This window comes from Mesoplodon bidens (assembly GCF_964165515.1).
Source record: "Mesoplodon bidens genome assembly, chromosome: 4".
In the NCBI taxonomy this organism is placed as follows: domain Eukaryota; kingdom Metazoa; phylum Chordata; class Mammalia; order Artiodactyla; family Ziphiidae; genus Mesoplodon; species Mesoplodon bidens.
This window is the reverse complement of record NC_138160.1, coordinates 115,071,122-115,215,300: the sequence shown is the minus strand read 5'-3', so window position 1 is coordinate 115,215,300 and position 144,179 is coordinate 115,071,122. Positions and strand designations below refer to the sequence as shown.

The 144,179-nt window shown below is 47.1% G+C and overlaps 1 protein-coding gene across 5 annotated transcripts; it reads left to right on the top strand.

Annotated features, from left to right (window-relative positions):
• The first annotated feature begins 33,010 nt into the window (after window positions 1-33,010).
• On the top strand, window positions 33,011-114,184 carry MACROH2A1 (macroH2A.1 histone). Of its 5 annotated transcripts, none has more exons than XM_081231428.1 (9): window positions 33,011-33,178; window positions 43,130-43,334; window positions 64,189-64,295; window positions 64,734-64,931; window positions 87,139-87,249; window positions 96,503-96,593; window positions 101,408-101,497; window positions 104,060-104,234; window positions 113,407-114,184. In XM_081231428.1, exons 2-9 carry the CDS (start codon window positions 43,163-43,165, stop codon window positions 113,570-113,572), a joined length of 1,110 nt encoding a protein of 369 aa, XP_081087554.1. In that variant the 5' UTR covers window positions 33,011-33,178; window positions 43,130-43,162; the 3' UTR covers window positions 113,573-114,184. The 5 variants fall into 5 exon arrangements, with proteins under 5 accessions (XP_081087554.1, XP_081087551.1, XP_081087555.1 ...); XM_081231425.1 differs by lacking the exon at window positions 96,503-96,593 and adding an exon at window positions 94,630-94,729; XM_081231429.1 differs by having other exon boundaries at window positions 33,013-33,178; window positions 87,142-87,249.
• Window positions 114,185-144,179: the final 29,995 nt, after the last annotated feature.

Here is a 144,179-nt window from a genome sequence, read left to right as displayed (position 1 = left end):
ATCCGAGGCTTCCAGCGCCAGTGCTGGGCCTCATTACTGAGGAACACATAGTCCCCTGTGGCACTCGCTGGAGGCCAGAGAGGGAAGTTAATCATCAGGGGGCTCCGTCTTTTGTCTTTCGGTTTTACATTCCTCTTCCCCAGGGCCTGCGGTTGCTGTGCAGACTTCAAGCTGCAACATCAGGAAAGCCTCATGCGGTCTGACTTCTTCCCCAACACGCACACACACATGCACACGCCTGCCTCTGGGCTTTGTCAAGCACCCCAGGTAAAGTGTTGGGTAGAAAACCATGGGGTAATGATGAGCTGTGAGTTTTGCTCCTTAAAAGCAAAAGTTAAAGTTAGAGAGAAAATACCTCCACTTGAGATTTCTCAGCATGCTTTACAAACCAGAGTGAATATTTTGGCTCAGCTCAGAGGAAAAAAACAGAAGCCAAGGAGATCTCATTAGAGGAATGGTAGGGGTCATTCAGAACAGGCCAGAGTGTTCTGGATAACGAAATGCTATACACCCTGGACATGAGGTCCTGGGAATGCTGAACAGCTAACTCCAATGGAGAGAGCAGCGGGTTGAGAGAAAGACATTCATCATGGCCGTGAGACTGAGAAAGTCGCCAAAAGCTCCGCATGCCTCACTTTGCCAGCCTCAAGAATCAGGGGTGTGCTGCTTAATGTTTAACAACAGGCTCTCTGGGTGGTGCGTGAAGTCTGGTTGTAGTGTTGACTCATCTCCGATTTCCATGGTGTAAATTCTCCAACTGTGGTCAATTTCAGTGTACCAAGATGACATCACTGAACTTGGATTTGGAAAGAGATGCACAGTGAGCACAGCTTTTCATAGCATTTTCGCCATACAGACACAATTTACAAGAGCATAGATACAGTAAAATACAGTAAAATAATTAGGAAGCTGTGTTTTGATTATTTATTAACTTTGTATTTAATATAGTTTATTTAACTGTGAGTTCATACAATTTAATTTTTAATAGTGGCTTAACAGTCGTCCCTTACAAGACAGCATGAGACAGCTCCAGGACGCCACTGTATGGAAAAAGTGCCAGCCCCTTGTGCTCAACTGTGGGCCAGAGAAACAAAATAACCAACGTGAAAATGCCTTGGAAATAAAGATGCTAGTACACAGAAGCCCTAGAGGGGTCAGAGTAACTATCCTAAGAAACTTGTATAATGCTTTGCTATTTAAAAGTGAATGTGTGTTTAGATTTAGAACATTGGATATTCAAAATAACCTTATGAACATGTTAAACCATCCCATGCAACAGAAGAAGAAACTAAGGCTCAGAGAGGGGATGAATGCCCGAATTCACTCAGCAGGTCAGTGGGAAAGCCAGTATCTGATTTCTTCTAGATCCTTGCTCTTCTCCTCACCCGCTTCGCTCCATGCACACTCGGTGAAGAGCAGCTGATCAGCTCTGGTCGAGCTTGGGTTGCAGAGTCACATTGTCAATGCCTGTCTAGCAGATGTCACCAGATATGGTTCACAGTGGCAGTGCTTGTGCTAGGGCCCTGGAATCAGTCCTCTGGCTTAAAACATGCAACGGGGGTGTTAAGTAAGAGACCACACTCCCATCTTTCCTGGGAACTCTTTTAGAGTTCGGGGCAGTGACAGATTGCCTGGCATTTAGAGGAAGGAAAGCAAAGCTCTCTGGGCCTCACCCCACCTCTCATCCCTCTTAGACAAAGGATATTGGAGTCTCTGGTTTACTGATCAGCAGGAAGCAGAGGGGCTTTCAACTCAGTCTCTGAGCTGTAGCCAAACCCCAAGGCCTGCTGGACACTGACAGCAGGGCAATGCCTGGTTGGCCACCCAGGCAGTGTGTGAGCATTACCCAGCAGCCCCTTGGGAGGCTCCAGACAGGCTACCCCCCAACCCAGAGCAACTGGCATTGGATTCCAGAAGGCATCAAGACCCCCACTTGAGGCTTGGCTCCCAGACCCTAAACTCACACGTGACAGAAACCCATCCCTCCTCCAGGGCAAAGTGAGCCCCTCTCCTACCTCTCACCTTCTCCCAACTTGGCTACTACCCCTCTGGCTTTTGGGTAGGAGACACCCCATTGCCCAGGCTGTGTCCCCTCAATCCTGTGTCATTTCAAATTTTCTGACATGTAGATTTGGTATGCTTGGCTCTTTTACACATCACGCTTTATGGCCTTTTGCAGTGTAATTTTGTTCCTGTCCTGCCATTCAATTTGAATTAAATATCAAACAGATGTGAGTCATTTTTTGCTCTTTATGAAGAAAAAGTTTAATATTAGGGAGCATGCCCTCCTATATGATCAGGAAAGCCATTCAGAGAAATAAGCCCCTTCAAATTAAAAAAGAATCACATTGGTTAACATTAAGATGCTTTCAAGTGATACATTTCGAAGTGCTAAGGGAAGGTGTTTCCAGCAAGCTATAAAGCAGCCAGGAGAAAGAAGTAGAAGATATAGGGCCCCAGGCTGATGGGGAAATTGGAGCTCAGAGAAGGGGCAACCCCACCTGGGGAGGAAGCTCTAAGCTTGGAGATGAGGTTCACAGATGATGGTCAGGGGGGCCATCTTCCCCAAAGGCCGGGGGTGGGAGCAGGGGATGCTCTCTGCAGCCTGTGTGGTCCGAGTGGGAAGGGAGTCATGAGGAGCTCTATTCTGCTCAGAGAGCCAACTTGACCTGGGTAGCCATTCCCCATCCTCACGTACTTGCATCAGCTTGGCACATCACCCCCCACCAGCAGCCCCAGGGGTGGGCTTGTATGTTTGGGCATGCTGAATGGTGTAATCCCCTTGTTCCTGCTACAGTCTCTTGGATAGTGTGACCTCTGGCCTCTTGTGCATCTTGGATGCCTCCGAAAGTGCCAAGAAAGCTGTGGCTCCTGTTCAGACACAGGAACATACATAAACCTCCATACAACCTCATGGTCCCCTGATTTAGACCCCCTTCCCCCCAAGATGGCTCTAGAACAGAGCATTTCATCATCAAGACACTCAGCCCACAGGACTGAGGCTCTTCTCTCACAGAGAACCGGAAGCTACTTTCCTGAGCACCCACAAGCCCAGCACTGTGCAGGGCCTTGGCGTGAGCTGAGGGAGCTGGTCAGTCTCCAGACCCCTCTGGCTTCTTGGCAACATGCATGCCTGGAGCTCAGCATTATTGGACCTGCCGCCATTCATGGCTTTGAGCCAGGGCTTCTCCAGTGCCGGCTCAGGCTAAAGTGTTTCCATGTGGTCCTTTGACTCACTGCACCTAAAAGGCAGTTCTCCAACTACAGCCGGCTGACTATAAATGACATTTCCATGTGGCGGGGAAAGGGGCCAGAAGGTCTCTGATTCCAGCTGGTTCTGGACATCCTGGACCCTGAGATGAGGCTCTGCACACCCAAGGTTCCCCTCTAGGGATGATGTGCAAATGCCCAGAGGCCCTCCTCCATGGGGAGCAGGAGGCCCCGCTGATGAGAAACAGAACTGACACTTCCTAGAATTCCGCACACAAAAGAGAAGTTCAATGGGAGGATTTAGAACAAAGAAAAGCCTAGGCTTTGGAGGCAGACAGTCAACGTCTGGATCCCAGCTCTATCACTTACTACGTCTCCCAGCCTCAGTTTCTTCCATCTGTAAAGCAGAAATGCATGTCTCCTAGGGTGTTTGGGAGGTTGAAATGGGCTGATGCACGTGCAGCCCTTAGTACAAGGCTTGACCACAGCAAGGGCTCAACATTTGGAAGTTATCTTTTTTGCCCTTGCTTCCAAGAGGACAAGACCCCTATCTGACGGTGCTTGTGGGGTCTGGCACTGGGAGTTAGATCACAGCCAGGCTTGCTTCCTGCAGTAACCATCCTGATAACCACAAGAGGAACAGGAGACGCAAAGGGAGGGGATATGAGTTACTGTCTCATAATTCCTGTCTGAGGGGTGGGGTGGGGAGGAAGAGGAGGGAGGGAGGGGGAGGGGAGAAACTGCAAAACTATCTACAAGTGGTTTTAGGAGAGGAATTGAAATTCACAAATCATTGCTGCTATTCCAACCGTTATTTTTGCATCCGTGGCAATTCAGTAAGAAGGAATTGAGGACCGTTCTGAAAGCCTGGGGGGAGAGGGAGGTGCAGCAGAGAAAGGGTGAGGGACCCAGGACTACATCCAGATTCTAGAAGGGCTCTGAGCTCAGGCGGCAAGGGCTGGGCTGGTCAGAAGGGGATTCCGGCAGGAGGAGGACAAAGCTGTGCCTTGAACGATGAGAAGTCTGTTGAGGGAGAGAGACACCCACAATCTATGCCTTGCTGCTCACCAGGCAGGGGTCCGAAGACAAGGAAGCCTGCCCTCAGGGGTCTCGGTTTAGGCTCCCTCCATCTTCCAATGCACTCGGTCGCACACAGCAGCCATTCATTTCTGCTTCACTCAGAACAGGAGGTCCCCTCCATAGTGCTGCCCAGCTTTGGAACTCCTAATGGCAATGAAAACGCAGTTCCCTCACCCTACCGCTAGGGGAAGCCGTGAGCCGGCCAGAGCCCTGAGGACACTAGCAGCCCTCCTCAGGGGTCAAGGTCCCTCTCCAAGTGACAGGGGCAGGGGGTGTATGTGGGGTCCTGGGCTGTGACAGGAAGCTGACTGTGATGGGGGCTCAGCTCCATTTCCCCCAGGACACCCTTCCCAACCTTGGAACTTCATGCAGGTGTCCACACTCATTCTGATGACCCTGCTTCTACGGTCTCTGCATGGGCAGGACCCCAGCTGCAGGCTTTTCTCCAGCCTTTGTGACCACATACATCTTGTCCTGGACTGATGACATGGGCTCTCATCCTAGCAGGAACTTGATAACTTAGACACATTCATATCAATCTCTGTTCTCATTTAATTTTCATTTTTATCATGCATTTAAATATTGAATGACTTAAATATATTTAAATAAGCAATTACATCTCCCTCTAGTCTTTCTTTTTCAGGGTATGCATTTTCCCACAGTCATAATCAGGGTGCGTACACTTGCTTTCTTCAGTTATTTCCTGGTCATTTGACATGGCTTCATACTTGTCATATTGATCTTATTGGCTATTCACTAATGGCATCAATGACACACCTCAGTGTATAACCAATCTATGGGCAGAATTTTCACTGGTTACATTTTTTTTTACTGTGTTCAAAGTAACACCCTAAACTATTTACAAAATAATTTTCCTTTTGAGCTATTCCCTTGGAGATGTTCCCAGGAGCTGGGTGCCCAGTTGAGAGCTGTGTGAAGATTCTCTGTGGGCTTGATGTTCTATGAATGGCCTTTCACTAATCCATGTGCCAACCCAGCATAGTGCATTCCTGATTCCCATTTTACAGATGAGAAAACTGAGGTGGGTGGAGTGGGTATCTCCCTGTGCCATTTCTTGGCATGTGACCTCCTCCCTCCCGATGCACTCTGGGTTTAAAAGGAGACCTGAGTGTCTTTGCCCAAGGCTGTGAATGAGTAACAGTGGAAATGCCCGGATGGCAGCACGGAGATAATTATAGGATGAAGAATGTCGCTTCTTCAACCTCTGAAAGAAGCCTGCAGATGGCTGTCTCTGACCAAGCCCAAGACTGCCCTCCTCAGTTCCTCCAAGGACCCTTTAAGCCAGGGAGCATCCTTTTTGGATCTCTAAGCCCTTCAGAAGATGTGAAAATGGGGGCAGGTCAGCCACATGAAGTGCTGGCTGCAATGTGTAAACACCACCTCAGGGTGCTGCTAATCTCCCAGGTCAGGGCCTGGTGCCACCAGCCGCCCACTGCAGGCACAGAGGCCAGAGTGGCTCTCACCCAGTTGCCTGTATGATCTCACATCACTGGTAGGCGGTCATTGGGCTCCCAGGACCTGGCAGGGGACCATTCGTGGGTAACTCTCTCTGCCCTGTGGCAGCCTGAGCACCCTACCCAGCCTTCTCTAGACGCAAAGCTGCCACAGCTGCCGGGCCAGAGAGGCGCCAGGCTCACACAGGCATCTCTGGCCCCCAGTTGTGCCCCTGGGCGAGGTGCATGGGGCTAACCAGAAACACCTGTGTACATGGAATTTCCTGCCCCAGTTCAGCCTTCATTTCCTCCGCCAGTAAAAACCCAAGGCATGCAAAGGTGAAAGAAACCAGCCAGTCAATCACCCAGATGACGGCCACCAGGGCCGCAGAGACAGGACTGTCTAAATTAAATTTTAATTCCCACCTGATGGCCTGGCCAGGACAGCCATGATTCAAACCATGTAACCGCCACCATGGCCAGGCAGATCCCTGCCCGGGTCCTTGAGGGAATTAACCTCACCCCTGGGCCAGCGGACAGGGGTGTCTGCCTTGGCCATCAGGTCATGGAATGAGACCCTAAGAATGAAAGCGCTCCCTTTCCCCTCCACCTCATTGTGCAGCTGCAAGTGCTGCCCAGCTGATTAGCTGCTCACTGCCCCAGGCTGTTTGAATTATTAGGTGCTGGAGAGATCAGATCCCACCGGTGATTCAGGGACATTTACCAAGACAACATCAAAGCCGGGGGCAGCCCGGGTCCAAAGTGTAGGATAATGGTCACGGCCCAAGGCTCTGTGCTCTGTCCTGGCCCAGCAGGTTTAGGTGAGGAGAGAGTTGTAAAAATGCCTACATTTTTCCAGAATATTTTTTCAGAGATTCCTACCGGCTGGAGGAGGCAGGGCTTGGAAGAAGAAAAGAGATATTGAGCTACCTGTTGTATGGTTAAAGCAACCAAATCATCGTCAGAGACAATGGCTTGCCTGACCATACAGCTGGCTGGGACCAGGCCACCAGACTGAGTCCCTCACTGAAGACTGAGTCATGACTCCCATCCTCCCATCTCAGCTAGCCATGAAAAGGGCAGGGAAGCGGCCTTGAGGGGGTGATCCTGGGGTCCACAACAGACCTGGGCTCAAAGCCCAGATTGTGCTCTTACACAAGCTAGATTCTCTCAGTTTCAGTCTCATGGTGATAAAATGGGAAATCATGATAGCCCCACTTTTATAAGGTTGGTGTGAGAAATAAAAGAATGTCCATGAGGTGCTTTATGCTGAGGAATGTGACAAGCCAGGAGACCAGATGAGGCTGCTTTTGCCAGGAAACTTCTGATTTTCTGTCAGTGGCATGTCAGCCATGGTCACCATAGGAATGGAGGTGAAGACTCGCCCTTCAGGGGGACTTGACCACATCCTAGACACCTACATCCCCACTTCCGGTCTCGTTCAGCCTTGTGCAAGATGCACATGCCCCCTTCCCACCCTGTCTGACTGGTTTCTTCTTTGAGGGGTTCAAACAACAATATGTGTCATTGCTGATGTCAGGTGAGCCAAGGGATGGTGGGATTGGCACAAATCCATCCGAGACCTGGAGGAGCAACTGGGAGAGAGAAACTTCAGGACAGAGGGCTGGGGGCAGGAGGCCATAACCAACTCCTTAGCAGAAGCACTGTAGAGCCCTCATTGGGAAGTGGAAAACATCCAGGTTTTTGACAGCTGCCATCCGCCATCTTTTTAAAAATAGTTTTATGATTTAAAACCTATATATGCTCATTATAATACACTACAACTACACACCATAATGTGGGTGAATCGCATCAACAACGCTGAGCAAAAGCAACCAGACAGAAAAAGAGTTCACACTGCATGATTCCATTTATATAAGGTTTTAAAATAGGAAATGTAATCTGTGGTGTTTAAATCAGAAGCAGGTCATCCTTGAGGGTGGTAGTGACTGGGAGGGAAGACAGGGGAACTTCTGAAGGGCTGCTGATGTTCTGTTTCTTGATCTGGGGACTGGTTACACAGGTATGTTCACTCAGTGACAATCCACTGAGCCATACACTCATGATTCTGGCACTTTTCTGTGTCTTTTGTTATATTTCACAATAAATTTCCTTAAAATAAATTGCCAGGTCCTTGGCAACACTGTGTTAAAAACAAATATAAAACATTCATGTTCAGTGTAGAAAATGTTTTTTTTATGTAGAAACTTGGAAACAGATCCTCATCCTACCATCCTAAGTTACTTCTTTTTATTTTTTCAGTCTATTTCCTTCCCACCTCTTGCCATGTATGATGTGTGTGTATTTTATACATTTAGTCATATTTTTGAACTTAAAAGTGCCGGTATGACTTTTGTTGTCTCAATGTGATATTGTAAGGATTTGTGCACACGTCCTTAACGCCTCTTGAAAACTATCCTTATGACTCTGTAACATGCCACCATAGGGACATACCATGCTTTAACCTAGTGGTTCTCAAACTCAGTTGATTTTGCCCCTCCTCAGGGAGCATTCTGCAATGTGTGAAGACATTTTCGGTTGTCACAACTTGGGAGGCGTGGTGGCTGCTGGCATCTAGTAGGTCAGGGATGCTGTTAAAGAGGACAGCCCCTACAGCAAAGAATTATTTGACCTCAAACGTCAACAGTGCTGAGGCTGAGACTCCCTGTAAATAATTAATAATAATAATAATTAATGTTATTAATAAGGCAACCGCAAACTTCCTAGATAAATCATGCTGTGCACCTCTGATTATGTCCTTTGTATCAGTTTCTGTGGGCAAGCTCCATGTTATGGCCACTCTGAAGAGCTTGATATGTATTGCTAGTCTGTCTTTCAGAAAGTGGTTTCTGTTTACCCACACCATCCCGATCCTTCCTTCTCTAGTGACAAGCTCTGGCCTCAACCTTTAGAGGCTCATGGACCTCCCATTCCTAAAGATATCTTCTTTGCCCAAGACTCCCTCTCTCACTGTGGCCCATTTTCTCATGCTTTCTCAGCAGAGCTTCCTGAAAGAGGTGTCCACATCCCTCGTCCTTCTCTCCACCCACTGCTCTGGGCACCACAGAAGGACTCCCACCCCCACCATTCCACTGAGACTATCCTCAGAGTTACTACAGGTCCCCCTTGAACCAAACATCAAAGTTGTTTTTCAGTGCTTGGCCACCTGACCCTCAGACACATTGGCCACAGGCACCCCTCCCCCATCTCTCTTACAAGATTGCCTAAGACTCCCGCACCTGCCACACCTTAGGGCTGATCCTCCCCAGGGCTTGGACCCCACCCTTTCTCACCCACAAACACAGAGATGATCCCAGCCCAGCCTGCTCTCCTGAACTCCAGACCTATATTTTCAATCAAAACAAGGCAGCTTGGCCTTTCTCCCAAGCCAGGACACTTGAGCCTTCCACACTTCACCTTCTTTGGTGATCTTTCTGAAACAAAATCACAAATGCAATATGGTAGACTTGATTTGAATCCTGATTCACACAAATCAACCTTAAAACAAAAATATTTTGGGGACAATCTTGGAAATTTGAATATGAACTTGGTATCAGATATTAAGAAACTATGTGAGATGTGATAATGGCACTGTAGTTGTGTAAAAAAAATGTTCAGTTTCAGTATAGGTTCATGGGAAGTTCATTATACTATTCTCTCCACTTTTTACAAAATTTTTCATACATTAAAAAAAAAAAACAACACTGCAAATCTGACAACACTGCAAACAACACTGCAAAATATTCTGGTATTCCCTACTGCCTAGAAATAGTCCATGCTTAAAGGTGTCATACAAGCACTTAGAGCCTTGTCTTGCATCCTTCTCCAGCCTGCACTTCCCGAGACAGACTCTTCTGCTTGGTCTGGCAAAAGCCAGGAGCAGGGGGTGATTTGGGTTCCAATCCCCTCCTGTAGTTGGTCATGCTGTCTTCTTTCACCTAAGAATTCCTAAGAATCTTTGCTGCTGGCTGTTTCGCCGCACAACGAATTGGCCATAAGACCAATTGAAATAACATAACATAACATAACATAACATAACATAACATAACATAAAAAAGGACATTAAAAAGGACATAATGAAACATGAAAATTAATAACAAAATTTAAAAAAATTTTATTGTGGAAAATGAAGATACAGAAACTATTTGAATACATTTAAAATGTGTGTAGATTCATGATTACAGTTGTATCTGGATATATCTTAGAGATCGTCCTTTCTCAATGTCGATCATTAAGGGTTTAGGATCTAATGTCAGGCGTACGTAAGTTCTTTACAATATTAAAAAAAACTCTGCTGTAAGTCTCTTCAGATTTCCCTGGAAGTAAAGCTGATATTTCTTACCAATATATGTAGCCCATATAACTGGTAGTACACATCTGGACTACATTTAAATGCTCCATCACACGCCCAGTTTTAAAATTTCACCAAATCATCTAAGCCAAATTCTGTGCCAAATACCAAAATTCTGTCTCCATCATGTTACCCACTACCAAACTGCAAAATTTTTTTCACCGTTTTCAAGAAACTTATACTCATCAGGAATCATGTAACCATTTATTTGGCTGAGGGAGGCGGGGATAGGAAGTGCTGATTCTTCTTTTGCCTCCAACTTCTAATACTGCAATGATACATTTGGTAAGAATGGCATTAGAGAACAATTTGGATCTAAATTAGCCAAAGAATTGATAATTAATGCTCTCGTAGTGAATCACTAACTGCCTCTTTTATACTATCTTTTATGGCCTTGAAACCAAGTTGTCACCCAGTTACTTTATCTTTTACGGCAGAAGTGCCTTACGGCCAAGCGTTGCGGTAAAACTGCTTGCGGGAAAGAGTTTACGGCAAAGATAAAAGATGCGGTTAAGGTTCTCGGAAGAGAGGTCGCGGTTAAGAAGGCACATCTTGGGGCCCAACCTGGACTTATTGAATCAATTCTGGGAGTGGATTTCAGGAATCTGCATTTCAGCAAGCTCTTCAGGTAATTTTTTTTTTAACTGTGGTAAAATATATATCACATAAAATATAACATAAAACCATTTTTTTTTTTTTTTTTTTTTTTTTTTTTGCGGTACACGGGCCTCTCACTGTTGTGGCCTCTCCCGTTGCGGAGCACAGGCTCCGGACACGCAGGCTCAGCAGCCATGGCTCACGGGCCCAGCCGCTCCGCGGCATATGGGATCCTCCCAGACTGGGGCACGAACCCGTATCCCCTGCATCGGCAGGCGGACTCTCAACCACTGCGCCACCAGGGAGGCCCAAAACCATTTTTAAATGTATAATTCAGTGGCAGGCATTAATCACATCAACACAACATCACAAGCAATCATCACCACTATCTGTTTCCAGAACTTTTCTATCACCCCAAACGGAAGCTCTGTACCCATTAAGCAATAATTCCCTATTTCCGCCAGCTTCTGGTAACCTCAAATCCACTCCCTGTCTCTGTGAATTAGCCTATTCTAGGTAGTTCATGTAAGTGAAATCATACAATATGTGGCCTTCTGTGTTTGGCTTGTTTCACTTAGCATAAATATTTTCCGGTTTCATCCATGTTGTAGCATGTACCATAACTTCATTTTTATGGCTGAATAATATTCCATTGCATGGATATATCACATGTTGTTTACCCACTCATTCTCCTATTGATTGACAGACACTCCATCTTTTGGCTTTTGTGAATAATGCTGCTGTGAACATTGGTCTTTGAGTATCTGTTCAAGTCCCTGTTTTCAATTTTTTGGTGTATATACTTAGTAGTGGAATTGCTGGGTCATAAGATAATTTTATGTTGAACTTTTTGAGGAATGCCAAAGTGTTTTCCACCTGCTGCTCCATTTTACATTCCCATGCACGAGGGTTCCATCCCCATTCTCAACAACACTTGTTATTTTCCTTTTCTTTTTTTTATTATACCATCCTAGTAGATGCGAATTGGTCTCTCATTGTGGTTTTCTTCTGGTAATTCTCATGCATACTAAAGCTGGAGAACTGTACTGTTTAAAAAGGAGAACTTTCAACAGAGAGATAAGGACTCAGGTAAAGGGAAGGGGATTTTTGTCATTTTTCAAAGAAAACGAATTTTTTTCTTTTTTGTTGTTTTAAACAAACATTGGTTCTTAGTGCTGAATTCAGTGGCCCATCAAGAGCACCTTATAGTCCTGAAGCAAGTTTGAAGAGTTTGGGAGTTGGGAGGGCGGGATTGAGATCTAAGAAGACTGGGCAGATAGTGACTGAGCTGGGGGCAGAGGTGCAGGATTAGTGACGATGGAGCCGTGGAAACCTGAAGTCCCCCACTCTCATGAAGCTTTTAGCAGTGGAAGGGATTGCATCTGAGCCTCTCTCCAGGGTCTAATGATTTCATGTGTTGACTTTGTAGGATAACTGTGCCTTTTAGGAAGAGCTGTAATGAGAATGAACAGTGGGAAAAGCGCCTTCCAGCTTTTTAATAAAAAAAAAAAATGTGAGTCATGGGTGGAGAGACTAACTCCTCTGCCTTCCCACCAGCAGTGTCTGTGCAACAGCTCTCAGTGGGCAAGATATCAGGCTCTGGATCCATCTTGAGGCATATCCGATCAGAGAGGTTTTCTTGTTTTCTAGGACTTTAGTCCAGGCTGTGTGAAAATCTCTCCGGAGTCAGGGGATGCCCCTCAATACTGCCCCTCCCCAATCACCCTCATTGAGAAGCTGCTGCCCAGTGGGGGTTCTGAGTGTCTGGGAAGTGCTGACCCCTGAGCCCCATAGAGGCTGCCCTCTCCCAAATGCCACATCCTGCCAGAAAAAACACTCACTGCTTTAGGTGGAATTCTGCTTCTTGGGCTACACTGGGCCAATTAGCATAGCAGAGCTCTGTGGGTAAGCACACTCTCAATGGGACTTGTAAGAGCCACAGTCAGGAGATCAAATAACCCCCTTGCTCTCTGTGCAGCAGGCCTGGACTCCATCAGAAGGACACGCCCAGCCAGCCAAGACGTAACTTTGGTGCAGACAGCAGGGCAATGAGGCAAGCAATAAAAAGGCCTGATCTCTTAAGGCAACATGAATTGTTGGCAAGAACATAAGGGGAAAGCGACATTAGCCAAGGATCCTTTTCCTCTTGTTATAGATGACTGCTGACTGCTTGGAAAAAGAAGAGGGGGGGAGGGCGGGGAATCCTGCTAACACCAGTGGGCAGCAAGATGCAATTTACAGAACTGATTTCCCCCAAATTTTAACAGCTAAACAGTATCATCATCCCAGGTTCAGTGTAAGAAACAGGTTATTCTAGGTATTTCGAGCAAAAGGGGATTTTTGTATTGGGAATCAGATGCCAACCAGATTGTGGTAGGAGCTGCATATGCAAAGGGGTGATAATAAGCTGCTGTTTATAAGGACCCATTACATGGCTGAGACATCAGGTAGCTGCTATAGCTGCCACCATGGCTACTGTCACATGACCTCTCCCAGCCTGAAGCTGGTGACCCTCTTTCTTGAACACCTCTAAACTCACAACAGCCAAGCTTGCCTCAGCAGGAGGAAGAGGCCTCCCTCAGCTCCAAACCTCCCATGAGAACCACCAGCTAGTGGGACTTACTTCCCATCCAGAACTCTAGTTGCAAGGGCGTCTGGGGAGCTTTCCAGGCTCTCCAAGGAAGGAGGGTTGACTTGAGAATAAGGGTGCCTCACCTCCTCATTTTTCAGTTGTGTCCAGAGAGGTTAAGTCAGTTGTACAAGGTCACACAGCTAGTAGGTAGTGGAGCCATTACTTAAGCCTAAAATTGCAGGACTATGAAGCCTGTTCTTACCCACTGCTTTCTGGGGAATATAGGAGAAAAAGCACTCTACATATTCTAAGCATTCCTATTAATTATAATTACATTGGTGGTTATTATAGATCTCAGATTAAATTGCCAGGAGACTATTATGGATAAAATTACTCTGGCAGTCATGAGAAATGAATTGTTCAAGTATCAGTGGAGAGAGCATTCAGAGGAAGTGGTTAAGAGAAAGTAAATGTGACTAGTCTGGACTTAGCTGCAGAGCAAACCTATATCCTCCTAGATCTCTGTTCCAGGCTACAGGTTCCTCACTCCCTGCCATTGCAGCCTGGGGAGATTTACAGCACCCTTGTTGAAGGGTTAGCATGGAAGGGCAGTTCTCACAACTAACGCTAGCACGTAGATGCCAGGTATGATGCCAGGCATATTTACAAAGATTAGCTCATTTCATCTGCACAAGAACTTTTGAGGTAGGTGACTGTCTCCTTTGAATTTCGTAGATAAGGAGATGGAGTCTCAGGGAGGTTAAATGCCTCATCCGAGGTCACACAGTCAGTCTGGTAAAGTCAGGGTTGGCACCCAAGTCTGTCTAAGTCCGTATTCTGAAATCCTTAGCCCCTGGCTATGTGTACACCTCCCTGACCGTCCAAGGTCTGGCAGCCCCTCACAGCACACACACAGCTGGATTAAGGCAAAAAGATTGAATACCAGCTGGGTGGATACTGCTTGTAACAGAGCAGTGGTGACCAGCTCCCAGGACGCCAGTCTGGAGAACTCAGTGGAGGGGCTTCCAGCAGGCCTGGGGACAGCTTGTAGGGCATCTCTCTACTCCAGGGATTCTTTCCAGGTCCATCATGCATTTCCCCCCACCATACCCCATCCCTTGGGATTTTTGGCAAGTCCTAAAACTTCATTGTTCCAGCTTGAGAGACCTTCATGGCTTGCTAATTAAGCCTTGCATTGTATGCATAGAGAAAGAGATTGTGAGAGAGGAAGTGACCTGCCAAAGGTAATTTAGATGGCTAGAATCAAGGGGGTAGGGGCAGAACCCAGGCTGCTTCATCTTCTCCTCAACTTTGGAGCTTACATTTAAAGGAGGAGGCGTCATAGCCCAAACTCAGTGCCCCTAGAATTCCTTCATCACTAAGAAATCCACCCCCCCCAACCCTTACTTGTTAACTTCTGAGATAGTGGTCATGTTCATGTTTCATTTCTTGATCTGGGTGATAGTCATATGGCTATATTGACCGTGTGAAAATTCATTGAGCTGATTACTTATGGGTTTTTTTCATTTTTTATATTACGTCAAATTTCAATAAAAAGCTTACTTAAAAAGAATGTGGGCTGATCTGCAACAACATGGATGAACCTAGAGAGTATTATGCTTAGTGAAATAAGTCAGATGGAGAAAGACAAATACTGTATGATTTCCCTTATACATGGAATCTAGAAAACAAACAAACGAAAAACGTAGCTACAGAGAATAGAGTAGTGGTTACTGGAGAAACAGGTACGGAGGGAGGGGGGTGGAAATCAGTATAGGGGATCAACTGTTTGGTGATGGATGGAAACTAAATTTATGGTGGTAAGTACACTGTAGGGTACACAGAAGTAGAATATAGTGTTGTACGCCTGAAACTTATGTTATAAACCAATGTTACCTAAATAAGAAATAAATAAAAATAATGGTGGCTGATTAGACTTCCCTCAGTACCAGGAAAATAGTCCATGTTTTCACTGAAAAGTGTTTTCCTTCTAGTCTTAAGAGCCTGAACACACCATATCCAGTGCTGCAGTCAACTCAGGGTTTGAGAAAACTGAGGAGTGAAATAGTCAAGAAGGTTTAGGGGCTCTTTGGCAAAAGCACAGACATTCCTTTTACTTTTTCTTCCGAAGGCAGAAACACACACATACACATACAAATGAGACTTGTGACAGAGACTTGTAGCTGTTCACAAATTATTTACCTCTTCCTCCTGGGCAAGCACTGGGCTATGCTTCCCAGCCTCCCTTGCAGGTAGGGGCAGCCATGTGACTGGATTCTGTCCAGTGGAATACCCAGAGTGGGTAGAAGTAATGGATACAGATTCCATGTTTGGCCCATAAACCCTCCCATGAACAACCCTTGATTACCTTTTCCTATCTACTGGCTAACTGGAGAGTTCTCTGAGGTCCTAGAAGAGGGCAGAGCTGTAAGACAGAAGGAGCCCAGGTCCCTGTGACATCATGTGGAGGAGAGCCATGTAGAAAAGTTGCCTCATCAGGAAAACCTATGATGGGACATTGCACAAGCAAGAAATAAACTTTATTGTGTAAAGTATTGAAATGCATAGCTTGTATTGTTACAGCAGTTAGCCTACCCTGAATAATACAAGAACCATTTTGAAATTAGGCAAATCCTGGTCTCCAAATCACCCCTATTTTCCCAACATAGAGCCAGCCCCAAAGAATTTTTAAAATCTGAGAAGCCAAAGTGGCCTCTTGCCTGTTACCAATTGACTATTAATTCAGAAACAGTTGTAATAGGTACCATTTACCAGCTTCCCAGGTGAGTTAGGGCAAGAGGTCAAGGTGGGGAGACTCATTATAAGATATGAGAGTTGTCAGTCCTTTTTTTTTTTTTTTTAATTGTTCTGTCTCCTTCTTTGTTAACAAAGTGCTCAGAACAGCAGCATTCCGGACACATTCAATACAGGGCTAACAGTCCTGTACCACCAGAGGGCAATACTATATAATGGCTGATACACATATGATAACTGAATCCTCATGAAAGGGAGAAATGGAGTCAGTAACTATGGAAAGGGGCAGGAGGCGGACACCAGGATTGTGGAAGGTCTCTGCGTGATGTAGTGGGGGACAGTGAGGAAAGTTTTTTCCAGATATGTGCCCCCCACCTCCATCTCCTTTGCAATTGTTCTAAGGACCAACTCTGCCTGTAATTTTCCTGCATGTCTGAAAATTCTCTAGCTGAAATATCCTGTTGCACGAGGTAAGGAAAAACTGTGCTGAAGCTACCTTCCACCAAAACATACAAATGTGCAGAGCTGTTAGAAAAGAGGCATTGAGGGAAAAAAAACAGATATAAAGGAGAAGCACATGAGGAGACAGAGTCCCATTTTGTTTTCTCTTGGGCCTGGGGCCTGCAAGAGTTTATAAGGAAACAGCAGTTTCTCTAGCAATACCCTGTGGTTTCTTCTTAAAACCCAAGGTTGTGAGTTCCGCTTCCTGGAATGGGTGGGGGATGAGGTGGGGTCTAGCTTTTTTCCAGACCAAGCTTCTAGCTGAAAATAACTAGAAAAGAAGACAGAAATATATATATATATCTTTTAAACTGTTCGATGGCACTAAAGAGCAACCAAAGATTTCTAGAAGCAAGATCTCAAAGAGAAGGGGCAACCCGGAACCTAAGCCCAATATTTGGCATCCCTTTTTTCCTTGAGAAGTTTGGACTTTTTTTTTTTTTTTTTTTTTTTTTGCCGTACCGTGCAGCGTGTGGGATCTTAGTTCCCTGACCAGGGATCGAACCCGTGCCTCCTGTATTGGGAGCACAGAGTCTAAACCACTGGACTGCCGGGGAAGTCCCTGGACTTTTTGATTGAAGCGCTGATCAGAAAGTGGCAGCTGAGAAGCTGAGTAAGAACTTTTGACAGCCTCTCACCAGGTTGCAGGAACAAAAATTGGAGTCTGAGACCTGCCAATCAGGAGAGGATACAATGAACGGCCCAGGTTTTCAGTGGGGATCTCAAAGATCTACTACCTAGAATAAGAAGGTCTTAGGCCAGATTTCCTAGAAGACAGAGCCAGGGGCAAAGCTTGCATGCTGCCACTTTGCCAGGAAACACACTTGCAGGGAAGCTGGAGTGAGGAAGAAAGGGAGTGGGGCAGAGCAGAAGGGAGAATGTGTGTAAGGGAGGGTGTACTGCACTCTACAAAACACCAGTTCTCAAAACCCTCAAGGTCGTCGAAAACAAGGAAAATCTGTTACTATCACAGACCAGATGAGACGTGATGACTACATATGAAGTGGTATCCTGGAACAGAAGAGGAACATTAGGGAAAAACTCATGGAAACCAAATAAAGTATGCAGTTTAGTTAACAGTTATGTACCAGTGTTGGCTCCTTAATTGTTACAAATGTACCTTAGTAATGTAAATTGTTACCAATAGGGAAAAGTGGGTGCAAGGTATATGGAACTCTCTGTACTATCTTTGCAACTTTTCTGTAAATCTAAAACTACTCTAAAATACAATTTTATTTAAAAAAAAAAAGAGTAAACAGATAAGTTAAACCAAATGAATTTTCTCTGGTGAAAACATGAATAATAATAATAATGTCTTGTGGGATTATAAACGTGTATTTAACATCACTTATAATTAAATCATATACATATTAAATATTAATAAACATAAACACATATAATTAGATTACATACATAATTAAAACATGTACATAATTAAAACTCACAGCAGTAGCTCAAAGGCAGAAGGATGGGGATACATGGAGTTATGATGTTCTAAAATCCTTGTATTGTCTGGGAAATTGTTAAAATGTTCATTTATATTATATTTTAATAAATCAGAAGTGCATGTTGAATCTCTAGTTTCATCACCAACAGAATAGAAACTGAATGTGTAACTTAGCAACCAATAGAGAAGAAAAATAGAATAATAAAAATACGTAATTTGAAAGAGTAAGAAAGGAAATTGAACATAAAAGAGGTAGGACAAATAGAAAATAAATAGTAAGTTGTAATGCTGAAACCTAAGTATCAGTTATAACATTAAGTATGAATGAAGAAAATGCTCCAATTAAAAGTCTAAGTTAGAGGAGATTTAGAAACAACAACATTAAGCAAATGTTTCTTTAAATAATATACTTTAATTATAAGCATACAAAATTATTAAAAAATGGAGATGGAAAAAGACATTCAATTCAAACAGTAACTAAAAGAAAACTGTTGTAGCTAAGTAGACTTCAAAACAAAGCATTATTGGAGATAAAGAGGGATCATGTATATTAAAAGGGTCAATCCACCAGAAATATATAACAATTCCAAATTTGTATGCACTTCATAACAGAGGCTCAAAATATAAAAAGCAAAATTAGATAAAACTAAAAAGGAAAAAGACAGATCTACAACTACAGTAGGGGACTTAAATACACTTCTCTCAGCAACTGATAGAACAAGCAGGAAAAAAATCAGGATTTAAAAGAATCGAGCTATAAAATAAAAAAAGTTGACCTATAACATACATACTACCACCTCTAAACAGTGAGAGATTTAGTACACAATTGACCCTTGAACAACATAGTTTGAACTGCTTAGGTCCACTTATATGGGGATTTTTTTCACCAACTGTATAGTACAGTAGTACACAATTCATGGTTGGTTGAATCCAAGGATGTGGAACTGTGAATATGGAGGGCTGACTGTAAAGTTATACTTGGATTTTTGACTGCATGCGGAGTCGGTGCTCCTAACCCCTTGGTTGTTCAAGGGTTGACTGTACCTTCTTTTCAAGTGTATATGAACACTTACCCAAATTGAACATGTGTTGAGCCATAAAGCAAATTTCAAAGAACTGAAATCATACAGAAGATATTCTCTGACCACAGTAGAATTAAGCTAAAAATCAATAACAACAAACTAGAAAATACTCAAATGTTTGGAAATTAAGCAATATACTTCTAAATAAATCATGGATCAAGGAATATCACAATAGAGAGGAGAAACTATCTGAATAATAATGAAAATACAACATACGAAAAATTGTGAGCTGTGGACTGAATGTTTTTGTCTCCTCCAGATGCATGTGTTGAAGCCCTATTCCCCAGTGTGATGGTATGGGAGGTAGGGCCTTTGCGAGGTAATTAGGTTTAGACGAGGTGACATGAATGGAGCTCCCATGGTGAGATTGGTACCCATAGGAGAAGAGGAAGAGACAAGAACCTTCTCTGTTTTCACCCTGTGAGGATACAGCAAGAAGGTGTGCAGACCAGGAAAAGGGCCCTCACCAGGTGTTAAATCTGTTGACACCTTGATCTTGGAATTTTCAGCCTCCAGAATTATGAGAAATAAAAGTTTGTTGTTTAAGCCATCCAGGCTATAGAATTTTGTTATGGAATGACTAAGATGTTGTGGAATACAGTCACAATGGACCTGGACCTGGAAGGAAATTTATAACCTGGAATTCATGTAAGAGAAAAGAGGAAAGAGCATCTATCTCCAGGAAGTTAGAATATCAACAGCATATTCAACCCAAAGAGGTGCACTTCCAGGTGCATGAAGTGGTTTGTGGCAAGGCAATGCTCCCACTAAAAAAACCCCCTAGAAACGCAGGCAACTTATAAAAATCATATATTCAAAAGCATCAGAGAACTACTGAGGCAATGGAGATTAAAGGATAAGATTTCATTGAGGGGAGAACTTTTTACCAGATGAGTGCAGAATACACATTATTTTCAGGAGACATTTATATGGTCAATTCATTTGCAGTAAAGATGCCAAATCAAACCAGTGGGGAAAGATAAGTCTTTTCATCAATAGGTGCTGGAACAACTGAATATCCATATGAGATCAAATGAAACTTGACCTCCCTACCTCACACTATATGTAAGATTTAATTTGCCATAGATCATAAACCTAAATGTAAAAGCTATAACTGTAAAGATAGTAAGGAAAATATCTTCATGATCTGGGGTAGGCAAAGATTTCTCAGAACTAGAAAGATATAAAAGAAATCATTGATTGAGTGGAATTTATCAAAAGTAAAAATGTCTGTTCATCAAAAGATACCATCAAGAAAATAAACAGGCAAGCCCCAGACTGAAACAAAATATTGACAAGATAGATGACTGAGAAACAACTTATATTCAGAATACATAAAAACTCCTACAACTTAATAATTTAAAAGAAAAACAACCCCATAAAAATAAGCAAAAAACTTGACAGATGTTTCACAAAGGAAGATATTTGAATGGCCAATAAGTTTGTGAAAAAGTGCTCAACATTACAAGGCATTAGGAAAGTGGCAAGGATGTAGAGCAACCCAAACTCTCACATTACTGGTAGGAACATAAAAGAGTACAACCATTTTGCAAAAACTCTGGCAGTTTCTTAGCAAGTTAAACATGCACTTACACTTTGACTTAGCAATTCCAATCCTATTTATTTATCCAAGAGGTACAAAAACATATGTCTTTAAACCAACTTATACAAGAATACTCCACACACCTTTATTCACAATAACAAAAAAAATTGGAAAAGAAACCCAAACCCAAATATTCATGAACAGGAGAGTGGATAAACAAATCACGATGTATTTATACAATGTAGTGCTATTCAACAATAAAAACAATCAATGCACACAGCAACATGGATTGATGTCCCAAACAAAAACAACTGAAGACAAAAGAGACATACTCTGTAATTCCATTTTTATGAAGTTCTAACACAGTCAAAACCAATCGAAGGTGAAAAACATCAAAACGATGGTTGCCTCTGGGGGTAGAGATTAACTGGGAAGGGACTCAAGGGAACTTTCTAAGGTGATGAAAATGTTCTGTATCATGATAAAGGAGGCAATTAAGTGATATATCCATTTGTCAGAATCGTACAGCTAAAATGTGTGCACTTCCTTGCATGTATATTTTACCTTAAAATGAAAGAACTGTTAAAAAATCATCATCAGGTAGGGGAGTTCGGGGGAGTATAGTGGATGCAAGAATGGCAGAATTTGATAATTGTTGTAGCTAGGTGATGAATATACTGGCATTAATAATACTCTCCTCCTTACTTTGTAAATGTGAATTTTTCCATAATAGAATTTGTTAATGAAGGTGAAATAAAGAAGTTTTAAAATTTCTTTAAAGAAGAAAAAAAATGAAGAGAATTAGTTGCCAGCAAGTCTTTATTAAAAGAAACACTAATGGTAGTTTTTTCAAGAAATAAAAATGAAAAAGAATCTGAAAAAGAATAGATATATGTATATGTATAACTAAATCACTTTGCTGTACACCTGAAACTAACAGAACATTGTAAATCAAATATACTCCAATATAAAATAAATTTTTTTTAAATAAATGAATTTCAATTAAAAAAAAAGCAATAAAAATGATCCACATGGAAACATAGATATACAAGAGAGGCTGAAGAGCGCCAGAAGGGATAAATATGTGGATGAACATAAATTAATGTAACTATACAGAATAATCCTAATAATGTTGTGGAGTTTAAAATATATGTGGAAGATTCATGAGAATAATGAAAAGTTGAGAGAGTTAAAAATATTCTAAATTAAAATATTCTAAGGTGTTGAAATTATTGGGAAGATAGGAAAAATAATATTTTGGTAAAATGTCAAGCAGACATCTTGTAATATATGTGGTAATTTATTACAGTAGTAATAGGAAAGTAACGTAGTATCCACTGATGATTTTTGCCAAAACTAATCCTTACTTTGATGGTTGCAAAATGCTGATTTTCCTACTCCAGCACTCCCTCTACATTTTCTAGTTGCCACTTGTCATTCTACTAAAGGAACAGAATTTTTCCCCCTTTCTATATAAATAAATAAATATTATATGTATAAGTATCTATTAAATATATATTTATATGCAATATACTATATATATAAGTATATATTATATGTGTACATATATTATCTTTTTATAATCAGTATGGACTCATAAATCCATCAAATTGTCCCAGATTTGGCCCATGGGAGCCTCTTAAACTGGCTTGTTGTTGAGCCTCTTTAACTGGCTCCCATCATTTTGTGAGAGTGCGCGTGTCTGTGCATGTGTATTTCCCTACTTCCTAGCATAGCAAGATATTACAGTCTTATATATTTCCTGCCCTAGCCCTAGAATGAGCCATTTCTCCAAGGAGCCCTAGACTCCTTTTAGTAGGAAATGGTATTAAAAATCAAGATCTGGTTATTAGATATCCATATTGCTACAGGGGTGTCTTTTCTTCTTGGCCTTTTCAGCAGATAGAGCTAGGAAATATATGCGTGTATAATAAACACACACACACACATATATACACACACACAAATATATATGTGTGTGTGAACATATACAGGTATATACACATATATATTTATATATACCTATTTTAGAAATGAGTTCACACCAGTACCTCCAGTCCCAATTCATCCCCATAGGGCTCTTCCTTGCCTTCCTGCATTCCATATTTCTACATCCCTTTTCCCCATGGTGAGAACCCTGGCTTCCAATAATATCAACACATTTACTCTTTTTTCTAAAACGTATAATAGATCCAAAACTATTTTAGAGGACTTCCCTGGTGGCGCAGTGGTTAAGAATCCACCTGCCAATGCAGGGAACAGGGGTTCAAGCCCTGGTCCAGGAAGATCCCACATGCCGCAGAGCAGCTAAGCCTGTACACCACAACTACTGAGCCTACGCTCTAGAGCCCGCGAGCCACAACTACTGAAGCCCGCACGCCTAGAGCCCGTGTTCCGCAACAAGAGAAGCCACCGCCATGACAAGACCACGCACCGCAACGAAGGGTAGCCACCGCTCGCCGCAACTAGAGAAAGCCCGCAAGCAGCAACGAAGACCCAACGCAGCCCCCACACCCAAAAAAAATTGTTTTAGAGTTGATTTTCCTATAGCATTGAAAAAAAAAGCAAACAATAAAAACGGTTCAGGATTTGTTTGTAACTCTTCCCTGCCTCCCTTCCTCACCACAAAGTATCAAATACTGTATTCATAAGTAAAGTCAACTGCTTCTTTGTCCGCCCCCACATTCAGTAGGGTTATGGTATTCATTTGAAATAAATTGGGTTCACTGGTTTTAGTTTGATTTCCGTTTTAGAAATGTTCTCCCTGTTCATTCTTTTTTTTTTTTTTTTTTTGCGGTACGCGGGCCTCTCACTGTTGCGGCCTCTCCTGTTGCGGAGCACAGGCTCCGGACGCGCAGGCTCAGCGGCCATGGCTCACGGGCCCAGCCGCTCCGCGGCATGTGGGATCTTCCTGGACCAGGGCACAAACCCATGTCCCCTGCATCGGCAGACGGACTCTCAACCACTGCACCACCAGGGAAGCCCTCTCCCTGTTCATTCTTATAGATGCAATTTTAGTTTTTGAATATGAGGAACTCTAACATACTTCCAAAAGCCCAAAGTGTGCAAAATATACTCAGAGAAATGTTACTGTCTCCCTTGCTTTCTGCCCCTTACTCCTTCTAGGTAACTATGTTCATTGTTTTCTGGTTTATCCTTCCTGTGTTTCTATTTGTAGAGATATATGTATGTTTTCTTGTTTTGCCTTCTTTCTTATACAAAATGTAGCACACTATATATGCTCATTTGTGCTTTGCTTTTTTCATTTAACAATATCTCCTGTAAATCACTCCATAATCAGTTCATAGAGATCTTCATCCTTTCTTTTTATAGTGTGTAGTATATACTGTGTGTATGTATCAGAGTTTATTCAGCCAATCTTATATGCTTGGATATTTAAGTATTTGTCAATATTTTGCAATTACAAATAGTGAAGCAATGAATAATCTTGAGGGCATGTATTTTCGTATCATTGGGGTGCATTTTCAGGGTAAATTCTAAAAGCAGAATTGCTTGGTTAAGGGTACATACAAAGGTAATTTTACTAAGTACTGTGAAATTCCCCTCCATAAGTCTGTAATAGTTTGTATTCCTACCAGCAATACATGAGAGCCTGTTTCCTACAGCTGTGCCAACAGGGTGTAGTTTCAAGCTTTTGAACTTTTGCCAGTCTGATAAGTGAGAAATGATATCTAGGTGTATTTTTATTTACATTTTTCTTATGAGTGAAGTTGAACATCTTTTAAGCACCATTTTTATATCTCTTGTTAATTGCTTGTATCATTTGAGCATTTTTTCTTTTTTGTTTTCTTTTGGCTGCGTTGGGTCTTCATTGCTGTGTGTGGGCTTTCTCTAGTTGCGGCAAGCTGGGGCTACTCTTCGTTGTGGTGCTCGGCCTTCTCATTGAGGTGGCTTCTCTTGTTGTGGAGCATGGGCTCTAGGCACACGGGCTTAGTAGTTGTGGCGCATGGGCCTAGTTGCTCCGTGGCATGTGGGATCTTCCCAGACCAGGGATGGAACCTGTTTCCCCCTCATTGGCAGGTGGATTCTTAACCATTGCACCTCCAGGGAAGTCCCTGAGCATTTTTTCAATAGAATTTTAAATCTACCCCCCAATTTTCAGAAGATATATTTATATGACTGCTGTGGACTGAACTGTGTCCCCCCAGAATTCATATTGAGGTTCTAACCCCAATGTGACTATATTTGGAAATAGGGCCTTTAGGAGGTAATTAAGGTTATATGAGGTCATAAGGATGGGGCTCTAATCCAAAAGGATTCGTGTCCTTATAAGAGGAGACACCAGAGAATAATCTCTTCTATTTCTCTCTCTCTCTCCCTGTACACGTGTACAGAGGAAAGGTCATGTGAAGACAAGTGGCCGTGTGCTCTGGAAGAGAGCTTTTACCAGAAACTGAACTGTACCAGAACCTTGATCTTGGACTTTCCAGCCTCCAGAACTGTGAGGAAATTCTATTATTTAAACCACCCAGTCTACGGTATTTTGTTATGGCAACCTAAGCAGATTAAGACAAGGACAATAACTTTTACCTGTGTTATATTTTGCCAATATTTTCTTCCAGTTTGTCATTTGTCTTTTGACTTTCTTATGGTGGTTTTCTTTTTCCATGGAAAAGTTTTGTTTTGTTTTTTATGTTTTTTAATGTAGCCAAGAGAGAAGTATTATAATAACCTTCTCAGATAATTGTGGATATTGTTCTCTGATTCTACACCCAAACTCATTAAGTGGTAGTTTCCTAACGGTTAGTAGTTATGTAGAATATTAAAACACATCACTGGACTTTTCATACTCTGTGACATTAAATCCATTGGTTTTTCTTTCACTTTGAATGAATTTTTTTTTAACCAGTGCATGATGTTGTAACATCATGCATTTGGAAAATAAAAGTTCACTAAGTTATACTATCTTATATATTACTAAGATATTTAAGATCTTTCCAAATGTTGACAGATTTTTATTATATAACATCAACAAATTATATTAGTTAATACCGTCACCAATATCATCAGAAAAGTTTTTAAGTTTTGGGAAGCTGTCAACTGTCAAGCTCATGGTGGCAGACACAGGCTTTCAAAATTTTTTAAATCTGCTTATTAAAGACACTTTTAATTCTTAAGTGAAACTGTGTGTGTGTTGAAGAATTCCATAACTGCTAACAGTTTGGGGCCACTGCCTTGATTTATGCTAAGACACAGTTTTACCCACCAGTGCTTTTGTAATATCAGTGCAAATGTCAATACAGTGAAAAAGGCAAATAAGGCCCTACTATTAATTATGAATGTAGTCTCAACCCACAGACCCCAGTAAAGAGTCTCAGGGACCCCGAAATGGTCCCTTTGAGCACCACTGCTCTACAGGTAGCCTAATCCTTTAAACCATATTTTCAATCCAGCTCTAACCTCAGGGGGGAAAATATTTAAATCTAGAGATGCCTCTAGGCCTGGAAAAAGGTAATGTAGCCCTGATGGTTTTCCTTGGTCCCTTTGTTGTTCCCAATTAAGGGTAAATATTCATCTGTACTTCTCTTAGAGAAGGGCATTAACTGCTTAACAAAGACAGGAGGGGGTGGGGATTATTGAAAAAAAGGGAAGGAGTCAGAAGTTACCGCCAATTACAGATCAAAGAGAGAGAACTTACCTCTGCAGTAATGAAGTAAGGAAGAAAGGCTCCAATGGAAGAGACGAGACGGTGGTGCATCTGTTCCATGGAAAAGACCACATCTGTTTGCTTGTGGGGGGCAGAGGACGGTGGGGAGAGGTTTATTTCTTTCCTGGGATTCCTCCACTCCCTCGAGCACTCACACTCACTTCTCTTTGCTTGAGTATGTTGATGAAAAGCTTAGGAACTAACTAGAGACCCACTCCCTGCCCTTCCACAAATAAGGTCAAGCTAAACCAGGGAAATGGTGACACCCCACCGTTTGACTCTCAGATCCTCAAAGGTCTTGGAGAACAGTCAGGGTGGGGCCAGGAGGTGCTGGGGAAATGCACGAATGCTCGATCCCGCCCATTGCCTGCCCTGTCCCAAGATCTCTGGAGGGCCATTTGGCTACCTGTGTTAAAGCTTGTAAACTATGGCTCTTTGATCCAGCAGTTCCACTTCTAAGAACTTATCCTCAACAGTCAGATGTGCACAAAGATGCATCTCTAAGGACATTGATCAGGTCTTTCTAATAGAGTGGGAAATTGCCTGAAAGAAAAACAGTAACAACAACAATAACCAATAATAATTGTTTAACTAAACAATGGTACAGCCCAGGATGTTTGGGACAGTGGTTCCCAAAATGGGGTCTGCAGATCCCCGAAGGTCACTGAGACCCCAGACTTATCATGATAATGCTCAGACATTATTTAGCTTTTTCACTGTCTTGGTCTTTGCACCAGTGGTGCAAAACAATCGTGGGTACAACGGCTGGTGACTTAGCACGTATCAGCAATGACACCAAACTGTACTAATCATCATTTTATCCTTTATTGCCAAGCACTCGCAGAAAAAAAAAATCCCAACAGTTTCACTTAAGAATGTCCTTGATGAAGCAGTAAAAATCACTAATTTTATTGATCTTATTGATTAACGGATTTTATTGATCTTGACCCCTCAGGACACATTTTACATTTTAAAATGTTCTCTGTGACCACATGGGAAGTATGTGTGAAGTACTTCTGCTATATAACAAACTAGGATGGTTGCCTTGAGGAAAAGCATTTGTGTGACTGAGTTGTGGGCTAAACTAGCTGCTTTTTTTCATGAAACACCATTTTATTTGAAACGACCATGATGGAGAGCAGGGCTACATTAATATTTTCATGGGCTCCAGGCACTTTTGCTTTTTTGGGCCTCTTCCTCTATAAAAAGATATAAAAATTATATTTTATGACTATGTTGGTATAAAGACAAATATATTAATGTTATATTTAAAAATATTTTATTCAATCTAAAAGAAGTAACCTTCATTTTCTTCTTCTGATTTTAAAGAAGTTGAAACATTTTCATGGGCCCATAAAGTCATGTGGGCCTGGGCTCTGTTCCTAATGGAGAAGGTGGGCCTGACTGACAGACGAACTGTCTGTTTGTTGTTCAGACTCAGGTGTGTGCAAGGTTGAATTCTCCATGAGGCATAGTTGTAATATATCATGTTAATATATTTGTCTTTACACCAGTGCCGGGTTTTTTGTTTGTTTTTGTTTCTGTTTTTAAATGGAGGAAGGGAGCCCAAGAAGGTAAAGATGCCTAAGGCCCAGGAAAGTCATAATGCAGCCCTGTGTATATGGTGGACATTTTCTTGAAAATGAATAAACTGAACTTGTCACTTCAAGAAAGGTAATTGTGACATTATGTTGCCAATGGTAAATTTGAACTTACAAGCAAAAATTACAATATTGGGAAATTTGTATCTGCCACCATGAGCTTGAAATCTTCTCAGTACTTAAAAACCTTCTGTTGATATCAGCAGTGATATTAAGGAATGTGATCTTCTGATTGTACCATGAAAGGAGTTTGCATTTGGAAGACTGGGAGATCTGTATAACTCAGTGAACCACTGTTTTCCAAATGACCAATGAGTGATTATACCAAATCATGCATGGCTAAAAGATCCATCGAAATAATGGATAAAAAAATAAGATAGACTATTAAGGAAATTAGCCCTTTGCCTATGTTGTGAGTTACAAGTCATGTTTCCCTAGCTTATCATTTCTACTTGGACTTGATTTATGGTGGGTTTTTTTTTTAATGCAGACTTTTAATTTATTTTTTATTTTATTTATTTTTTAACATCTTTATTGGAGTATAATTGCTTTACAATGTTTTGTTAGTTTCTGCTGTATAACAAAGAGAATCAGCTATATATATATATATATATATATATATCCCCATATCCCCTCCCTATCCCACCCCTCTAGGTGGTCACAAAGCGCCGAGCTGATCTCCCTGTGCTATGCAGCTGCTTCCCACTAGCTCTCTATTTTACGTTTGGTAGTGTATATATGTCAATGCTACCCTCTCACTTCATCCCAGCTTACCCTTCCCCCTCCCCGGGTCCTCAAGTCCATTCTCTACATCTGCGTCTTTATTCCTGTCCTAATGCAGACTTTTTAAATGTAAAATAAAATTTAAGAATTCTGCTCATTCCCCCCCAAAATAAGATAGATTAATAAATCCATTCAAAATAATAAAAAGGTAGATTAACGGATTTTTATGTTACCAAATTCAAAAATTTATCCATTGGTTTCAGATTCTACATTGCTATTAACCTTTAAGAAACTACTACTTTTTGGGGTTTGGTATGGTATCAAAGAAGAACATCCAGAATTATCTGAAAAGGATATTAAAGTCTTCTATCTTTTCCCAAACACATATCTGGTTTTTTTTATGTAGGCTGGATTTTTTTATACTTAAAACAATAGATAGCAACGACCAAATACAGGAGACATGAGAATCTAGCTGTCTTCTGTTAAACCAGGCATTAAAGAAATGTGCAAAGCTGCAAGGCAGTGGCACTCTTCTCACTAAATTTTGTTTGTTTGGAGAATATAGTTATTTTTTATACAAATACATTATTTATATTAACGTGTAACTTGTTTACATATTAACATTTAAAAATGAATAAATTGATATTTAAGATCTTTCTGTTTTAATTTCTAATAGAACAAATACTGACAGATATAACCCACATAAACAAGAGCTCTTTGCAGTCCTCAATAATTTAAGAAGATAAAGGTGTTTTGAATTCAAATAGTTTGAGAACTGCTGTTGTAGAATACCTGGTTAAATGTTCATAAAGGACCATTAAGTTTAAAAAACAGGTGACAAGCCCTAAATGCAATAGGAACCCAAACACATTTAATATTAAGTAGATATGGATACAAGGGCTGAAAGGGAGGAAGTGGTTCTCTCCCAGTGGTATACTTAGGGTGATTTTTTTTGAGCATTTTTATTTTCCAAGTTTTATGTAGTGAGCATGCATTTATTTTGCATTTGGAGGAAAAAAAGCTGGTGGAACCCTCTGAGCCAGATTAGGGGAGAGTGCATGTCACCGAGGTGGAAGAACAGGGCACATAAGTTAGAGGGGAAGAGAAAGGGGGGTGGAGCCTTTTGGAGAGAGGGCATCTTGAACCGCTCCCAGGGACAATATTCCTAGTGAGTTCTATGAGAATGGCACACTGTGGTGGGGTGGGGGGGGAGTGTGAGGGGGGATGGCACTAAGACCACCTCTTGGAGGGGTATAGACTCTAACCCAAGGACAACAGTGCATGACTCAGTGGGGACAAAAAGACCCATTCTGAATGGCCGGGGAGGATGCGGAGAATAAATGCTGGGCGCAGAGGAAACCAAGCCCCTAGAAGGGCTCTCTTCAGAACTGAGCCATAAGAACTCAGGTCCCAGATGAACTTGGATTTGAACTCCAGCGCCAGCCTACCTGCTCTGTGATCTCCAGCATATTTCTTAGCTTTCTGAATCTATAGTGTCTTCATCTGTAAACTGGGGATAGAAATGTCCCAGAAATAGTGTGCCTGCTAGGGCTGAAGTGAAATGAAAATGATGGGATTCATGTGATTTGACACATAGTGAGTGTGCAATAAGATGGAAAAAAAACCCCAGCCTTGTAGGCATGACCCACTTCCATGTCACCAGGGAAATCAACTTAGTCAGGAACCAAAGCTGGGGTGGAGGAGAGTGAATTACTTCTTGGCACCCTAGCGTTGCAGATTGGGATCTCTTAGACAATCATGCTCTGTGTCTGGTCTTAGCCATCACTAAGGGCCTGGGGAAGAGGAAGCCTCAGGTCTGTAAACAGCCAGGGCACCAGCAGGCTGCAGGCATCTCCCCCTCTCCACACATGCCTGGCCTTCCCTACAGCCCAGCTATTCTCTCTTGTTAAGGTTTCTAGGAGTACTGCTTATGTTTCGGACCAGTTTTCTGGTCTGAAAGGGGTTTTCTCCTGGAAGGAGCCTGGTCCACAGCAGGTGCTCAGCAAGTATTTGTTGAGTGAATTATTGAAGTCTGGCATCCTCCCGACTTGCTGTGGCCTACAGAAGCCTCACTTGGTGGCTGGCCCCTGCAGAACTGAGGGACCTCCCTAAGAAGCAGGGAAGGACAGAGCAATTGGGGTGGGGGGTGATCTCTGTCCCTTTCCAGACACCTCTCTGCAGCTTCCCTGGGGGAGTCCTCACACATCCTTAATGCTTTGTTTTTGGACCCAAAGAAATATCATTTCTCCAGTTTCACCTCCTGTAATTTTCCCCTTCACTCATTCCACTTTAGCCTCACACTCACTCTTCCTTTCTTAAAAATTGAGATATTATTGACATATAATATTGTGTGTTTAAGGTGTACAACCTGTTGATTTGATATATTTATATATTGCCATATGACTACCACCTTAGCACTAGTTAACACCTCTATCATGTCACACATTGCCTTTTTTAATGGTAAGAACACACTCACTATACCTTGACGATTTCAGAGACGCTTCTGCCTCAGGGTCTTTGCATTTGCCCTCCTGCTGCTTGGAATACTCTTCCCCCAGATATCCACTTGGCTTGCTCCCTCAATTCATTCACATCTTTGCTTAAATGTCACCTTCTCAGGGAGGCCTTGTCTAAAGTTTGAAACCGCACCCCAACTCATACCTCCTATCCCCCTTCCTTGTTTTGTTACTGAGCCCAAGCTTGTACTCCTTGCTGCAGGACAGGCCAATAAATCAAGAGACGAGTTGTTGGGCCAAGGAATCATGACTTTATTCAGAAAGCCAGCAAACCAAGAAGACAGTGGACTTGTGCCCCAGAGAACCATCTTGCCTGAGTTAGAATTCAGGCTTCTTTTATACTAAAAGGGGAGGGAGTAAAGTCAAACATTTGCTGGTTCTGGTCAGCCTCTGGAGGGGATGTGTTAATTTCTTCCTCCCAGCAGTCATTCACAGGTGGGCCTGGTCAGGATGGTTCCTGAGAGCTAACCAAAGGTATTTTAGCTTCACGCTTATTACCTGGGAGGCAGGGTTCGCAGAGATGGGCCATTATATATAATTTAAGCTTATAGGAAACACCCTTTTAGTGATTAACTTGTAGTAGGATACAAAATTTCTTCCCTATTACAGCTTTATTTTCCTCTATAGCATTTACACCATCTGGCACATCATCTCTTTTGCCTATAACCTTTATTTCCCTACTACACGGGAAACTTCAGGAGGTCAGGGATTTTTGCCTGTTCTGTTCACTGCTTCATCTTCATCACCCAAATTGGTGCATGGCACAAAGTATGACCACAGTAGTTAATTGAATTAATGGATGTGTGAATGGCATGTATTGGACGCTGCTTTGCAAACTTAAAGTATAGTGTAAAGCATCATGGTGAGGGGAGGAGGATACCACCAGCTGCTACAGGGGCAGCCTGAGGGAAGGGAGGGGTCTTTAGTGACTCATAATCTCCCGTTACCAACTCCAGCAGCCACAGAACAACTCTGCGGAGGGTTTGTATTGTTATCTAAAGTTGGTCCACAGCTGGGTGCTCAGGTGGCTTCCCCCTCCACACTTTGGTGGAGGGAGAGGAGAGAAGGAGAGGGAAGGCCCCTATTTAAGTCCTTGGGATGGGTCACTAACGCCTTCAGGCCAAAAACCAATTTAGGAATACAAGATAAGTTTTGCATCGGCCCCTTCTTCTGCTTGTCTGCAGTTTAAAAAAAAATGTGTGTGATGATAAAGAATCACTGTTTATATTAGTAAATCTCAACTTGGGTCCAAGAATGAACATTTGCTGAGTCGAAGTAAACACCTTCCATGCAACAAAGCAGATCCAGACTTCTCGGGGTCACTATGAAGAACCCCAGGGGTGCACAGTAGCTGGTCGTGGGGAAGACCAGGTTTGATGGGGGCTTGTGTCTAAAGACAGCGGGAGGTTCTGAGGTGCGCGGGAGGTTTGCACTGGTTGGGGAGGGAAAAGTGCTTGCTGGTAACAGCAGTCCTTCCTCCCTCCCTGCGTTAATGGGAAGGCTTCTAGGGATGGGCAGCAAAAGCCCCCCTCAGTAGGCGCTCAGTAAGTGTCACTCGAGACGCAAGGCTGGGACGCGCGCTGGAGAAGCGCCTCTGCCGGGGTCCCGACCCTTTCCCAGGACTTAGCTCAGGGCGAGGCCCCGGCTCGGGCGGGACCCAGCGTTCGGTGTCCTGGCGGGCTGACCGAGGGCTGAGGGCCAGAGCCAGGGCCGCGATGCGGCCAGGGGACTGACCCACCGACGTCCAGGCGGTACAGTGCGGAGGGTCCCGCGCGCGCGCAGCCGCGGGCTTGGGGTCAAGGCCGGGGCGCCCGGGTGGCGCGGGAGGGGTGGCCGGACGCGCGGGTACGGGATGGGATGTGACGAGCGGCGCGCTGTGCATTGTGGGAATCCCGGGGCCGCGGCTACTGGTTCCAGTTCACTCAGCAGCGGAGCCGGGCGGAGGGGGCGAGCGCGGGGCGCGCGGGCGGGAAGCGAGGAGGCGGGCGGGCCAGCCAGGAGCGCGTAGAGAAAAGGCGCGAGCGGCCGTGAGGGCACAGGCCAGACACCTTGCTGCTGCCGCCGCCGCCGAGCCGCCCCGTAAGTGCCGCACGGGCCCCCTCGCCGCGCGCCCCGTCCCCGCCGCCCGGGTCCGGCCGCCTAGCTCTTCCGGCCGAGGGTGCCTGGGAGCCTCCGGGCCTGGCGCGTACCGGGCGGCGCACGGCCGCACTCGGGCCGCCGGGCTCAGTGCGGCCCACGCCGGGGCCTCGTGCGCGCACGGCGCCCTTCCAGGCCCTGCCCCGGCCGCGCGGGAGTCCCTCTGGTTTTGTTCAAAAAGCAAACCCGGAAGCCAACTTCTCTTAGAACCGCGTCCTCCTGCCTGCGCCTGGGCGCTTTTGTGGGCAGGAGACAGCCCTGGCCCGTCCCCCGGCGACCCTTCCCCGGGCGGGCGGGCTGGACTCGAGGCCGCGGGAGGCGGCGGGGAGCTGGCCGGCCGGCCTGGGCCTGGACGCCCTGGAGCTGTTGTGCGCGGAGTTGTACTTGGTGAGGCGCCCGTCCGCCGGCGAGTTGCCGGCCCCGGCACAATAAGTGGGGCCCGAGCCCCAGGTGGCCGTGGTGTAGGCGTCTGGCTGGTATCTGTTGGGAGGGTGGGGTGGGGGGTTGGGGGATACTTGCGGGACTGCAACCAGGCAGCGGCGGGGTGGGGTTTGTCCAGGGACTGCCTGGAGAGGGGCCACGGGAACCCCCGCTGCTTTCGCTCGTCTTCTGACCGGCCTTTTGTTTGCTTTGTGGTTGGGAGTTTTTTTTTTTTAAGGTAACTCCGGAAGGCTGGAAGGCTGTAGGTTCCTAGGGTGGAGAAGGCCGGGAGGGAAGAGACTCGCTGGGGGTGGGGTGGAGTGAGGAGGTGAGTGTGCAGGATGCTGATGGCCATGCCACCTGACAACAGGTGTGCGGAATGGCGCGCCCTATGTCCACTCCTGCAGGAACCACAGATCACTCAAGGATCTTGTCAGTAGATTGCTTGGAAGGTTCTTTTAGACAAGATGTTAGGGAAAAATATTCCTGAGTTTGAAAGTAAGAGACTTATGTATTGATACAAACAGCTGAGACAAGCCTTAAATTCAATGATTACAATTACCACGAAGTCCTTGTAAGACTTTAATGATCCAATAAACAGCATATAAGAAAAGACAATTAGAGGGGCACTCCTGCTAGCTTGTCTCTTTCTTCTACCCTTGTGGTTTGAGGTTTTATCATTAAAGAGGGGGGGAAAGTGCTTTGTTACAAGGCTTCCTGGTCTAGGGACTCGGAATTTTGAACAGTTTTAGGTTTGAGTGGGAGACTCTAGTTGTGAATTAGATGGAATCCATGTACTCCAGGCCACGTTTCGGTTACTAGTCTGCTTTCAGAGGAGTTATTAGCTCTGAAATGGACACCTCATGCCTGCAACTGGAATTAATACCCCTTGTACACAACTAACCAAAGCTGGGCAGTAGCATTTCAGTCTTGCACAAGAGGCTACCCGATGAAGATAAATGTGCTTTTCAACCTATTTTTCTTTCTTTTTTTAAATCCTCAAGACTTTAAATTTTTTTTTACTCTAGTTTTAGGAGGAGAGTGGGAAATCTTTCCACTTTGTTAATGTTTTAATCTCTTACCATTGTTAATGCTGATCCCTAGATAAAGGCGTTTAGTAGGAGGGAAGGAGTTAAAGTATGTGAAAATTGTTTGAGGCAGGGAGGGCCTTTAGAATGAGGAAGGGATGGCTCACATTTTATCAAACTTTAATAAGAGTTGCCTGGAACATCACACTTGACACTCTACACTTTACACAACTATGAGTCACTGGCTTGGTCTATACCAAATGGGCCGGGGTCAGGGAGGGGTACGTCTCAATCTGCCATTTATTCTGGTCCTCCAGAAAGCAGATCTCTGGAAGATCCCTCATCCCTTCCTTCCAAGAGAGACTTGGACTACATACATGTATTCTCAGACCTGCCTCTAATAGCTTCAGAGTTAATGCTGCCCCAAGCCATTTAAAGGAGCTTTATTTAAATAAACAGAAGCATAAACTGAAAACCCAACCTGACAGAACCCAACAATAATCTATATATGGTGTTCATCAGAATTTCAGCAGCCTCTAGCTCTCATTTGAGTGTGCCTTTGGGTTTATGTCAGCTTTTTCAGAGCCCCATTCTTGGCACATGGACTGGGAAGGGGCAGGGCTCAGTGGGGCCCATACCTGTCTTATGGGTCCTTCCCGAGTTCTGTAGGTTTAGAAATACATTGGGCCCCACCTCAGCTCTTATGAGTGAGCCCAAGTGGGTCAGCTCTTCATTCCAATGAGTTGTATAGCTTGTTAACTTGCATCAAGCCTTCCAGATCAGTGTCTTGCAGCTTTCAGTAAATATTTCTTGAGAATCATTTTCTTGAGGGTCAGGCACTAGGGACAGAACCTGATCAAGAAATGTCCAGTCTTACCATGTCCCCTCACCTCCCAGGAGGTGAGGGGGCTGGAGGTTGAATCAATCACCAGTGGCCAGTAATTTGGTCAGTCGTGCCTCCTATGTAATGAAGCCTCCATAAAACCCCCAAAGGATAGGGTTCAGAGAGCATCCAGGTTGCTGAACAAGTGGAGATTTGGAGAGAGTGGCACACTTGGAGAGGGCATGGAAGCTCCATGCCCTTCCCCAGACCTTACCCTATGTATCTCTTCCATCGGGCTGTTCCAAGTTATATCCTTTTATAATAAGCTGGTAATCTAGTAAAGAAGGAAAAAAAAAAAAGAAATGTCCAGTTCTTATCCTTGGGAAGCTGATACGAGGAGGAGAAGGCAGGCAAGCAGCCATTGCAGGGTCAGTACAGGAGGCCACAGTAGATCCCATAGCAGCTCCCAGACAGTAGCCTATTCAGGAGCAAGCCCTTACCAGGCACGGAAAGGCCAAGTAAGAGTTGGCTGGGCAAAGGAGGGCAGGTGGGGACAAGCGTTTGAGACCTGCCCCACATGTGCAGAGTCTGAGAACAATGAGAACAGAGGTCATATGGGGGAACTGCCAGAGTGCTCAGGATGGCTGGATTCTAGAGGGGAGTCAGGTGAAGCCAGAGGGCCAAACAGACCAAATCACAGAGGATCCTGATCAGAAACACACTGAAGGATTTAAACTTCTTCCTAAGAGCAGTAACAAGCCTTTGAAGGCTCTGAGTAGGAGGAAGATGTGGTCAGATGTCCTTTATTGGGAATGCTTCATCAGTTTAGCAAACATTGAATAGCTTCTAGATGCCAAGCCTCACCAGGGTCTTGCCCTACTGAAGCTCACATTTTCCTCTGATGGCCTTCCATTGGAGTGATTCTCTCTGAGTTTCGCACAACCTTTAAAAGGGAGAGGAGGTTTGACGGAAAATGTCCTTATGAAGCAGGCAGACAGTGCCTTACTGCTGGTGAAGAATAGTGCTGGTTCCTGTAGTGTCACTCAGGAAGCACACCATGGAGTGGGTTTGCAGGGGTGAAATTTTAATCGCACACTAGCTTCCTGCTAACTGTTCCTGCTTGTAGTGAGTAACACTTGTGTTCAGCTTTTGTTTTTTTCCCGCCATTAAAAACCTAACACACGAGGAGAGTAGTATCTGCTGGAACAAAATGTGTGGTTTAGGGTTTACTTACTGTCTCAATTTATCCTTCTCTCCCTGTTTGCAGTCCCTTGGTTCACTGAGGGTGGACTGTACGTTCTTTAATCATCCGCCGCATTTTATGGTGTAGTGTTTTATGAATGGAGAGAGATGTTTTTCCTGATTGGCCAGAGTACCAGACCAAGTCTCTGTTCTGAGCCAATCAGGGTGCAGCTTGTGAACCCCTGCTCTGTGAGTGATAGCTGTGTAGTATATCCACATGCCTCTGGGGACATGACAGCAACGACACGGTTAATCATTTGGTACGATGGGAGTAAACGGAAGAGAATGCAGTAAACAGGATTAGTGTCCTGCGCTTCAGAATTAAGTGTCTCAGTTTTGCCTTTGTGATTGGAGTTGATGGGAAGGTGACAAATGCATGTGGACATGTGGGCATTTATCCAGCTGCAGGGAATGGATGGGGCAGTCCTCGCTCTGTAACAGCGACTTGAGCGCTGATAGCTCAGATTCCTCCATCCTCGGGTGCTGGAGATAGGGCTGTCTGACTTGCAGCCCCCCAGCCGTTCTAATCAATATTTTGCTCAAGATCAATATGCACACATTCATTGCTTAGGTAGTAAAAGACTTCACCATTGACCATTCCAATGGTTTTGTGAGTGTCCTGATTATTTAAGTTTTCTATGCTGTATCTTTTACAGAGGTCAGTGTCTTACAGATACGAGGAAGGTCAGTACTTTCCTCTGGTCTGTGTTATGGTGCCCATCTTAGGGCAGGAAGAGAGATTGCTGGAGCCATAGAATGGTCAGGGAGTCAGAAGGCCTCTGCAGGCTCCAGCCTCAGCCATCAGGGAAATTGCAGTGTTCCCTTTGGGAATCCCCAAGGTAGCTCCACAAGCTCCCTGAATTTTGAGGGTCTGGGCTCCCACACTAATGGTCCCAAAGAAGGTCCCGGACTGGTGTCTTACTTGCCACATCTCTGAGTCCTGTGGCCTTTGGAAATGCTGCCGTCATTTTTGTCAGGAGAACCCCATCCACTGTAACTAATCAGTCCCAACCCAGCCAGCATTTGAGGGCCTCTCAGGAACGTGGCAGGGTGGTAGGTTCTTAGAGATACAGTGGTGAGCAGAGCAGCCTGGTGCATCCCGTCAAGACACACAGGGAAATAGGCAGTGGTGATACAGTGTAACAAGTGCTAAGAGTGGGATAGTTGGCTTTAGAATGTTTATATAAGTTGGATCCGGAGTGGCAATCATGTTGGAGGGAGGGGCTAGAAACTACACTTGCAAAGCACTTTATATAAGACTGAGAATAGCAGTTGAACATATTTCCATGGTGGCTGAGGTGCATTATAAGGGATTTTTCTCTGGGCTCAGGGGCCACCGCAGGAGCGTCTACTGAGGAAACAGTGATTCAGCCTGATGGAGCCCTCATTGCTGGAAATAGGGAGAGATGAGCCGGAGGTCAGTGGGACCTTGCCTGTAAAGCTAGAGTCTGGGCGTGGGGCTGCCCCACACTAGACTGGGATTGGGGGCCACACAGTACAGCCACTGCAGGAATGGGTCTCCATCGCCAGAGGACATGTTGGGACCACTAGGTAGGATTGCCCCAGACTGAGGGCTGGAGAGAGTGTGCCAGACTGAACGAGTGGCATGTGCTGAAGGGTGGAAGTGAGAATGAAGGTGGTTTGTGGCTCACTGAGGAACCAGTAAGCATGCCCTGTTGGTGAGGAATAGAACGGTGTGGTAGGGTGGCCGTTTACCCTCCTGAACTCTGTTGCCCCTCCTCCTTGTTTTCGTGTCTGTCTTATTCATGGAATCCTCACAGGCAGGCTTCTCATTTGTCCTGTGCTTTGAGGACAGATCACGTTGTCGCGGTCTCATCTCGATCGCTGGGGGGCTTGTCATCAAAGACCTGCTTCTCACTCGAGCCTGGCTCTTCCCTCTACAGCCCCCTCTGCCAGGGTGTCTCTGTGTGAACTTTGGGTTTCTGCAAACACGGCTCATGTCTATTGTGAATGATTGATTGTCGGAGGAGTAGCAGAGATAAAGACCACAGAGATCCCTTTAGGACCAACCACAGAATTTTCACTTCCTGGCCTGATAACAGTCAAAAAGACCGCCAAGCTAATGTTCAGTAACGAACAGATGCCAGGGTTGCCTGAAGACCTATCACTGTCTTCAAAGCCTGTGGGGCCTTCTGCAGGGCTGAGGGCTTCTGGTTTGCTGAACAGGGTGCCCCCCTGCTGGACGAGTCCAGGAAGGAAGGACACAGCTTTGTTAGTTCGATAAGGTATTGTTGCTGTTTCTCCTGTGGGCAAGCTCAGTGCCCTGAAGAGAAGGTGAATGCAGAAGAAGCCACTTTCTCCATGACGTAGGACTGTCCGTCTCTCAGAAAAGGCTAGATGCAGGACATGGGTCAAAGTAGGCTTTGACTGGTCACTCAGACCCTGGTTTCAGGGTCAGCTTTCAAGTTGGTTTGTCAGGTTACAGAGACTGGCTGTTTCCTCTTTTCTTCGGAGCACATAGCTGGAGGACATTTCCCAATCTCTCTTGCAATTAGGTGTGGCCACGTGACCACATTCTAGTCGGTGGATCACAGTCAGGGGTGATGTGCCCCACTTCCAGGCCTGGCCTCTGAAAGCCCCCATGTGTTGTCCTCCATGGCCCTTTCCCTCCAGTAGTAAACCCTGAATTGTGCATTGAAGGGTGGGAGGAGTCTGGATCCACAAATCATCCTGCAGAGAAGCACCAGCCAGTCATGGAAGCCACTTTGGACTTTTCACAAGTGAGAAATAAGCTGTTGGGGGGGGGCTTATTTGTTACAGCAGCTAACCTAGGATGCATAGGCTTTCAGTGGTGGGGCTGTGACTTGAATCAGGTCAGTCTGACTTTGGAATTCAAGTTATTAACCACGGTGCTCAACAGCCACTTCTGTCACAGCCACTCTCTCCCCCCACGTTGGTGCCTGGCCATAGCTGCCCGCATCCCATAGACCTCTGAAGAGCAGGATGGACCCAGCATGTTCGTTGATTGGTTGATCTGGAGATTGCACATCATTTTCCAAATGACGTTTTAAAAATCACCACAGGTTACTGGATGTCATGAGGCTGCATGGCTCAGTCAGAATTCTTCCAGAGCTTTGGCTGCAGCTTGGGGATTTATAGTTAGAAGTGCAGGAAGAACATGAGGAGGGGTGAGGAACAGAATCCCTTCAGGACAGGCCCCTTGGGGAGGGGATGAAAACTCGGGCTGCTCTATCAGAGAGGAGCCTGACTCCAAATAAGACGTGAAGATGTTCTTCTATCAGCAGAGTGGCCGTGATGTTTAAGGTCTTTCCTGGCACCTGGGGAGCTACAGATGAGTTGACTACAGCACCTGGCATGGAGTAGCTCCAGGTTGAGTCGAGTTGGGGAGGCAGGCACACAGATATGTGCCAGGGTATGTTCTGTGGGAACACAGAGCAGTGAGCAATTCCACGGTCAGGACCGAGGAGAGGGGTTGTGTGAGCATCAGTTCAGCAGGGTGGTAAGAGGACAAAGGGTGTTTCAGGCAGGGGAAGCACCATGTATAAAAACATTCTGGACACAGCTTCACAGGTCAGGAATTCAGGGGCAGCCTGGGCAGGGGTGGCAGGAAGCAGTGCTGCAGAAGTAGTTGAAGGATGCTGTTTGTGACTGGCTCAGGGTGATGGGGAACCAGCAAAGTGGGCAGAGATCCTCTGGTGTCCATGGAGAGAGACTGGTGCTGGGGAGAACAGGTGAGAAATAGTGGGAGCTGAACCAAGGCAGAGAGGGCAAAGAGAAGGGAAGAGGCTTGAGAAGTTAGGGAAGCCTCCGTTGAACCTCACTAATGACTGGGAGCTGTGGTGGTGGGCAGAGAAACGGGGACAGGGTGGCTCCCGCCTGGCAGCTTGATGCATGGTTTTGCCACCGCTGGGGCTGAGAAACACAGAGAAGTTCACCTGCCTGTGAGACTTAACAAGTGGGCCCTGCCGCAGGCAGTTAGAACAGAGCTCTGGGGCTCAGCAACCAGGTGTGCACCGGGTTAGGGACCCGGGAGTCACCAGCATGTCGACTAAGACTCTTGACTCAAGTCAGAGGGAAATCAGGTCCCTCAATGGTAATGGCTCCTCTCTGGGACAGGACATTGTCCCATTCCCACAAAGGCAGCCCCAAACATACCCAGACAGGTCCGCCTGTAGACAGCTGGAGTCTGTGCTCCAATAAGAACAGGCTTCTCCTTCTGGAAGCGGGGAAGCATTCAGATGTAAAAGCTCTTAGTCCAAAGGAATGGGGTTGGTCTGTGAAACACATTTGCATTCAAGCAGAAGACTGCTAGGAGCCCAGTTACAGCTTTTCCCTGCAAACACACATGCACACGTGTACACATACCATTTCCTGCTCTGGGTGAGCATGGGCACCTGTTTGCAGGGAATGTTTTAAAGTAGAGCTCATTACAGAAGAAATGGAGCCAACTAATTGTTTCAGAAAAACCAGACCCTTCTGGGACTCTCTTTAGCACTCAGTGATCAATTAAGACTTGGTGCCCCCCTTGACAGGGTGAAATACAGGGTTCTCATCACAGAGGGCTTGAGCCCCCTTAATTCTGGTGAGCCAGTCAGCACAGCCGCCCCAGAGTGTCCAGGAATTCTGCTCTCTGCTGTTTTGGCCATCTCTCTGTCAGGCAGGTGATCTGAGATGATCTTGGGGGGTCATACTGATGTTAGGTATAGACCATGCATATCTTGAATGTAGGGTCGGGTGTCAGAGTAACAAGGACTCCTAACTTTGTGGCTTCCATTGTCATAGACACATGGACTGTGGCAGCTGGAGGGGCCCACACACCGTGGAACCTGACCTCAGTTTATGAGAAGATGAGAGACCTGCCCATTTTATTCAGTGGTCTGAGCATCAGTGACTTCTAGGGAAGGCTTGTCTGACGCCCCAGAACAGGCTGAGGGCTCTGCATAGCCCCTCTCCCAGCACCCTGCACTGGCCTTTCACAGTTACCATTTAAATGACTATCAGGTTATTTATTGTTTCTCTTCCTCAGCAGCTCTGGGAGAACAGGAACCACATCTGTCTCGTGCACTGCTGTCTCCATTCCCCATCATAATTCCTGAAGTAAATGCATGAATGACTTGAACGTTCTTAGTAAACATTTGTGACCTTACTGTGTGGTGCTACACTAGGAATACAGTTGGGAGCAGCCCTCTGAGACCTTGCAGTGTGATGGGAGAGACGGTGGGGTGGGGCGGGGGCGTGTGCATGTCAATGCTGTGGTGTGAAGCACATAGGAGCCCAGAGGATGGAGCACTCAGGGAGGGGTTGGCAGAGGGCACAAAAGCATGAAGGATAAAGGAGGTCCTGGCTAACAGGCACAGCCACTGTGGAGGAGGGCATCTGGGGGGACTGCCTGTGTTTGCGTTTAGACCTAAGGAAGCACAGGTAAAACTAGATGGGTGTGCCAGGCGTAGATTTCTAGGGCGTTTCGTGACAGTCCAAGGGTCCTGATTTTATCTTGGGAATTGTGGCAGCAGGGAAAACTTCAAGACCTGGGCCATGGCGTATTCAGATGTGTGTGTACGGAGATAGCCCAGCCAGTGGAGGGCAGGTAGATTAGAGTGTGGCCTGTGGTGAGAAGATCTTTTCAGGAGATGTTTGTGATCGTTTGGTTAAGATAGTGGTGACCTGGATCCAGGCACAGTCGGGGTGGAAAAGAGAGGACTCCACAGTAGGTGTTGAAGAGGGGGGGGATCCTTCAGACTGAGGGGCATTTTGGATGGGGGGTGTGGGGACCAAGGAAGGAAGAACTCTCCTCCCTCTTCTCTAAGGACAGGCCTGTCTAGCAGTCTGCAAGTGCTCAGAGGGCCTCTTACTCCAACCTGGCTGCCCACTGAACTCCTGTGAGCTGTTCTTGCCTCTCACAGATAAAGAACCTTAAGGTAGAGGTGCTGCTTTCATCAGAGGACCTAGGTATATGCCTTACATCGTCATTCTAGGGGCAGGTGACATAGTTTTCTTTTCTTTTATGAAGGCTTCAGCAAATTTATCAGCCCTGGTCTCACGTGTATGAAAATACAATTATTAAACAAGCATATGGATTGTAGCCAAGAAATCCCATTTTCTTTTACATCATGTGGCATAAAGGCGAGGCAGTTAAGAGCAGTCATTGTCAGAGTAACGTTTATATGGAAGTGGCCGATAAAATTGATGTCATGGTATAAAATGTGAAAAGCGAAGCCGTTCTCTTTTCCAGGGCTGAAGCACACTGGCAGAATGCAGAAACTGGGCTCGTGGGGCTCAGCGGCTGCAGGCAGTGGCATCTGCTGGCGCAACCCATTTCTTCCAGGGGCCAGAGGCATGGGGAAAGGGGAGATGCCCTGTCCCCAGTAATCCTGACCTGTGTGTCTCTTGCTTCCACAGTGTGTTTACTGATCCATCTCCAGGGCCACCGCCATGTCCAGCCGGGGTGGGAAGAAGAAGTCCACCAAAACCTCCCGGTCCGCCAAGGCAGGAGTCATCTTCCCTGTGGGCCGGATGCTGCGGTACATCAAGAAAGGCCACCCCAAGTACAGGATCGGAGTGGGCGCGCCTGTGTACATGGCTGCCGTCCTGGAGTACCTGACAGGTGAGTGTGCCTGAGTCACTGCAGACACCACAGCTTTCCAAGGATTGGTAGGACCTTGTTCATTTCTTTTATTTTGAAATTTTTCAAACCTACAGAAAAGTTACGAGAACAGTACAGTGAACATTTTTACCGAGATTCAACAGTTGTTAACATGTTGCCCCACTTGCTTTATCTCCGTCCACCCTGTGTGTGTGTGTGTGTGTGCGCGCGCGCGTGTGTGTGCACTTGGACGTTTCTGGAGAGCCCAGTCCAGTTGTTTTGCAGAATGTCCCTTAATCTGGGTTGGCCTAAGGCTTGGATTTAGGTTAAATGTTTTGGTAGGAGAATTCCGTAAGCGATGTTGAGTCCTTCTCTGGCATCGTGTCAGAAGGCGCCTGCTGTGGGTTTGTCCTGTCATTAGTGATCTTTGCTTTAGTGATTCGATCAAGGTGGTATCTATGCATTTCTGCACATCCTGGATCACAATCTGTCACTCATTGGCTTTAGCATTCCTTGATGATCTTACCTGGATCTGTTATCACTATGGTGGTTATAAAATAGTGATTTTTCTATTTCTGTTATTTTTTCTACATTTGTTAGTCAGCATTCTTCTGTTAAGAAAAGCTTCCCTTCTGCCCTTCCCTTCTTTTTATTTTTTGTTCTATCAGTGTTGGATTTTTAAAACTTAGTGTGTTACACGCTATCATGTCATTACTCGTTATTATGGTCACATTGTCTCAAATTTGACCTTCAAGCTGGTTTTTATGTTCTTCTGCCCCCTCTCCATCAGTTTCTGTACATTTCCTTGCTTTCCAACATAATTAGATAGTCTCATCTCCCCCTGACCTTCTCCTGCCCTAGTCTTGGAATCGGCCATCTCTTCATGGGCGTCCTTGGTCCTTTTCCCAGATATAATGTTATTGGTCTTATTGGTGGCTCCCTGGCAACTGTGGGAGGCCAGCTGGGCAGGGATACCACCCCCCATTTTTAGTAAGGAGAAAACCAACCTCTGGGCATAAAAAAATTTGCCTAGGGTCACATATAACCAGGAGGTACTTGAGAAGGGATGCACATCCTGCTCTCCTTTTGTAATGCTTTTACCACTTTTTGCTTCCATACACCATCAGGGTAGGTGGCAGGCAGGGGCAGCTGTCTCCCTAGAGCCAGAAAGGAGAGACTCAACAAGACAAGGTGCCTCTTCCAAACGGAAGTGGTCAGGCAGTAGAAGAGCTGGGTCACTTCCTGCTATCCCAGGCCTCTCAATAAGACAAGACCAAGGTTTCCCCCACAGAGAACACAGTCATGAGGGTTATAGAGGTTTTTTTGTGTTCTGTTAAACGAGTCTAGGCATAAAAAGTAATTGGGGTTATAGTTGTGAGGCCTTTGCACATATTTGGAACTTGGATCCTCTGCTTGTCAGAAACTCGTAGGTGGCATGGCTGGCAGCATGAAGTAGGCCTAATTCTTCTCACTATGCAGAGGAGGAAACGGAGGCCCAGAATTTATGTGTCACATCCAGGAAAACCATGTATAACACTGGCAGTCAGCCAGGGAGACCAGGGGAGAAGTCACTAGATAGGATCCGGAGAACATTTTTAAGGTCTGGCCCGGCAGTTTACATGCTGTGTGACCCAGAGAGAGTCACTTAACCTCTCTGGACCCCAATTTCCTTACAAATCAAATGAAGACAGCAGTCCCTGCTTCACCAACTCCAGGCTGCTATGAGAGGGGCTTTGTTTGAGTATAATGGGAAAGCTGACATGATGTGCAAACCCAGCCAGCCGGTGTTTCCTGGCTCCCGAATGCTATGATACCCCTGGCACTGGAGTGACACTGGGGTGTTCATAGACACTTTCATTAGGTCAAGTATAATAGCAGTTTCATTTCTTCTGTCAAGCTTCCTCTTTTCAGTTAGCAGGGCGTTGGTGGGGGGATACCACTGCTCCATCATATCTGAGGCAGCTACTGTCTGTGCCACACAGAAAATATGTACGTCTTCCTTGTCTGTGCCTGGCTGGCTCTGAAACTGAGTGCAATGCTCATGAGGGCCAGGTCAGCCGGTCCGTTCTCATGGGGCCAGGCACCTTGACCCTGCACCCTCCCCACCAACTGTGCCTGTCTCTGGCTGTCATAGGTGCAGTAGTGGTCCCAAAGAGGGGTTGGAATGGTCAGGGCAGCCCAGCCCTAGATCTGGCCAAGTCACTCAAGGCAAATCCTTACTCTGGCATTAGCCATGTTAACCCCTGTATATTAAAGAGTAATATATATTTTTAAATTTTACCAAGTCCTTCCAGCAGAGCTATTAGCTGAATCTGAGCCATTTCCTCTGCCTACACGCAGTGCTGAGTCACTGATGTGACTGTTGCCCAGTGCCTGCCCCCGACTGGGTACCTGGTCTGTGAGATGGGGCCTTGAGGGACGTCCTGAGCACTATACTCAATCACTGTTGGTGGTCACTTCTGTCTGGTTGCCTGATGGGACAGGGGCTGAGTTCTGGGGCCACATCCAGTGAAACATTGCTCCATTCCACCCATCAGGACAGTGCTGCACACCCACCCTCACTGCTCTCAGGCGGTGATCTGCCCTGAACCCCTTGGGCTGGGATGTGGGAGCACATGGATATTGAGAAGTCCTGGGCATCTGCCTGCTCAGAACTTTGGTTTTGGTCCCTGAGAGAGAAGTAAAGGTGGACCAGCCCGCTTTCTGCTCTTCGCTTTTGTTTCACTGAAGACCCTTTCCCACCCATTCTACATACTTACTGAGCACCTGCTGTGTGCCTGGCACCATGCTAGGCTCTGTATGAGTGCACAGGAATGATTGGGGAAGAAATGGTCTCTGCTCTGTGGAGCTCTCATAGTCTAGTCTGGGAGAAAGAACCAACCAACCCAGATGGTTACTGACTGTGCTGAGTGCTGTGGAGGCTATAAACAGGACAAAGGGACCCAGGTGATGAAGTGGCCCAGGAGGGCTTCGTTGAGGAGGAGACATCAGCTGAGACCTGGAGAAGGAGACGGTGCCAACCAGCCCTGCGAGGGCTGGGAAAGGGGCTCTGCCACCCACTCACATGCGCACAATGCACCTACTGGGTGCCAGCCTCTTCCCAGAGCTGGGAGAAGCCAGGAGAGCAGCGCTCATGCAGCTTAGGGCCGAGTCAAGGATGTGGCCCAGACATCATGCTCCAACACAAGGCATCTGAAGGAAGTACCACCCATTCCGCAGGTCCTCATTGAGAGCTACTGTGTGTCTGGTGCCGAGATATAAGCCAGAACAAGACCTCCCCCCAGCCCAAAGAGCTTTGTTCAGAGGCAGGTACAGGCAAGAAAAAGGCAGTGATGATGTAGGACCGCATGTGCTGGGAGTAGGTTTCAGAAAACATTTCCTGGAGGATGCTTGTTAACCAGTTGACCAGAGCTGCCCTGCTTGTCTAGTTGTCACCTGAAGGGCCCTATGGAGGGATTGTTTTCTTCTCTTACAGGTGGCGTACACCATTGCAGGCATGGTGATGGGGTGCCACACAATGCTCTTTTGAAACGGCTGGGCCAGGCCTCCTCCTGTGAGAAGGCCCCGGTGGAGAGATGAGGAGGGGTCTGGATGCTCAGGAGTTGTTGAGCTAGCTGCAGGGCCCACCTAGGAACAGGTAGCTCTGGAGCAGGGAGCTGACATCTCCTTGGTGGCCAGCCAGGGGCACCACTTGGAGTGCCACGATGTTCAGTAGAATCGGGTAGAGGCAGCAGAGCCAGGTGGTTAAGCGTGTGGACCTTGGTGTCAGAGCTGCCGTTTCTTCACTGTGGTCTTAGGTCACTCACATCCCCAAGCTGCAGTTTTGTTATCTGTGAAAGGGGGGTTACAGTAACTGTGTCATAGAGTTATTATGAGGTGGAAATGAGAGGATGCACGTGAAGTGCTTTTCTGTGCCTGCACAGTGTAGCTGCCCAAATGCTAACTGATAGCATAAAAGCAGAGGGAGGGGTCCCCAGTAATCCTTCTCTGGCTGCTGAGGTAACTGAGGGTTGCCCACTTCCTTTAGGGATGGCGATGGGGGCCGTCACTGCCCACTCATGCGTGGTGTCCTTTCATCAGGCACCTGTAGAACATCTTGGCTGTTTCAGGCCTACTCGCTGTGGTTTATTTCAAGCTGCCATTTGACCCCTCCTCAAGCCTGAATCACCCTCAACACCAGGGTGCCCTGTTAACCAAACTCTTCTGTCTGGTATTGAAGGCCACTTCTGTCCTGAGCTCCTGGCACACTCATGAAAACCTTGAAGGGTTTTCTGGTTAGCTAGGAGCTGATCATGCCCAGCCCTGGGCCTGTGTTAGGCCAGAGCTGAGGCCAGATCAACATTAGAGCATCTGGACAGGCAGCAGCCTGGCAGGCCAGGGGCCATTAGAGCCCAGATAGATGATCTCCTGTGAAGAGCATGTCTTTGGGGTTGAGGGACCATGCTCACTCATGAGTACTTCGTGGGTGAGTACTCCTCCTTAGGGTCTGTTCAAGGCTGGGGTGGATGTGGGAGGAGGATGTGGCCTCGCGTCTTGCTGTGAAACTTGAAGCTGGCATCTGTTTCTCCTCTTGGGTGCAGAGCCCAATCATCTGCCAAACTTAAAAGGAAAAGGCAACATCTGGAACAAACTTGAGTCTGGCGACCAGACAGCTCCTTCCACACTCCTCTGTGTGCCTGGCAGCCCTTCTGCCTCTTCCCAGAGCTCCTCCTGAGGAATGTGATGCTGTTTGCTGGTCTTCTCAGTGCCCCAGGACAGTCCATTCTCCACCCGTTGGCCCTTGACCTTCCAGCCTAGGCGATGATAGTAGCCCCACCTCTTGGGGTTGCTTTGAAGATTGATACTGCATCTTATGAATTTAGCCAGCATTCCTACCAAACACTCAATAAATGATGGATAAAAATAAGTATTATCATGGGGAAACTGAGGTAGTTTCTTTTTTTTTTTTTGGCGGTATGCGGGCCTCTTACTGTTGTGACCTCTCCCGCTGCGGAGCACAAGCTCCAGACACGCAGGCTCAACGGCCACAGCTCACGGGCCCAGCCGCTCCACGGCATGTGGGATCTTCCTGGACCGGGGCACGAACCCGTGTCACCTGCATCGGCAGGTGGACTCTCAACCACTGCGCCACCAGGGAAGCCCCTGAGGTAGTTTCTTTCAGGCATCATCTTTGTCCCCATATTACTGTGGTACTTTTTTCTTAAAGGATATTTAAAGGGAACTTGAATTTAGTTCAGCTCAGAAAGCCTCTTTGGAGTTTCTTCCCTCTGCTCAGCACAGCACTGCTCAGTGCTGGAAGGTATAGGAGACATGAAATGAGGAACACGTGACATGGCTTTTGCCCTAGTGGAACTTCCATTGATGTTGGGGACAGACAAGCCCACAGACCAGTAGGGGAATAGGGCAGGTCTAAGGGACAAGTTAAAAGCACTGGAGTCCTACAGTGGCGGTAGCAGGGGGAATGAGAAGTGTGTGGAAGAGCAAAAAGCAACCATGCTACGATTCGATAGATGCAAAGCACTCTGGGTCAACATTGCTCAGGCTGTGTTCAGCAGAACCGAGGTGTTTGGTGAAATCTAAGAGGTAGTCCACCGAAACATAGGGCTCTGTGGGTGAAATTAGGAGATGGCTAGATTCACACTCCCTCTTTTGAGATGGATATGTGAATACCTTTGTTGAGTTCCTGAGTAAAGGAACTGGTTTTAGTTTGGGAACCACCGAGAATCCGCTCTCTTTACTGCAGGACTTTTCAGAGCCTTTAATATACTGGTGTCCCATGAATCCCCAAGGGAGGGAACTGTGATATGTAGTGGTTCCCAAACTTATCAGAAAGCCTTTCAAGGAACACCTGTAAACACCTTGCACCATACCGTATGGGGACACTTATGGGTTAGGCCCACGTACGATCCGTGAGAAATGAAGAGTGCCAACTGAAGAAACAAAGCTGAAGGCCACCATGAAGGATGCATTTTGGTCTGGCTCATGGCATTGAGGCGCAGAGCTTGGCTAATAGATAAGGAGACCTAGGTGTGCCTCCTCCACACAGGGCCCAACACATTAGAAGGTGCTTCAGCATTCACACAGGGAGGCTATGACTTGGGGAAGCTGTGCAGTTATTCTGCTAAGCTGAGCCACTCATGCATTGACTCAGGGAGGGCCCACCACTCTCCAGGGCTGTGCCAGTCACTGAGATGCCAGACAAAAGTCCCTGCCCATGGGACTTACCCTGGAAGGAAGTGCCTTTGGAGTCACCCACCCAACGCCTGATGGCATCTTTTTCTTTTTCTGGTCCAGAAACCCTGTTACATAGCCTGATCACAGAGCTTATTCTGCCAACCTGCCTCCTAGGATGTAAGCCTGTTTGCAAAAATCAAATCTGTTCTCAGAGGATTTCTCGACAGTAAGGAGGATGGGAAGCACTGGCTGCCAGCTCTCAAGACTGACTGTTGACACTTTGTAATAAGTGTAGACCCCCCACTCCCCCAGGGGCCCACCATGAGAGTTCTCCTGATTTGGATACCCCAGCTCTGGTCTGTTTAAAAACCTACTGTTGTAGTATTATATTTCCACCTCTTATAGGATAAGGCCGTGGCTAGAATTTTTTTTTCTGTCTTCTTTGGCTCTAATCTACGAGATGATGAAGATATCCAGATTTGCATATTCTTAACCCCCTCCTCCTTTTCCATTTCCCCATGCCCTGTCCCTCCCCATGCCCTGTGTTTCAGACCTCGGTCTTCCCTCTCCTGTTTCTCGTCAGTGACCAGGACCTCCACACTCTTCTAGCAGGCACCTGGCATCGCTCACAGCAGGCACTCCAGTCTGAAACTGCCTGCAGGTACTTCGCTAACCATGGGGAAGTTTACAGGGCCAGCTCCTGACCTGGGGAACAAACAGGGTTCACCCAGGGCACCCTTATGGCTACTTTACAGACTGGATGAGTCCTAGCCCTTGTGCCTGACTGCATCCTGTAGTAAAACCCCAGGGAAAAGGGATGGTTGTTAAAAATACATCTTGCTATCTGGTTTTGGCTAGTAAAGTGATCATCCTCATCCCAAATTTCAGCTTGTTTGATTTCTAATCTATAACTCAGGTCAGATGTTGCATATCCCTTTGGTGTTAGTCACTGTCTGCACTCCAGCCCTGCCCCCATCTCTTGTAAGTATAGTAGGGAGAGGCCTCCTCTGTCAGCAGTGTGTCCTGTTACACAGATACTCATTTCAACAAACATCCATCCACTTGGCATTTCTGGTCTGGGAAAGAAAGGATTCGATAAGCTTGGAAGATGAGGGTAGGCGGAGCCTGCAGTTGTCTCTGTCACTTACCTGGCCTCTTTACCACTTTTCTATCCGGAACAGCCAACTGTGTCCTGTACTCACACAGCTAAAAATAGGGCAGGGAGAAGAGGACAGGCTGGCTCCTTGATGCTCTGAGGCTCTCTAAATTGCTAGGTCTCTTGCTTGTTTGCGTGACCACCCTACCTTAGACTTAACACTTCAGGCCAGGACCCAGCTAACGCTTGCCAGTGACTTCATGCTTCCCTGCGGCTCCCAGAACCCCACAGCACTCACTGTTCTGCAAAGCCCTTCAGCAGCTGAAAGGGAGGACTAGATTTTAAGGAGCCACAGGGTTGCGACTAGAAAAAAATTGGAAACACAGAAGTTGAAACTCCAGTGTACTGGCAGCCTATCTTTAAATGTATGTTCTCTTTTCCAGTTATGTGAGTAATTTATGTTTGAAAATTTAAGAAGGGAAAACTCACTCATAATCCCACTGCCCAGAGATAGCTGCTGGCACTGAATGCCTTTAGCGCGTATGTGTACATGCATGAAAGGGAGTTACATTTTAGTCTATTTGTTTTTATTAATATCTGCTATTGATGATCACTGTACATGATCATACAAAGCAAATCATGAAGTCATTAAGGGAGAGCTACATTGTCAGTCCTCCTCAGTCTCCCAGGAGGAATAGATGATTCCATGGTGGATGAACATTCAAGGGGCGCTTGAAAAAAGCAGCAGTTTAGCACAGTGTTCCCTTGACATTTCCCTGATGACTTGTTGTCAGATGGCCAGCCTGTTAGCAGACCCAGGTGAGTCAGACCTCGGGGCTGAGGCCAGACATAGAAACCACTGAGGGGTGGAGTTTCCCCAGTGTTTCACTTCCCCATCCAAGGTGTGGAGGCGGCAGCACGGCTTGAGGACCTGCTTCTCCCAGGGCCACTTGAATCTGCTGCAGAGCTCAAAAACTGAACTTTTATCTGGTCCTTCATTCAGTCCTTCTAAAGAGGCCATGAGGTTGTCCAGGAGAGTGTAAGTGTGACCTGGGCCCCCTTCACAAAACAGTGGCCCCATGTCCCCTGCACTCCCAGCCCCGGGGGTTGGACCACATCACTTGGATCAGAGAAAGGAAAGGTCTCATTGCTTTCTTTTGCAAATATTTTCTCCTGCTCTGTGACTTCATATTCTCTCAACACTGTCTTTCACAGAGCAGACTTTTTTTTATTTTAAAAAACTTTCAATTCTTTTTTTCATGTATTGTGCCATTGATGTTGTATCTAAAAAGTCATCACCAAACCTTGAAGTCATCTAAATTTCCTCCTATGTTATCTTCTAGGAGTTTTATAGTTTTATATTTTACATTTAGGTCTCTGATCCATTTTGTGTTAATTTTTGCAGAGGGTGTTAGGTCTTTGTCTAGATTCAGTTTTTTGCATGTGGATGTCCAGTTGTTCCAGCACCATTTGTTGTAAACCTCTCTGCTTTCTTGAAGATAAGCCACGTTGCCTAGGAAACCTCAGTGGTCAAGGATTCTCATTGTTGCTTCATCATTTCCCTTTGAAGGGCTATATGCAACTTTCATTTCTGTCATTGGGGTCAGCACATGCATAGCTGAGTTCCCACCAGAGGTTCTGTTTTTGTTTGGGCCAATGGGAAGGCACAAAGCACTACAAAACTGATTCTGGATTTAGGCAAGGAAAAATGTGTGACCCAAACTGTGCATGCCTCTTTCATTCAGACCTTCCATCTGGGCTCACTTTATACATCCTTTAGAATTTCATTTAGTGAGGCCTTCTGGTCGTAAGCTTTCTCAGGCTCTGATTTTTTGTTGTTGTTGTTGTTTGTTTTTTTTTTTGCAGTACTCGGGCCTCTCACTGTTGTGGCCTCTCCCGTTGCGGAGCACAGGCTCTGGACACGCAGGCCCAGTGACCATGGCTCACAGGCTCAGCCGCTCTGCGGCATGTGGGATCTTCCCAGACCAGGGCACGAACCCATGTCCCCTGCATCGGCAGGTGGACTCTCAACCACTGCGCCACCAGGGAAGCCCCAGGCTCTGATTTTGAACATGTCTTTATCTCATCCATAAAGTTTTTAGCTGTTGTTTCTTCAGTGTCTCTATTCTAGTCTCTTTCTCCTTATGGAACAAAAATTAAACATTCATTAGTGTTTTATCTAAGTTCCATATCTGTTCATCTCATTCGTATTTTTCATTTCTGTCTCTCTAGATTACTTTCTGGATAATTACTTCTGGTCTGTCTTGTAGAACTATCTCCCAGTTTACTAATTCTCTCTTCAGCTGTGTCTTACCTGCTAGTTAATTCAGTCACTGAACTTTTAATTTCAGTTTTGATATCTTTTACTCTGGAAGTTGTTTGGTTCTTTTGTGAATCTGCTTGGTCATTCTTTATAATATCTTGTTTTCTCTTTATTTTCAAAATTTTCTTTAAATACATATTATATACAGTTCTCATATTTTTCTGAATAATTTTTCCCCAGCTTTATTAAGGAATAACTGACAAATATAATTGTATATATTTAAAGTGTACAATGTGATGCCTTAACATAAATGAAATGATTACCCAGTTTATCTGAATAATTCTAGCATCTGAAGTCTTTATGAGTCTGTTTTTGCTGGGTTTTCAATCATTGTTCAGAAAGCCTACCTCTCTGCAAGGCTGCAGAGGAATTCCCTCATGCTCTTGCTTAGTATTTTTATGGTTTAATTTTTTACATTTTTAATTTGACCCATTTGGAATTTATCCTGATATATAGTGTGGGAGAGGGATCAACTTAATTTTGTTCCAGATGGTTACCCATCTGTCTCAACACAATTAATTGGATATTCCGTCTTTTCCCTGGTGATCTGAGATGCTGCTTTTACCATACATGAAATTTCTAGATATAATTAGGGCTACTTCTCGACTTTCTTCTCTGTTTCATTGGTATGTTTATCTAGTTATATACTTTATAATATGTTTCTCATATCTGGTAGGTCTTTCCTGTCTTCTTATTTTTACAGAAAGTAATTGTTTCCTTTAATAAGTAATACATACCAGTGACAAAATTCACGTTCCCAAAGGACATACAGTGAGACATGCATCTCTCCCTACTCTTTTGCACACCCAGTTCTCCTCTCAAGAGACAATCAGTGTTACCAGTTTCTTATATATGTTGCATATGTTTCTAAATATATTCTTCTCTCTTTTCATTTCAAAATAAATATAGTAAATGTAATGGGTGCATGTGATATGCAGAGACTGACATTTATATTTGAGCCAAAATCTGAGAGTGGTTGATCTGCCTCTAACCTGCCCCAACATCCCTGGTCCCCTCAGCCAACCTTGAGTCCTGATTTGAGACTGAGAGGGACGGCCTGCCTGGATCCTGGGCCATCCTGAGGCTGCTTTCCCCCGGGATGACAGCTTTGTAGTTCACACGGCCTGCCATGGATCCTGAGTATTTGTTCTAATCCATGAAACCAGGACAGTGCCTTGGAGAACATCCCTGCACTTCCATCCTGCATCGCTGCCTGAATGCTGCAGTGCTTGTTCACTGGTTTAGTAATTCATCTGTCATGACCTATTTGTGAAAGAGTTACCAAGCTCTGACCAGGTACAAGGTGCTGAGCTGGGTGCTGGGGGTCTGAAGAATCACTGTTGATTTCAACAGATTTGTACTGAGTGTCTGTGATGGGTCAGACATCCCTGAGGACATATTAGTGACCCCCAAGGCTGGGACTGTGCCTTCCCTACCCCCTCCCTCATCACTGTGTACTCAGCTGCTCAGCACATAGGTTTTTGTTGAAGGGTAAGAAGACTAGTTAGAGGAAGGATGAATTTCTGGAGGGGGGAATGTAGGTAATGTCAGATGCTGCCAGGAAATGGGTAAGGATGAGAGTTGAACTAGACCCCTGGATTTTTTTAATGATGCATAATTAGGATTAACACCAGGGCGTTGTGGACCAGACCTGCCTGAGGAGAGGCAAGTGGCAGGGCAACTGTTGGTGGCAAATAGGAAGGCATTGGGAGTGTTTCAAGAGTTGATCTCTCACTCCTGCCACAAAAGGATGTCTCCAGCTGCACCTCGAATAATAGAGGAAGCCGGGAGCTGCCCAGCTGATTAAAGTAGCAGCATCCCAGGAGAGGTGCTTGAGGTCCCCCTGGGTCCCCCTGTGGATGACCATCAAGAATGGCTTTAAAAGAACTACTTAACTTACTGAGAGGAGGAGGAAATAGGTAAGAATTCTACAAATATCTCTTCTCTCAATATCTTCCCGTTAAAATATCAGCAACTAATAAAATATATTTATAGCCCTCTTACTTTCTTTCCCTGCCTGAGGGCTTCTCTGTTTAGTCAACCCAGAATAAAATACCATGAGAGCAAAAAGCCACTCCTCAGAACTATAAATAAGTTCTAGCAAGAAGACAAACCCAAAGGATACTAACCACAGTCAGCCTCTCTCTCTCTCTCCCTCTTCCCACCACCCCCTCCAGTTCTGGTTGCCAAGAGGATGACACACACTCTCCTCGGATTTGCCAGGCTGCTCCGCCAGCCTACAGCTCTGACCCTGCCTCCACCTTCCCTCCCTCCCGCTCTCTTCCTTTATCTTCCACCCCACCTTCTTCCTTTTTAGACAAGTGCCCTCCATCTAGTGGCCAGAAAACATGTGTTCCCTGGTACTTCAAGAGGCCTGTGAGGTCTACAGGGGGACATGTGTCGAATGGCCTTGATAGAAGACATTTACATATGTCCTCCTTATAGAAGGAGGCTCCTTCTCTGCCAGAGCCCACATTTCTTGTCTGCAGAACTGTGAGAACCATGTGGAAACCCAGGGCCTCTGGAAAAGGCTAATCTATCGGCTTCCTTTGCCGTCGATATCCTGATTGATGCTCCCTGTGGTAATGGGTAACTGAGGTAGTCTTTGGTTAACATTTCTCTGTTGTCTTTGTAAATCTGGATATTGACCGCTGCAAGTCAAGATCTGCTGTTCATTCAGAAAATGAAGGCCTTTAACTCCAGTAGCATTGTTTTCTTTGCTCTCCCACCTCTGCCCCAGGCCCTGGCAGTCTCCCTCCCAGATTAAAATTGTGGCTTGTCAAAATGTGAGTTTTGGGGCACAGAGGGCAGTGCTTTGCACGCAGGCAAAGGCGGGACGGTTTAGGTAATAAAACGCCTGCCATACATTGAGCATTTACTATGTGTCAGGCATTGGCTAAGTGCGTTACATCTGGTAACTCACTGAATCCTCAAACCACCTATTTTGCTTAGGAGGAAATTGAGGCTCGAGGAGTTTAAATAACTTCTCCAAGGTCACTCAGCACAATAACTCATCTCTAGAAGAGCATTTCTGTAGGCTCTCAGTGGAGCTGAAATCTTAGCAGTGAAAAGGAGAGCCCTGGGGCTTGGGATTACTCAGGGCACTTTGCATCTCCTCTGCCTTTAGTGGACATCTCAGGAGGATGGGATACGCCCAGGCCTCCATGGCTGGCTCCTGTCCTCCCCAGAGCAGCAGCCTGGCCGAGGAGGCAGATGTGGACTCACGGGAGGAGCGGGCCCTGCGCAGTCACAGGTGATTGCCAAAGGGCACGTGGTGTGGGTGTGCCAGGCGAGAGACAGCCCTGTGGCCTGCCGTGGGCAAATGGGACAGGGGTCCTGTGGGATGGGCCTGGACGGACGAGTAGTCCCTGACAGGAAGGAGGTGCATGAGCACAAGAGGGGTGATGGCCATTGGAGGGATGTGTGCTGGGCTGTAGGGAAGGGGCAGTCTGGTTAGTGTGGGAGGTGCTGCCTGTAGCTGGACACAGGTCCTGGGGGAGAAGCACCAGACGGCCGCCGTGAGGAGAGTGGAGGGCAGTGCCTAGTTGGGTGTGGGGAGGCTGTAGCACTCAGCAGCACTGAGGGTGGACTGAAGGGCCAAAGGGTTTTGCCCGATGTCCCTTCATTGTCCTCTTAGTGAAGGGGAGGTGGAATCCTGGGCGACAGAGCTTAGGCAAATCCTTAGACAAGTGACCCTCAGCATTGGGAATTTGTTTGGGCAGACAGGGCTGGGCTAGTAAAGGTGACCCCAGGAGCGGCAGCCCCTTTCGGGGCCTCCCCTACTATGACACACTCATATCGCTCTAAAAACAGTCAGTTATGAAAGAACCTAAAAAGTCTTCATGTGGTCAGATCTTTTTTTCCAGAAGCAGGATTAAGCAGGCTGGGACAGATGTCAAGGCAGGGGGGTGCTTACGACATGCAGTTGCCAAGGCCAGTGGGGTGGCATATAGCATAGTTGCCATTTCTCATTTATGCTGTGTTTTCAATTTACTTTTTACATTTTGAAAAGATAAACTGTGCACAAGATAAACTCAGACAGCGCCAAAAGGGTAGAAAAAAATGTCTCCCTCGGATCTGGTCGCCAATTCCACTCCCAGGAGGCAAAGCTGTGCCACATCTCCAAGAACACGTGTCAGCGCGGGCTTAAGCGCAGGCGACAGGCGTGGCCTCTGCCCCCCACCGGATGGCCGCCTACCAAAGCCCTGCTCTGCTCCTTGTTTCCCCTTTAAAAGTCCATCTGGGAAGTGGCACCATGTCAGGGCTCTTTAAATGCATTTCCTCTTTACATTACACTCTTCAAATCATTTCTTGTCAGCATACGTCTCTGATTGTTCACCCCTTCCTGAGATGAATTAAGAACAAATGGCTGCGATTTTCCATATCAAAACAAACATACATATTAACCATTTCCTTGTAAATTAATTTTGAGTCCTTGAAAGCAGTGAGCGGTGGGGAGAGGGCCCTGCCCGGCTGTCAGCCAGGCCCTGGGTCAGAGCAGGTTCCTCTGGCTTTCCCCAGCCACCTCGTCCTTCCGCCTTCCTTCTGGGGCCTTGACTTGTGCTGCCTCAGCAGCTGGCTTTGGTCCTGCCCTTGCCACGCTACCCCCTGCTGAGTCAGACAAAAGCCCCAGACCCCATCCTTAGGCAGAGGATGCCTGTGGGGCCACCCTGGGTGCTGCGTAATATCAAGGCAAGTCTGGCAGCACCGAGGTTAAGCGGGTTCAAGTGCATTTTTCAGACATATGTAAACTGTTAAGTGTAACAGCAAAGGGTAAACTATCAGGGGAGGAAACGCCAGGTTTTCCATATTGCTTCTCTCCTCCTCTTGGCTCTCACGTACATCCCATCTATCCACCTAGCCAGCCAGCCAGCCAGCCAGTTATTTTGTTAGAGGAAACTGAGGAAAAGAAAGTATAGTTTCCTTCCCATAGAAATCAAGCCTGTTATACTCTATTTTAAAAGATAAAGTGTGTGGTTGTAGCATCAGTATTTGGAGCTTACGTTTACCAAGTGTTCTAAGCATGTCGTTTGGTAACTCATTAATCCTCACAAGCCTAGAGGTGACCTCAATTATCATCCCCTTTGATAGAATGAGAAACTGAGGCACAGGTGTGTCTTGGCAACTCTCACAGCTAAGTGCAGGAGCTGTGATTCACACCCAGGCTGTTTGACAGCACGCCCCCGGCTTCAGCATGGTGCTGTTCGGGGCTGCCGCCGCCACTGAAGACAGACCTAGGAGGTGAGCTTACACGGAATCGCTAGAGACTTGGGGAAGGAAGAGCAAGGCTTTCCTGAAAGGCAAGATATTCACGCACCAGGCAGGTTGGCGGTTTAGATGAAGGTATATTTGCCAAGAATCATAATCTCTTTTTTGTTGAGGTGAATAATGCAAAATTACTAATTTTTTATTTTGAAATACCAAAAACAATTAGCTTACTTTAGAAACTCTCATATTAAGCTGTGTTTCTTTCTTACTGGGAGACGTTGTGGGGAAGGTGGGAGACTGGACCAGATGCTGCCTCCTGGACCCTTGGCTCATGGGCCCTGAGGAGGGGATCTGTCATGTGGGCTTAACAGCAGTGGACAAGTTTGTATGAGACTCGGAATATCTGCAGAAAAGCAACAGAATGGTTCATTCTTACAAAATACCTTGTTTTCTGCACAGACCATAACCACCTTCAATTACTGCTGTAGGTTTTATTTTCTCTGTGGAACCCCTGTTTCCTCGGAGGCCCCTGGGACAGGCAGACTAGAGAGCTTTGCTCTGGCCCGCAGGCAAGACCCCGGTGCTCCAAGCTGACGGCTCAGCGGGCTTCAACCCCTGCCACTCATCTCCCGAAAAGGTGCGATGTGGGCCGGTGGATTCTGGGCTGCTGAGGGAATTGGAGGAAACTGTGGTGCAGTCAGGACGCAGGAAATGCTTAGCAGTCGCTCTCCGATTGGGGTTGATTGGGTTAAGGCCTTCCAGAATGGCATAAAACAGTTCTGAACTCAATGAACTGCCGATGGCAGCCTGATGAATGGAAGGAAATACGATAAACAGATTCCTTGTCATGCTGTCGGCTTTGTAGCAGATACCTGTTTTCTCCTTGGGATTACGTGAACATTTGCTTTCCTCTGATTTCTGGTTGTTCTTTTCAGTATTGCTTTTGTGAGAGGAGACGCTTCAAGCAGTTCTGTAGAAGCCCCCGGCTCTTTCCTTTGCAAGGTCTGTGTTTAGCCTTTGGTGCGGCCTCCACACATCACCTGTTAGCTGTTAGGAGTCTAACTCTGCCAACCATGACTTCAGCTCCCTGAAGGGAGATAGACAGAATGCTTCAGTACAACACATAGGGCTCAGTTCAGGCGTTTGTGGGGGGGGGAAAAAAGACCCTAAACCTTTGGTCTCTTGGTGAACTTGGAAAGTAGACCTGTCAGAGGTATTCATGTTCAGACAGCTGGGCTGTAGCTGAGGCTGTAGCTGAGAAGGCTGCCAAATAATGCTGTTACTCAAGGCTGTGGGAATTTCGTCAAGTGGCCTTAAAACAATCGCGTTCCACGCGGCTGGGGAATGGTGGGCCCAGGGGTGCCTCTGCCGTGCCTGCCGCTCTGAGGAGAGAATAAGGTCACGTCGCTGGGCCAGGCCACTGCATATGATGGAGCCAGCGACTCACCGCTCACCAGGGACCGGCTCTGGCCAGGAGTCGGAGCCAGAGACACTCTGGTGTTCTGCCAATTAGATCTTAAACAAAAAGATCTTAAAACAGGAAACTATCTCACAAGGTGGCTGGTGTAGCTCATCATTCAACCTGTCCCCCCTTGCAGTGTTTATAACTGGGGAACCTCACCACACTGAGGGTCCTCCCCAGAGTGACCCCACGTGCTCTGAGCCCCAAACCAGTCCCAGTGCTGGTCGGCGGTATCAAAATTAGACTGTCACTGGTCAGGAAGACTTGGCTTGAGGGGTGGAGGACCTGGTCAGGGGTTTGTTTCTACTCCCCGTTACTGCTCTTTGCCAGGTTCCTCCCGTGGTTTCTTAACGGGTTCCATTTGTTTGGGTTACAACCTCAGGGCTGTGGCTCCTGAACCTCTTTCTGAGGCAGGATCCAAGCATGGAGCTCTGGAAACTGTGGAGAAAAGAATTTGCGCCTGTAGATGTGCTGCTTTCCTGGTTCTCTTTCTCAGAATCCCTTTTCTCTTAAAACAGCCAGAGGCAAAAAAATTTAGAGATGCACAAAGCCTTCCAAAATGCAAGATTAATCATGTGCAGGAACCCCTCCCTGGTAGGGAGGCACGGGCTCCATTCAAGTCGAGGCAGAGCTGAAGCTGGCTCCGGCCTAGCCCGGGAGGCGGCCCCCTTGCTGGTGGGGGTGAGAGGCCCATCCCCGCGGGCGGTGGGTATAGTGGCAGGAACCCAGGCACAGGCCTGAGCCTAGGGCTTCCATGAATTTGCCCTTGCTATCATTTGCAAAGCCGAGGATCACTTACTAGGAAGGAAACTTAATCAGGAAATCAGCTTCGGTGGCGTGTGCCCTGCCCCAGTTCCTCAGCACTCACCACCCTCTCTCCTGCCCTCCCACAAACATGCCCTGGAGAGCAGATGGGAACTGATCGAGTTGCTGGCAGTTTGCACCTCTCCTCTCCCACTGCAGCAGGCAGCCCTCTCTTAACCAGGAAAGCCCTTTATGATTGCCGTTTCTAACACTGGACTGAGAATGAAGGGGGGTTGGTATTACTGAATACTTGGCAAGGGGCGAGTTCGTGCTCTGGGTTCCTACTTTTGTGCGCAGCAGGAGTGCGTCCTCCATCTCTCTGGGCTGTTGTCAACTTCCCCAGCCCTCTGCCTGGGGCGGAGCGGGGAACACACTTCTCATAAAAGGTGTGTCTCTGAGGTGCTCCCTCTTGTGTGTCCCTTGACCGAAGCCGCCGTTGTGGTGGTAACTATCCAACTGGAAAACATGCAGCAGTAAACAGAAGATAAAGCTCTTGTGCAACCAGCCAAGATGTGAATCTCTGCCCCTCTTTGTTACCCCACTTGACGCAGCTCCCTCCCTCCCCACAGGGCTGAGGGTCCTCTCTTTGAAGATAGGGAGTGGGAGGGCCAGTTATCTTGGTCTTCGCAGATCAAAAGTGAGCTGGGGTTTTGCAGAAAGGAAGGAGTCCTGGATTTTCTGGCTCCTTGGTGAAGAAGTCAGGAATGACAGGAAGGACACCCCAGCCCATCTCTTTCTGAGGAGTTAGAACACTCCTTACCCCGCTCCACACACCTCTCCAGCCCCTCCATGTCCACCTTGTTATTACTCCCAGGTGGATCCAGTTTGGCATCCCTGAGTCCAGGCTGAATTAGCAGTAAGTGAGCACAGTCCTTGAAATTTCCCAAGTGGAGAAACTCAGGCTATTTGCGATTGCAGACACAATGTGAGAGTGGCGGTGGAGGGGGAGCTAGTGGTAGTCCAGGGGAGAATTGAGCGTCCTGTTTCTCAGCTGTGGGTGCTACTTAGAACTCAGTGCACTGCTTTACTTGCTTGTGTTACATACTGCCTGTCCCTCACCCAAATCAGGGGCCCAAACACACTTGTAGTTCTGGTGACCCCTCTCCACCCTCCAGGTCTTTGCATTCATCATCCGCACCTTCCCCGCACAAAAGATAAAGTAGTGATACCAAAAATAAAAAGACCACCTGCTTCTTCCCCCCACCCTCCACCAGCGGCCACTGTGCCTTCTCTTTGGGAGAGCCTGCACCAATACTCTGGGCAGGAAGAGAAAACAGGCCACTTCCACTTTCCCGAGAAACCATAATTTCAAACGATCTTCTTGCCAAATGGATGGGCTTAGGACACTATTGTGGGTTTCTCTCTGTCTCTCTCTCTCCTTCTCTTTCTCTCTCTCTTTTTAAATGAGGGCCAGGTAAAGCATTCTTAGCACATTATGGGGAGAAGGTTGTAATCCCCCAGCCGCCTCCTGTATATTCTGGCTTTGTAGATACTGATGGTCCCGCGTTTCCTGTGGCCTCAAAGTGGAGGAAGGCTGGGGAGGTAAGGGGGTGGTGGAGGCCAGGAAGCCAGCCAAGTGGGCTACAGCTCAGCGGTGCCAACTGCCCTCTCCAGCCTTCCTGCTCCTTGGGCTGGCTGTGGCTGGCTCTCCTTCCTGTGCCCTTACTCCCAGGGTCAGGCTCCTGTTGCGTCAGGCTCCGGCTTCACTTCCTCACAGGCAATGAGTTGGACAATAGCATTGCAGATGTGCTGCCTCCTGCATGAACGTGGGAGAATGGAGGCCAAGCTGGGCTCATTTCTGCACATGGGCATCAGGTCACTTAGGCATCCCAAGCACCCTTTCTTGCTTGGCCATGACAGGGTCATCTCCTCTGGGCTTCAGGACACACAGTCACCATCAATTATAGGGAAGCTTCCGTGAAATTGACAGGTGGGCCTGTACTCAGGCTGTATGGGGAACAGCCCTGTGGAGCCTAATGGATGAGGGTGGGAAGTGTATTGATTATCTCCCCTTCTTCCCCGGCCTCACTCTAGTGACTTGCTCATGTGACATTCAAGGCGAGGGACCCCTATGGCCCGGGAGCATCAAGCAGGCAGGGGCCTCAGTTGCCTCTGGTGTCCAAGTATCATCAGTGCAGTGATTATTGAGTAAATGAATTCCTGCCTTGGATTTAGGCATTGAATCCGTGTGATCCAAGTGTGAGTATCCAAGCAGCTTTTCAGCTTGACACACAGACTAGTTTTTGCATTGGGTTCAGCTGTTAGTACCCCTTAACAACATAAACCATGTAATATTTTAAGTTTTAAATACGTGGTTTTAATGTAGCTAGAATTTTTTCCCTAGTTATTTTATAATGATTCCGAGTTTTCATTTTGCTGGAGACATCTAGTGTTTGCAACATAACTTCGAATATTAGAAATCCTTTAGTACCAGGAAGAGGTCAGACTTGAGCTGAGCCTAGAAGGGAGGGCTAGATGGATATTACAGGCAGGGCTGCGGCGTGGACAGAATTGCAGGAGTGAGGGTGTAAGATACATTTTAGGACGGTCTGCATTTCTCATTAAGAAAATGAGGTGAAAGTGATGAGGTTGACACTTACAAAGAGAACTGGGCCACCAAGGAGAAAAAAATCTCTTGCCAAAGGGTACTTCCTAATTTTCCCCATCTTTGGTGCTGTGGAAGAGCCTGTCTTCTTGTCTGGCGAACCCTGCCCCAAAGGACTGGTCAATAAACTCTAACATAGCAACAACTCTAAGTCAGGCTCATATCCTTCTAGGTTTTTTATTATTTTGTGGAAAAAGTCAAATATACAGAAAGCTGAGAGAGGAACTCTCTGACGTCTTACTCTCTTACATCACTCCTGGATTTAACAAGTGTTAGTATTTCACCACATTTGTTTTCCTCTGTAGACTTTTTCAGGATTATTTGAGTAAATTGCAGACACCAAGGCCCTTCACCCCTAAATACTTCAGCATGTATCTCCTAAGGACAAGATGTTCCCTTCAGAGTGGTAATACCATTATCACACCCAAGAAAACCAATAAGTCCTTTGTGTCTCATATCTGGCCTACATTCAGATCTCCTCAGTTGTCTCCAGAATGACTTTTATAGCTTTTCTTGCAGTCAGGATCCCATCAAGGATTGACACTATATGTAATTGGCTGTTGTGGCTGTACAGCCTCTTTTAATCTACTACACCCCAACTTTTTTGTTTTATGTTTTTATGATGTTGACTTTGTAAAGGGTCCAGTCATATCCTTCTAGTTTTGAGTCTGAATGTACAGGCGTTCAACATTGGTTCCATTAACAGAAATTTACTAAGTAATATGCCACCACCCCTTGAAGTCCTGTAAACCCATGTATGACCCGTTGCTCAAGATGCACAGTTCAGTCTCAGGGCCACGCTGCTGGCTCCATGGGGTTGGTGCTGGTGACGTCTGGAGCGCTGACTGTGGGCAGCCCTGTTCTGGGAAAGGGCTTCAAATCTCAGCTCTACCACTTCTCACTGAGGGCCTTCAGCTGGTGGTCCTTTCTCCTCTCTAAGCTTCAGTGTCTTCATGTCCACAACAAAGGGGTTGGACCAGGGGTCTTCCTAGTCCCACTCAGCTTTGCCTCTCAACACCTCTGTGACTTGGCTCCAGGTGTTGCCAGGCAGACCGCCTGCAGCTTCGTAGCTCGGAGTAGCTGCTTCGGGAAGCCAATTGCCTGCTCCCATTCCTGGCACCAAGAACAGGGGATCCGGGAGGATGCACACGGTTCTCTGATGCTTTAATGTGACCACATGCCCTTCCCCTCTGCTCCCCACAGCGGAGATTCTGGAGCTGGCTGGCAATGCAGCAAGAGACAACAAGAAGGGCCGGGTCACGCCCCGGCACATCCTGCTGGCTGTGGCCAACGATGAAGAGCTGAATCAGGTATGGGCTCTCCTTTCCCTCCCCCACCCAGACACACCAGCAGGCAGTCTTGCTGCCCAAGAGTTGTCTGTCCAGAGGGAGGGTGCTGTTTGGCTGGCTATCAAGGGTGTGGACTGCATTTTGGACTATTAGCAGCTTCCCCATCCCCCCCATGGCAGTTTTTCCCAAGACTTTATTGGTTTGGGGGAGGGGAATGAAACAAGGTATTTGGCTCTCCTTGGAAGAAAGATGGTTTGGAAACTCCACCCGAGTGAGGGACTCCAAAGACTTGCTCCCCATGCTGTGAGCCAGGGTCCTGTCAGCCTCCTTGTAGATGCCATGGAGGAGGGAGCTCTACCAACCAAAAGCAAGAGCATGGTGGAGGGGCAGGGCTGAGTTCTTGAAGGTCATGGACATGCTGGTCTGGCTCACCATCCACTACTTTGGTTTTCCTGCAAGCTGCTAAAAGGAGTCACCATCGCCAGCGGGGGAGTGTTACCAAACATCCATCCGGAGTTGCTAGCGAAGAAACGAGGATCGAAAGGGAAGTTGGAAGCCATCATCACACCACCCCCAGCCAAAAAGGCCAAGTCTCCGTCCCAGAAGAAGCCTGTGTCTAAGAAAGCAGGGGGCAAGAAAGGGGCCCGGAAATCCAAGGTGCGTAGGTGATTTGGCAGGGACGTGTGGAGTGTGGGGCTGGGCGGGTGCCAGCAGGCGGGGTCATGCGGGCTCCCCTTCCTGCTGAGGGCTCATTCCCCTCTGGGGTGGGGGCCTATGGAACAAATGGAGCTGGTGACAGAGGGCTAGTCCAGCTCAAGTGGCCAGAGTCTGGACACAAGTTGGGGACTAGATTTCTGTAGGCAAGGGGGATGTGGGGAGGTGCTGGGGCAGATAGCCCCAGGCTGGAGGGACCTGGTGCCCACCCTTCCAGGAGATGCTCACGCCCATGGGGTGGGACATGCGTGTACAGGAGCTTCCCTGTGCGAGCGACAGCAATCGAGTCCTGCCCAGAGGTGCCAGCTGCCCGCTTGCCCTTGACGTGCCCAGAACTGTCATTGTGTTGCCATGGCTGCATGTTCTCCTCCGAGCCTGTTCCAGCAGGGATGGTTCAGACGGTTAGCTCTTTGAAATGACCACCTTGTTAAGGAGGAAAATAGATCCGTTATTTGGGCGCTTCCTGCCAGACCCAGCTTGGATTGAGACTAGCTCATAGGTGCTGGTCTTTCTGTGGGGAGCGAAACCTTCTCATGAGTGTGACCTAATGTCTTCTGGGATGGGGCAGGCCAACTAATCCCAAGCCAGGATCTTCCTGGTCCACCCTCGGGAGGTCCACACCTGTGGCTGGTTGCATTCACCTGTCTGAGACTCCACGGTAAACTGGGACACATGGTTTCTGTTTCTTCCTCGCTGGGCCCTGCCTCTCAGCTGTTGTCACAGACTCCAGGGCCAGCAAACTAGGAACAGCGCAGCTCTGTGTTTAATAAAATGGAATCTAAAGGCTGCTCCACCCTGCCCTGCCCTGGGGTGCCCCCTCAGGAGTCATCCTTCTGTCCTCTAGCCAGACTAAGAGGAAATTATCTCTGGCAGAAGGTGGCTTCCCCATTTTGTAAGACCCCCAGTAATATCCCCTTGGAAACACCCTGCAAGGCCTAATGCAGTGTCGCGTCAGTGTCAGGACATTCTTACTAGAGCCCAAAGCCCTCACCAGAGTGAGCTGGTGAGGACACCTTCCCAGAACAGGTCCAGGAGCAGTGACCCGGAGCCACATGCCAGCCCGCCCTCCCAGCATGTCCCCTCCTCTGAGCCCATCCAGATATCAGGCAGGCCTTCACCACATGGGGGGCACCTTCTGTGACCTCTCATCTCCCACCCACACTGTTTGTGTTTTTGGACTCTCTTTAGTTGAGGTGTTAAGAGGCTGTATTTTTTGTACATCCTTCTGGGTGTGGACAAACACTTCCCTGAAAACGACAAAATCTAAATTCCTCTTGCCAACAGACACCCCCCACCCCACCCTACCCCACCAGGCTCAGAATCACTTCCAGCTCTTTGAGAGAGAAACCCGATACTGGAGAGTGTCCTGTAAGTTATTTCCAGACACTGCACTCCACCTTGCTCACAAGCCCTGGAGGAGGCTCAGGGCAGGCGGGGGATTTCACAGAGTGCTGTTACTCATTCCTGCTGACTATAAAATTAGCAGATTGAACTGTTTCTTTTTTCCCTTACAACATTTGCATGTGGGGGGAGGTGCAGGACAGGGAAGGCAGGGGAAAGTGCCTGTGCATCCCCCTTTAAATGTTAAAAAAGAAGATGAAGATGTCAAATCCATCATCTCTTGATTATGGGCCTCAGGGAGCTGGCTGCCCACAGAGCAGGGGGCCAGCAGGGGCAGAACTGTGGCACCTCTCCAACCCGAGTGTCTCTGGCAACCGTGGGTTGCACCTTGCTCCCTGTCACCCCCAGTCTTCTGTCATAGTTTTTGCCCCGTAACTTTCCGAACTTCCCAACTTCCCAAACACTATGAATGCTTTTTCTTTCTTTTTGGACTTGAAATATATGGGGGGGGGGGGGGGGGGGGGGGGTGTGTGTGTGTGTGTGTGTGTGTGTGTGTGTGTGTGTGTGTGTGTGTGTGTGTGTGTGTGTGTGTGTGTGTGTGTGTGTGTGTGTGTGTGTGTGTGTGTGTGTGTGTGTGTGTGTGTGTGTGTGTGTGTGTGTGTGTGTGTGTGTGTGTGTGTGTGTGTGTGTGTGTGTGTGTGTGTCTTTAGCTTCTAGTAGCTATATTTGGAACTCAGTGTTTCTAATAACCATATGCCAATAATCACTCGAACACCCAGCTTTTCCCTTGATTACAAAAGCAGGAAGTCTGTTATGGTGGTCTGTTTTTCTTCTACACAATAAAACACACTGTCTGCTTACTGTACCAGTATTTGGCTAACATTAAACCCTGGGGGAAGCTGAAATTGGAACCGTGAACAGCTAATTTTCAAAACATTTGTTTAATTGTAAATTATGGTGCCAGCTCCCAGAAACAGCGGAGAACCCTGCATCTCCAGGTTGAAGTGGAATGTTCTGAAAATAACCTTTCCAGAGACATGCAGACAAAGCCTTAGTAACATGCTAAAGCACTTGTAGTGAAAGGGAGTTGGTATTTTTCAAGTGTCAACACTTGAATTCCAAATCATAATTTTCCCCCCAATTCTATGTAATTGGAAGGTTTTGCAAGTCTCCAGTTGTGACAGCTGAGTCAGCCATAGTGGAAACTGTTAGAGAAGGCGACAGAACCCACCAGGGGCTGGGCATCCGGGGCCCTGGCAGTGCCTTGGGGTTCCTCCTTCTACTTGGGTGGCCTCAGGCAAGTCTGTGCCTCAGTTTACCCCCCACCGTGAAATGATGGGGTCCATTCCAGCCCTACAATTTACTGACTCTAGTGAATGTTTGCATAATGTCTTTGTGTAGGTAATAGAGAGAGAGAGAGAGAGAGAGAGAGAGAGAGAGTGTGTGTGTGTGTGTGTGTGTGTGTGTGTGGCACACCTGGCTTTATATTCCAGTTCTGCCAGTTGCTGGCTGTGTGACTTGGGGGAGTTACTTCATTTCTCTGGTATCTCAATTTCCTCATCTGTAAAATGGAGGTATAACACAGGGTGGTTGGGAGGCTTAAAAGAGAATTCATTTGAAATGCTTACAGCACTGTCTGGCACACATGTCAGCTGCTGCTGTTACTCCCTTGGCAGTTCTTACTCATCTTGGCGTGTGGAGCTGCTTTAGTCTCTCATGGTGTGACTCCAGTTACTGATACTGTAGGCAGGAGCAGTGTACCCAGTTCTCTATGGATTGTTCCTCCTGTCCATTCTAACAGACAGTGCTGCAGTAACCATCACTGTGTGTGGGTCTCTGTGCGTGAGTGCAAGTGTGTCTGTAGGAGAAAGTCCTCAAGGTGGACTTACTGAAGCAGAGAGTGTATTTTTTAACTGTGATGGCTGTTACTCCCATATGCAGCATATTATCCCATTAAGAAATTTCAAGAGTGGACTTATTTACACATTTGACTCTGAGTTGTTGAAAGAAGATGCATCCATTCGATCCATATTTATCACATCTACATGTGCTTGTTCCCCTTCTTGGTAGTGAGGGTACAGCACCTTGGTGCTCAGGGAGCTCTGGTCTAGTGAGGGAGGTAGAGTCATTGCACAAGGCGGGGGCAAGTGGTGCTCCGACCACAATAAAGTGGAGTGATGGCTTGGCAGTGTTGTCTTACATAGGTGCTCAGGGGAGGCTTCTCTGGTAAGGTAACACTCAAGGCATTTAAGTGATTGAGAGGAGAGAGCTCCTGGCACAGGGGGGAGCATGCCTGGCTCTTACCAGAGAGGATGGGACAGGCCTTCATGTGGGGTCCCCAACGTTTCAGAGAAGCCTGGGGACTCTTCTCAAGATAAGGTTTTATTTCGTTTTTTAATTTTACTTTTTTAAGAGGGACTTGGCTGGCCCCAAATGAATTTTGTTTTGTTTAAATTTTATTTATCTTTTTGGCTGCATTGGGTCTTCGTTGCTGCGCATGGGCTTTCTCTAGTTGTTGCGACCAGGGGCTACTCTTTGTTGCAGTGTGCGGGCTTCTCATTGCGGTGGCTTCTCTTGTTGCGGAGCACGGGCTCTAGGGCACTTGGGCTTCGGTAGTTGTGGCGCGTGGGCTCAGTAGTTGTGGCTCGCGGGCTCCAGGGCACTTGGGCTTCAGTAATTGTGGCACGTGGGCTCAGTAGTTGTGGCTTGCGGGCTCTAGAGCGCAGGCTCAGTAGTTGTGGCACATGGGCTTAGTTGCTCTGCGGCATGTGGGATCTTCCCGGACCAGGGCTCAAACCCGTGTCCCCTGCATTGGCAGGTGGATTCTTACCCACTGCGCCACCAGGGAAGTCCAAAATAAGGTTTTAAAATGCATAAAATACCGAAGATTCAAAGGAAACCATTTTTGCCTAAATCTTCAAGGTTAAGACCCCTGTCAGAATGCTCACCAAGATTCATAGGATAATCTTTAAGGTATCTCCAAGAAGACAGTTTTTGCCAAAAGTTTTGATAAATAGTCATCTCACCTAGGATTTTTCAAACGTAAACCCGCTCTACCACCCCAGTTGAACTCCACCCCCATATGTGAATCACTCTTCCCGATCAAGAAGATACACTTGCTCCTCACTGCCTGGCAAAAAGCCCAAGATGATTTTGGGAGAACGCCTCTTTCTTTTTGAGAAATATTTGAACTGCAAATGAGTGATTAATGTTCTGGTAAGGGATGCCAAAAAAAGGATTGGTTCTTTTGAGAAGCTGCCATCCTTGCAAAATTTTGCTGACTTTTTAATGAAATTTCCAGAGATTCAAACAGCAGAGCAGATGAGACTAGGCGTAGGTAATCTTGGGTTGATAATTTCACACAAGTCTTTTTGGACACTCAGTTCTACAGATTCTTAAATACGTCTCCCACTGACTCTGACCTTACCGGTTTTCTGCTGCTCAAAACAAAACTGGGTGTATGCACAATACATGGAGTTTTTGGATTTGTACAACAATATGAATTTCTAAAATGTCAATCTTTTTTTTTAACATCTTTATTGGAGTAAAGTTGCTTTACAATGGTGTATTAGTTTCTGCTTTATAGCAAAGTGAATCAGCTATACATATACATATATCCCCATATCTCCTCCCTCTTTCGTCTCCCTTCCACCCTCCCTATCCCACCCCTCTAGGTGGTCACAAAGCACCGAGCTGATCTCCCTGTGCTATGCAGCTGCCAATCATTTTTTTAAAAATCTTTATTGGAGTATAATTGCTTTCCAATGTTGTGTTAGCTTCTGCGGTACAACAAAGTGAATCAGCTATAAGTATACATATATCCCCATATCCCCTCCCTCTTGAGCTTCCCTCCCACCCTCCCTACCCCACCCCTCTAGGTCATCACAGACCACAGAGTTGATCTCCCTGTGCTATGCAGCAGCTTCCCACTAGCCATCCATAAAATGTCAGTCATTTTGGAGATGGACAAAGTATTGCTTGCTAGCTTTTGTCCTCCCTGGGCCAGGTTGTGTAAAAAATCTACCATGTACTCCCACCATTTCATATAAGAAAGGGCATTTTAATACCAGGAAGTGAGGAAGGGACATAATCGCAGACTACAGACCTTAGGAAAACTTAGGGCACAGTTGTTACGATTGGAATATAGTGACATCTCCCAAGGCAACTGTGTAGACCTGAAGTACCATGTCCCGGGCTGCACCCCTTGCAGGGAAGAGGCAGGTGTTGGTTGCCAGGTGGACAGACTGTGAGAACTGGGAAGGAGCAGCTGGTCTTGGCACAGGGTTTGCCGCTTTCTCTGCCTTGGCCACTCGTTTAGTCAGTTCTCCTGCCTTATCTCACTTTCCTGATGAGGAAGCTAAGTCTTAGGGAAGGTGAGCCATTTACCTAAGGCTATACAGCTAGTAGACCAGGGCTCAAATGCAGGACTTCAGAGTTCAGATATAGTGTTACTTGTGTGTCCTGTGACTATGGACCACGTCCCTAGGTAGAATCCCCTCTGGTCTGATGGTAGAGGGCTGCAAAGCCACCTACTGCAGAGTGAGTGGGGCAACAGCTTAAAAAAATTTTTTTAAATAACACATTCTGGCCTCTCATTAAATTTGTTTGTACATTCATGATATATATTCTGTTTATAATTTCCACCTCTTACCCTCTACAGCATTCTTTTTCTCGCTGTATTGAATTATAATTGACATAAAGCACTGTATATGTTTAAGGTGTACAGCATGATTTGACTTGCATGTGTCATGAAATGATGACCACAATAAGGGTAGTTAATATCCATCATCTCATGCAGAAAAAAATGTTTTTTTCCTTGTGATGAAAACTCTTAGGACCTACTCTCAGCAACTTTCCTACGTATCATACAGCAGTGTTAACTATAGTCATTGTGTTGTACATTACATTCCCAGTACTTATTTATCTGATAACTGCAAGTTTGTACTTTTTGACCACTTTCCTCCAATCATCCCTCCTCCCCCAACCCTCTGCCTCTGATAACCACAAATCTGATCTTTTTTCCTGTGAGTTTGTTTTTTTTTTTGTTATTGTTTTTTTAAGATTCCACATATAAGAGGGATTATGTGGTATATGGTATTTTAATTTCTCTATCTGACTTATTTCACTTAGCATAGTGCTCTCAAGGTCCATCCATTTTGTCGCAAATGGCAGAATTTCCTTCACTTTTATGGCTGATGAATGTTCCATTTTGTTTTATATAGGTGTGTGTGTGTGTACGTGTATCATATTTTCTTTATCCATTCATCCATTGATGGACACTTAGGTTTTTTTCCATATTTCCATATCTTGGCTATTATAAATAATGCTGCAATGAACATGGGGTGCATATATCCTTTTGAGTGAGTGTTTTTGTTTCCTTTGGATGAACACCCAGAAGTGGAATTGCTGAATTATGTGGGAGTTCTGTTTTTAATTTTTTTTTTTTTTTTTTTTTTTTGCGGTACACGGGCCTCTCACTGTTGTGGCCTCTCCCGTTGCGGAGCGCAGGCTCCGGATGCGCAGGCTCAGCAGCCATGGCTCACGGGCCCAGCCGCTCCGTGGCATGTGGGATCCTCCCAGACCGGGGCACGAACCCGTATCCCCTGCATCGGCAGGCGGACTCTCAACCACTGCGCCACCAGGGAAGCCCCTGTTTTTAATTTTTTGAGGAGCCTCCATAATGTTTTGCATAGTAGCTGCTCCAGTTTACATTCCCACCAACAGTGTACCAGGGTTCTCTTTTCTCTACATCCTTGCCAACACTTGTTATTTCCTGTCATTTTGATAATAGCCATTCTAACAGGTGTGAGGTGCTGTATCGTTGTAGTTTTGATTTGCATTTCCCTGATGATTAGCGATGTTGAGCACCTTTTCATGTACCAGTTGGCCATCTGTATGTCTTCTTTGGAAAAATAGTCTTGAGTGTTTTGCTCTTGAGTTGTCTGAGTTTGTATATATTTTGGATATTAACCCCTTGTCAGATAAATGATTCACAGATATTTTCTGCCATTCCATAGGTTGCTCTTCCACTTCGTTGATTGTTTCCTTTGTTGTGCAGAAACCTTTTAGTTTGATATAGTCCTACTTGTTTGTTTTTGCTTTTGTTGCCTTTTCTTTTGGTGTCAAATCTGAAGTCATTGCCAATACTAATATCAAAGAGCTTACTGTCCGTTTTCCTCTAGGAGTTTTATGGTTTCAGCTCTTATGTTCAAGTTTTTAATCCATTTTGAGTTAATTTTTGTGTACAGTGTAAGATAGTGGTACAGTTTTATTCTTTTACGTTGGCTGTCCAGTTTTCCCAACACTATTTATTGAAGACACTGTCCTTTCTCCATTGTATATTCTTGCTTCCTTTGTTGTAAATGAAGTGACCGTATATGCCTGGGTTTATTTCTGGGCTTGCTGTTCTGTTCCATTGATCTTTATGTCTGTTTTTATGCCAATACCATGCTGTTTTCATGACTACAGCTTTGTTATGTAGTTTGAAATGAGGGAGCATGATGCCTTCAGATTTGTTCTTTCTCGAGATTGCTTTGGGTATGTGGGGGTCTTTTGTGGTTCCATACAAATTTTAAGATTGTTTATTCTATTTCTGTGAAAAATGCCATTGGAATTTTTTTTCACATTTTACTATTTTTTTAAATTGAAGTATAGTTGATTTACAGTGTTGTGTTAATTTGTGCTGTACAGTAAGGTCATTCAGTCATACATATACTTTTTTTATTAAGAGCACATTTTATTTTTTAAATTTATTTTATATTGGAGTGTATTTGGTTTACAATGTTGTGTTAGTTTCAGGTGTACAGCAAAGTGATTTAGTTATACATATACATGTGTCTGTTCTTTTTCAGATTCTTTTCACATATAGGTTATTGCAGAGTATTGACTACTCTGTGCTATACAGTAGGTCCTTGTTGATTATCTATTTTATATATAGTAGAGTGTATGTTAATCCCAAACCCCTAATTTATCCTTCCCCTCGCCCCTTCCCCTTTGGTAACCATAAGTTTGTTTTCTAAGTCTGTGAGTCTATTTCTGTTTTGAAAATAAGTTCATTTGTATTATTTTTTAAGATTGCATATACAAGTGATATGATATTTGTCTTTCTCTGTCTGACTTCACTTAGTATGATAATCTCTAGGTCCATCTGTGTTGCTGCAAATGGCAGTACTTCATTCTTTTTTATGGCTGAGTAATATTCCATTGTATATATGTACCACATCTTCTTTATCCACTCCTCTGTTGATGGACATTTAGGTTGCTTCCATGTCTTGGCTATTGTAAATAGTGCTGCAGTGAACATTGGGGTACATGTATCTTTTCAAAGGATGGTTTTCTCGGAATATATGCCCAGGAGTGGGATTGCTGGATCATACGATAGCTCTATTTTTAGTTATTTGAGGAACCTCTGTATTGTTCTCCATAATGGCTGTACCAATTTACGTTCCCACCAACAGTGTAGGAGGGTTCCCTTTTCTTCATACCTCTCCAGCATTTATTGTTTGTAGACTTTTTGATGATGGCCGTTCTGACCGTTGTGAGGTGATACCTCATTGTAGTTTCAACTTGAATTTCTCTAATCATTAGAGAATCTTTCCATGTGCCTTTTGGCCATCTGTATGTCTTCTTTGGAGAAATGTCTGTTTAGATCTTCTGCCCATTTTTTGATTGGGTTGCGTGTATTTTTTTGCTGTTGGGCTGCATGAGCTGTTTGTGTATTTTGGAGATTAATCCCTTGTCTGTTGCATTGTTTGCAAATATTTTCTCCCATTCTGTGTGTTGTCTTTTCATTTTGTTTATGGTTTCCTTTGCTGTGCAGAAGCTTTTAAGTTTCATTAGGTCCCATTTGTTTGTTTTTGTTTTCATTACTTTAGGAGGGGGATCAAAAAAGATATTGCTGCGATTTATGTCAAAGAGTGTTCTGCCTACGTTTTCCTCTAAGAGTTTTATACTGTCGGCTTTACATTTAGGTCTTTGATACATTTTGAGTTTATTTTTGTGTATGCTGTTAGAGAATGTTCTAATTTCATTCTCTTACCTGTAGCTGTCCAGTTTCCCCAGCACCAGTTATTGAAGAAATTGTCTTTTCTCCATTGTATATTCTTGCCTCCTTTGTTGTAGATTACTTGACCATAGGTGTGTGGGTTTATTTCTGGGCTTTCTGTCCTGTTCCATTGATCTCTATTTTTGTTTTTGTGCCAGTACCATACTGTTTTGATGACTGTAGCTTTGTAGTATAGTCTGAAGTAAGGGAGCCTGATTCCTCCAGCTCCATTTTCCTTTCTCAAGATCGCTTTGGCTATTTGGGGTCTTCGGTGTTTCCATACAAATTTTAAGATTTTTTTGTTCTAGATCTGCAAAAAAATGCCATTGGTAATTTGATAGGGATTGCACTTAATCTGTAGATTGCCTTGGGTAGTACAGTCATTTTGATTCTTGCAATCCAAGAACATGTTATATCTTTCCATCTGTTTGTGTCGTCTTCGATTCTTTTCATCAGCGTCTTACAGTTTTCAGAGTACAGGTCTTTTGCCTCCTTGAATAGGTTTTTTCCTAGGTGTTTTATTCTTTTTGATGCGATGGTAAGTGGGATTGTTTCTTTATTTTCTCTTTATGACCTTTTTTTAGTGTATAGGAATGCAACAGATTTCTGTGTATTAATTTTGTATCCTGCAACTTGACGGAATTCATTGATGAGCTCTAGTAGTTTTCTGGTAGCATCTTTAGGATTCTCTATGTATAGTATCCTGTCATCTGCAAACAGTGACAGTTTTACTTCTTCTTTTCCAATTTGGATTCCTTTTGTTTCTTTCTTCTCTGATTGCCATGGCTAGGACTTCCAAAACTATGTTGAAGAAAAGTGGCGAGAGTGGACATCCTTGTCTTGTTCCTGATTTAGAAAAAATGTTTTCAGCTTTTCACCATTGACTCTGATGTTAGCTGTGGGTTTGACATATCGATGTATGGCCTTTATTATGTTGAGGTATGTTCCCTCTATGCTCACTTTCTGGAGAGTTTTTATCATAAAGGGTGTTGAATTTTGTGAAAAGCTTTCTCTGCATCTATTGATGATCATATGGTTTTTATTCTTCAATTTGTTAATGTGGTGTATCACACTGATTGATATAGAGATATTGAAAAATCCTTTCATCTCTGGGATAAATCCCACTTGATCGTAGTGTAAAGTCCTTTTAATGTACTGTTGGATTCAGTTTGCTAGTATTTGTTGAGGATTTTTGTCTGTATTCATCAGTGATATTGACCTGTAATTTTCTTTTTTTGTGGTATCTTTGTTTGCTTTTAGTATCAGGGTGACAGTGGCCTCATAGAATGAGTTTGGGAGTGTTCCTTCCTCTGTAATTTTTTGGAAGAGTTTGAGAAGGATAGGTGTTAGCTCTTCTCTGGAGGTTTGATAGAATTCGCCTGTGAAGCCATCTGGTCCTGGACTTTTGTTTGTTGGGAGTTCTTTTGGTTTTTTTTGTTTGTTTGTTTGTTTTTGGCTGCACTGCAGCTTGTGGGATCTTAGTTCCTCAACCAGTGATTGAACCTGGGCCCTCACAGTGAAAGCACTGATCCTAACCATTGGACCACCAGGGAATTCCCTGTTGGGAGTTTTAAAATCACAGTTTCAATTTCAGTGGTTGTTATTGGTCTGTTCATATTTTCTATTTCTTCCTGGTTCAGTTTGGGAAGATTGTACCTTTCTAAGAATTTGTCCATTTCTTCCAGGTTGTCCATTTTTTGGGGCATATAGTTGCTTGTAGGTAGTCACTTATGATCTTTGTATTTCTGCGGTGTTAATAGTAACTTCTCTTATTTCATTTCAAATTTTATTGATTTGAGCCCTCTCCCTTTTTTTCTTGATGAGTCTGGCTAAAGGTTTATCAATTTTGTTTATCTTTTCAAAGAACCAGCTTTTAGTTTCATTGATCTTTTCTATTGTTTTCTTTGTCTCTAATTTTTTTCTGCTCTGATCTTTGTGATTTCCTTCCTTATACTAACGTTGGGTTTTGTTTGTTCTCTTTCTAGTTGCTTTTGGCATAAGGTTAGTTTGTTTGAGATTTTTCTTGTTTCCTGAGGTAAGATTGTATTGCTATGAACTTACCTCTTATAACTACTTTTCCTGCATCCTATAGGTTTTGGATTGTCATGCTTTCATTTTCATTTGTTTTTAGCTATTTTTTGGTTTTCTCTTTGATATCTTCAGTGATCCATTGGTTGTTTAGTAGCATATTGTTTAGCCTCCACGTGTTTGTGTTTTTTTAGTTTTTTTTTCCCTTGTAGTTGATTTCTAATCTCATAGCGTTGTGGTCAGAAAAGAGGCTTGATATGATTTCAGTTTTCTTAAATTTACCAAGGCTTGATTTGTGGCCCAAGATGTGATCTATCCTGGAGAATGTTCCATGTGCACTTGAGAAGAAAGTGAATTCTGGTGCTTTTGGATGGAATGCTCTATATATATCAGTTAAGTCCATCTGGTTTAATGTGTCATTTGAGGCCTGTGTTTCCTTATTGATTTTCTGTCTGGATGATCTGTTCAAAGATGTAAGTCAGGTGTTAAAATCCCCCCATATTATTGTGTTAATGTCTATTTCTCCTTTTATGGCTGTTAGCATTTGCTTTATATATTGAGGTGCTCCTATATTTGGTGCATATATATTTACAATTGTTATATCTTTTTGAATTGATCCCTTGATTATTATGTAATATCCTTCTTTGTTTCTTTGTAGCATTCTTGTAAAATCTATTTGGGGGATTTCCCTGGTTGTCTAGTGGTTAAGACTGCACACTTCTGATGCAGGGTGGCACAGGGTTCGATCCCTGGTCAGGGAACTGAGATTCCCACATGCCGTGCAGCGTGGCCAAAAAAAAAAAAAAAATTAAAGTCTAATTTGTCTGATATGAGTATTGCTACTCCAGCTTTCTTTTGATTCCATTTGCATGGGATACCTTTTTCCATCCCCTCACTTTCAGTCTGTGTCCCTAGATCTGAAGTGGGTCCCTTGTAGCCAGCATATATACAGGTCTTGTTTTTGTATCCATTAAGCCAGTCTGTGTCTTTTGTTTGGAGTATTTAATCCATTTACATTTAAGGCAATTATCGATATGTATGTTCTTGTTGCCATTTTGTTAATTGTCTTGGGATTGTTTTTGTAGGTTTTTTTCTTCCTTTCCTCTTTTGTTCTCTTCTCATGTAATTTGGTGACTATCTTTAGTGTTGTGTTTGGATTGCTTTCCCTTGTGTGTGTATGTATCTACTGTAGATTCTTGGTTTGTGGTTCCCATGAGGTTTTGATATAGCAGTCTGTGTATGTAGAAGATTGTTATAAGTTGCTGGTCTCTCAGTTTCAAATGCATTTCCTGTATCCTGCATTTGTACTCTCTTCTTGTGTGTGGATGATTTCCTACCTTTAATGTGTGTTTGCCTTTACTGGTGAGCTTTCCCATTCGTAATTTTCTTGATTCTAGTTTGGGCTTTTATCTTCTGCCTAGAGAAGTTCCTTTAGCATTCATTGTAAAGCTGGTTTGGTGCTGCTAAATTCTCTTAGGTCTTGCTTATCTGTAAAGCATTTGATTTCTCCGTCAAGTCTGAACAAGAGCCTTGCTGGGTACAGTATTCTTGGTTATATACTTTTCCTTTTCATCACTTTAAATATATTGTGCCACTTCCTTCTGGCCTGCAAACTTTCTGCTGAAAAATCAGCTGATAACCTTATGGGGATTCCCTTGTATGTTATTTGTTGCTTTTCCCTTGTTGCTTTTAATATTTTTTCTTTGTCTTTAATTTTTGTCACTTTGACTAATATGTGTCTCAGCATGTTCCTTCTTGGGTTTATCCTGTATGGGAGTCTCTGCACTTCCTGGACTTGAGTGAGTGTTTCCTTTCTCATGTTAGGGAAGTTTTTGGCTATAATCTCTTCAAATATTTTCTCAGGCCATTTCTCTCTCTTCTCCTTCTGGGACCCCTCTAATGCAAATGTTGGTGCATTTAATGTTGTCCCAGAGGTCTCTTAAACTGTTGTCATTTCTTTACATTATTTTTTTCTTTGTTCTGCGGCAGTGCTTTCCACCATTCTGTCTTCCATCTCACTTATTTCTTCTTCTGCTTCAATTACTCTGCTACTGATTCTTACTAGTGTATTTTTCTTTCCAGTTATTGAATTGTTCATCTTTCTTTATTCTTTATATCTTCTAGCTCTTTGTTAAATGTCTCTCGTATCTTCTCGATCTGTGCCTCCATTCTTTTTCTGAGATCTTGGCTTATCTTTACTATCATTCTTCTAAATTCTTTTCAGGTAGGTTGCCTATCTGCACTTCACTTAGTTCTTGTGGGTTTTTATCTTGTTCCTTTGTCTGGAACATATTTTACTGCCATATCATTTTGTCTAACTTTCTGTTTTCATGGTCTCCTTCTGCTGGCTGCAGGACCCGTAGCTCCTCTTGTTTCTGGTGTCTGCCCTCTGGTGGGTGAGGTTGGTCCTGGACTTGTGCAGGCTTCCTGGTGTGAGGGACTGATGCCTGCCCTCTGGTGGGTGGAGCTGGGTTGAGTTTCTCTGCTGGGCAGGGCTGTGTCAATGGGTGTGTTTAGAGGTGGCTGTGAGCTCAGCACAGCTTTAGGCAGCCTGTCTGCTGATGGTGGGGCTGTGTTTCTATCCTGCTGGTTGTTTGGCCTGAGGTGTACTGGTACTAGAGCCTGTAGGCTGTTGGGTAGGGCCAGGTCTTGATGCCAAAATGGTGACCTCTGGGAGAGCTCATGCCAATCAGTATTCTCTGGGACCTTTGGCACCAGTGTCCTTGCCCCTCCACTGAGTCATAGCCGACCCTCGCCTCCTTAGGAGACTCTCCAAGACTCGTAGGTAGGTCCAACTGAGGCTTATGTGGAGTTACTGCTGTGCTGGGTTCCAGTGTATATGAAACCTTGTGTGCATCCTCTAAGAGCAGAGTCTCTGTTTCCCCCAGTTATGTAGAGCCCCTGCACTTAAGCTCCATTGGCCTTCAAAGCCAAATGCTCTGATGGTTCCTCCTCCCGATGCCAGACCACCAGACTTGGGAGCCTGACGTGGGGCTCAGAACTCTCACTCCTGTGGGAGAACATCTGTGACATAATTATTTTCCAGTTTGTGGGTAAGCCCACCCGCTGGGTATGGGATTCGATGATGTCATGAAAGCGCCCTTCCTACCGTCTTGTGGTGGCTTCTTCTTTGTCTTTGAAAATTTCTTTTTTGGTAGGCTCTAGTTTTTTTTGTCGATGGCTGTTCAGCAGTTACTTGCGATTTTGGCGTTTTCGTGAGAGGAGGTGCGCTCAGGTCCTTCTCTTCTGCTGTCTTGGCTGGGGATCTCTCGCCATTGGAATTTTATTAGGGATTGCATTGGATCTGTAGATTGCTTTGGGTAGTATGGGCATTTTAACAGTATTAATTCTTCCAGTCCTTGAGCATAGAATATCTTTCCATTTATTTGTGTGTTTAATTTCTTTCATCAGTGCCTTACAGTTTTCACCGTGCAGGACTTCCACCTCCTTGGTTAAATATAATCCTTGGTATTTTATTCCTTTTAATGTGGTTGTAAATTGTTTTCTTAATTTCTCTTTATGATAGCTCATTATTAGTGTATGGAAACACCACAGAAATCTGTGTAATGATTTTGTGTCCTACAACTTTACTGAATTCATTTATTCTAACAATATTTTTGGTGGAGTTTTTAGAGTTTTCTGTGTATAATATCATGTCATGTTCAAATAGTGACAGTTTTACTTCTTTCTTTCTGATTTGGATGCCTTTTCTTTTTGTTGCCTAATTGCTGTGGCTAGAGGAAAAGAGGGAAAAACATTTTTTTAAACCTTCAGACAAGTGAAAATGGAAATACAGCTTACCAAAACTTATGACATGCACCAAAAGCAGTTCTAAGAGGCAAATTTATAATAATAAATGCCTACATCAAAAAATTTTTTAAATCTCAAATAAAAAAACATAACCTGAAGGAACTAGAAAAAGAACAAATGAAGCCCAAAGTTGGCAGAAGGAAGGAAATAACAAAGGCCAGAGCAGAAATGAATGAAATAGAGACTAAAAGGACAATAGAAAAGGTAAATGAAACTAATAGATAAACTAAAGATAAGTAATCTTTCCTATTGGTTGTTCAGTAACATGTTGTTTAATCTTCATATATTTGTGATTTTTCCAGTTTCCTTCTTGTAATTGATTTCTAGTTTCATACCACTGTGGTCAGAAAAGATACTTGACATCATTTCTTACGTTTATTAGCGCTTGTTTTGTGGCCTATCATGTGGTCTATCCTGGAAAATGTTATATGTGTACTTGAGAGGAATGTGTATTCTGTTGATTTGGGTGGAATATGCTGTGTATATATTTTTAAAACCATCTGGTTTAACATGTTGTTTAAGGCCAGTGTTTTCTTACTGATTTTCTGTAAGGAAGATCTGTCCATGGATGAAAGTGGGGTACTAATGTCCCCTGTTATTATTGTGTTGCTGTCTGTTTCTCTTTTAGGTCTGTTAATACTTGCTTTATATATTTATTTGCTCCTGTGTTGGGTGCATAAATATTTACAAATATTATATCCTCTTGTTGGATTGACTCCTTTATGATTATGTAATGACATTCATTGTCATTGCAGTTATTGTTTTAAAGTCTATTTTGTCTGATATAAGTATAGCTACCTCAGCTTTCTTTTGGTTTTTATTTGCATGGAAAATGTTCTTCCATCCCTTTACTTTCAGTCTGTGTATATCCCTACATCTGAAGCGTGTCTCATGTAGGCAGCATATAGATGGGTGTTGTGTACTTATCCACTCAGCCACTCAGTGTCTTTTGATTGGAGAATTTAGTGCATTTACATTTAAAGTAACTATTGATAGGTATGCACTTAATTCCCATTTTGTTAATTGTTTTTTGGCTGTTTTGTATTGGGTTGGCCAAAAGGTTCACTTGGTTTTTTCCATAAGATGGCTCTCGTAGCACTTAGTTGTCTTTAACTTCATTCGAAAAAATTTTGTTAGATTGTATTGTGACAGCTGTCATATCAGCATGCATTTTATAAAAGACATCAAAATTGGTGATTTTTTTTTTTTTTGCGGTACGCGGGCCTCTCACTTGTTGTGGCCTCTCCCGTTGTGGAGCACAGGCTCCGGACGCGCAGGCTCAGCAGCCATGGCTCACGGGCCCAGCCACTCGGCGGCACGTGGGATCTTCCCAGACCAGGGCACGAACCCGTGTCCCCTGCATCGGCAGGCGGACTCTCAACCACTGTGCCACCAGGGAAGCTCCAAAATTGGTGAATTTTTGTGTAGCCTTTTTAATACTGAAGATGGCAGAAAAAACAACATTTTAGGCATATTATGCTTTATTATTTCAAGAAAGGTAAAAATGCAACTGAAACGTAAAAAAAAGATTTGTGCAGTGTATGGAGAAGGTGCTGTGACTGATCAAATGTGTCAGAAGTGGTTTGCGAAGTTTTGTGCTGGAGATTTCTCCCTGGACGAGGCTCCACGGTCGGGTAGACCAGCTGAAGTTGATAGCAATCAAATCGAGACATTAATTGAGAAAAATCAAGATTATACCACGCTGGAGATACTGGACATACTCAAAATATCCAAATCAAGCGTTGAAAATCATTTGCACTAGCTTGGTTTTGTTAATCCCTTTGATATTTGGGTTCCACATAAGGTAGGCAAAAAGAAACCTTCTTGACCATATTTCCCCATGTGATTCTCTACTTAAACGTAATGAAAACGTTCTGTTTTTAAAACAAATTGTGATGGTTGATGAAAAGTGGATACTGTATAATAATGTGGAACAGAAGAGATCATGGGGCAAGCAAAATGAACCACCACCAACCCACCAAAGGTCAGTCTTCATCCAGAGAAGGTGGTGTTGTGTATATGCTGGGATTGGAAGGGAGTCCTCTACTATGAGCTCCTTCTGGAAAACTAGACGATTAATTCCAGCAAGTACTGCTCCCAGTTAGACCAACTGAAAAATATCACTCGATGAAAAGCATCCAGAATTAGTCATCAGAAAACTCATAATCTTCCATCAGGACAACGCAAGACCGCACATTTCTTTGATGACTGGGCAAAAACTGTTACAGCTTGGCTGGGAAGTTCTGATTCATCCACTGTATTCACCAGACATTGCACCTTCAGATTTCCATTTATTTCAGTCTTTACAAAAATCTCTTAATGGAAAAAATTTCAGTTCCCTGGAAGACTGTAAAAGGCACCTGGAACAGTTCTTTGCTCAAAAAATATAAAAAGTTTGGGGAAGATGGAATTATGAAGTTGCCTGAACAATGGCAGAGGGTAGTGGAACAAAAGGTTGAATACGTCGTTCAATAAAGTTCTTGGTGAAAATGAAAAATGAAAATGAAAAGTTTTATTTTTACTTAAAAACTGAAGGCACTTTTTGGCCAATCCAATAGTTCCTCTGTTCCTTTCTTCTTTTTTTTTTTTTAAATAAATTTATTTACTCATTTATTTTTGGCTGCGTTGGGTCTTTGCTGCTGCGCTTGGGCTTTTCTCTAGTTGCGGTGAGGGGGGGCTACTCTTCGTTGTGTTGCATGGGCTTCTCATGGGGGTAGTTTCTCTCGTTGCAGGCACGGGCTTAGTTGCTCTGCGGCATGTGGGATCTTCCCGGACCAGGGCTTGAACCCTTGTCCCCTGCATTGGCAGGCGGATTCTTAACCACTGCGCCACCAGGGAAGTCCCCTTTCTTCTTTTCTTGCTCTCTTCCTTTGTGATTTGATGATTTTCTTTAGTGGCACACTTACATTCCTTTCTCTTTTGTGTATATACTATAGACTTTTGCTTTGTGCTTATCATGAGGCTTATATATAACAATTTATATTTATAACAGTCTATTTAAAATTGATAACACGTTTGATCCCATTCAACAGCTCTATATTTTCCCTCTTCTCTCCATGTTTTATGTTTCTGACATCACATTTTACACCTCTTTATCTTGTGTATAGTTCTTAATTAATCATTGTAGTTACAGTTATTTTTAGTTCTTTTGTCTTTTAATCTTTATACTAGCTTTATAAGTGATTAATCTACCACCTTTATATTTATCTTTATCAGTGACAAAGGTACTTGTACTTTTCATATGTTTTCCTGTTACTAATTAGTGCCCTTTCTTTTGAGCTTAAAGAAGTCCCTTTATTATTTCTTTTAAGGCCAGTTTAGTGGTGATGAACTCCTTTAGCTTTTGTTTGTCTGGAGAACTCTTTCTGTATTCTTCACTTCTGAAGGACAGTTTTGCCAGGTAGAGTATTCTTGGTGGGAAGGTTTTTTTACTTTTAGCATTTAGAAAAATCATGCCACTCCCTTCTGGCCTGCAAAATTTTTGCTGAAAAATCTGCTGATAGCCTTATGGGGTTTTTGTGTGTGTGTGTGTGTCACAGGTTTTCTCTTGCTGTTTTAAAGATTCTCTCCTTGTCTTTAACTTTTGCCACTTTAATTATAATGTGTCTTGGCATGGGTTTGTTTGTGTTCATCATATTTGGAACTCTCAGCTTCCTAGCAGGATTATCTTCCTTTTTATGGCTAAATAATATTCCTGTGTGTGTGTGTGTGTGTGTGTGTGTGTGTGTGTGTGTGTATCACATTTTCTTTATTCATCTGTTGATGGGCACTTAGGTTGTTTCCATGTCTGGACTATTGTAAATAATGCTATGAAACATGGGGATGCAGATATCTCCTCAATATAGTGTTTTCATTTCCTTTGGATATATTTCCAGAAGTGGAATTGCTGGAGCACATGGTAGTTCTATTTTTTATTTTTTGAGGAACCTCTATACTGTTTTTCCATAGTGGCTGAACCAATTTACAGTGTGGGGCAACAGCTTTAATGCAGGTAACCATATGCAAATGAATCATTGCTGAAAATTATCAGTATTAATTATCACAGGTTAAGCTTTATAACCTGGCTGCATAGGCAGCTGCTGACTTGTATCAGGGGCACAGGGAGCCTTTCAGGTCCCCTCCTCCCAGTAAAACCAGCTCCAATTCCCAGATGCTTGAAATTCTATCATTTAGGGCTTTCTGACCTCTTCAAATCCAAGTATCCTTGGGCAGAAGCACTAAATATTTATCTACTTAGCAACTGCATTTCATTCCCAAGCACTTACTGAGCACCTCGTGTATGAATGGTGTTCACTGGGTAGAGTAGTGGCTTTAAAACTTTTTTGCTTGCATACTTCCTAAAGCAGTTTTGAAAATCTTCATAGCTCATACATCTAAAATTTGACAGCTAAACTTCTCATAATAAATTTAAATATCTACTACAAAGGGTATAATTTTGATATACAATACATATTGAAATTTAAAAAGAAAACTCTTTCATCATTTAAATGTATCCAAAGAAATCTACTTACTGTGATGATTTGATATACCACAAAATATACAAACAGGCTCTTCTTTAATAGTTGGAAAATTTATATAATTTTACTCCTTTGAGCCCTTATTTTCCTTTCACTTGCCCCACAAATTTTAATCCTAATGTAACACTTTTTTTTTGCTTGTAGTATGTTAGTGATTTGCGCAACAAAAATAATGTACATAAATTTAAATGCATTTTGAAAAATTTTCTTGTGATCATAAAAGCACTAAATGTTATGGTTTCCACAGGATTGGACAGTTATCACATGTATTAATAATACACAGTTGATCAAACTGAAATACTTGACAGATTTTAATTTTAACTATTAAGGAGGAAGTAAAATTTTTTTGGAACTGTATCATGTCATGGGATGCATGGAGATAGTTTTTTCAGTTAACTCAAGTACCCTAAGATGAATGTTGCTCATTGTAAAAATGAGTCATCATCCTATATTTTATTTATAGGTATAAGTGCCTGGGAAATCTTGTTCACAAAAGTAATTAAATGGGACTGGAAAGGATTTTGTTATAGCAACGTCGCTCAATCCTCTGAACTCTTTCTGAGTTACATGCCAACAATCACATAGTACTCTGTCATCAATTTGTTTTAATAAATGTTTTATTTTAGAACGGTTTTAGATTTACAGAAGTTACAAAGCCCATATAGAGAGTTCCTGAATATCCCTTACCCAGTTTCCCTGTTGTTAACATCTTCCATAACCCTGGTATGTTCATCACAACTAAGAAACCCGCATTGGTACATTACTGTTAACTAAACTCCATCAGTCTTTTCTTTAATGGTCTGTTAACTCAATTTGGTATTTCTTCAGTTTTGTTGAAAGCACAGAATTAGAAACATCTGACTCGTGAAAGGATTTGTCGTCCTGTCTTTGCTTTTCTTATTTCCTGGAAAGTATATCAAAAAGGCTTTACTAAGACTTACCATGCAATTGTTGATTATACCTGTCAAATCTGATACACTTGAAGTGTTAGGAAAACCAAAATAGTGATAATTTTACTATATCTTTGCTAATACCATGTTTCTTGTTAAAATGCTTTCTGTCTTACCATTTATATCAAAATCTTGGAGCATCAGATTTAGCTCATTTAATTAATGAAAAATGTTCCAGGTTAGCCATATAACCTAAATGCCAAAGCAGTCCTTATTGTTAAAGCACTTAGTAAAATTAGACCTTATTTTTCAGTGTAAGTAAAAATATTAATATGTTAATGAATTTGAGTATTAAAAGGGAAAATGGATAGGGCACGGGCCTTGCCCTGAGTTTTCTGTCCAGATCCTTCCTTCAGGAAGCCATGGCCATTTATCATATTTTATATATTTTATAATATTTCTCACCCCGTACTTTGTTGATTTGCTCCCACTGGACCATCCTCAGGAGTAATGTCCTTTTTGATAATAATTGGGGGAAGGAAAAAGTACCTAAACAAAAATTGCTATTGTGCCCACTTTTCTCACTCCACAATATATCTGAATGCAAAATATCCCCAAATGAGCCAAAATATCCATTTCTAATACAAGCCTCGTCCTTGACAGAAATAAAAGACTGAGAAAGACATTTATCCCTACTTGAAGGGTGGTGCTAATATTCACTCTTGGGAAGTGGGAGAAATGGTTGTGAAGGGAGACCCAGCATGAAACCTTGATTGCAAGCATAGATCACTCTTAGGGCAGATCCACTTCAGGAGGAAGGACATTAGGCAGCAGAGGATCTGGAAAGTAATCATACTTTTCTACACAGCATACCTTTGCAAGGCTCTTGGAAACCCCAGAGGACATATACTTCAGTCTGAATGATGCTGGAAAGAGGCCCAAGAGCCTGCCAAGATCCATGCTTACTGCAGGAGGGTGGGGCATCTCAAGGGGACAGACAGGCTCACCAACAGCCCCCATATGGTTCCTTCTCCAAGGCGGGTCTTAATGAAAGAGTGTGGGAGAGTCTTACCTCCTGGGCTCGGAGGGTTGGAGGGTGATGATCCTTGGTCTGATATTTGGCTCTTTGAGAACTAAGGATCCAGAGCAGTTTGGTTTTTCCCTGCAGACGTGAATACTGTACAGGCATCTAGAAAGTGAAGACCCTGAATTAAGAGACATTTACTTGGTCTAAAGTTATGCAAGTGGTTCTGTTCTAAATTATCACTGTGAAGTTTTGCCTTTAGGTAGCTCTTTTTTTAAGATTATAAAGGTGATGAAAATACAGTTTTAGCACTCTTTACTCTTGGACTTCAAAATAAGCCTGCAGCCCCCACTTTGACAAATGCTGAGAACTAGTAGTGGTTTAGTTTCCTGTTTTCTCTTGAGTATTATGGGCATTCACCTGCCTGTTAGAAAAGCCCAGATTCACGTGGTCTCCATCTGTGCAGGCCTCATACTGACTCTTCTGTTTGTGCAAGAAGAAGCAGGGAGAAGTCAGCAAGGCAGCCAGCGCTGACAGCACGACCGAGGGCACACCCGCCGATGGCTTCACTGTGCTCTCCACCAAGAGCCTCTTCCTCGGCCAGAAGGTAGGCAAACACGGGCCCCGGTCTGCTCGCGGGCCCTGGGACAGATGGGTGCCTCCACCAGCAGGAAGGCTGACTGAGGACCACTCCTGGCCTCATGGGCTGGAGGAGAGAGTGGGGCCTGGGGCGGCTTTAGGAGAGGACTCAGGGAGGGCTGGACAGGGTGCTGAGGGGAGACTGGCAGGCGGGGAGAGGAGATGGTGGTAAAGAAGAGGGACAGCAGCTCCTGTGGGGGTCGGGACACCCTGGGCTTAGTCTGTGGAAGGAGCTGTGTATATGGGATGACCTGGTCATCCTGTAGTCCTGCCCAGAAAAGCAGCTGGAAGTCAAAACTGGGTCCTAGAAAGGGAAAGATCTAGCAGGCAGCCCAGGTGTTCCGGTGGGCACGGAAGGTGGAACCTTGATCCAGGGGGCGGGATTGTTGCTAGACACACTGTGCCACCTAAGGACTCCTCAAGCCAATCGTTTGTTTGTTTTAACCGTGGGCAATATGTTTTCAGCCGCCCCAGTGATGCAAATTTGCCAGGACGCCATGGTTTTGTAACAAATGATTCACTTTTGTTGAAAATAAAAATGATGCAAAGGCTTTTAAGACCTGAGAATGAGAGTTCATATTTCTCTGTTAACACCAAAAAAGGGGGTGGAGAGAGAGTGGGAATTACTTTTCTGAATTTTTTTTATCCTACATTAAAAAAAATTAAAGGCATGGATTTGAGCTTTTAGTTTGCATGTGGTGAACAACTTGGTTCTGAAGCTGCATCATTTTTAAAACCTCACTGTCAGTTTTCTTTTGCATCTCAGTGACACAGTCCTCCTGCTCATGTCATTGCAAATGCTCCTCCTCCCCCTCCCTCTTCCTGTCGCTAATTGCACTCAGGCTTTCATGATGCAATTCCTGTGGTGGACTCTGTGTTCCAGCAGCAAATAACCATTACAGTGTACATTTTATAACCATTATCTGTATTTTGTATGCATTTTTCAAAGGAAAAAATAAGCAGCACTATCTGTCATCTTAAGGTCTGGGGCTTTGAAAGTTTTTGTTTAAAATATTTTTTATTTATAAAATTTCAGCTCAGCAGTGAAGGCAACCACCTGGGTTTACTTTCACACCCTTTAACCTGTCCTTTGGGTAATATATTGAAAGTTAACGTGACCTGTCATCCAGATTGCTTTGGTTTGAACTAAAGTGCGAAAAAGCTCTGCGATTTAGGACTAGCTCCAGTGTGCTTCAGATCCCTAATGCTGACGATTAGCCAGGACTCGAAAACCTGTTAAGCAGGTAGAACAGTTCAGTGCCTGGGTCCACCCTCTCCCTCACTCCTTCCCGTACCCGACTCTCGCGTGCCCTGACCCTGGCCTCTCCCTTCCCTGTGTTCTTCTTGCTCTCTCCTGCTGGTTACCCCAAAGCCAGCGTCAAATCAGAACTCCTCACACCCCCTTGCTGGATTTCCGGAATAGCCATACTCAGCCATACAGATGTCCATGTACAAATGGAGATGCCCTTCTTGGCCTTGGGATCAGGGCCTCGTCTGCTGCATACAAGCCCTGGAAGGGAAGGGAGGCAACAAAGACTGCAGACACATTGCTAGCTCCTCTGCAACCAAGCAGTGCCATCTCCTCCATTTTGGGTACGGCCTGGTCTCAAGCCTCAGGACCAGGCACCACAGGCAGGAAAGTACCAGAAAGTACAAATCCAGCTAATACTGACTATACTCCACTCATGGTTGGGGAGGGAGAGTCCAAAAAGCTATAGAGAAGCACTGGCATGTTGTCTAATATTATTTAGGAGATAGAGGAAAATGGAAGATGGAGGCTTGACAGCAAAACTAATGTGGCTTTTTGATATCTTGACTTTTGGAGGGAGAGCCTGAAGGGACTGGTTGAACTGGAGCCCAGTGTAACATGGTCAGACGTGAGAGAAGGGGCTGAGTGCAGATCCAGAAAGAACACCTGCCTTCTTTCCCGTATCACACAGTCAGGTGTGAGTGGTGAGAACAGAATCCCAAACTACCACAAGGCTGCCCTTTGCTTCCAGCTTAATGACCCAGGACACACACATCCAGGATGAGCTACCCCCAAATCCAGCCCTGCAGGTGCCCTTTAGCAGAGTAAACTGTTTCTCCCCAAAAGTGGTGTCACAGCATAAAGCATCATCTCAAGTCAGCCTGGGCACCCTGTTAGAAGCTAGTGTCCTAGCAACCCTTTCTGGAACCCTGTGCCCTGCAGCATGAGAGGGAATAATTGTTCATAGTTGAGAGCGTTATTTTGAAGCAGGACTTTCTGGCCCTTTATAAATAGTTTTTACTGTCGAGTGAAAGTCATGGCATTTAGTGCAAAAGGGACCAGAGTGGTCAAACTGACACATAGGAATTTTTACACAAAGCACATTTTAAAATGTCACTATTACAGACATTAATATTGACTTGGATTTTAGGAAGTGTTTCAGAAAGGGTCCTTTACAATGGGGACTGTATGGTGCCCTGTGTTTTATGAGTCTTACTTTCCACCTGTGACAGTGAAACCAATGCTAGAATAGTGCAAAGCAAGCTGAGGTCAGAAAGGTGATACTGTGCTCGCTACAGCCCTGAAAGGCACAGTTGCTAAGCTACTTGCAGGAGAAGCTGGCCCAGGGCTTAGGAGCCTGGGATCTAATTGTTGTTGATAATAATGTATTTCACATACTGACATCTCAGGAGTAACCGCCCTCATTGCTCTCTGATTTTACCCAGTATTCACACACATTGTTGAATTGTTTTCAAAAGGGAAACAGTGCTGTGAAACTGAATCGACTAAATGTGTTTGCTTTGTGGTTCAGTGGAGATTCTCAGCTTCTTCTCAGAGATTTAAAAAGCTTAATGTCCAAAAAAAGTACTTCCAATGTGTATTTCTATAAATCTGTGTCAGTTGTAGTAAGTGATGTAGGCTTCCTTGGAAGAGTCAGTATTATTAGAAGCAGTTGGGAAAGCAGTGTCAGGAGGGCATGCGTGTGTGCCTCCCCAACTATCAGGATCGCAGCCACAGCCCTGTGGGCCACTAGAGGCAGGGGTAGGTACCGTGGGTTTTCTTCCTCAGATCCAGACACCCTAGTCCTAGGGGCTGGGGAACAGTAAAAAGAGAGGGAGCTCTTGAAGCAGGAATGAGGAGGAAAGGCCCACCACCCTCTTCCACCCTATGGCTGACGCTGATGAAGCCATGCTTCTGGGCCTCCAGCAGTGCCCACAGGGTCCTTGTCTTTGTGTGGCACATTCTAGCCTGAAACCCACCAGATGCCACCTCCAAGCCTGAGGCCTCTGGGGGAATTCAGGCTGGGGAATGCATGCAGGCTGGCAGCATAGTACAGAGGAAGGAGTCTCTCCACCCCAGAGGCCAGGGCAGGAATGGACCCTGGATCAGGCCACAGGGAACACATGGTGATCCATGAGGAAGTGGAAACAGTTCTGTGGAAGACCTCACCTCTCCATTCTCCTTAGTTAAAGTGGACCCTGGGGACAGGAAAAGCGTTGCATTTTATGTGGTGGGCACAGGGAAAGAAGTCTTCCTTGTCCATTGTGAGGGAATGAGAGATATGAACAGGCTAGTCTGGACAGTGACAGGCTAGACTTAACAAGTCACTCAGATAATCTTTAAAAATCACATTTATTTCCTAAAATTGAATTTCTGATCACATATGTAAAAAAAAAAAAAAAAGATTGTACTATTTCCTGTAGCCAAGGAGGTCATGTCAAGGCAGCCAGATGTCTATCCAGTAGCCCCAAGCCACCGGCTCCTTCCTTTATCATGGGCAGGCTGCCTCCCGACCTGCTCTCAGTGGTGGGTGCCGTCCTCCCTTCCAGGATAGCCAGGTTAGCTTTGAGCCACCTCAGGTCCCAGCCAGGCCAAGGGCCCGGTTCCTGAGCTCTGGCCTTTCCATTGGCCCTGCTTTCAGGGAAGCGGTTTGTTCACTTCATCTTAAAGTTGTGTCTGGATGTTTGACATTCAGTTCCAGCTGTTTGTGGGCCTACAGAAACCCAAGCACTGTCTTAGGCATTGGATGGCCCTTGGGCAGGAGGCAGCCTGCACTCTGCCTTCAAGGAGCTTGTAGCCTAACGAGTTCACATCAGGAGTAGGCAACAAGGGTTAACTGGGCATAACCCCTCGAGGGGAGACTGCGTACTGTAGACATCAGAGGCTGGCTCCAGCAGAGCCCACTGACGTGAGCATCATCAGGTCCCCGTGGTGGAAGAGATCTTGAAGGACATTTAGCTCAGTCCCCTTCCCCCAACCCTGCAGCCAAGTGGGACCCCCTTTCTGCTCTATAACTGGCACTCTCTCCAGTGGCCAGCAATCTTCACAGATACTTTAAATTCACCATTCTGTGGTTTAAAACTTAGTTTTCCATCTTTCCCAATGTTAAGACAAGGAAGTAGTCACCTTATTCACATTCTGAAATCATTAATGACCCTCCTCCCTCCCAGAAAATCAGACTAAACTTGGGAATTTTCACAGTTTCCCAGAAATCTGATTTCCCAGCCCACAAATACCCCTGCTCTGCCATGTGCTTCAGACAGCTGTGGGCCCCTTTGGCTAAGAGGCCCAGGTGGATTTGACCCTGGGTGGGCTTAGGGGGGCCTGGGACCTCCTAGGACTGGGCATCTATCCTGGGCCTGCCAGGCCTATTGGCGTGTGTCCTCTGCACAGTGAGATCCTTTTCAGGCATGTGTATACGTGGCCTCTGCTCATCCTTCTCCTGTCCAGGGGAGCTTCTGTTCTTGTTTCATGACCAGATGATCAGATCACTGTTGGCTTCTGCCCCCTGGGCCAGCCTGCCCAAGCCAAGATGATTGCCCATCTGTCTTTGCAAAGGGCCTGAAGCAATTTGTCCTCTCCCCTCCCCATTCCTCTCCCAAACACAGACCGTCCCCCTCCCCCAAGCACATGCTTTATAGTCCTCTATAATTGTACATTTTTAATAGCAATACTGTTTTGTGGCTCAACCCCTCACCCTGAGGACTTCTGTTGAGCCTGGTACCCAGCAGAGCATGATGTGGGTGAGAGTGAAACTGCACTTGGTTAGCTGGGGCTTCTCCATGCTGGTGGCAGTGGCTCCCTGATGTGCAGGATTCAGTGCTTCCAAGAGCGGGGCTGCTTCTGCTCAGAGGGAAGGTGATGAGCCCTGAGTCAGCTGGGAATTCTGTTAGCAACCGCTCCCTCGCTTCAGCAAGGCCACAAAACCCCGCACTTTCCCCCAGAAAGCCCTGAAGAGCGGGGGGCGTGCTCCCCAGGCAGAGGCAGAGACAGTCTACCAAGGTCTCCCCGGCTAGTTGAATCAGAGCCCATGGCAGTAGCTGATTTTCCGGTGAGACATTTCTGAATACAAATCCAGAAGTGTCTATACAATTAGAAAGAACTATTACGAAGTTTAAAGATTTAAACGTGTATGGTTTTTAAACAAACAGAAAAGGAATCTCCTAGATGTCTTTAAAGTGTATTCCTCCATAACACCAAGTGAAGTGTTCTTTTCCCCTTTTTCTCCTTTCCCTTCCTCCCCCAACAATCTCCTGCTGCTTCACACAGTGTGGGTTTTTATTTTTGGTGGGGAGCAGGGAGTACTGGCTTCATCTGAGTTTTTATAAACAGCATTTGCTTGAAGTCATACGCAGTACTTACATGATACCATAATCAAACCCTTCACCCTTGTCCTGAACCCTAAACCTTCACTTGCCTTACTCTGAGACCCTGACCCCCCGCCCAGTTTGCCCCTCCACACCCCTTCCCCCTGAGCCGACACCATTAGCACCCTCTCCCTGATGCTGTCTCTTCTGTGCCTCTGTCCTGGCACCAGGACCTGTGCTCTGAGAGCTTCACTGTGTGAGGGCACCCCAGTGGGCTTCCTTCAGCTTCAGGAATGCCAGTGGCTGGCCCCTAATTACCCTGCAGTGCTGGGAACCACACCCCAGAAAGTCCAAGTGGAGAGAGCTTGTACCTCTTCTCTCTTCGAGCCCTAACTAAAAATGAGGCGTGCCACACTGTGGCAGGGCCTAGCCAGAGTCCTTCCCCCGGCCATAAGACCAAATTCATTTCCACAACTTTCAGTCTAAGCAGGTCCCTTTTTTGAGAATCTGCTGATTGCGTCTGGGAATCAGAAATGTGGGTTTATATTTCTACTGCTTATAGCACATCAGGTTTTTTGTTTGGTTTTGTTTTCAACAAAATGTTTGGCCCCAGAAATTCAGGGACTTGGAGCTCAGTTGCCAAGAGCGTCCCAGCCGAGTGTCTGCACACGGCCCTCTCCTGGGAGTGAGCGCCTGGACTAAGTGCCTGCTCTGCTGGGCCCTGAGGGTGCGGTCAGCTCCCCAAGCCGGGATTGCAGTTGGTCTTGGTCATCCACTCCTCTGGGCATTGCTCTCTGCTGCATCTGGTAGGAATGTCTGTCACTGAAGAATAGCCATCTTCCCTGAGGGAGTGTGAGTGCTGAGCTGCAGGCGCTTGGACCTAAGAACAGGAAGGGGATCCTGGGCCAGCTAATTCCCCCTGCCCTCTGACAGCCAGTCTAGAACTTAGGATTCCTCTCAAACTGAGGGTTGCCATGGCACCAGAGTAACAGTGGGGAGGGAGGACATTCAGCGGTTCTTTACAAAGACTCAGGTTGGTAGGTTACTCATAAAACTCACTCAAAGACAATGCTCTACCCCTTGGGCCTCAGAGTAGCCTCACCAACAACGTGAACAGTTTAAAAGACACACTGTCTTGCTGGAGAACTGCTGTGTCTCTTCCTGGGTTTGGCCAGAACTTCAGTATTACATGACTAACAGGCACATAAAATTAGATGTTACCAAGTGACAGGCCATTCTTGCTTCTCACCACCCCTGAGCAGGGCACAGGAACCAGCCAGCTAGTAGTCACGGTGATGGGGACAGCCTCAAAGACCCATGACCACTTGGAAGAGAATGGTAGAGCTACGAGGGGTTTGCCCAAACCAGCTAGGACTTCCACACCATCCCAGTGCTCAAAAAAGGGGACGGTCACATATACCACCCCACCCTACCCCAGCAATGAGTACTTGACTCTGGGTCCTGATAGCTGCTGAACTTGGGCCCCCAGATCACAAGTTCTTTTCAAGGGAAGTGGATCCACCAGCCTGATACGGCTTATGCCTCCCTTTGGTCCCAGGCATCACCAGGCAAACACGTTCTGGACCCTCAGCCTAGCTTGCTTCTTTTTAGCATCCCGAGTGGCATTTGAGTCTTTCATTTGACTTGGATTCAGTTTAGCCAGTGACTCCCTCTTCCCCTTTGTGCCCAGTGCACCTGGAGTGTCCACCGCCCTTCATCTGTATCCCAAGGCTCACGTCTCTGTGACTTCCCAGCTGTCCTGTTATTTCCCACCTCATGCTTTTCTTTTCAGCTGAACCTTATTCACAGTGAAATCAGTAATTTAGCCGGCTTTGAGGTGGAGGCCATAATCAATCCTACCAATGCTGACATTGACCTTAAAGATGACCTAGGTAATTGGGGATGGGGTTTGGCACCATCAGCTGTCAGTTGAAAAGTTATGGAACCCAGAATTTAGGCTTTTCATCCTCTCAGACTTAAGATGGTCAAACCAAATTCCCAAAACCTAGATTAATGTTTGAGGGTAGACATTGAATGTCTACTTACTTCAAGCCATTCCAAATGGGAATGATCTGATTATGTTTTATTAAGCCCGATTGGCTGCTTTCCCCTTGATTATAAATATATTGCCATCTAAATTCTCTTCCATAATGATCACACTGACTGCTGGTTACCCGGGGGGGATTTTTTAAAACTGTGGGGTTTTTTTGTTTTGTTTTTGTTTTTTTTTTAAGAACTGAAACATCTCAGGTAACTACAAAATGATAGTTTCTCCATTTAAGCCTTAATTAGAAATGACAAACAAAGCGTGAAAACACTTGAGAAGGGAGACAATTAAGCTGTATCAGTATACTATTAAGTTGTCTTTAATCCACCAGCAAATTGATTTCCCCCAAATTCACCACCTACTCTCACTTCGACTTCTTCTACAACTGAAAACAGTATATGACTGAGTGCCGCCACCTTCATGAATTACTTGGCTTGTGTATGATTTTAAAAAGAAGGGCAATATCTCTTTCTGAGTGAGTTCTTCCAGAGGAAAACTGCCCCAGAGCCATGGCATCTCCCTGCACAGGAGGGTGGACGGTTCAGGGCAAGCTGAAGGGTACCCCTCAGGTGTCCCACTCTGTGGCTTCACCTTTACAGGGAAGAACTGTCAGCTTAGGGCACAATGAAGGCTCCTGTTTCCTTAGGTGTGAGCCTTGCAGGGGCGACAGCCTAGCAGGTGCCCACCAAGGCAGCCTTGTGCCTGATGCTGACTTAGGTATGTTTTGTGTATCTTTAGTTCCCATCTTCGGCCACCTTTGTAAGATGGCAGATTTCCTTACCGGGAGAGATGCTCATGCCACAGCCCAGGCCCGACCCACACAAACTGGGTACAGTAGTGGGCTGAAGACATGAGAACTGGGACTCAAAAATGCCCTGCTTGAACTTGTTTTCTAACTGCCTTAAACAGATACTTTCTTTAAAAAAACAAAAACAAAAAAAAACCCCACAAGCTAGAAAAAACTAGGATCCTATCTATCCATAGTATATTTTATATGTAAAATACATAAAAATGAGATTGATCAGAATAAGAGGTAGGCTGGAAAAATATTTTTACACATCGAGGGGGAAAAATAAAGGCATTCCTCTGTGCACACCTATACTGTTTTCTCAGTTTTCAAGAGATGTCCCTCGAAGGCAGACAAAATGATGAACATCACAGGAATAAAAATCAAACCCTAAAAGATGACTACTGCCGATAAAATGGAGAAACTTGTTGTTTTGGTTCGCCTGATAGTCCACGTTTTTTAAAAAACAGATGCCATGTTTTAGTAGCCTTCTCAGTGGGGTGCCAGTCTTACAGGCTTTTGCGAAGTCAAGTGGGGCATTCATTGTTTTGTTATTTCTTTTAACCTTTGGAAATGATCTCATGTGTCTGTTTCTCTTTTTTTGGACTTGTCATTCAAATGTTTAATTTAAACATGTCACATTTGATATTCCTCCTCCTCCTCGCCTCACCCCCATCCACATGTGCGCACACTTCGTGGACTGATTGCCCTTTTGGCTCATATGTTGGAGTCGACCAGGTAGGCCAGCCCTGCCGTTGGGGCCTTAGTAAATGTGCCTGTGCGTGGGTCTCGGTCCAACACAGTTGATATACATTTGTTTACCTGTTATAGTTGCAAGTTGTACAGGCTGACATTGCCTCGATCGACAGTGATGCTGTCGTTCACCCGACAAACACTGACTTCTACACCGGTGGTGAAGTAGGTAATGCCTAGCTGGGTGCTGCCGAGTGTGTGTGTGCATGGTCAGTCAGCCGCCGCAGACAGCTTGATCCTTTGACAGCTATGCAGGGCTGCATTCATTTCACACTTCCAGCTGTCCTGACCTTCCCCAGGTCTCCTGTCCCCGGGTTGTGAATGCGAGAACTACAGCGAACTGTCAGCCAGGTTGCATCCTGCAGCTCACAAATGGGCACACTTCTGGTTTGGAAACTGGTTCAGCAACGTTTCTTCACTGCTTCCTGAGGCACAGCTTTGTGGGAGACTGGGTTCACACGTGATTTGAGCTGCAAGCGGGATGCAGACAGATCGGCTGAGTGGCATCCAGGACCACGTCTGTGCCCCCCGTGGACCAGACACACAGGAATGCCTATGCGTGGGTCTGTGTCAGAAGCACGCTCATTCCTGAGATGGCCTTCAAGCCTTAGATGCACGTGGGGGGAATTTTAGAACACTCTCCCACACTCGGGGGTTCTCAGGCCTTATGTGTACGAAAGCCACCTCATTCTGATGTGCTATTCCTAGATCAGTCTTGAGAAACACTCTCCTAGACCCAGAAAGCCCCTTCCTCTCCTCGGCAGCTGACACACATGGTCAGTTGGCTTCTGGCACTGAGTAGCTGAGGGTGGGGTGAGGCGGAGAGAGCATGTGGCGTGCCAAGTACTATGACTGCAGACCCGCTGCACGAACATAGAGAGTGCCCTGCTTTAAGAATGTGTTGAGGGACTTTTATAATGAGGAGGCATCCAGGTGTGATGGCAGAAAAGTACAGGTTTGGAGCTAGGTAGAAGGATCCTGAATCCTAACCTTACCATTTACTGGCTATGGGACCTGCGCAAGTCACGTAACTCCTCAGTGCCTTGGTTTTCCCTATCTGTAAAATAATGGTGGTGAAGAGAATTATGTTAGGTCATGTAACCAAAGCACCCTGCTTCATGCCTGGTTCATGATAGGTGCTCATTGTAAAGGTCTTGCTCTCAGGTGCGTATATGACTTTTACAGTAGGTGTGCTGGTCCTGAGAGCAGCATTCTGAGTATAGATTCAAACACCAACTTCCAAAGAGAATGGATGCATTTCTAGTTAAGGGCAAAAGTGAAGTCATCTTGAAGGATGACACTGTTGGGATTCACGTGAGTGTCCCAGACACTGGCAGTGCAACAGCTTAGCAATCTGTAGCTGTCCAGCTCTGTTCAGTGTCACTCACAAAGCCTGCTGTTCACAGTCTGCCCCAGACACTTTGATTTGGGCTAATTGCTCTCCTAGGCATTTTGGATTTTGGACAAGGATAGAAAGACAAACTGGATGGAAAGTCAGGATTCGCCAAGCCTGCCAGGCCCAAATGAAATCAGGCTGTAGGCAATTAAAATAAACTCCCCTTTCCCAAGATTTTGGAGGAGTTTAAGAGCTCCTAAGTCAGGCAGCTTAAGAGAAAGATACTTCCTTTCTTAGCCAAGTGAAAACTTGATGGGAGGGAAGTGCTTATTTGGAGGAAACCAAATAAACGAACAGCTGAGGGCTTATCTTTCAGCCAGGAGTGACTAAGGCCTAGGTTCACCCTGCCATCCAGAACTCTGGGTGAAATGAAAATTGTGAAACTTGCTGGGCAGAAGAATCTCGCCCAGGCTCAGGGAGAGGAAGAAAGGGGCCAGTCTGCTGCGGCTGTGAAAGTGTTTCCTCAGAATTAGCCACACCAGGAGGTGGAGCTGGAGGCTTTGAGGCTGGCGGGCGCCAGACGGGGTAACATGCAGAGCCAACTGTCCCCCCCCAACCCCCCGCCCCCAGAAGAGCCCAGTCCTTCCTAAACCATGAATGGAACCGGTCTCCTTGGCCTAATGACAGTGCTAGTGCTTTTCTCTCTGACATGCTTGCCCTTAACCCACTCATACGCACAGGTTAGGCATGAGTAGCCTTGGTGACATGTAAGTAACTCGGGTCCGAGAGCTCGGCCAAGGTTACGTCGTACATCACTCATGGATGCTGTCACGGCAGGTCCAGACAACCTGACTGGCCAAGGAGGAAAGACGGTGCCAGGACCAGAACCCAGGTCTTCCAAAGCCCACCTCAGTGCTTTTTCTCAGCGAACCATTCCAAACTAGTACTGCACCCAGATCTCTTGCAATACCAAAACGATGATCAACCAGATTCACACGTGGTCTCAATTGGTTCCAGTTCCCACTTTGATGTGTGAGAGGGGAAAAGAGGAAGCGAGGATGTACTCACTCCACTTCTCATACTCGGTGTGAATTCCTGAGTCCCGAGACTGCTGGAAGAAGGAATGCGAGTGCAGGAATGCTTAGCCCCAGTGATTAACTAAAGCCATCGAAAGTTCTTTCTAACAGTGAAATAGACCACAGGCTGAGCCTGACGTTTGTCCAAGCCTAAATTTTCGCTTGGGCTGGTTTGAACACTGATACTTATGCCTGCTTTCTAAGCATGAAATAATGCTCTTGTTCTCATGGGAGTAACACATGTTTATGCTTGGGGGCAAATAAGCCAATTGCCTTATGATTAACCCTGAGGTTAAGCCTAAAAAGCAAGAGTTTTACATTCAGAGTGTTGACAATACAGTTGAAATGGGCCTGTTTCTTGTTAAAAAGTACACGTGTGTCTACATGAACATGTGCATACATATGTGTGTGTAGGAGTCAAGTCCTGACCGGGTTGATTGCCTGCAATCTAGGGTTCAATTTTTAAGTTTGGGAAATGCATTAAGTGTAATTTAACGTGCAAATTTCACTTCTAATTAAAGCAAGATTTAATTATAAGTAAAAATTTTAAAGTAAACACTCTTCCTAAGATAAAACACCTTTAATTATAAATCAGCCCATTTTCTTAATATTTTTCTATTTCAGAAAGGGGTTGGTAGTATTAATACAACACTGATTTTACTTTACCTTCCAAATTTCCCATTTCTCCTAAAGAGTAGATAGGATAGAGAATGTGGACCTGAAATAGTCCTGCCTGGAGCATGTTTGTATCCATCCTTCAAGCTGGAGGATGGGTGAGGAGGGAAGGCCAGACCAGGTACAGCTGGGCAGCAGCATTTGGGATCCAGCGGATTCAGACTTCGGATACATTTTTCTCGGTTGCATGGATATTTCAGGTGAACCTGTAATTGGGCCTCATTCACCTAGGTTGTACCCTCAAACTCTCCACTTTCTGGTGGGTGGAGTTGAGCCACGAGGCCCAAGCCTGCTCCCTTAAGCCCATTTGGCCACTGTCTCTGATGCTGAACTTTGTCAGAAACATGCAGAGGCTGCCACCACTGCCGGTAAAAACCTCTGAAGCAGATGTGTTTTCCCTCTGGACACCTCTGCCATTTAAAGCCTACTTCACTGCTTTCCAAGACAGGTGAAGGCTTGTGGGCAGTCTGGGCTTATGAGGAGGGACGCTGGATCCCACCTTAGGGATCCCAGGTTAATCTCTGTCTGAAAGTCAGGCCTTCTCTTAGCCGAGAGCTCCTTGTGGGTGATGGCCTGCTGCTCACGTTCATTCAGGCCCCCAGACTTCCTAGAGTGGGGTGGCTTATAGGCAGTGCCTGCCATTAGCCCTGTGCTGTCTTATCTGTGACAGTGCCCAGGCTGTCTGCTTTTCCTTCTGGGCACTTCCTGGGGTTAGTTCACCCCACCAGAACAACATGCAAATGAGGCAGGTTTCTCTAAGATAATCAGTCCTGGTCATTCCAGGGTGAATCCAAAGAGAATCTGGGCTGGTGCATCCCAGTGCACCCTCACTGACCCATACCAGAATGTGCCAAGGGCACCTTGAATTTTCCAAGACAAATGGTGAATCTTAAGGGGAGTATTTTATCCTCTTGTGAGGAATGTACTTTAAAATGTGCACAACTGAGGAAGCAGAGCTTATGGAAGACTAAGACCCCATTCTGGCCAAACTTAAAAGGATGATTTTGACTGCTGCTTGCTGTCCCACGAGAGACATTTAACCCACAGACCTTATAGGTGTTGGTAATCTTATTTGGGAACTTGGCTTTCATAACAAGAATTGATTACTTACCAAGTACCCTAATTCAAAAAGAATTGTTCCCTGTCTCCATTTGATTTTTTTTTTTAATCTGACCCTGAACAGTTAGTCATCCTTCTTTAAGCATACAAGTTCATCTTTAAGCTCTGTTTCTGATGTTGCTCTCCTTTACCTAAAAAGATTCTGAATCATTTGTGTGATTAAAGAAATACTGTCTGAGGCCTTTTTTTTTTTTTTTGTATTCACATATGACACCAAAGCTGCAAAATAGGAACTAAGCATGGTAATAATGCTGGCCCAAAGGTGGCCAAGTCTGAATGCTTTCTTCTGGGCCTGCCGCCAAGAGGAGAGCTAGCTGCTGATGGAAGCATGGTATGCTGCTTCTAAAACCTCCTTATTTGGGGCTTCTCCCCAGAGACAGAGAAAAAAATCCAGGGGGAGGCATCAGCCTTGGAAGCCGGCACCATCTGGTTTCTCACGCTGATGGAAAGCATGCAGGACAGGAGTGCTTGCAGAGAACAGGCGTCTCCCATTTCCCTCGCATCTCTGGCGTGTCCAGGATCACCCCGAGTCACCCCCATATAAGAGGCAGCAAAGATAGCTCGGTGACCAGCCGCGCAGAGTGGTAACTGGCCTATGGTGAATCTCTTCGAAACTTCACTTTTCTGACTCAGCCAGGGCTTTGTTCCTGTCTTGCAGCTGTCTGGAAATTTAGCCAGTCAGATCATTTTTAGTATGTAATCACCTGACATGCTAAGTGTCTGTGTGTGCCCTGAGACGCAAGGATGGCAATCTGACCTCGCCCTGTCCTTGTCTAGGAAACACGCTGGAGAAGAAGGGTGGCAAGGAGTTTGTGGAAGCTGTTCTGGAACTCCGGAAAAAGAACGGGCCCTTGGAAGTAGCTGGAGGTGAGGTGGGGAGGCACTGTGCTGATCTGGGCGTGGTGCATGCTGCCTTAGGGGAACCGTTTACAGGACAACTTAGAATTCAGAGGTGCATGGCTATCTCCGAGACGGAGGCAGAAGAAAGCCTGTTAGACTTTTATCACATACAAATTGTCAGGGGAACTTAAGGGTTGTGGAAATCGCCTTTCCAAGTTTTTTCTTCATTACTTAAAATAGCTTCTAAGTGTTTGATGTCTAGCCCTCAAATTTTAAGCAGTAACAGAAGCCAAGTTCGGCAAATCTAAGAGCTGAGAGGTATAGATAGGGATACTGAGCCATCTGCCAAATTGCTGATGAGAGATGCAAATGAATCATTTTCATTCAGCCATCTGTGTTTTTCATGAGAGAAATGTAAATATACATCTCTCATTTGCCAATTACACCTTTCCTGATAAGAGGGGTAAGAAGATGACTTGAAATGTGATGTGAGGAGAATTTACTGCCAAGAACTAGAGGCAGGGCACTTCTTACTGACGCCAGCCTGGATTTGGGGATTTTAGGTGGACACAGGGTTTCCCGAGCACCTGGGAGTCTGAACAGTGGGTGAGGCTGGCTGCTCCCTCCCCTTTGGGCTCCAGTTTTCTCTTCTTACTAGATGGTTCCCAATTCTGTCTTTCCAATCCTGTTTGTTTTTAAAATGAATCTTAATATGGGCATCAACAGTTACTATGTGACAGCCACACAACCTTCTCTGAGGGTACCCCAGGCCTTACCTCTCTTTCCCCAGTGACTATGCACCAGCTCCCATCCTGGGCTAGTCACGGGTCCTGGCGGGGATAAGAGGGTGGCATTGCCTTTGACCTCTGCTCTGCCAGTTCTGTTTTGCCTGCAAAGGGCATGGCATTGCAGAGAGTTGGTGGGGGGGGGCACCATTACCGAGCTCTTGCAGGCAGTTTCCCCGCTGGAACCGCCCACACTGAACAGGGAGGACACACACAGCATAAACTACCCAGCCAGGGGCTCCTGGCCTTTCCTCAGCCCCTTACTGGCACCTCTCTCTGTGCCAGCCCAGCGTCCTTCCTGTTGGTACTCCAGTTAAAGCCCATTTGGTGACCCTCAGCAGGAGGTGTGATAAGAGGTGGCCCTGATGCTGCCACACACCAAACTTAGCTGGTGACACCGGAGCCACAGCTGGTACAAACTCGTTAGGCTTAGCACAGCTAAAGATATGTTTGCCTGTTTCAAAAACAAGAACACATTTCGTTCTTGATTTTAATATCTATTTTAGAAAATGTTTTAAAATATTTTTTAAGTATAAAGGAAATAATAGAACATATCCCTGTTCTGATGTCCAAAGATAATCACTGCTAACACATTTCTTGTCCTTTGAATGCATAGTTTAGCAGTTACTTCTCACGTGGACATGCAGGTGAATTAAGCCCCCCGATCTCAAGCCCACAGTTCTTGAACCAGTCAGCAAGCAGAGCCAGGACTCAGAATCAGACTTGTGACTCTGGGATCAGAGCAGTTGCTACTGCAGCATGAGACACTTCCCACAAATCACTCTTCTCCAGGTTCTGCTAGTGACATACCATACCCATTTAACAATCCAGACCCCTTGGATAGTGCTGATGGTGTTCTTCACAAAGTGGGTTTAGAAAACACCTGGTCAAAAAAGTTTGGGTGTCTTACTGGAGCAGCGGGTAGTTAGTTAGTTAGTGTGCTCCTGTATAGAAGTCTACCAGGCAGCACTCACCAGACCCATTGGTTCCAGAACCACCTTCTTTACATTGCAACTTTTGGGACAGGAATCCTGGAACATGCTCTGGGAGACATGGGCTAGCCTCCTATATTTCCTGGTAGGAGCAGACCCAAGACCAGTGTCTTCAGATCTGACAAGAGGCAGAGAATGAGAACAAATCTGGAAAGGCAGGTCTGCTATGGAGATCTGTAGTTGGAAAAAGGCTCCTCTTCTAGGAGAGGAAAATAGTTCCATCCTAAAAACACTGTCCAATTAATTCTGTCAAAACTAACAGGATTGGTTAGTCAGGGAGAAGAACAGGGCAGCAGACATGCTATTTGGGTTACTTTCCCAGGAGGTTTATTACGAACTGTGTCTGAGAGATTTATAGATATCGATACATCATAACTAAATTCACATGAATCCAGTTGAGGAAAGGGTGGTTGGAGACCCCCAAAAGGCAATTAATTGGAGGCTACAAACATTCTGACACATTTGGTCAAGTTAGATGGTTAAGGCTTGGCCTTCTGGGAGGGTAGGGAGAGGGTTTACTCTGACCTTGGCTAAAGTTCCTGGTGGCCATGCGTCCTAACGCCAACTTGCCAGGGGTGGGGGTTGGCTTGGCATCCCCCCCACTCCGCCACCAAGGGAGGAGACTGCAGGACAAGCAGTTTCCAGCTCGAGCTTCCATGGGAATCACAAGGCAGCAGGCAGCTGCAGCCCTCCTGGACCAGGTGGTCGGGGGGGCCCAGGAAGACGTGCTGGAGAGCTGGCCTGGGCTCGGCACCTAGCGCACGTGCTTTGCAGGGGGACCCAGCTCACTGCTTCTGTCTTGTTCCCTCCAGCCGCTGTCAGCGCAGGCCATGGCCTGCCCGCCAAGTTTGTGATCCACTGTAACAGTCCCATCTGGGGTGCAGACAAGTGTGAGGAACTTCTGGAAAAGACAGTGAAGAACTGCTTGGCCCTGGCGGATGATAAGAAGCTGAAGTCCATCGCCTTTCCATCCATCGGCAGCGGCAGGTAAGGGCCCATGGCCTGTCCCCCCGCATATGTGGCCCATGCTTGCAGGGAGCTCTGACTGTGCGCATGGTCGGCTAAGGCTACTTTCAAGCACTTACCTTTGCTGAGGAGACCGGAAGCTCAAAATCGGGAAGAACAGACATTAAGTAATTGTGAGAGACAGTTGAAGAGATGTAGGGAGACAGGAAGCCTGAGGAGAGAATCAGACTTGAGCCGTGACAGCACATGTCATCACAGAAGGTGACCCTTGAAGGACACTTAAGACCTTAGGTGGGTGGGGAGGCGTGAATGCAGGGATACTGAGCAGGAGAGCCCCTCCCAGACCCAGCCCATATAGCTGTGTTACAGTTCTGCCCCCGAACCCCGGCATCCTCTGGGCACAGCCCTCTGCCCCTTATCTTTGTATTCCCAAGCATCCTCCACCTCCCCAAAACCTGCTTGCTCTCCCTGTGTCTCACTGCCCTGCTGATGAGGTGGATCTGAGTGGGCAGATACGTGAGAGTGAAATAGGGCTGGGTCTCCCCCACCTCCCAGCCCTGAAATCTCCCCAGGGAGACTCACGGAAGTTGTGGGGAGCAGCACAACTGCCCCTAAGACAGACACACAACCCAGAGGGCCAGCACTGGAAGGGTGTAGTCCTTGAGCCACTGATGAGGCAGGCAGGATTCAGCCACAACCCCCAACCACACCCGCTCCCGGGTGGTGCACCCCCAGATGCCAGCACACAGCCCATCAGGTCCTGCCTGTCAGAGCAGCCCTGGGCTCGGGCCTGGCTAACCAGCTGTGTGATGGCATGCAAATTAACACCCCCCTCTGAGTCCAGCCCCCTACTCTGTAAAATAGATGTGATCGTCCCCCCACGCAGCATCTCAGGACTGCTCGGAAATTAAAGGAGCTCTCTGAAGGGAGCATGCTTTGAGAACTCTCTGCCACGATGAAGATGTGAGGGCTGCCTCTGAGGCTGTGTCTCACTGCCTGCCACATCTCCACGGTCCTGCCTACCAAGGGTCTGAGCAGCAGGCCTCTGGAAGGCTCACCATCTGGGTGGGGCACGGAAGCAAAGGGAAACTGGCCTTCAGAGCTGCCGCAGCCCCGGACTCTGTGTCATCCCTGGGGCTTCCCATGCAGATCGGGAGCCTTTCAGGGTCTCTGCCATCAGTCCCTCCCAGTACCCGAGGAAGGCGGGCTGTGCAGTGGCAACACAGGTCCCAGCACACTGACGTCCCGTGACACTGGAGGCTGCACCGTCCTCCTGGGCGAGCCTGAGTCACAGTCCTCAGCACTATTCCGTGTGTGTATAGAAAGCTGCTCTTCTCAAAGCACTTCTCTTCCAAACCCATGAGCAGGACAGAGAGTGGATTTTGCTGTTTTTATCTTGGGCAGGCCTTGTAATTCTGCTTGCCTGAACAGTGCCATCACTGAGGGTCCCACATCCCAAGTGCCAGTGACAGAGCTAGTCCGGGGCGGAATTCCTGTCACATCTGCTCAAGCAGAGCTTAGTCGCTGTACCCAGAAGGCCTTGCTTACAGGCAGACAGGCACTGTGCCCCAGGGCTTCCTGTGGGCCACGGCAGTCACACGTGACTGGTGGACCCACCAGAGGACCTGATACGGGGAAGGATCTTCCTCTGGAGCCTCTGTCACTGCCTGCCTCCATCGGGGACAGAAGGAGCATTCCTCTGCACTCCCTCCTGGAGGTGAGCTGTGGGCGCCGCACCTCCCCTCTCTTCCCCTCCTGGCCTTGGCCCTGGCCCTGCATTTCCGGGCAGCCGAGGCCACCCAGACCAGGTGCTCCTTTGTGTGAGGGCCCCTCAGTCCTCTGCACTGACAGTGGGCTCTCTTCTGGGGCTTACTAGCACAAAGAAGCTGGTGTGGGGGGAGGGGCCCTGAGCAGAGGACAGGTGAACACGCACACGGCCCCCAGCCTCGCGTTCCCACGCTCACTCCGCCCTGTGCCGAGCTCTGCAGGGACATCCAGAGCTGACACAATGGTGGTTCTGGACTGCCATCTATGTTTCCCATCACCATACATCTTCATTCTGTTCGCTTCTGCCAAAAGCATCTGTTGAGCGTCATTTTAAAAGTCAATATACCATTTAAATGCCTGTTGAAAGCAAAGCCGACAGAGCTAGAGCATCTAACAGCCTTTTTCAGTCGGCTCTAAGCGCACCTGGCGAAGACGAGCATCCTTCGTAAGCTGGTCAGCAAGCACCCAGCAGGTTGAACTTTCCTAGGAACTGTGGAGAGGTGTATAGGTGCCCGACTCAGTCCCAGAGTCAATTCAAGACCTTTTTTTTTTTTAGCAAAGTGCTTTTGGATCTGAGCATAATTAGCTAACTTCCTGCTTCTCCCACCTTCCCAGCCTGCCACCTCCCATGGAAGTTCTGTTCTTCAGCACTGCGTTGCTGTGTGACCTTTGGTAAATGAATCACCCTCTCTGTCCCTGGCCTGCCTTATCAGCTAGTGAGGCTAAGGGACTGCCCTTCCTCACACACGGTTCTGAGGCTCAGTTAATTAGTGTTTCGGATGCACTTTGATCTACTCTGATGAAAGGCGCTTCCGAGGAGAGAAGCAATAGGAGCCTTTATTGGAGGTAATAATTTCATGCTCTTTCATATGACTAGTGGGAATTTTTAATTGAAGCGTAAAAGTCATGCCCATAAAAGAGCATCTGTTATTACAAACTTATTTACATTTTTCACGGAGTAAAAAGTTTTAAAAAATAATCAGTTGAAAGCTTTTAAGAGGGCGGAATGCCAAAGTCAAGCACATGTGCGTAGTCACCCAGCCCCACATCTGTCGGGCAGACCTTGCCCCACAGAGCCGTGTAAACAGCTGCCCTCTCTTTCATGAGCAAAGACTGGGATTACACTAGAGCCGGCCAGTAAATCACAGTGGGGTTTAGGAGGGGAAATAAAACAGCTTGTTTGTGGCATCCCGTGTCTCTGGCATAAAAGTCATTTGGAATTAAAACAATATAAATGCAAAACATGTTGGTAAAGAGCTGTGGGATCACTTTCTCTCAGCTGAGGCCCGGCGTCTTGGGCATGTGGACGATGACCACAGCCCTACACTCCCTTCCTCCAGCCCATCGGCCCCCAAGATTGGGGACCAATCTTAAAGCCCACTGGAGGCAAATGAGACCCCGGGGTGTAACCCTGGCCTCGGGAAACCACCTCTGGCATCCGGACCTCCTGTCCTTGGGCATTCTGGTCACAATATTGATGGATACCCTGCTCCCTCCACTCTGTTTGACATTAGGGGATGACCCCTCTCCAGAGGGGCAGTACTTGGGGAATAGCTAGTTTGGGGCTTTGATTAAACTCTCCTTAGATTTATGAGCCTAGAAGGAAAGCCAGTTTGTTTTCTTGAAGCTACCACCTGTGGGTATTCATTGAGTCCCAGGCACTGTGCTAAACCCTTCATCTGCAGTATCTCACAACCCCACAAAGTGAGCAGCACTATCAATCCCACTCAAAGGCAAAGAAACAGAAGCTTAGAGGGGTCAAGTCACTCACCAGAGGTCACACAGCGTGTACTTGGTAGAGCCAGTATTTGCTCAGAGGTCCTTGGCCTCAGTGCTCTCGGCATTAGGCACATGGCACCCCTGCCTCCTGTCCCCTTTGGTCAGCAGACCCACCTCCGAGCATCCTGCCAGAGGATCACCCCGCTGCCTCTGCACTCTCTGTGTGAGTGGATTCTAGAGAACCTTGGAAACACCTCTTGGAATTCCCTGACCTGCCCAGGCAGAGCTGTCAGCCTCCCTACCCCCTCGGTGTTGGCCTCAGAAGAAAAATATAAAGGACAGAGAGACAAACTGAATTGGGGAGAATTACTTATTAACCCAAAACATGTGAGCCCTGGAGTGAGAGAAGGTAAGAGGCCTCTGTTGGGTTGTGCTGCCCTGGCCTCTCTCTAGCTTTGGAGGCATTGGGCCCATCGCCATCCCCTTCTGAATTTTAGCTTCACCCTCTTATAACCCACTGCTCTCAGCTCAGGACCTTGATAGCCTGCCCTTTACCTCTGGATGGAGTAGTCTGTGGCTGGGCAGTTACTCAAAGCCAGACAGAACACAGGAAGGCCCAGGAGCACAGTGTGCGGGAAACCTAATCCCAGCAGAGGAGGGTCCACATAGGGTGACAGACATTTTGCCCACGTCACCCAGGCTGCCAAGATGCCCTGCCCTATCCATCTCCCAAATAGCCAAGACAATTAGGGGGCCTGGTCCAGCAAAAAAAAAAAAAAAAAAAGAGTCCATCTAGAATCTACTTTAATCCCTATTTAGCCTTCAGGGTCAGGCTCCTAGTCTTTCTCCTCCAGAAAATCCATCTGCGCTTTCCAACCCCCAGGACACAGCCTCTCCTCACAGCAATCTCTGGGTCCCTGATCAGGCCGCTCAGCACAGCCCCTGGCCTGGAGTCCTTTGTGTCTGCCCTGCCCTGCCCTGGAGGCTGAGCTCACCAGGAGCAGGGACGCTTGGCGATGCCCTACACGAGGAGGGGGCTCAGCACAGCTGGAGGGAGTAAATCCTCTCTGTGTTGTGGCCCTGTGAACCCACGTCTCTGCCATCAGATGGGACAGTGGACAAGCAACCGATGTGTACAGCCCCCAGCCATCACTGAGCAGGTGACCCAGGAGGGCACCGGGCGGAGGTAGCCCATGGGATCCCCTTGCAACAGCCAGGGAAACTGAGGTCTAAGACACTTGGGAAAGGCTGTTGCAGACACAGCTGGAGCGACTTCAGGGGGAAGCTCAGACACCTTCTTAGTCTGGTCAAGGCAATAAAAAACGTCGAAGTCTAAGATAAACTCCATGTGGGGTGGGAAGCGCTTGGCCGCAGAGGAACTTAAGACATTTGGCATGAGCACAGCTGTCAGGGTCAGGAGCCGAATGGGAATAGGAGGGGCGCCCATCTCTCGGGGAGCAGCATCTGCATCACCACCACTGTCGTCACTGCCATCGCCGAGCAGTACCTCTTTTCCAGTGGAGGAAACTAATGCCAAGAGAGGTGAACGCCTGCTCCCGAGGGCAGCTAAGATTGAAACTGGAATCTGACTGGAGTGCAGAAGCCCTTATCTGCCCTTGCTCTAATGCGCCTTGAGGAGGTGCCGTCTGGTCTCATCCAGAAGGCAGATGCAGTACAGCTGTAGAACAGAATGACTGCCACAGAAGCCGTAAGCCTGAGATTGGGAGGAAGGCACAAAGACCTGGCCAAGTAGGGATGGCCGTTCAGAAGGGCTGTGGTTATTCAATAAAAGAACCCAGCCAGCCAGCCAAGAAGCCACAAGATGAGTGAGATGCACAGGCAAGCAACTCTCCTCAAGGTGGTCAGCACTGCACCAGGGGACCCCGACAGAGCCCCTGCCACACCGCAGCGTGCCAGCAGTCCTGGCCCACGGCCCTCCAAGAGAACTGGACATCTCAGACCCGGGCAGCAGCAGCCCTCTGGGGGCCTGATGCTGACTTCGTCAGCACAGGGAAGCAGCAAAGATAGCAGCAGTCACCCAGTCCTAGCTATCATGGGGTCTGGGGTTGGGAAGGCCATTTTCCACTGTGTGGGCCTTTAGAAAGACCCTTCAAGACTACCCACTTTAGAGATGACACTGTTGATTGAGGGCTCTCTGTACAGTATTTTGTTCGATACACACAGCCTCCCCAGATAATAAATACTTGATTACCTACCCCATTTCACCAGGTGGGGAAACAAGGCACAGAGACAGGGCCCAGACGCAAATCCCGTGTGGCTCCAGGCCACTGCATGTGCCACAGCTGCCCCTGTTTTGAGGGTGCAGGGCCTCTGCATGTAAAGCACGCTTGTGAAAGCATCCACTTCTACATTCCATTTTATGACAAATACTTCTAACTGTGCCTACTAGAAAACATTTTGAGGACCCACCTGGAAACGTCAGGAAAGCCATCACCTCTTCCATTCCTTCCTGGTGGCTTGCGTGGTCCAGAGGGGCCACAGTCCCATGGCTGGGTCTCTTCTTTAGGCTGTGAGTGCCTCAGACAGAGGGATGGGTTTGTCAACAAGAGGTTTTCCTGGAAACAAATCATATTCACAGTTCACCCAACAGCAACCTTGAAGGACAAGGCCAGACCAGCCCAAGCTCCCTTAACAGTAGGGCATCCAGGCTGGGAAAGGCTGGATGGGCTGCCGGTCTGTGACCTTTGATCCCGACCTTTCTTCCCAATGCAGGTTCTTAACCTTTGGGCCCACCCTGAGTGCGTGTAGAACAGTGGTTCTCAAAGCATGGTCCCCAGACTCACCTCATCTGATTTCCTGGGCGGAGCCTGGCAGCCTGCATTTTGGCCGGCCCTCCGTAATCCTAACAGAGGCTAATGTTGAGAACTGTTGATGTAGAGGAATGGGAACTGATGTCCCTTCGGTCAGAGTCACACATCCCTTTTCAAGGGTCCAAGGCAGAGGAACAGAAAGCTGTGGGAGAAGGTCTGTGTCAGAAGGCGCTGGGCATAGGCGGAGTGACCCGCCTGCTGCGGGTGCTCCAGGGAGGCCCTGTGGCCACACCCTGCGTCTCTGCACCGCACCACATCTCCCCTGGCTCGGGCAGAGCGGCCACAGGGTGGCATGAGGGCAGCTCACGAAGCCTGGGCCAGGGTCAGCTCAGGCTGGGTAAACACCAGAGGAGATGGGCTGTGACCGTCAGGCCACACAACAGACAGCTTGCTCTTCAGGGAAGTTCCACAGGCCCTCACCTTGGCCCAGCTCACCTGAGACGTGCAGGAGGGAACCCTTAGTGGGGGAGCTTGGGGCTGGTGGAGCATGGTCTCGGGATTCCAGTGCAGAGGCAACTCTTTGCAGTTCTCTCAGCCCCCGCCTAGCCAGGTCGTGCCCACAGGCCGAGCTCTGCCTGGGGCAGCGGCCCTCGGAGTCCCTGGCCTGAGCGCAGGCTGCTTCCAGTGGCGGGCCAGGCCCCGCTGTCCTGCCGTAGCCTCGCAGCCCTGCCCACTCCCGCCTGTCTGCCCAGGGGCTGCCGCCGCCTCAGGCTTTCATCACCAGGAACGAAACGAGTCCTTAGGGCAGCTCCTGTATTTACAGCAGGAGAATAAACACTTGCTCTTTGTGAGATGTTTAAAATGGGCCCTCATTCGGGTGACCCTGTGCCTGTGCTCCGCCATGGCTGGCCTGGCCCCTGCCTCAGGAGTAGGGTTGCTTGGAGGAAGGGCGGCCCCTATAAGGGTGCGAGCTGGGTGCCCCACGACACACTCACTGGGGAGAGGCCCTCAAAGCAGAAGGTCGGGTTCACTCCATCCAGCGCTTTCCAGCGTGTCTTGTTCCGGACGGTGTAGCCTTTGTGCTCCTCGGCTCCTGTGAAAATAGTCAAGGCAGCCGAGCCACGTGTTGTGAGGACAGCTTCTTCCCAGACTGAGCCTGCAGGCCCCAAGTGAGGATGGGTGCGAGGGGTGTCACCTGCCACGCGGGGTCCCCACCCTCCCCACCTCCAGCACAGCCTCTCTTCCCACCACCCTCCATCCCAGCCCGCCTTTTGGTCCCCCCAACTCTGCTGGTGGACGGAGCCCCAGGGTCTCCTCAGGAGGAAGCCGCCTGTCTGGCAGCCCTGTCCTGGCCAGAACGCCCCTGCAGCTCTCTCTCAGACTCTGACCCTGCTCTGGTTCACAGGCTCGTGTGTGCTGGCTGCCAGGCAGGAGTGCCTTGTGCCTGGGGGTGGGGGAGGCACCTGCACGTGAGGCGCCCCGACTCTAGGTCACACCCTACTACTGCCTGCAGGCTCCCCTGCACAGACTGGGAACGGGCCTGGGGTGACACCCTTGTCCTCTAAAAAGGAACTTCACTTCTAAAGCATCCACGAATTGCTAGGGGTCCATTGTCAAGCTGGGTGAAGCCCTGTTTGATCAAAAACAAGTCGCAAGAATGGTTTTCTCCTTGGCTCTGAAAGGCTCTGAAAAACCCTGAGTGCTGACAATAGAATAAGTGTGATCCTCAAAAAGAAGCCACTGAGGTGGTCCACAGCTCATGGCACTTAGCGAGTGAGCCTAGGAGAAATCTCGCATCTGACACATTTGAAAACTTCTCACCTGGCAGCAGGTACCCCATCCGAAGGAAAGCCTCGGCCGAAACTGGCAGGTTGACCCAGGACTTTGGACTCCACTGGACCCACAGGCTCCGGGCAGACTGAAGACTAGATCTGCTTAGGAACAAAGAAATCCCCATGGAGACCAGCCCCTCACTCTCACCCTCAGTATCCTGGACTGTAAACCGGGGTCAGTAGGGATTTGAATCCAGGGCCACTGGCTCCAAAGTCCACGTTATTTCCCCCAGACTAGGCAAGTTGACACATTCCTGCCATGGTTCTCCTGGGTCCTCCTGCACCTGCAGTGTTGACCAGGAACAGCCCCAGCACACACACAGCAAGGAGCGCCCGTCCTTCTGGTCCTGCTTTCAGATTCTGGCCTGAGTTCTAAGCCCCTGCCTCCAGAATTGCCACGTGACGTTTACTTTAAATGGGATTGTATGGGAATTCACACCAGTTTGGCTTGGAGACTGGGATGCTGTCCCTTGAGATGAAGAGCCTACTTGTCCCAGGGTCGTTCCCTGCATGCAGCTCCCCGAGGCCTGGGCCTATGGGGTGTCCAAGCTGGTGTGTGCCGGGAGATGGATTCCTGCCGCCCATGAAATCTGAAGGCCAGTGTGAAGGATGTAGCCCTCTACTTGCATGGATGGAGGCTCGTGCTTCCTAGAGAAGCTCCAGCCTCCAGCCATCCCTGAAGCTGAGACCCCCGGGGGGCCTTTGGGAGCCTGGGCTGTGTCTCAAGCCCCATGCTAGTCCTGGTGTTGTTGGGAAAAGAACCGTGGGCGCTCACACTGCCCGCGGGAGACTACACTCAGCCCACACACCACGAAACAGATTCTGTCGCCTTGCTGGCATGCTGCCTCTCAGAGCACAGCACATCCTCCTGCGGGTCATAGTTCTCTGTCTACTCATTCTTCCCCTGTCTGGTGGTACTGGGCTGTCTCACGCCTGTGTACAAGCAGCCAGAGGTCGAGTACCACTTGTGGACCCTGACCCAACACGAGGCCACGGCAGCACAGAGGGCCTCGAGGGGCTGCCGGAGGGAGGAGGTGGCCGGGGAGGGGGGCCTGTGGCCGCCACGGCCCCCTAGTTGCTGAGCCGCCGCCCTCTCTCTTGCAGGAACGGTTTTCCGAAGCAGACGGCAGCTCAGCTGATCCTGAAGGCCATCTCCAGTTACTTCGTGTCAACAATGTCCTCTTCCATCAAAACGGTGTATTTTGTGCTTTTTGACAGCGAGAGTATAGGCATCTACGTGCAGGAAATGGCCAAGCTGGACGCCAACTAGGCTGAGGAACTGCAGAACCAGCCCGCACCGTGCCCCCGCCTCCAATTTGAAAGAAAGGAAAGAAAAGAAAAAAAAGATTCCCTCCACTCCTAGTGGGAGGCGGGAACCCTTCCATTTTTTTTCAGTTTTGCTCATCTAGGGAAAATAAGGTTTTGGTTTCCAGTTTAATTGTTTTTGACCTTCTAAAATGTTTTTACGTTAGCACTGATAGTTGACATTACTGTTGTTAAGCACTGTGTTCCAGACCGTGTCTGACTTTAGTGTGACCTAGGAGATTTTATAGTTTTATTTTAATGAAATCCTGCTTGACGCAGAGCAGCGGGGAAAGCAGTGTCTTCTACGTGGGGCAGAGTCCAGGAAGCCCATTTTGTAACCGTGTGTCGTGGTGCTTTATTGTACACCCAGTGGCATTCTTTTTACTATAATGTTCCTTTTTTTCCCCCTCAAGAAGAAAAATCATGAATTTGCAGCAGACTTAATTTTTGTTTACTTTTTGTCTTAATGATGGATTTGAAAATGAAAGATTTGAAAGGCAGAACAGAATCTGTTGTCCTTAATTATATTTGCAATTTGGAATTCGTGTGAATTGATTTAGTAAAATGTTAAACTGTTGCGACTGGTGTGTTCCAAGTTATTGTGCCCTTGAGTCCTAAGTCGGTTTCTCTCGTCACAGGATGTGGCACCTTGGGTGGGGCAGCCCACGCCCGGGAAGTACCACAGTGGCCATTGCACCCCCGGGGTGGGGAGAGCATCTTCAGGCCCTGATCCCCATTTCATGGATGAGGAAGCAGATGTACCAAAAGCCATGTGGGTGGCAAGTGGGCGGCTGGTACTCCAGCCCAGATCTCTAGCCCAGCTCTCTCCTGCTATCTGCCCCCTCCCAACGATCTCTCTGGCTCATGGCTGGACCCAGAGCCCCTGGGCCACTTGCCAGATGGAGCTACAGAAGCCTTGAGCCCTCTGCTGGGGCTGTGTTGGGCCTATTGTTCCTACAGGATGAGGCCCCTGTTGCCAGGAGCTTTCCAAAGTCAAGGTGCCACCACCAAGGCCCCCAAGACATGCTGTCACCTTTACCTGCCTTCTTGCAGCTGTGGGTGTTAGGGATGAGCCCAGCTGCACCAGAGTAGCTTAACTCTGGTTACCTAAACTTGTTAGCAAGGACTTCCCTGGTGGCACAGTGGTTAAGAATCCGCCTGCCAACGCAGGGGACACGGGTTTGATCCCTGGTCCAGGAAGATCCCACATGTCGCAGAGGAACTAAGCCCGTGTGCCACAACTACTGAGCCTGTGCTCTAGAGCCTGTGAACCACAACTACTGAGCCCGCATGCCACAGCTCTTGAAGCCCACGCGCCCTAGAGCCCGTGCTCTGCAACGAGAAGCCACCACAATGAGAAGTGCACGCACCGCAACAAAGAGTAGCCCTCTTGCTGCAACTAGAGAAACCCCGCGTGGCAACAAAGACCCAACGCAGCCAAAAATCAATAAAAATTAAACTTGTTAGCAAAACGCAGACATTATTTGCTTTAGAAGGTACTTTCACCTTAATCTAAATTTGCCTAAAATGCACAGAAGACTGCTGTTGTCGCTTTAAAAATAAACGTGCCTGATTCTAAAGCAGACTTTACCCAGGAGGAAATACGCAGCACACTGCACATCATGGATGAACGTAAAGGATCGTTTTTCCTTTCCAAACTGTGCTTAATGAAATCAAAGTAGAATTCCTAAGCCATCACACAACTAATCTTTTCAGTTTAAAAGCAACATCTCACTCAAACCTGAATTTTCAAATTTTTCCTAAATGTAAGGTGTTATTAAAACTTTTACATTTTTTCCCCAAGATCTTTACTGGGTATAGATGACATATTCCTACTATTGATTAGATTTTGGCAAAAAGAAGGTTTATCATTGTCTTTTCAAGAAGATGCATCTTGGGATTAACATATACACACTACTATATATAAAATAGATAATCAAAAAGGACCTACTGTATAGCACAGGGAACTAAACTTAGTATTCTCTAATAACCTAAATGGGAAAAGAATCTGAAAAAGAATAGATACGTGTATATGTATAACTGAATCACTTTGCTGTACACCTGAAACTAACACAACATTTTGTAAGCCAACTATACTCCAATATGAAAATAAAAACAAAAACAATGAGAAGATGCATCTTAAAAATGATATCACTCCATAAATAATATCAGCAAACTGTCTGCCTGGACAAACCACACCAAGTAGCTATTCACCCAAGAGCGTTGTTTCTGCAGGTGGAATCTGCAGCATGTAGGGTGATGAGAAGTATGCTGTGGTTACTGTGAGTTTGTGATACTGATTATTTATTGTGTGCCTGGCACTGTGTTGAGTCTCTTGTGGGTACCATTCATTCTGTCCTTGTGATAACCCTGTAGGGCAGGGTCCTTTTGTTAGAACCATTTTACAGCTGAGAACACCGAGGCTGCCAGAGATTGAGTAACTTGTGATCACACTGCTAATGTGACAACCAGATTCAAATACAGAAATGCCGACCACCGTGATAGGGCCCCAGACGGCACTCTCTAATCAGCAACAAAGAGAGTCCATTTGGCCTTGGTGCCATTTCCAACTCAGAAACCGAAACCCAGATGGAACGGAGGTTTAAATGGCTTCTAGGTAAATGGCGTTCATTTCCTTCACTCTGGAGAAGGAACACCTTAGAAGCCAATCCTGTGTTTAGTGGAGATCGTCCACTAGATGTCGCTAAAAGGATTGGGAAGTCAAGAGAGGAAAGGGCAGCAGGTTTCTGCTCTTCCTTGAGCTTGCACAAAAGAATAGATTGCATTTGTCAGGATTTGCGTGAATTATTTACCATAATCAGCTAAATGTTTCTAAACTTTCAATAATCCAGAGTGCGCTGTGCCCCTGAGATGTGGGCTCACTGAAGAAATTGTTTCCAATGAAACTGAGGGAAAGAGAGCCAACCCCCCGCCTGGGAGCCCCACCATCTCTAAACCACCCAGTCTGTTTTTAAAACTGGGATCAAAAATTGTTCTCTGATGTCAGCCTCATGTTTTCAGGGAAGAAAGAAAACAGCTCATTACTTTAAAAAAAAAAAAAGGTATAACTACAAGGAACCACTTGAAATATACACATACCTCAAATGAAGACAAGTTTGCAGTTAGTAAAGTTTACCAGAAGTGAAATTATTCTGTGAAGGGGGAAAACTGCAGGTTCTGGAGGGGTAACAGCTGTCCCGCCCTCCCCTTTGCCTTGAGCTCTGTCAGAAGCAGGCTTGCAGTGAGGGCTGTGGAGCGGAGCCACTCCTCCGGGGCCGCACAGCCTGCAATGCAGCCTGTGATGGTGGCAGTGGCAGAAACACCCCCTCCCGCTTATTTCTGAGGATCAAACTTTGCCCTCGGCAGCTGGGCTCTGCCCTGAAAAATCCAGACGATTTCGTCAGCGTGCCTCATGAGCTCCCTTAAATGACATGTGAGATCTAACACAGCGCCATGGCTCCAACTGGGACCACACTGACAATAATAACTACTGTGTGTGTGTGTGTGTGTGTGCGCACGTGGCATCTCTGTGCACACAGGCACATGCGTGTGTACATGTACACGGGTCCTCTACATCCATCATTTCATCAACTTCTCATGACAACCCTATGAGGTTAACCATACTGTCCCTATTTTACAGGTTAGAAAGGTCACACAGCTCTCAGTGGTGGAATGGGGTTTGAACCCAGCTGTCTGACTCTACAAACGGAGCTCCTGGCCTTCTCCCCCTGGGACTGATCTCTCTTTTGGTATGCACCACAAATTTTGCTCCAGTGAAGCAGGGCTTCTTGCCTATTCACTGACAGGGCCTGTGCAGCTGGCCCTGGGGGCATACACAGAACCTGTTGGATGATAGGCGGATAGAAACGTGTACTTAAATCAATCCAGTGGCCGAGAAAGGACTCATTGGGTGCTTACTATGAATGAAGCCTCCGATCAGGGCCTCCTGCAAAGGCAGGTAAGACACTGCTTCTGTCCAGCAGAGTGGGTGACCCACAGACTCAGCTGCTATATTGGCAGGGGCTCAGTGTGGGGAGCTGCACCCATGGGCACTCTGAGAGTGCTCAGGGAGGCTTTCTTGGAGCAGATAACCTAGAGCCAGACTTTGTGGGAAAGGTTGGACTCTTCTAGGCCAAGAGAGCAAGGTGATAGGTGACAAGTAGCAGGATGGTGCACAGGCATCTCGGCCCCAGCCGGGGAAGCTCACTGTGTCCCTGTGCTGGGAAGCCCAGGGCTGCACCCCACTTGCAGCCAGGCAGCCATGTCAGCCCTGGCTCGACCCCCAGCCCTGCCCCTGGCATGTGGAGCTGTCCATCTCTGGATGTGTTTATCTGGCAGAATTCCTCCTTCCCGTTCAGGGTCAGGTGGCTGTGTTTGGTCACAGCTACAGTTAGCCCTGACAGAGAAAAGGAGGCAAGAAGCAAGAAAAGAGAAGAGAAAAGGGGAAGGGGAAGGGGAGGGGGAAAGTGAGGGGAGGAGAGGGGAGGGGTAGGGGAGGAAACAAGAAATGGGCAGTAATTTCCCTCTCTCATCCCATCACAAACCCCTGGAAATCCTGAGGTCCCACCGCTGGGCTGGCCTGTTCTTAAGTCTTGCCTTTCTGGGGAAGGTGGAAGCCTGGGCCAGTCAATTCAGAGGGCAGGTAATCCCCTTGTTTCCTTATGTGTCACTCAGGCTGCATCGTCAATCACCCTGATTGGCCCAGCTCTCATCAGGGGCCGTGGTGGCTGGGGGATGGCATGGCCCATTTATTCATTAGCAAATGAGATGTTTAATTTTCACGGCCAGGCGCCACTGGCCAGTGTTATCTTGGGAGCTAGCCTTGGTGCCGCCTTGAAGCGATCCACCTGAAGGCACTGGGGGCGGGAGGAGGGTCTGGGGCCCAACCCTGGCCGAGAAGAAAGGGAAACGCTCAATGGCAAGGGGTGAGGCCGCCTTTTCTTTGGCTTTTCTTCCATTTATAACCTGGCCCGTTGTGTTTGCTTCTGGGGGCCCCGATATCAAAATAATATCGCATGACCCTCCTGACAGGCAAGGCAATAAAACTGCTCATTAATCCCGGCCCCCATCACCGCCCCTCCATGCTCCTCAGCAAAGGTGTGTAAATAGACTGGCCTTTCCCTGACCCCTAAAAACCAACCCAGCCAGGGGCTCCTTTGTCAAACTCAGAGAAAGAGCCTCAGAAATACTCTCTCCACAGACGGCACTTTCCCCTCACTCCCATTCTCCCACCAAACTGGCCCACATCCACGCACACACCCATACTCACGCTCACGTGCACACACACACACACACCCTCCCACACCCACGCTCATGCACACACACACGCTCTCATTCACCTAAGGAGGGAGATTCCAGACCCTCTGTGCCAGCAGAGGCAGAATCAAGGGACATGCAGAGAGACATCCAACTTGAACAGAATCAGCCAGGACTCAGTTTTCTGTAAAACAGCTAAAATTTCTGCTCAGAGAGGCCCTCCCTGGCCTGTTTCGCCCTGTGAATGTGCATCTTCTGCTAACACTCCCTTGAGCATGCTTAGTGGGGGCACCCAGACTGCCCTCCAGAGCCCGCTGGGGTCCAGCACCCACAGCAGAGGGTGCGCCGTCATGTGCCCTGGAGCACACGCCGCAGGTAACGTAATCACTGGGGAAGAGGCCACAGATGGTCCTGAAATCTGTCCCGGTGTTACAAGTTAAAGGTCACTGTCTGGGCTGTGGGTTTATGATGACACAGCAGGGAGGGTAGAAAGCTCACAGCCCCAGAATGATACCCCCCAAAGCTTCTTGTGTCCAAAGCCCAGAAACCAGAGCTACAACCTCAACACAGAGGAACACGGTCCTAGAACACATGTAAGCAGGTCATGTGTGCCTTGCTGGCAGGAGTCCCTTCCAGGCCTGAGCTCATGGGCAGGCCACCACCACAGCTGGCCCAGGTGGGTCCCCAGGCTCGACCTTCTCGACACATCCACCTATGTACCCCATGCCCAGTCTGGCTGGGAAACCTGATATTTCTGTACCTTGAAACGACAAAGCTTCCTAAGCTTAGGAGAATAAATTAGAGTTGAGTTCAACTAGGCTCAGCTGCGGCCGATTGGCAAATTGATTTGCTTCCCATCTGGGAGATTAAATTCCACTGCCCCCAAATGGCAGCAGGGTAATGAGCTGTCAGTCAAACAGTGCCGAGCCGGGCTGGGTGCGTAATTGAACCCTGGCAGCTCCTTATTAGGGTCCCTGCAGGTCCTGGCTACGGATTCCCACCTTGAGGTGGCCTCCAAGCCCCAGGAGAGAACGCACTTACTTGGCGCTGCTACGCATCCTCTGGAGGGAAATGTCATCTTGGGCAAGGGGGGCGCCAACTTCAGGGAACTTTGACTTAGCCAAGTACTTATGATATGCTTGTCAACAGCCACTGACGGCCCCTGCAGGATTTAATTATGGGCAAATCCAAACACCTGGGAGCATGCTGACAGCATTCATTGAGATGACACCCAGGGGACCTCGCTTCCCAGGGGGCCCTCAACTGAACCCTCCACTGCCTTATGTGTCCCCAGCCACCCCTAGGGCTTCTCAGAGGACAGCACCCTGAAACCATCACCACACCCCACTCAGCCCTTTCTAGCATGCAAGACCTGCATGCGCACTGTTGGTTCAATCCTCACAGTGCCCGGGGTGATGGTCAGTGTCTCCATTTATAAAAGGGATAAGGAAATGGGACCCATAGAAGTTTAGAAGCTGCCTTCAAAGTCTACAAAGCCCCTTCCCATCTGTGCCGACTCTGTTTCAGGCCACTCCTATCTTGCTTTCAAGATTTTGCATGTGTCAGTTCCTCAGCCTGGAACACGCTACTGCCGCCTTTTTGTAATCCTGCTCAATCCTTCAGGTCTCTGTTCTTAGACCTCCCTTCCTCCCTGACCCCGCTGTCCAGCCAGGTATCTTCCCTCAGTGTAGCCTGCACACCCACCAGTCACAGCACTGTACCTACTGGACAGCTCTCATGTGCTGACGTGGCTGTCTCCCCATCAGATAACAAGCGCCGTTCATTCTCACACATCCCCTAAGCCTCTGGGCCAAGCACTGTGCTAAGCTCTGGATGTACGGCAGTGAGAAAGTAGAGAAGACCCCACCCTCCACGAGGCCAGGGACCAGAGCCCCTGCACCCTGCAGCACCCTCGGTGCCTCGCCCAGAGGGTCTGGGGCAGAAGAGGGGCTCTCTCTCAGGGCTGCATGTATCACTGGTCAAGCCGAGCCTGCTGGGACCTCGAAGGCCAGTCATCAGGCAGAGCGCCTGACTCAGAGGAGGCAGTGGGATGAATGGGGCGAACGTGGCCATTCCTGACACTCTGGTTCTGTTGAAGTCAGCCGGGGTGACACCCCGCTGGCTCTCTGGCTTCGTGTGGGTACAGAGAGGCTTCAGAGTGAAGTCTGATGTTGGCACTAGGCCTCAGCTTGGCACCAACTTGCCGCACTGCTAACCACAGCCTGGATCTCATGGCATCTGGTGCTTCTGCTTCCCCTGGCTCTTGATTTGAAAAGTGTGTGGACGTGGAACCTTTCTGGCTAGATGCTAAATCCACAGTATCAATAAACAGGGAAAGTAGTGGGAAATGTGTGCAGGAGAAACCTCTGCATTAAGGCAGCTGAGAGCCCTTGCCTGTGTACCAGTGAGGCTGGGGGCACACATTTTACAGGCCAGGGTATTAACCCCAGGCAGGTGTCCTTGATGGGCCACTGGCAGCATTTCCTGGTGACCTGACATACAAGTCTGAGTCAGGAAGCTTCTCACAGCCCCAGCCCCGTAACAGGAGGACCAGGTCCTGCTGCCAGCTCAGTCCAAGGCCTAGATTCTGGCTCTGCCACAGGGAGAGAGAGGCTGTGATCACAAGCACATGGCACATATTGGCCCTGGTGAGTCTCCAACATGCCCCGGACGGGATGTGTGTCCGACCCTGTGCTGCCCAGACCACCACAGCACAGGGCAGGATCACAGTGATGGAGAACCTTCGAGACCCTGTCTGCCACCTCCACACTCGGGTGGAAAACCACAATAACAACACAGCCAGAGACGCGACCATGCATCGAGAAGTGGCAGCGGTGTGAATGCTAGGAACACCAAGAAGCCTGCATGCATTCTCTATCAACCCTTCCTAATGACCCTGAAAATGAACATGATTATCCCCTCTCTAGGTGAGAGAGCTTGGATCAGAGAGATGAAGTGACCTGGCCAGGCCACAGAGCATGAACCTGGCAGAACAGGATTCAAAACCAGGAATGAGTCACTCTGAAGTCAACTCTTGCTCATTCTCGTACACTGCCTCCCAGTGGCCGCAAAAGGTAAATTATCCCATTTCACAGATGAGGAAAAGTGAGGAGGGGGATCAGTGCCTTACACGATGCCACAGAGCCAGGGAGAGGCCGGCCCCAGACGTCCTCCTGGGCCTCCCCGGTAGAGATCCAGGGCTCTGGCAAAGCCTGAACTGACGCAGGAAGCAGCGCCGAGCTCTGCTCCTCTGCAGGCTGGGGACCCGGCCGGGGCCTTCCAGTAATTAGTGGGCTCTAGTTAAGACCAAGTCGCGCCGTTCCTGGGCCAGGACTTGTCTTTGTTCCCAGGCGAGGCCCTCGCAGGAAGGCCAGGCGCACGTGCGCAGCCCCATAAATCCAGCCAGCGTCGCTCATTACAACGTTCCGCTTCACGACTCCTCCGCCCCAGCCGCTCGGGCTTCGTGGCTGCCGCGCCTCCCTGCAGCCGAGCTCGGCCGCCCGCAGCCCAGACATGAGCTCATCCAGCGCACAGTGTGTGAGGAAGTGGCTGGCAGCGCTCTCGGCTGCAAGGGGAAAATGTGCCCATTAAGGCTGTCAGCTGTCAGCCCCCCACTGATACACCCCGCCCTGCAGCGGCAGGACCACCCCAATCCGGGCCCTGCCCACCCTCCAGTTCACGCGGAGGTGCCCCCATGATGGGGCCTGTCCATTCCGGGGCTGTGTGGGCTCCGAGAGTGGCCGCAGGAAGTCGAAGCAGGGCAGGGAGGACTTGGGTGGTAAGAGAAGTGGGATCAGAGACAGCGGCCCTGAGCACCGTCCTGGCTTCAGCAGCTGACCACCGCCCTGTGGTCCCCTGACCCCTCCAACCCTCCATCCCTACAGCTGTGCGATGGGAAGCTACACCTTATCCTGGCCGGGAAAGCACTGCTCTGCAGCCCACGACCTTGAGCCTCTGTACTTTGGTATCCCGTTAGTACAAAACCTGGCTGGTCCTTTATCTTTGTGATCTGAGGAACGGCTAGGGGATGAAGCGCTGACAAGTCACCCCACCTCTTGTGGGCATGGTCTCATCTGTTAAAATAAAGTTGGCAGCACAGCGTCAGAGACAAATGCTGAATCAAAGAGATCTACTTCTTGCTATTGCTCTGATTCCCATAAAGGTTAGAAGCTATGTACCTGTCGTGGCTAGAATCCAAACTCTGGCTATGGTCACTGTTTGACAGTAGCTCATCTCCATGTGAGCCAAGTTCAAGGGAACCCGGCTGGGTGGTTATCAATACCATGGTCCATTCTAATGCAACATTGATTGTATGTGGCTGAGAGGCTGGAGTCATCGGCGAGCCCTTCCCCACCCCGTGCTACACAGCTCAGAGAGGAGCTGGGCAATGCCCAGTTTGGAGGGAACCTTCTAGAACTGTGCTGTCCAATACAGTAGCCATTAGCTACATGTGGCTATTTAAATTTAAATTAATTAAGACTAAATAAAATTAGGAATTCAGTTCCTCATTTTCACAGTCACATTGTAAGTACTCAGCAGCCACCACATTGGGCAGCTCTGTTCTAGAACATCAGTCCATGGAGCCCTTCTGAGCAACACCCCAAGGTTTTCATACCATTTAATTTAGTGTATGGAGCAAAAACCATGGCCAGCGGGCTTCCCTGGTGGCGCAGTGGCGCAGTGGTTGAGAGTCCGCCTGCCGATGCAGGGGACACGGGTTCGTGCCCCGGTCTGGGAGGATCCCACATGCCATGGAGAGGCTGGGCCCGTGAGCCGTGGCTGCTGGGCCTGTGCGTCCAGAGCCCGTGCTCCGCAACGGGAGAGGCCACAACAGTGAGAGGCCCGCGTACCACACACACACAAAAAAACCCAAAAACCATGGCCAGGGCATTTCCACCAGCAAATGCTTCTGTGTTACCAATAATGACAATGATAGTGATCATCATGGTGGAAACAGTCATATCCATGCACTGATCGTTTCTAGGTTCCAGGCACTGTGCTGCATACCTCACACTCATTATCACATTTAACCCCACCTTCTAAATCCTCTACAGTTGGTGACATATCTCCATATTACTCAAGACAAAATGGACTCAGGAACTCAAGCAAGGTGTAGTGGCAAAACTAGCTCCAACTTCAAAGCCAGCCTCCCCTCAGGTGCAGATCTCAGTCACACCTTCTCCTGTGCTTTGACTACAGTTGCACCCAGAGGGATGCTTGCTCTTTCCAAAAGGTGCCAGTTCTCTTCCTGCCTTTCATTTAGCTTTGAACTTTTCTTCCTCTCAGGAAAGCTCAGACTTGTTTGTGAAGGCCCCTCCCGGCCAGTGGGGCTGCCCTGGCCCCATCAGCCACCCTAGTTCCTAGAGGGACCTGCTCACTGCGCCCATCCGGGGCCAGGTACCATGGGGGCAGCCCATGGATGAAGGTCCCAGCTGTGCTGCCAACCCCCTTCAGGGAGCGTGGCCTTCTGCAGGGTCAGGTCAGCAGGGTTAAAAGGGACACCAGGTGTCAGGTGGACACCCCAGTGTATGCACCTCTGAGCAGGAGGTGTTCCTGCTCCAAGCCCTAGCTGTGGCGCACACCAAGGCACGAAGACAGGACGGGGGTGACGGCGGCCAGGCCCCTGGAGTGAGCCCCAGCACCTTCATTCACTTGTCTATGGTTCATTGAACAAATGAACGCCAGGCACTGGGCTCAAACAGCCTGTGGGCCTCAGGCAGCCCCTGCATCGGGACCCTCTGCCTGCTGGCATGTGTCCACTGCAGTCATGCCAGCTAACCCAGGGCTTCCAGGCTTCGAGCTGAAGCAACATCCTAAATGGGATCACACTCCCGTGCTGGAGGCCGAGGGATGGACCATGCCCTCCCCAGGGCCCAAGCCTATGTGTGTCTTGCTGAAGACCTAGGACTCTGGTTTAAGAGCCTTTTTATAGATTCCTATAAAGGAGAAAGCGAACTTTTAACATGTTTGCACTCCACTAAGTTAATACGCATGAAAGGGACAACAGCTGAGCTTCCTCTGCGCAAATGCGGTCCAGCAGGGCTGGAGGGTAGCATGGGTGCCACCCAGCTACTGCAGGCATCTTTGGCTGCTTCTCCTCACCCCTGGGACTGGAGCATGGCCCCCAGTTAGCAGGCCGCTGTCCACCAGACCATGGGCGGGCACTGGTGATGCCGGAAAGCCCTCCCTGGCTGGGCTAATGGGTGGCTCCAGCCCTCACTCAGCCAAGACAGCCCCCCAGATGCACGGTTTTCATGGGAAGATTTAGAGGAGGGGAAATGCGGAAGCTGTAAAGTTTTACTAGGGACTCTCAACCATCCTCCTTTGGCCCCGACACTCAGGCTGCCCTTCATTTTTAAGAGAGCTTCCTTTCTGCTTTGAACTTACCCCTTAAATCTAAGCACCCCTGTGCCTGCCTCCAGGATCCAGCCTCAGACTCCAGAGATGCCCACCCAGGAGGAACAGGGCGAGAAAGCTTGGGCATCCCAGAAGGCCTTCTCCTGCCCAGCCTCGCCCTGGAACAATCCCCAAGGATGCCGTCTGCCTGCCTGCCATCACGCCAAGGTCACAGGAACCAAGGTTTCACGCCTGAGACAGGACACATCTTGGGTCAGGTTTGCAGACATGTGCACAGCTCTCTCTCTGTTCACTCATTTGCATGAGCATTTGCATGTGTGCAAGGCCTCCTGGGCACTTGGTGGGCATTAGCTCAGTGGTGAAAAAAGCAGACATTTGAGTCAATTCCTGGGTTCGAGTCCCGGCTGTGCTACTTATTAGCTGTAACCTTGGGTGGGTCACTTAGCTTCTCTGAGTCTATAACTAATCTCTAAAATAGGAACAGTGATACCCCCTGCCCCAAACACACACCCACCCACCATGAGGTTGCTGTGAATATTAAATGCCATGGTGTAAGCACTCCATAAATGGTAGCTTAGAGCCTAACAGCTCTGAGAGGAAGACACCCCTTCTGGAGAACGAGGGAAGTGAGAAGGTTAATAGACGTACCCTGCATTTAAGTCTCAGGTCTTTCAAACTCCGAAGGCCACGACCATGAACTCCTTACTACAAAACATCCTAGGCTTGAGAGCCAAGCAGGCCCTTCAATCAGTGAGAAATCAAGAAACTTAGCTGGAATTTTGTAATTAGCAACTCTACAAAGAAATCATTTTCATTTCGGCCCCATGGTTTAATTCTGTTTCTTAGTTTGAGCTGGCGATGGTGGAGGGTAGTGGTGGTGGTATAATGTTTTCAGTGCTTAAAGGAGTCAGTCTAGTGTGGGGGGCCAGTTTACTATCTGCTGCAGAAAATCAAACCCTTACTCCACGGGCAGTTAACTAAACATGGCTCCGAGAAGCCAGGCCCTGCAGCATCCCAGCCGTGGAGGCCAGGCCGACAGAAGTCCTCTGGCTGTGCGCTCAGGGAGGGAGGGGTGGGGAGGGATTGCAGGTAGGAGTCAAGGCTGCCTGGCATCCCCCTCAAAGAGCTGGCATCTCTCCGCCACATCCTAGTCTGGAAATACCTGGAAAATTGATATCTCTTTGCAAATTCTGAGGACTGTCTGCTAACCACCTGTGTGGAATTCTTACCTTCTAGGAGAATTTCTTGGAATCATTCACGAAATAGTTTCTCCTTGTTTCTGAATGGAGCAAGACCTCCTCAGTGTAAAGTCATGTAAAAACATAGGCCTGTGGCAATGCTCAGGTTTAGAATCAACCAGTGGTACAAGGCAGAAGTAAGTGGCTGGATCCATGCGGAACACCTGGATAGCAGGTGGGGAAACTGAGATCCCAGTGCAGAGGGACCACTCAAGACCCAGTTACCAGCTTTGCATCAGTGCTGGGGAGGTAAGCGTCACTGTCTTGGTCTGTCTGCCTTTCTGTCTTTGCCTCACCCTCCTTTATAACAGCCTTGAAATGCCCAAATCCCATAGTAATTATCTGTGCTTCCTCTTTGGATAAAGAGCTGATTTGTTTTTCCAAGTTGCTAAAAGGTCCAGAAATGTGTAGATCAATCAGGTTCTAGGAAGGGGCCCACCAGGAGCAAAGGCTGGCCTATTCATGGAAGATTCTGGAGGCCTTAGAAAAAAGCAAAACACCAAAGTTGATGCACCCCCACATCCCACCCCCCATCCATCAACACAGCCTGATGGTTCCTCTAACAAAGCCAGTTGCCGACCGCACGCTGTCTTCTTTAAGCTGTGGTGAAGATGTTGGTTTAGCGCTTGCTCTCTGAGTACGCCAAAGCCAGAGGTATTTCTGCAAAAGCTCACAGATTCTACTGCTGTGCTGGCTTTCTATACATGCAAGAAGGTGGAGTGAGTGCTCCTGTGTTCGCTGAAAGCACCCGGAACCCATCTTTTGGCTGGCACTCAGCCTTCTGGGAGCTCTGCCCTCTGGAACACTGCTATAAAGCCAGAGATTGTGGAAGAAATGCAGCCGGATGGAGAAACTGTTGTCGCAAAGCTCACAGTTGTGACTCATGTGGAAAAAGGGGCTCCATTCCACATCAGTGAGACTGATCCTCCCTCAGTGGCCTGATATTCTTTCTGTTTGCTCCTAATCTGCTGTTGGATGCAACTCTGAAGGAAAGGAACACTGAGAGGATAGAGGATGCTCACAGAGACACGCCAGCAGAGTGTCGGGTAGTAGCAAGGGCAGAACAGGAAACCCATGCAGAAGGACTGGTGCAGAACAGTGGCTGGGGGCCACTTCAGGTAGAAGCTCTGGAGCAGACCTAGGACAGGCCCTCTGCTCATCATCTCATTCAGCCCAAGCTCAGGTCTTAGTGTCTGTATTAGTTTCCCACTGCTGCTGTAATGAATTATCTAGAACTTAGTGGCTTAAAAACAACACAAGTTATCCTACAGTTCTATAGGTCAGAAGTCCACAATAGGTCTACTGCACTCAAAATCAAGGTGTCACCAGGCTGTGTTCCTTCTGGGCTTGAAGGGAGAATCTGTTTCTTTGCCTTTTCCAGCATCTAGAGGCCGCCCACAGTCTCTGGCTCGCGCCCCTTCTTTCATCTGCAAAGCCGGCTGTGTAGCACCTTCTGACTTCTCTCTGACTCTCTGGGACCTCTGCTTCTGTCATCACATCTCCTTTTCTGACTCTGACACTCCTGCCTTCCTCTCTCACTTATAAGGGCCCTTATGATTATTACATTGACCCGACCGTATAATCCAAGATAACCTCCCCATCTCGAAATCTTTAACTTAATCACATCTGCAAAGTCTCCTGTGCCATGTAAAGGGGATTAGGATTGGACCACTTTGGGGGGTGCTATTCTATCTACAGCAGTGTCTTCATAGACTGCTGGGGCATAAGTGGTCCTCACACCACGAAGAACAGGGAAAGATGGACTCGCCATCAGAAAAGGGTTAGCAGAATCTATGTGTCACCGAGGGAAGGAAATCCAGTAGATGATACACATCTTTCCCTACAAAGTGCTCTTTCTCCCAGTGTCACCTGATGAACATGACTTTGAGGGCCTCTGCTGGCTCAGGGGGCACAAGGACCCTCTCCTGTGCCTGGGCTGTCTCCAGGGTCAGGCATGCCCTTGGCCCTTGTGGGAACTAGGACCTGGGCCCTTCACTACTTAACCCAAAACTTCCCCCACCTGGCTGCCATACCCCACTCAAATCTTTCATGGCATCACCTAATAAAGCTCCAAATATGGGCTCCAGCCACTTGGTTTTTGATCAGTTTTCGAGCCTGTGAAGTCCTGGTAGGGGGTGAAATTGGGGTGGATGCAGAGTCACAGAGGGCCCGGGGAGCGGGCTCTGAGCACCCCTGTACCAGCTATACACAGCAGCTCCCACACGAGGTACAGAGCCAGCAGGTTGAGAACGGAGCTCTGCAGCCCATGAACCCCGGTTCGATGCCTACTTCTGCAGCTGGCTGAGCCCGCGGGCCCTGACACGACCACAGTCCCAGGCACAATGCAGCCTAGTGGGTAAGTGCCTACCCTTCTCCAATCGTCAGGCTTGGTGGCTTTCTCCTAACTCTCTCTGGGGTCCTAGACTGCCTGCTTTTCTCCCCGGCAACCCAGGCTCCTCTGCAGCCTTCACCTAGGAAAGGCCCTCGTCTCCTGGTCTCCCAGGAGGACTCAGGGAGTCAGGCAGGGTAGACCAGCCCCGTCTGAGAGGGGAACAGAGGCCTCACCTGCCAGGCTCCTTGGAGAAACTACGGGGACTACGGGGAGGGACCCTCCCCCTTCAACCACCTGCTGACCCCACTCGGCCTTTCAGACGCCCTCCTCCCGGAGCTGGGGGCTGCCGCTTCGCCAATACTGGCAACTCACTTTCTACACTGGTGCTCTGATTTACTGGGCTCTGTGGTCCGGGCTTTCCTCTCACCACTCAGACCAGAGCCAACGGAAGTCAGAGCCTCAGACTCCAGGGTCCTGCAACATCTACAATGGTGACACCGGCGACAGGGAACATTTACCGATGGCTTAGAATGGGTCAGGCCCTGTGCCAAAGGCTCTGCAGCAGCAGCAGCAACACAGAAGGGAGCACTACCGTTACTCTCATTCTCAAGGTGGGGGCCAGGGCTGGCAACTGAGGCTTTGAGAAGTTAAGGAACTCGCCCAAGGTCACACAGTAAGTGACAGAGCCAGGACCTGAATCCAGGTCTGACACCAGAGTCTATTTTCTGAACCACTCTGCTTCCCGCCCTGTCCTGGCGTTTCCCGTCCCATCGCAGAACTCTGCCCAGAGGCCCCAGCTTCCAAGCTGCTGTGCCTAGGAAGCCTTTGTGAACCTAAAGCCAGCTCAGGGTACTGCGTGCAGCAGCTGAGCACCCCCAGGCCACCCGCCTGCCTAAGCTGAACACCCTGCCCCTGCTGGCCTGGGAAAACCGAAGTGAACACGGCACACAGGGCCCTGTATTCCCTGAGGGGCAGCTTCCTCCTGCTCTGCCACGAACATCTGCTGGAGCCTTACCTCTAGGTGACAGGGACCTCCTGATGCGGAGGAACAGACTTCATGGGGGCTGGCGCAGTGCCAGGAAGGAGAGCTGAACTGTGACTTTCTCGGTGGCAAAGGTGTAAGCAGACACTACTGGGTTGGGGGAGAAGATCTAAGTCCAGACTTATGTGTTAAAGCTGCTGTGATACTTGGGACTGAATCCTGATTTTAAAAAGTAATAAAACATCTGAGGATCCTGGGCCCGATGAGTCCTGCCTGGCTGGCGAATGTTTTGGGAGCAACTCAACAACGCGGCAACTAGGACTTCTGCAGAGGTAGCACCACATGGCCAAGCCCCGTCCACACGCGCCCCTGTCTCTCAATCTGGAGCATCCACGCTCAGGTCACCAGCGGCTCCAGATGTCGACTTTAAAGCAGACAGTGCTTTGGCAGCCCTGCCAGCCTACAGCCCTCTGCCCTCACAGACAGTACACAGCATCCCCTCACCTCGTTTAAAAAGTTGACTTGTTGGTGCCTTTTGAATTTCTACAACCATCATGAAAAGGGAAAAGGGGGAAAGGCCCCCTCAAAGCCCCCCACCCATCAGTGTCCAATGTCAGCTTGTACACACGCATTCAGACCCAGCTGCACAGTGGTACATGAAGGGTCACACTGCTTCCTCTACAGCCCGTCCCTGACAGCCAGGCCCACCTGTGCCTTGTTTTCAAAGAAGCACAGGACAGTGAAAAGGGGGTGGATCTGGCTTCTCAGCCTGGCCACCTACTACATGTGTGACCTTGGGTACGTCACTTGCCATTTCTGAGCCTTTCAAAAGGTTGTCATGAGGATTAAATAAGATGATATGAGTATATTGGAGAGGCACCAACACAGGATCTTGCACACAGCAGGTGCTCAATAAATGCATGGTCATTAATCCTCTTCCACCTCCTTGTGTCTGTCCACCCTGTCCTCGGACAAGAACTTCATAAAGGGAAAGTGAGTCTTTTCCTTCCTCTGGATGGCCCCTGGGCTGAGTCCAGGGCTGTGTCCCATGAGGCCTCTTGAGAAACAGGGCCCACTGTGCACCCCGGGAGCAAGTGTCCTACGGAGGGGAGACCTTCTGCTCCTGGCAATGTGCCAGGCCACCTTCCCACCATAAACATCCAGAAATGTTGGATAAGACATGATAAACATAAATTTAAATGTAAAGGCTAAGCAAAGGAAGCAAAGAGGGAAGGAAGAGAGGAAGGGAACAGATGTGGGAAACCAGCAGTGCTAGAAGGAGGTCAAGGCCATGTGAACACTAAAGCCATGGGCTGCCCCGGGGACATCTGCCAATCCCAGAAACAGATAAAGCCTTTGGCCCACAAAAGAGGGAGGTCTGAACTGAGATCTCTGCCTGGATCCAGGGCTCTCTAAGAGATATACCTTCTCCAATCCAGTCACTGGAAAAGGAGACCACCAGGAAATATGGCCATCTCCAGCCTTGGCTCTGAATGAGAAATAGCCCAGAAACATCTCATAGGAGATCATAGCCCAAGCCTGCCTTCACTCAGGTTTGGGTATGAATTTACAACACCTTCTCAGTCTGGGGAACTCCAGGAAGATACATTGATTTAAAGTGATTTCAGAGAGGTAGCATCCCTGGGCACCCGGAAGAAGCCTTCACAAAACCTCTCTGAAGGGACGCACGCTCACCCCCGGCCCCCTAAGAATTTTGCAGATTACAATCGGTTAGCTGTAAACTCACCACGAAAAATTACCAAAGACCCAAGGAGAGAAGGCACCAGGAGTGAGCGTCAGCAAGAGCAACAGCGGGAAAATTGGGCCCCAAGGACCAGATATGAAATTTGCAGATATGAAATATAAATTAAGACCTGTACGCTTAAACAGAATGGTAAAAGAACATTTCAAAACTGACCAGGCATACCTGAAAAAGAATCAACTAGAATTTCCAGAAATGAAAAATGAAATTAGAAGCCCAACGAACAGTTAAATAGAGCTGACGTGAGAATAAATTAGCTGGAAAAGATCTAAAGAAACAACTTGGAAATGGGCACAAAGATAGAATGTGATGGGGGAGAAAATGAAAGAAACGTGTAAAAATAAGCTAGTGCTCACACTCTGTGCTGTGCCATGAGAAGAGCATGCCCTACATAGCGGTTGGCGCTTCAGCCTGGAGCCCAGAATATCCAGAGTCGAGTGGACCTGAACCTGACCCACAGCCTGGAGCAGAACAGAAGCCCTGCAGATCCCTGAGTAAAAAGTAAGTTTTTTTGTTGTTGCTTTTTTTTTTTTTTGCTGTAAGCCCTGGAGTTATTAGAAAGTACTATTGCTGCTAGAACGAACACAGAAGTTGGTACCTAGAAGTGGGCTGCTATCCAGCCCACTATCACACTATCACTATCACTATCACAACCTAAAATATGTGGCACTGGCTTTGGGACTGGGCAGCAAGTGGTAAGGAAACCTAAACAGGGATAGAGAAATGGCACTTGGGTTATGTGGTGGTAAAACTGCTGCCCATGAGACCTGGAAAGCCGGACATACACCTAATGTATTTATGGCTTCCAGTGAAGAAGAGTCAGAGAAGATGATTCCTTGGGTGAGTCAGATGTTACTAGCTGCATTTCACAGGGTGCTACAAGAGAGAAATGAGCTCAGGGAAGAACTGACCAGTTTGCAAGCAGAATGGAGGGGGTTCTAAAGTCTGGACTTGCAAAGCTGCAAAATGGAAATGTTTTCCCACCAACTTGAGGGTGTAGCCATAAGACTTGGTCTTAGGTCAAAGACCAAATCAAGGGCACAGCCTTTAAGACACTGTCTCAGAACAGAGATCAAACCACAGATGTGGCCATCACACAGCATCTGTTCACATCTGAAGGGATTAAGATCATACCCGGTAGATCAAGGACAAAGTCAGGCTTTCCTCTCATGGAAGCCTGATTAACTCAGAATACCTATAATTAAAGTGAGAGAGAAAGAGAGGGAGAGGGAAAGGGAAGGAGACGGGGAGGGGCAGGCCTCGAAAGAATTGTGAGACTGGCTTGTGGCATATGGAGTTGGAACTCAAAAACATTTTTAGAGGTATGTAATAAAACTATAATAAAGTCAAATACATTTTAAAATATGATTTTGAGAGTATTATATGACCATAAATATTGCCATTAAAAAAGCCCGTGGCCCCCGCAACTTTCCACAGACAGGGGAGGAGGCTGAGAAAGTTTCTCAGCCAGTGAAGGAAGGCATATTTTTTAATGTTTTCTTTGGAGGGAGGCAAGGAGGACAATGGAAGAGGGAGGAACTCCCAGGGGGTGAAACCAGGAGCCACAGAGAACAATGGATGTGGGTGCTACTCCAAGAATCAGGGAATCCAGGAATATTCAAGGAATAATCAAGGAATATCATCTACCCTCAGCAGAAGAGGATCTCACCGTATTTTCCCAGAAGGAGGAATCTACTGTGGACCACTGCTTTGTGCCTCCCATTCTTCCCCAATTCAATGGGAATAATAATTGTAATTACTTTGTCCCCATTCTTCAATTGCATATTGTGTAGTTTTTATTTTTGCAGGGGAAGCGGGTGGGGATAGGGAGCAAATACTTGTCTCTTTAGTTCATAGGCTTCTGGGCCAAGAGAACTGTTGGAGATTACAAGATTCTAAGCCTGATTCTATCACTGGATAGAATGTTGTACAGTCTTGGGGAGAGAGGAAGTGTGTTTTGCTTAAGTCTTAAGGTGAATATTTGTGACTAGGTGGACAGACTGCAGTACAGTGCATTATCGCTCAGCAAATAATCACCTTTCCTTAGTCCCCTCCCTGAGTGAATGAGACTTCCCACCTACTGTTTTGGGCTTAGCCATGTGATTTTCTTTGGCAAATGGAATGTGAGTGGACACGATGTATACTGAGGTTAAATGTACTCCTGTGGTTTTCCTTAGCCTCTCACATGCAGGTAACTGCTGCCCCTTCTGCCTGGGTCCTGGGATGACAACATGTGGATCAGACCCAAACCTGACCCTCAGTATGGAGTGGAGCCACCAGAGCCAACCTACAAATCTGTAAGCAAAAAGTAAATCTTTCTATTATAAGTTCTTCCCTGCAAAATTTAATAGAAGATAGATTGAGAAAGTTTATTTATTATATATCTCATCAGATTCCCTGATGATAATAGAATGAGAGAGGGGAAATAGATAATGGTAGATGCTTTTCCAGAATTGGTAAAAGGTATCAACCCTCAGATTTAGGAAGCCCAATGAATCCCAATAGGATAGAAAAAAAGAAACTCACACTTAGACCTACTACAGTGAAACTGTATAACCCCAAAGACAAAAAGAAGATCTTAAAAGTTGCCAACAAGGGTGCAATTGATCCCCTGCCTTGCATGAACTCCATGCCTAGGGGTCTACATATGGGAACAGATGCTTACACCCTTTATTGAGGAGAATTGCCAGGCAGGTGGTTTTGCATGTGTCATGTTATCTGGAAGGAATCTCAGGGGGTCTCTAATCTGGCCCCCTCAATGACAGATGAGGACACTGGGCTCCAAAAGAGAGAGGGGAAATGCCTGCATATATTGTCTCACTCTCTTGGCAGACATGAGAGGCCAGAGCACCACTTCTCAACCTGTGTTTCCTATGAGAGAGGGCTGAATGCGCCCGGCCTGTTATAGAGGGGTACACAGAGAACAGGTGCTTCCCAAATCCATGTGACAGGGCCTAGAAGAAGAAAGGAAGGCCCCCGAGGGCTCTGATACATAGGCCACATACCCAGACCCTACTTGGCCCATGATGGCCACGCCCGGGAAGAAATTGCCTTCTACATGGTGCCAACTGGCTTCTGGGGCCTCTCCCAGCCTGGCATACCCCTGCTACCGCTCCCAAGAAAGCACTCAGCCCAAATTAAAACCCAGCTCTGCCAAGCAGAGGCATGCCAGACCCTATCAGAAAAGTCCCTGACCATCCAACTCATCCCTTTGGAATTACCCTCTCAAAGTGGACACAGCATGACTTCCCTCATTCCTCAGTTGGCCAAGGTTATTTTGAGGAGAGTGGCCAACATAAACAGTACATAAAAATGAGTCCAGAAACCAAATTTCCAGCTTCAGGATGATGAATGTCTATTTGTGGGTGGTAGACCAAACATCTTGGGACAGCTTCCCAGAGCCCAGGGCCATCTGTCCTGCCCACATTCCCAGTCCCAGAGGTGTCACTGGCAATGCGGTCTCCATAGATGACAGTTGTCCTGGAGATCTGCCTCCACAAATATCTTTCTCCCAGGCCCTGAGAGGGAAGGACAGACACAACTGCAGGGTTCACGATGGCCCAGCCAACATGGAAGTGAAGAGGCTTGTGGAATGTGTGGACTGGCAAGCGGAGAAACAGCATTTGTCTTTGAGCAAAAGTGTCTGGGTCTGGATGGATAACTGAGGCAATTACTCAGCTCATTAACAGCCAAGCATTTGCTCATTTTTCATTAAAAGGATCATCTGGCTGGTGTTCCCCTGGAGCCACCTCCCAAGTATCTGCCTATGGACAACTCACTCTGCAGGTGGCTTTGGCCAATCTATTAACAGTGGGCAACCTCTGGGCTCCAGGTCAATGTGCATTCTCACATTGACCTGTCAAGCGACTCTGCTTTAGGAAAAGGAACCGGATGTCCCTCCCAAACCAAAGGCAGTCACAAGTTATATCCAACCCTTAGGCGATCTTACCTCTTCAAAATATCTTAGGAGCCAGGAAATGGGCCACAAGGTCTCCAAGTGGCCAAAAGTACTGTCCCAACTTCCATGCACAAAAGCCCATGCCCTTTCCTCATGCACAAGTCCCTCAGAGCCAGTGGTGCTGCCCCTAACAAGCTTGTTCCTATGGTATCCTAAGCCATGACAGATTGGAAATTACAGGTAGGAGCCGCCAATGAGAAGATCAAGCAGGACCACCTGCAGACAGAACACGGGCCAAAGCAAAAAGTGACAGCTACTATCTGACAGCAAAGACACAGGGAAAGAATGCAGACCCATAAAACAGATGAAAAGAAACTTTAAAAAAGTAGCCTGTGACCACTCAGGGCAGGGACGGACAGGGCCATATATCTGAGTAGCACAGAACAAGGCCTGGGCTCATCATTGCATGCAAATATATTTTTGAATGTTTTAATAGGAAACAACTTTAATGAATGAGTTTTACCTGAATTCATTATCATTATAATGACTGCCAAATGGAGATTGTTTTTCTAATCCCATTACTCCTTCTACATTGATCGGTTGGCATTCTACCATGATAAGGAGCTTCCTCTTCTGCATTAATTTAAACCAGTGTGGACTCATGGATTGCTGTTTATTGGCACATTACTATCATTATATAATTTGACGCTCAAATATCCCAGATTGCACCAGGGGGGGCCCTTTCAATTTGACTTCCATGTTCTTCTGACATATCCACATCATTCTTTGATTACCTCCTTACTTTCTGGCAGAAGATGTTTCCAACTCATCATGTACTTTTCCTGCCCCAGCCCTGGATTCAGCCATTTCTCCAAGGAGGCCTGGTCCTTTTTAGTGGAAAATGGTATTAGAAACCATTACCTGAGCAACTAGGTGTGCTATTTGCTACATAGGTGTCATTGTTTCTATGACCTCCCAGTGGAAAGAGCTCAGTAATATTTGTATATGTGAATAAACATATATCACATTTACATATATGCTAATTTCTATATTTATCTATGTTTAAAACCAAGTGTTTATACCAATACCTCCAATTTTAGGACAACAACACTGGGTTCATTCTCACTTTCCCCTTTCCTGATCTGTAACTCCTTCCTCTGATAATGGGAAAACCAGCCTCCACTATCCTAATATATTTACTTATCTGCTCAGTCGCCCTGTGTATAATCAAATTCTCAAATCTACTAGGTTGCCACCACACTCAGCCACCTTCCTCACATGGCCTTCAACCTCTGCCAGGCCACATCCCCTGTTGGGCCTGCATAAATGCATTTTTTCCCAAATAGTTTCAGTGAATTATAAATTACCATGAAATTAACTCACTTTAAGTATACAGTTCAAAGATTTTTAAAGTAGATTCATAGAATTGTGTAGCCATCACCTAACCATCATCTAAAATTCAGTTTTAGAACACTTCCATCACTCCAACGAACTCCTCAGTGTTCATTTGCAGCCAGACCCCATTCCCCATCCCCAGGCAACCACAGATGTGCTTCCTGTCTCTGTAGATTTACCTGTTCTGGAAATGTCATATAAAGGGAATTGTATATCTTTTGCATCTCACTTGTTTCACTTAGCACAATGTTTTTACATAATGAGGTAACATGCATCCATAGCTCCTTTTTATTACCATATCCTATTCCATTTAAAGGATGTCATACTTAAACAAAGTATGTTACCTTTGTAACAAAGTATCTGTTAACCAGCAGACAGACATTTAGATTGTTACCAGTTTGGGGCTGTTATGTATAATGCCATGGACATTCATGTACAAGTCTTTGTATGGATACATATTTTCATTCATCTTGGGTAGTGTGGTAGGCAGAATAATGGCTCCCAAAGAAGTCCAATTTACTAATCAGCTAACTTTAAGAAAGCAAGATTATCCTAGATTTTTTTTTTTTAATAAATTTATTTATTTATTTATTTTTGGCCGTGTTGGGTCTTTGCTGCTGCGCGCACTGTGCGCAGGCTTTCTCTAGTTGCCGGAGCGGGGGCTACTCTTCATTGCGGTGCGCGGGCCTTTCATTGGGGTGCCTTCTCTTGTTGCGGAGCACGGGCTCTAGGCAGACAGGCTTCCGTAATTGTGGCACGCGGGCTCGGTAGTTGTGGCTCGTGGGCTCTAGAGCGCAGGCTCAGTAGTTGTGGCGCATGGGCTTAGTTGCTCCACGGCATGTGGGATCTTCCCGGACCAGGGCTTGAACCTGTGTCCCCTGCACTGGCAGGCAGATTCCCAGCCCGTGTGCCACCAGGGAAATCCCTGTCCTAGATTATTTTATATTATGTCCTAATCCCTAGAAACTGTGAATATGTTATGTTACATGGCAAGGGGGAATTTAGGTTGGAGACGGAATTACGGTTGCTAATCAACTGGTGTTGAAAAAGCGAGATTATCCTGGATTATCTGGGCAGGCCCAGTTTACTCACAAGCTTTCTTAAAAGTGGAAGAGGCAGAAGAGGAGGTCAGAGTGATGTAATGTGATGTGAGAAGGACTCAACCCATGAACCACCAACCAAGATGGAGGAAGAAGGCCATGAACCATGAACCAAGGAACTGTGGGCAGCCTCTAGAAGCTGGAAAGTTTCGCCTCCAGAGCTTCCCGAAAGGAATACAGCCCTGCTGACACCTTGATTGTATCCCAGTCAGACCCTGTCGGACCTCTAACCTCCAAAACTGTAAGATAATACATTTGTGTTTTTTTCAGCCACTAAGTTTGTGGTAAGTTGTTACAGCAGTGACAGAAAACCAATACAGGCAGATACCTAATTGGGTTGCATAGTAAGTTTATGTTTAACTTTTCAAGAAACTGCCAAACTGTTTTTCAAAGCCGCTGTACCATTTTACATTCTCACCAGAAATATATAATCTTGGTCAGCTTCTAGAGCCCTGAAACAATTGTTTTTGACAATTTTGTCCAGTGTCATTTGGGGAGAGGATTTGCCAAGCCTCTCATTCCCACCATACCAATGCCCAAGGGCTTTTTGACTGAGGTATTGAAGAAGGAAGGAAGGAAGAAAAGAGGGAGGGAGGGAAGAGAGGTAAAATATTTTTAAATGACTTACTGGCAATACTAGAGGACAATAATTTCAGGGTCTCAAACCCCTGTCCCTCTTCTTATTAGTGGTATGATTTGGGGCATGTTATCCCACTCCTATGAGCCTCAGTTTTCTCACTATAAAACAGAATAAATAATGAGATCTGTCACCTAGTTTTGTGACAAGGATTAAATAAGATAATACATGGGAAATGCATATTCAGTACTTGGCCTCTAACAGCTACCATCACTGATAATGTTTATAAGGACCAGGTCAACAAGAAAAGGTTAGGGCTTCCCTGGTGGTGCAGTGGTTGAGCGTCTGCCTGCCAATGCCCGGGACGTGGGTTCGTGCCCTGGTCCGGGAAGATCCCACATGTCGCGGAGCGGCTGGGCCCGTGAGCCATGACCGCTGAGCCTGTGTGTCCGGAGCCTGTGCTCCACAACAGGAGAGGCCACAACAGTGAGAGGCCCGCATACCGCGGAAAAAAATAAAAAAAAAGAAAAGGTTATATTTTGTCTTAGCTCTATTGAGGGAGATGGAAGGATGTGCAATGAAATGTAAAATACACAAAATGTAGGTTCCTAGAAATGTAAACACTTGTGTTGGTTGGCCTATTTTCCAAGTCACTCACGGAGCTCAGAAACCTAATACTTAACTACAGAATTTTACAAATCATCTGTTGCCCATGACTATCCATGCATCACCATGTTCTACCATCAATAACAACTCTATACATTTGTATAAGATTCTAACATCTTTTCTGTACATATTTTCACATGTACTTCAAAACAATCCAGTGGGTAGACAAAACAGGAATGAACACATATGACAGATTAGGGAAACTGAGGCCCAGAGCTGTCAAGTGATTCATTCAAGGCTTTACTGAGAGGAGATGGCAGAGCTACTACCATTTCCTTTTCTGCAAGGTTCCCACCTCTCTTTCACCGACATGGTTTGCTCATGGACCGTGGAAAAGAGTAGCGTTCATCAGATCCAGGGATGCTATTAACACAGTCAACGTCCATGAACACATGCTGATTTCATTATAATTCTGCTCATCTTGCTGGGAGCAGCCATGCATGGCTTGGTGGAGATTCAGACTCCATTACAGGGTTCAGCTGGTATTTGTCCTGAGCCCGGTGGCATTTTTAATGCATTTGTGAAAATGAAAATGAGTCAAGGCACTCAAGGCCAATTATTCACGAGCAAGTCAAATACCCCCAGAGCCCACAGCCAAAGCCTTGCTGGTGGATTCACGCCCTGTTGACAGCTCCCCACACTCACACTTCCAGAGGCAGACCCTGTGGAAGCCCTGTTCTCCCCACACACTCTTTCATGCCTGCCATCTCAGACATATCTTCACAATGGCCTCATGACATTAGTCCTCTCATTCTCCCCATTTCACAGACAAGAAAGCAGAGGTTCAGAGAGGTTAACTGACCTGCCTAAGTCACACAGCTGACAGACGGTGAATCCAGGCCTCAAACTCAGGTCACTGAGATTCAAAACTCCATGAGGTCCCCATGCCCTCCCCATGCCTCTTTTGACCTCACTGTGCTCCCTTGGTCATTCTACACTCTGATCTGAAGAACACAGCATACAGACTGGATAACTGTCCAATACCGGGTAAGGGGTGTGCAAGTCAGCCAACCTGAGGCCGTCTCTGTGAAGCCTCTGCCCTTGCAGCTTCATGTACGAGGGCAGTTTCTGATCGGAGGCTTTTAAATCAAAGAACCCTAAGAGGTAGAAGCCATATGTCCCGAGAGCACTGCCTGACGGTCTCATGGAACTTGTAAGTTTTGCTGTTGTTATTATTGTTTTTATTCTATTTTGACTTTTTGTTTTGCTGCTCTGGGAAAAGCTAATTCATTAAATGAGTGATGCTTTGTAGTCTTGAGCCAAGTCTAACTTTGTTAGAGGACATGGGTATAGCTGTAGAGAACCAGGAAGTAATGTAGCGCCTGTTTCAAACCCAAGGTAGATGAGCCAGAAAACGAAGAGCTGTTTGTCTGTCTGTCTCCTCATTTCCCCCCACCACCCGCCACACGCACACCTACGTGACCAAAGTTTACATGCCAGCCCCAAAGGACATTTTCTCAAAGCCCCTCTCCAGGCTCTGTTCCCAAAGCCCAAGAGGGGCAGGCACACCCCGTTTGGACACAGAGATATCTGAATGGGAGGGGTCACACCTACAATGTCCCCAGGATGCCAGTGAGGGCAGGACATGTCACCCCCTCATCTCCCAGAAAGACTGAGGAGCAGGCTGTCCCTGCAGCTCCCTGTCCCTTGTGGCTTAGGCTGTTCCACACATTTCCCAGGGTCAGGGGGAGTTAGGGAGGTGGACAAGGGGAGCAATTGAGACTCACAAATTCTACAGTAGAGGGAGGTTCATTCATTCATTCACTTAGTTATGGTCAACTCTGTGGCAGACAGCACACTGGGAACCCGTGACCATCATTAGCACAGCACTTCACAATTTCCAAAGCCATTTCACACACGTTCTTTAGGTGATTCACACAATGACCTTATTTGGTGGGGTAGATATCATGCCGATTCTATAGATGGGCACACTGATGTCCAAAAGCAAGTGCCCAAGTCTCAGAGCAAGGAAGTAGAAAAACCAGGCTGGGAACCCAGAAGTGAGCATGTAGGTAGACTTCCCTGCCTGTCTCTTCAGCACAGGGACAGCCCTTCTCTCACTAGCAGCTACCTCACGAGATCTTGCAGGAACTGAATGGCGGAAAGCGTGAGCTGTGCTTTCACCACGCCTGGCGCAGTGAGAGGGCTCCATGGCCACCACCCGCTCACCCTATGGTGGTGCCGTGGGGCCCCGCCTGGACACGCGAAGGGGGCTCAGGACCCTCGCTTGGACAGACCAGGGCCTCCGGCCAGTGAACTGATGTATTCCCTGCCCTGGCCCCCCAGGAAGAAAGCAGGGGCTGGAGGGGGAAGAGGCCCGTGGGGCAGGGCTCTGGGCCTGCCTCGTGGCCGGGCACTCCCGGTCCTCGCCTTTGTCTGCACCCGTGTAACTGAGAGGCCTGTCTAGACTGAGCGGCTACTAGAAGTAATCCCGGGAAAATCTCCCTGAAACCTGATCCCTGCCCTTATCGAGGGCCAGGCAGATTAGACTGATTGATTGAACAATGGATGCTGGGGCCCTAACACTATCTCCATGTGTCTCCTTGCAGAAAGGGCTCTGGGCAGGCGCAGTGCCGGCCTGGTGGAGGAACCTGTCCTGCGGGGTCGGTGGGCCAGTCAGCCTCCTCCCGCCTGCTGGGGGAGGGGGCTGGGAGAACCTGATTCTACCAGGGTCAAAACAGCAACTGTCAACCACTTCCAGCGCTTAGGGGCTGCTTCCCATGACCCAGCGTCCCTGCAGGGGCTCACACGCCCCACATGGTGAGCGCCTATCATCACCATCATCACCATCATCATCCCCCCTGTTGCACAGATGAGGGGGGCACAGAGCCTAAGCAACTCGCTGGGGCTCAGACGGCACAAAGTAGCAGTCAGGAACCAGCTCCAGGCTGTTTGACACACAGCCTTGAGTGCTCGCCCACACTCCAGTCCTGCCTCACGCAGCTGTGGTCAGCAAGCCACCGTCTCCAACCATTGCTCCAGACACCCTTCCAACATCTTTCAGCAAAAAGTCAGGCCCGTGGGCCTCTTCAGCACGACCTCGGGTGTGGAAGCACTCTATAAGCAGCTACATACCCCCGTGAGCCCGTGCCATCACCCAAAGCGTCACTCTCTTTTGTTTTTATTTGAACCATTAAGCTTGGGAACGAAGTATAAACAAAGCAACGCTGCCTCTACCAAGAGCCTTCCAGAGTGAGTGAGCCATGCAGAGGGCAGGGCTGCCAGTCACACGTGGGACCGTCAGGTCAAGAATAGAAGGGCACCTCCACCACAATCGGCCGGCCCTCAGCAAGGGGTGGATGCAGAGAAATGTGGTTGGTATGTTCTGTGATCCTGGTGTTCTGGGAGGACCAGGAAAAGAGGATGACGGACGAGCCACAGTTCTGTCCCATGCTGTGCACCTGTGAGGCCTTCCTGTCACTGAGGTCAGAGCAAGGCCACCAACAGAGCAGCCCAGGGCAGGTGCGCGCAAGTGAGCCAAACCTGACCTCCATCTCTACCCCACGACTCACCTATGCGACCTGGGACCGTCACCTGCCCTGTCTGAGCCACATCACGCCCATTTTACAAATGAGAATACCAACCCCCCAACTGTGCTGCACCCCTAGGGTCGTTTGGAATGAAATGAGCCCATCGGCGCCCCACATGTAGGATAGGCAGGGCAGGAGACACCCCCACCCAGAAACTCCTGCTAAAACTCTGAATTGATGGAACCTATAATGAAACGTAACTCCCCTATAGCAAGTCATGTTCTTTCCTATCCCACAGAGTGACTGCTGATGCTAAGGATCCCAGAGCAACACGTTTTCAGGCAGACCCGTCCTCACAGCCCATAGCACAGGGGCAGAGTCTCTCTCCCCTGGACACCACCACCGCATGGCGGGAGGGCCGCTGTGCGAGGGCCTCTTGTCACAGATGAGGAAACTGAGGCCCAGGGAGATTTCCCCTTAGGTCTCAGTGGAAGGGTTTCCATGGAAGCATTATCCACTCATTAACTAGAGTGTAGAACACTGATCCCCCAGTAATACTTCTTTGAGGTGTTTTTGCAATTCGAATACCCAGCCGGGGTCCTAATTCATTTCAGCAAATGGCATCCAAAGCATCTCTGTCTCTGTGATCTCAAATTGGATAATCCCTGCCCCTCTGGTTTCCTGTTGGCCGGGTAACACCTGGATTCCCAGAGGTCCCCTCACCTTCTCTCTTACTGGGTCCCTGTGTGGGCCTGACGTCTGTCCCCAACTGTCCCCATATCTTACCCCAGCATCTCCCATGTCTGTCCAGAACGAGCCAGCCCCTCACCCATCTTTCCTGGGCTGCCTCAGCCCACGCAGAGGCAGCACCTTCCTCTCAAATCACTGGTCAATTTCTCCTGTGACTTTATTACTAGACAGGAAATGGCCACTAAGGCCGACCCTCCTTTAGGCATGGGTCCACTGCCAAGTGGGGAAGGGGTCTAAGAGATTCCTGAGACTGTGAAGCACCTTGGGTGCTGAGGACAAAGCGGGCACAAAGGTAGATTTTCCCATGCAAGTCAGCGTAACAAGCACTAGAGGAACACCCGTTACATGCCAGTTCCCACGCAGGCAGTCGGCGGGGAGGGGGAAGGCAAACAACATACCCCTACCCTCTGGAACCCTGTCTGACCAAGGCCAAGCACGTTGGGGCCAGAAGGAGCTGGTGGAGGAGCTGTGACTCGTGAGTTGGGGGTGGCTCCCTACAGGAGGGGCCTCAAGAGGTGCTTTGAGAGCTGGGCAGGAGGCCTGGGAGGCGGTATTGTGGGGGATGGCATGGTGTGAGGGAGGGAAGCCCAGGGGGACTCCTGGGGTAGGGTAAGTAGCGCTCAGATCACTCTGTGAACTTTGCACCATGGGAAAAGGAGAGCCACTGGCAACTGCAGAGCAGGGCTGAGTTCTAGAAAGACCACTCTGGTGGCAGAGTTGCAAGTGGATTGGGGGGTGTGGGGTAGAAAGAGGAAAGCAATAAGGGGACTATTGCAATAGTTCAGGGGA

Excerpts from the sequence above, each read along its gene's own strand:
- MACROH2A1 (XM_081231425.1), top strand. The coding sequence starts at position 43,163 with ATGTCCAGCCGGGGTGGGAAGAAGAAGTCCACCAAAACCTCCCGGTCC. Across the intron at positions 94,730-101,407 it reads TGACCTTAAAGATGACCTAG|GAAACACGCTGGAGAAGAAG; the intron begins GTAATTGGGGAT and ends GTCCTTGTCTAG. Across the intron at positions 104,235-113,406 it reads CCATCCATCGGCAGCGGCAG|GAACGGTTTTCCGAAGCAGA; the intron begins GTAAGGGCCCAT and ends TCTCTCTTGCAG.